The 121896-nt window shown below is 41.9% G+C and overlaps 1 protein-coding gene across 1 annotated transcript; it reads right to left on the bottom strand.

Moving 5' to 3' along the window:
• Positions 1–9364: 9364 nt before the first annotated feature.
• CIB3 (calcium and integrin binding family member 3) lies at positions 9365–52525 on the bottom strand. Its single transcript, XM_088469005.1, has 6 exons — positions 52486–52525; positions 50742–50776; positions 27350–27461; positions 18485–18632; positions 11319–11514; positions 9365–9392 (listed from the first exon to the last, which is right to left on the bottom strand). Exons 3-6 carry the CDS (start codon positions 27362–27364, stop codon positions 9371–9373), a joined length of 381 nt encoding a protein of 126 aa, XP_088325131.1. The 5' UTR covers positions 27365–27461; positions 50742–50776; positions 52486–52525; the 3' UTR covers positions 9365–9370.
• Positions 52526–121896: the final 69371 nt, after the last annotated feature.

The following is a 121896-nucleotide window of genomic DNA, read 5'->3' as shown; positions in this document are numbered from 1 at the left end:
GTATATTTACTAAAGTGCGGGTTTTTAGAAGTGGAGATATTGCCCATAGTAACCAATCAGATTCTTGCTATTATCTTCAAGAAGGTGCGAGATAAATGTTAAGTAGAATCTGATTGGTTGCTATGGGCAACATCTCTATTTCTGAAAACCTTCACTTTAGTAAATATACCCCCTATTGTTATTCCGGGTGCTAAAATGATAAAGATTTGAGAACCAAGAGCTTCAATCAAGGTTTTTTCAATTAGAAGGTCATCAGTATGAAGCATTAATGGGCTATAAAGAATGTCTGTTCCCTATGTGGATAGAAATAGATGGTTTCCCCAGCAACAATGGAAAAGAAAAAAACAGTGCGATACCCAGCAGGGAGCTATTGCAGGTAATTTGCATTTGCTTACTCTCCGGGAATTGTAGGGAGACTTCAAATTCCACACTTTGCTCTCAGACCCTGTCCATTACTACCGCGCAATGGGTGGGGCAGAGCAGTAATGATGGGCTTTACTGTGAATTGCACCATCATGGCCATGTTCCCAGCGACATAGTTGGCGGGCCCGTAATGACAACATTCTGCTTTATGCCTCCACTCTTCACCCCTACACTTCCCTTCTGTGATAAAGGAGAAATTTGAAAGGTGTTCAAAAGATGGCACAAAAAAGCTGCCTAGGTTAAATCAATTTCTAGCATACATATCACCAATATATATATAAGTCAAACATGGAAGAGAAATCGAAATGACTCAACCTTTGGCGCTAAAAAAGATAACAACACTTCAATACATGTGAAAGAGTTATCACATATAACCACATATATAAGAGGTAATACCTTCCTTATAAATGTCAGGCGGAATGTTTATCGGTTATTGTCCCTGGGTTGAGTGACCTATTCTTGGTACTGCTTTTGTCGTCCTATTCACTCAGTGAATATGTGGAAATAATAAACAAGTGAAAGAAACCCAATGTGTAGTAAATTGGTGTATCAGGCTCTTACTAAATCAGTGTTTACTATAGCAGTAGAACAATGCGTGCACCACTCACACTCTGGTTAGTCGGAGTATATATATCAAGGTTTCTTTATAGGGTCTAAACATTTCTTTCTGTTTGTGTATATGCAGTGCACTCCTCTCAGTGTGGACACCATCTTTTACAACTGTGTCTAGATTTTGACTGTCGACATTTTGACCCATCTACATTTTAACTACTGACCTTATGTTCATGTCATTCTTGCACATTACAGTGTCAACCTTTTGATTGTCTATGTTTGACTATCTACATTTTAACTACATTCTATAAGTGTATGTACTCTGTTTATATATATATACACAGTATATATATATATATATATATATATATATATATATACACACAGTATATATATATATATATATATATACACACTACCGTTCAAAAGTTTGGGGTCACCCAGACAATTTCGTGTTTGACATGAAAACATACTTTTATTTATCAAATGAGTTGCAAAATGAATGGAACGTATAGTGAAGTCATTGGCAAGGTTAGAAATAATGATTTTTATTTGAAATAATAATTTTGTCTTTCAAACTTTGCTTTTGTCAAAGAATGCTCCTTTTGCAGCAATTACAGCATTGCAGACCTTTGGCATTCTAGCTGTCAATTTGTTGAGGTAATCTGAAGAAATTTCACCCCACGCTTCCTGAAGCACCTCCCACAAGTTGGATTGGCTTGATGGGCACTTCTTGCGTACCATACGGTCAAGCTGCTCCCACAACAGCTCAATGGGGTTGAGATCTGGTGACTGCGCTGGCCACTCCATTACAGACAGAATACCAGCTGCCTGCTTCTTCCCTAAATAGTTCTTGCATAAATTGGAGGTGTGCTTTGGGTCATTGTCCTGTTGGAGGAGAAAATTGGCTCCAATCAAGTGCTATCCACTGGGTATTGCATGGCGTTGTAAAATGGAGTGATAGCCTTCCTTATTCAAAATACCTTTTACCTTGTACAAATCTTCCACTTTACCAGCACCAAAGCAGCCCCAGACCATCACATTACCTCTACCATGCTTGACAAATGGCGTCAGTCACTCTTCCAGCATCTTTTCACTTGTTCTGCATCTCACAAATGTTCTTTTGCCCATATTAATCTTTTCCTTTTATTGGCCAGTCTCAGATATGGCTTTCTCTTTGCCACTCTGCCTAGAAGGCCAGCATCCTTAGTCGCCTCTTCACTGTAGACGTTGACACTGGCATTTTGCGGGTACCATTTAATGAAGCTGCCAGTTGAGGACTTGTGAGGCATCTATTTCTCAAACTAGAGAATCTAATGTATTTGTCTTCTTGCACAGCTGTGCACCGGGCCTCCCACTTCTCTTTCTACTCTGGTTAGAGCCTGTTTGTGAAGGGAGTAGTACACACCGTTGTAGGAAATGTTCAGTTTCTTGGCAATTTCTCGCATTGAATAACTTCATTTCTAAGAACAAGAAAAAAGTAACTGTCTCAACACTCCTTGTGCTAATGTCTTTGGATCCTCCAGGTCCTGGCACCCTAATGCTAACCACCACCCCCAGCCTATCGCCTGGCTGGCTTATCCAGCATCAGGAGCAATGAGCATCAGGTGTATGGAAGCTTTAAACCCTTCCAGTAATTATTCTAGCTGGGTCTGTGTAAATGTGAAAACCTGGAATTCCACACCTCCACTGCTAATGCAGAACGCACAGGTTTCACTCCAGTCTCCCTTGGAGGGAGCTGATTCCACCATAACGTGGGCAATTCAGGTGATATATATATATATATATGTAATGTACCCCTTGAGCCCTGTGAACAGTCCAAAATGGCATATAATGTATAGTACAAAATGATGCAAGCTAATTGATATCAGCTCCACCTTGTTATAGTCAATCTCAATTTGAGTAACACCTAAAAAATTAGAACAAGGGAAAGCTAAAGGTGCCCCAGATCATTCAAATACCATGGAGCAAAAATGATCATTATGCATGTAACTTTGAAATATATAGGAAAGCTTATCTGGAATATGGAATTTCTTTAGGCCGCACTGCACTAGGAAAAAAAATCTTCTTCAATGGTCACCAGGTAATGCCTCTGTCCACAAATATTATGTCCCTGCTGAATTGTACAGGAAAGCTGCTGTTACTGTACAATCTGTGAAATATGTGACGTTTGTAGATAGGGCAGATCTATGGAAATAATGTAAAGTGTAATAAACACAGATGGTAAGGTGCTGCCTGAAAACAATCCTTGTGCAGATATACAAATTGACAAAAACTAATTGTAGTAGAATTCAATAAGCATATACTGTATTCTACAAATATTCTACCAATTCCTCACCCTCTTCAGTGTTGTGTACATCCGCATCCTCACAGAGTATTAATTCGTCCCCGCTGGAATCCACCGCCACAGGTCCCTCTGTACGTTCTGGAGGCTGGTCTCCCTGGAAGAGTTGATAATTCATTTTTATGAACATCATCTTCTCCACATTTTGTGGAAGCAACCTCCTACGCCTTTCGCTGACAAGGTTCCCGGCTGCACTAACCACTCTTTCAGAGTACACACTGGAGGGGTGGCAACTCAGGTAAAATAGAGCCAGTTTGTACAGGGGCCTCCAAATTGCCTCTTTTTCCTGCCAGTACAGGTACGGACTGTCTGACATGCCTACTTGGATGCTGACACCAATGTAATCCTCCACCATTCTGTCAATGGTGACAGTATCATATGCAGTGACAGTAGACTTGTCAGAAATTGTTGGCACGTCCTTCAGTCCGGACCAGATGTCCAAACCGGCCCTTGACTTATGACACAGGCGCACGCTTGGCGCTGCTGCTGTGTTGATGCACGTGCGGCTACTGCACATACATTTCGCACACAACCACAGAAAAAAAAGAATTGTTTATTTTTTGTGGCGTGCACTTTGGGGGTTACACCACCCTTTAACAGACTTATGGGACACAGGCGCACGCTTGGCGTTGCTCCTTTGTTGATGCACGTACAGTGCACACAATTCACAAACACAGAAGAAAATGTTTTATTTTTGTTGGAGCGCACTTTGGGGGTTACACCACCCTTTAACAGACAGACGCACGCTTGTCGCTGCTGCTTTGAGGATGCAGGTGCGGCTACAGCCCACACAATTCACAAAGACAGAAAAAAAAGAATTTTTTATTTTTTTGGAGTGCACTTTGGGGGTTACAGCACCCTTTAACAGACAAGCCAGCTGGCCCTTTAGTTATGGGACACAGGCGCACGCTTGGCGCTGCTCCTTTGTTGATGCACATGCAGCCACAGTGCACACAATTCACAAACACAGAAAATAATTTTTTATTTTGTTTGGTGTGCACTTTGGGGGTTACAGCACCTTTTAACGGTTAAGCCAGACGGCTCTTTACTTATGACACAGGTGCACGCTTGACGCTACTTTGTTGATGCACGTGCGGCTACTGTGCACACAATTCACAAACACAAAAAAATATGTTTTTTTATTTTTTTTGGAGTGCACTTTGGGGGTTACAGCACCCTTTAATGGACAAGCCAGCCGGCCCTTTACTTATGGGACACAGGCGCATGATTGGCACTGCTCCTTTGTTGATGCACGTGCAGCCACAGTGCACACAATTCACAAACACAGAAAATAATTTTTTATTTTGTTTGGAATGAACTTTGGTGGTTACAGCACTCTTTAACGGTCAAGCCAGCCGGCTCTTTACTTATGACACAGGCGCACGCTTGACGCTACTTTGTTGATGCACATGCGGCTACTGTGCACACAATTCACAAAGACAGAAAAAAAAGAATTGTTTATTTTTTGTGTAGCGAACTTTGGGGGTTACACCACCCTTTAACATACAGACGCACGCTTAGCGCTGCTGCTTTGAGGATGCAGGTGCGGCCACTGCACATACATTTCACACACAAACACAGAAAAAAAGATTATTTTATTTTTGCTGGAGCGCACTTTGGGGGTTACAAAACCCTTTAACAGACAGAGGCAAGCTTGTCGCTGCTGTTTTGAGGATGCAGGTGCGGCTACAGCCCACACAATTCACAAAAACAGAAAAAAAAATAATTTTTTATTTTTTTTGGAGTGCACTTTGGGGGTTACAGCACCCTTTAACGAATGAGCCAGCCGGCCCTTTACTTATGACACAGGCGCACGCTTGGTGCTACTTTGTTGATGCACATGCGGCTACTGCGCACGCAATTCACAAACACAGAAAAAATTAATTTTTTCTGCACTAGGGGGAGCACCCCTGATGGACAGAGCACCCCCTGGCCAACACTACAGCACCCCTTTAGGACTGGGACACTGCACAGGACTTTGGAGTGAACACAGCCCCTATGGACAACTGACTGCACAACACAGCCCAGCCAGCCCCTATGGACTTTGGAGGAGTGGACACAGCCCCTATGGACAACAGGAGCACAGCACAATACAGCCAGCCCCTATGGACTTTGGAGGAGTGGACACAGCCCCTAAGGACAACAGCAGCACAACACAGCCAGCCCCTATGGACTTTGGAGGAGTGGACACAGCCCCTATGGACACTGACTGCACAACACAGTCCAGCCAGCCCCTATGGACTTTGGAGGAGTGGACACAGCCCCTATGGACAACAGCAGCACAGCACAACACAGCCATCCCCTATGGACTTTGGAGGAGTGGACACAGCCCCTATGGACTTTGGAGGAGTGGACACAGCCCCTATGGACAACAGCAGCACAGCACAACACAGCCAGCCCCTATGGACTTTGGAGGAGTGGACACAGCCCATATGGACAACTGACTGCACAACACAGTCCAGCCAGCCCCTGTGGACTTTGGAGGAGTGGACACAGCCCCTATGGACAACAGCAGCACAGCACAACACAGCCAGCCCCTATGGACTTTGGAGGAGTGGACACAGCCCCTATGGACAACAGCAGCACAGCACAACACAGCCAGCCCCTATGGACTTTGGAGGAGTGGACACAGCCCCTATGGACAAAGCAGCACAGCACAACACAGCCAGCCCCTATGGAGTTTGGAGGAGTGGACACAGCCCCTATGGACAACAGCAGCACAGCACAACACAGCCAGCCCCTATGGACTTTGAAGGAGTGGACACAGCCCCTATGGACAACAGCAGCACAGCGCATAACAGCACAACACTGCACTACAGTACACAGCCCAGCCAGCCCTAACTCCCACCCTCCCTCTTCACTGTCCACAGCCGAGTGAGAAAATGGCGCCGACGCGGGTACCTTATATAGAATCCAAAACCCGTGAGACCCGGAAGGCGGGATGATGACGTTTTGCCTAGATTTCAGATCCGAGTCAGGCAGGAAAAGTCGAGCCTGACTCCGATCGGCCTCGGATCGGGGGGGCTCGGTGGGGTTCGGATTTCAGAAACCGAACCCACTCACCCTTAGTTAAAAGTGACACATTTTTTATTTTTAGCATAAAACTAGTAGACAAATTCCCGTGTGCAAAACAACTTTATTATACATCAAACAGCATAAACACAGCCTAATATATTATAGAACTGAAGTAAATACAACTGTATCAAACATAGAAACTACATAACATCAGTCTGCACTGTAAACATTTCAGCACAGACTACTGAGATGAAGCAAACATATACTTGGACAAATAAATAGATGTACTGGCGTCACTAGGAGGGTGCGGGGGGTGCGAGCCAATCTGCTATTTTGGTGTTACCCCCTCGGATGGTGTCATGAGCAGCCAAACTGCAGTGAGAGGCAGGGGACTGCTGCTGTGCTGAGCACCCCAGCCTCCCCCTGCCTCTAAGACCATTGAGTGCTGAGAAAGGGGGGTTAGAGAGGTGGTCACGCCCCAAGAGTGGCACCCATGAGTGGGCATGGCTTCATGGCACGAGGCCACGCCCCCTTACGCACGCGCACCTCCGTAATCCCTAACCCCCGCACCGGGTGTCAGAAAGGTTAGTGACGCCGCTGAACAAATGACAGTGGCATTTTAGATTTTACATTTTTACACTTAACCAGAATTTAGATTTTTTTTTTCATGGTCACTTCATTCACAAGTATAATAATCTCATTCCCGTTATTACACTGCATTTTCGTGCAAAATACACCACAGAATGTACTCAGTTACATCATTTTGTGTTGTCTAGTTCTATACATTAGATATATATTATTCATGGGCGTAACACCATAGGTGCAAAGGGTGCAGCTGCTATGAGGCCCATAACTAAGGCGGGCCCATCATCCTTGTCAAAGTTGCATATGTTATACCCCTGTCATACAGAATAAAGCCAAAAACATGGCTTTTACCCAGTATTTGATGCACAGGTTATTTTCCGGTCTCAGCCTAGACCCCCCTTCACAAAGAAAAGCAGATTCCCGGGTCAAGCATTTGGACTCTGTAATTTGCAGATCAACCTGGGTATTTCTTCTGTGTGAAAAGGTCAACCTGTGTTGCAATTCCCGGGACTTTGAACCTGGGTGGAAGTTCCAGGAATTTCGACCTGGGTTGACCCTTTCACACAGAAAAAGGACCTGTGTTGATCTGCAAATTACCCAGTCCAAATGCTTGACCCGGGAATTTGCATTTCTTTGTGAAAGAGCTATTATATACATCTTTCACCATTGGGTGATACATAGGTGCCTTCAAATACCAAGTTATTCCCTGGTATTATTGCAAGTGTACCACACACTATTGTGTGTTTCACTAATATCAAAATGTCAAAATACTGTACACAGTATTCTGTATAAGATTGCTCTGAGAGAAGACTTTTTATCTTATCTTTAAATATATTATTCAGTTACTTTACATATGTGATTTTTAATTACTACCTTTATCATTATATTTTATTTATATGGCTCCACCAAGTATCCGTAGCTCAGAACAGGGGAAATGACAGTGAAATACAACCAATTCAACATAAAAAGGACAGAGCCCATACAAGTACAATAGGATAAATTAACCATCGAAATAGTAAGATAACAAAGTGAACCCGGTACCCATGTGTGGGTAGACAGAAAGGTCATAGAAATTAAGGGGCATATGTATCAAAGCTTGATGTGAGATAAAATTGTGAGATATATATCACCAACCAATCAGCTTCTAACTTACATTTTGCAGGCTGCGTTTAAGAAATGATAGTTTGGAGCTCATTGGTTGGTGATATATATTTCACAATTTTATCTCACATCAAGCTTTGATACATATACCCCTAAGTGTGAGTGTATTGGAGACAAGGATAGTGCAGGGACTGAGCATCAGGGTAGAGGGCCCTGCTCGCAAAAGTTTACAGACTAGGGAAAGTGTATATAAAATAGAGATGTGCACGGACCCCTTATTTTGGTTATGGATCTGGATTCATCTTCGTGTTTTGGTTGTGCAAACCACCTTCAAATGTTTTGGTTTTGGATCTGTTATTTTTAAAAAAAAATAAAATAAAATTGAAAAAAGTTTTTAAAAACAGCTAAAATCATGTAATTTATGCGATCCAAAAGCCAAAATTCAGATTTAAAATCTGAATTCATAACCGCGAAAAGATCAGAATCGCGACTCGGATTTATCCGGATCTCCTCAGGAGATCAGAACTGTGACTTGGATTTTTTCGGATTCACGACATTCGTGTGGAATCGGATTTGTGAAATCGAACTGCACATCTCTAATATAAAATAAACTTTAAGTTATCTCTTTGTGTCTTCCCAATGTTAGCCTTTAAGTTTTGGGTGTTTTTAGAATTAATGCTTATTTTACGCTTCCTAAGATTTGACCCTGGTCTCCTGAAAAATATAAAGTAAGTTTCTTTTTGTAAAAACATTTGAGTATTCAACTAGAATACTACACTTAGCTGTTGCACTTATCAAAGTGCTAATAGAACAGTTTGTGTCTGCCGTGGTACTATAATCATTTTCCAAAAATGTGACAGGTTGCCAAAAATATCACTGGATGTCCTTCAATAGTTTAGTTTTTGGAGGACCTGATGTCTGCAGCAGAACAAGGATAGGCATTCAAAATTTAGGGATGGGGTTACGTCATATGCTTATGGTCTGGCTGATTCAGCAGATTACCTAAAATGTCCTGATTTCCAGATCAAGAAAGTTGGAAGTTTTGTCATCTCAATTATACTTATTAGCACAATATAGCTTTAATCACTTTTTTTATTTTATTTTTTATTTGCAGCAGCAGGATGCCCCAAATGTTTGGAACAATTGTTAAATCAACTGAATGAAAACTTCCGCATTTCTTGTTTCATATCACTTAGATGTTGCTTGATGTGGCTCAGTTAGTCCATGTTAGTCTTTGAATTCACCAGAAAAGGTACATTTGTAGCATAATAGTTTTTGTCAGATTTCCACATACGTGTATGTATTAGAATGAAATCATGAACGCAGAATTTCTCTTTGGGTGTGGAGACATTAAATCCGGATATGAAATGTGCTATTAAAAAAAAGAAATATTTACTGTTAACTAATCAATTGTACTATATTATTATGTGATTATATTGATATTTATACTGTAGCTAAACACAAGTCATTTCTAGATAAAGTATGATTGTTTGTATGTAAGATCCTCCATGGCTATTGCTTTATATCTGATAAGAAATCATTGGTTCCTATTTTGTTGCCTACTAATACTGACTGTTATTTCTGCGCTTGTAGGGCTTTCTTTTTGGATTGGCTAATGGACATTTTGATATAATAAATGTGCTTAGATCTATATGACTAACAGTTGACACTGTTATACCCCTTTTCCACCTAAATTCCGGGTCTGACCCGGAGTTGGAACAAAGTTCCTATCCGGATTAGACCCGGAATTTTGCCGGCGCCGACTCGGGATATTCCCGAGTCAGCGCAGCTCACACCGCAGTCGGGTCTGCATAGACCCGGCTTTTGCGGAGTGAAAGTGGTCGCTTGGAGATGACGTCATCTCCAAGCGCCACTGAAGCCGGACCAAGCAGCCGGCTAGCAGCGCACTCCAGGTCATCGTGACCCGGAGTGCGCTGTTCTCACAGCAGGGTTTCACGGGCTATGCCCGTGTTAAACCCTGCTAGTTACCTGGGTTGGATTGCCGGGTCACTCGACCCGGCGATCCAACTCTCTCCCCTTTTACACAAGGGAGCTGCCCGGGTTAACCCTTCAAAAACCCGGGTTTTAGCTCCGGTGTAAAAGGGGTATTACTTATACAAACCACATAATAAGTCAACAACATGTTACCCATATACCATTTGTCAGGTAATTAAGTGATATGAACAATGTATATGGTTTAAGTTTAAGGGGGAGATTTATCAAAGCTTGGTGAGAAATAAAGTGGGGAAAGGTAAAGTACCAACCAATCAGCTCCTAACTGTTACATTACAGGCTGTGTTTGAAAAATGACAGTTATGGTGGGTACACACTAGCGGACTGCCCAATGCGACAGCCAATGGTGCTGATGAACGATATATCGGGTGGTCTGTACACACTGCATAATCCGGTGACTGACCGTCCGATATGTCATTCACCGGCAACATTGACCTTGCTGGCTAGTCGCTCTGTCGTGCACGTACAGACGATGGAACGACCCCGTAGGTACACCATAGACGATGTGCTCGTTATGTTGCCCCAATCCACGGGATTTGATGACATATCGTCTAGTGTGTACCTGTCTTTAGGAGCTGATTGGTGGGTGCACCATTTAATATTAGTAACTAGTGATATGCACAAGATGTAAACATGAAATGGCCTTATAAAGAAAAAAAAATAGAAGGGAAAAGGGTAATAGCTTAAAACTCACATAAAAAGAAAGTATGATCAGCATTGTTCTCTGTTTATTTAGTTTATTAATTGGCATAAGCTGGAGCAATTTGTAAGGAAACGAGAATTAATCATTTAAGATGATACTTGTGGGTAAGCTGGTTGGCATAGTGGAGGGCATTACTGCCTTATAGTCAATTCCCAGTCATGGCTGATCAGTGTTAGAGTCTGTATGTTCTCACCATGTTTAAGTTTCCTCCTACACTCCATAAATATAATGGCAAGTTATTTGGCTAGTGATAAAAAAATCACTTCAGGTGTGTATGTGTCCCAGTGATAGGGAATTTATACAGTAAGCTACGCTGGGACAGGGATTGATGTGAATGACCAAATTATTTTCTATAAAGCACTGCATAATATGTGTGCACTATATAAATAACTACTAATAATTATTAATAATAATATATATAATAAATATATATATATATAATTTTATTTTATTTTTTTTATTATTAATTATTTTTGGAGGGGGGCAGTTATCAGCAACACGGCCTATAGTTGTTTTTAGCATCTTAATTACAAATGCATTTTAATGATATTTTACAGCATGCTGCACTATAGTTTATGGTACCTCAAAAAGTCTGGCGCTCTAACGATCATGTGCTGGAAATCTTCCAAAGAGAGCTTTCCATCATTGTCTACGTCAGCCTCGTCTATCACCTTCTCACACACCAGACACACTTCCTCTGGTGTTAACTCATTCCGGGTAAGCTTGTTAAGTGTCTTTTCCAGGTCTGATTTACATATGTAATCATCATTATTGAAATCTAGATAAGAAATGTGGGCAAAAGAAACGTTCAAATGTAAAAAAAAAAATTATTTAATATTTTTTATTTTTTGTGCACCTTCATACATATATATACAGAAACTGCCAACAGGTTATATATGAGATGGGGAACCTGACATGTAGAATTTGGAATATATAGACAATGCATGCAAACAAGATGGACATAGGATAAGGAGTTGTGTGACAAGTCGAGAGATGTCATGGACAATGTGATAGGTAGTATGTTAAATGGAGACCAGCAGTGGGCAACATGTGCAAGCCAGTGGCGTATCTATAATGGCTGCAGGGTGTGCGGTGCACATGGGACCCACAACACACACCCTGCAGCCATTTCTTAAATACTTACCTATCTGGAGTCCCGCATCTGCAGTACTAGCACTCCACAAATCAGAAATATGGAGCAGCGGCCATTTTCCCAGCATTTTACGCATGAGCAGTAGAACAATTGTCGGGAAAATTACGCCACACCATTTCCCCGAAGACCTACACGACTCTGGCCACAGCACCGGAGTCTACTAGTGCTAATAATTGCACAGCAAGAGGCTGCAGTGTCGGATAGAGAAAAGGGGGCCCTGATGAAGATACTGCACACGGGCCCCCTCCTCTCTTAATACGCCCCTCTAGGTATATTTACTAAGAATCGAGTCTGGGAGAGTTTGCTTTTTTTTCAACTCAATTAGCTTCACCTAAACTCGGGTGATTTGAAGCTCCTGAGACTCTCAAATTTACAAAGAAGGGAGTCTAGCTGAGAGTGAGATGGCCGATGGTGAAGCAGAACGAGATTTCTCTGCTGAGTAGCAGGTTTTTCAGGAGATTTCTCCCCCGAGTAGCAGGTTTTGCAGGAGATGACTCACTTGAGATTGCAATGTCTTCCTCTGCAAAACTCTCCCGAGCAAGCAGCATGCACAGATCAGCTGCTTGTGTTGTACCTGTAAAAAAACAGGTTAAGAGAGGTAAAAAAAAATGACATAGGGCCCCCCCATCCCTAAAGCTTAACCAGCCCCAGGCTTGCCAGCCTTTCCTGGTTTCTAAGATTACGGGGAACAAAATGTGTAGAGTTCCCCCGTAATTTAGAAACCAACACCAGGCTGCAGGGACAGTTCTGATTTTAAATATAGGGGGGAAAAAAAATTTTCACGAGTTTTTACAGGAGAGTTTGCCCATCTCATGAGAGTTTCGAAACTCTCTGCTTGGAAAATTCCAGAATCCGATCTTCAAGAGTGAAAAGGTTCTCAAGTTTTGCCGATGGTGAATTGAAGAGAGTTTGCTAACACTCCAGTATTTTCCCGTAGCAAAGGAGATCTCTCTCCCGAGTTTGACATTAGTAAATTTGAGAGTGGGAAAAAATGGCCAAACTCTCCAGAGTTTGCAAACTCTCCCAAACTCTAAGCTTAGTAAATTTACCCCTTGGTGTCAAGCTTTCACCTGCAGTCCCCAGCTCTGTGCCCCTGTGACTGACTTATTCTATGTTTTATAACATGAAAAAATTATAATTAGGAACAATTAGCTTGCCCATCACATGACCTGCTCTGAACAATGCAATGAGATCATGCAGCACACCCGAGCAGGAAGACTATGTGCTCTCATTCTTTCTTTGGGCTCCCGCTATGAAACTAAGCCATGTTTAGCTGTAGGTTATCCAGTGGGGATGTAGTTGTGGCGTTTATTCCAGAGAATAATCACCAGGAATGATGTCATGTAAATGTATATATATATAAATGTGTGTATCAACATGGTTTCTAGGCAGTGTCCTGTATTTGACCTGTAGGAATACAAAGCTTGGAGGAGATTTGTCTTCCTGGAACCAGGCATCTAGATAACCATCTCTTCTCTCTACAGGCCATAAAGTTTGGGGAGAGAAACATCCTTAATGCAGATGGTCAGACGTGGTCAAGCCAGGTCATGGGATATAAAATCCTTTAGAAGGGAGATGACAAGAATGTAGGGTATGTTACCTGCTTATTGGTTTCTAAAGACCCCTTCACACTGTTTCAAGACCCCCTACTTCCTATAGACAATATGGAAGGGTGTGGCCGATTTCTTAATGCCCAGTGTACAGCAATGAAAGAGTGAAAAACCCAAAGGTGGGGGCTAGTGCAGCTGTGAGGGTATAACTATGCATCTCCCTCAGTGATAAGTGTTCTTGTGCCCAAGTAGAGTCCTGACGACTGGCCAGAATCCAATGCTCCTGTGTCTCCTTCACGACTGAGTCTAGATGTAAAGACCCTGGGTTCTTTTTCATTTTTAATTCCTTTTACTTTCTGAAACCTATTTGTGATATATTTGTATTGTCCATATTTGTACTACCTTTTTCTGTAATCAATAACCTTGGAAATATTTTTCGGATTAAACATTCTTAATCCAGTGTATTCTCCGTGTTCTTGTCAAATTCACGAGCCTGTGAGGTCAAAGCTACGTACCTATATGTAAGTGAGTGTGCAAATTGAGATTTGAGCGGAGAACCTAACGACTCCCGTTAACTTCGTTGGTGGTGGCAGAACCGTGTTAGAGTAACCGCACGTGCTGAGGTAACCATAAGTCACTGGTGGCGATTCTCAGATTGAGGTATTTGGAGAATCGGCCGGCTGGTCGTGACAGTAGTCATGGGACCGGTGGCTGCAAGGCCGCTGGTCACAATCCCAACAGTGGAATGCCGGCTAGGGAGTTATGATAGGCGTCAAAATACCGACACCTTTCATAGTCCCGACGCTGGAACGCCGTGGATGACATCCCAAACGAAGGTAAGTCCTGGTCGCCCTAAGCGTTAGCAATGGGGCGGGAGGGTTAGGATTAGGGAGTAAAGCGGGGTTAGGGTTAGGTTTTGGGTGGGGAGATTAGGGTTAGACACCCCTAGGGGGAGGGTTAGGGTTAAGCACCCCCAGGGAAAGGTTAGGGTTAGGCACTGCCCCCAGGAGGGTTAGGTTTAGGGAGCGGTAAGGGGTATCTTGATCCTGTTGGGTAGCCACTCTCGGGATGTGAACCAGCTAAACAGCTGCCAGCATTTCAATCCCATCCCATTCAGTGATGTGGGGGGCATGTGTAGAGGTCTGAGTGGTAGGCAGAAGGCATATGAGGAGGACTTAATAGCATGTGGGGGGCATGTGAGATATACTGAGTGGCACATGGGGGCCTGCAGGGAAGTATGCGGGCATGTGGAGTACATGATGTGGGAGATATAAGTGGCCTGTGGGGAAATGCGGAGAGGTACAGTATGAATGGCACGTATGTTTCTGAGGACATATGGAGATATTTTATTGCAAGTGAGGGGTGGTGAGGTAGTTTTGGAGCTGTATTTTAACTATTATTGAAATTTAGTGTAAAGTGTAAAGCTCTTTACTTGCACTTCTGTTATAATTCCACATTTCATTAACTAGACAACTGCAAAGATTTTGCTATGTAGAAACTATTTAGTTATTTAGGTATGTATTATTTTGTACTCTATGTGGATGATTAATACAAAGTATTATCAACATCAACAGGTAACTGCAATGTGCCTAATAACTGTATATTAAATTACACCTCCCCCTTCAGGTCCATCGGCATAATTATATATTGGATGTTGTAATTTTAGCAGTTTTTTTATCTTATGTAATATATTTTAGTATTGCTGTGATTATCATTTCATTGACATAACATCACTTTTGTGACTGTTCATTATAAACATATTAATTGCTTAAACAAATGACGAAACAGAAGGCAGCATGGATTTGCTGCTGTGAGTTAATTTCACATCTTTGTGACTCTGTAACTAAAGTTATCAATTAGGGGGGGGGATCAATGGAGACATCTTTTTTTTTTTTTATACTGTGTCCTGAGTTATCTTTTTATGCAAGTTAGTCATTAACTTATTCCAACATCAGGGAAGAAAATGAAAAGGTACAATCTAAGAAAATTCCCAAGCTCGTCCCAACAAGCAAACCGAGGAAGTCCAAAAAATAGAAGTAATATATACGTTTGCATACAGTGAAATGTGATATACACCCAACAATTGCAATAACAATGGATATACAATGGAAAAATAATCTGTCAAAATTTTAATAATTTAACTGTACCCAGTTTGACAATCCAAAAGATTGTCTCAATAATAACAGAAACCCAGCAAGGTTAGTGAGAACAAAAATATAAAAACAGTAGGAGAGCTGAAAGAGCCACCGGAGACGCCCCCACTACATATTGAAAACAGCATATATTGCATAAAAGGAACCAAAAAAGACAAAATACTAGAAAATTCAGCATTGCAAAAAACATAAAGAAATTATTTGCAAGTAGAATCAGCAACATAATAGTATACTTATCAGTATTAGTATAATGGAATCATTCATTGTCATCCATGGAAACATGAGGAGAAGCGGATCCCATGGATTTTGGAAAGTTCTGTGTGGTAGATGGAGAGTCCAGATAATATGGTTTACCATTATGAATGATCCGCAACTTAGCAGGGTAAAGTAAGGCAAAACGTATGCCCTTGGAGAACAGGTCCTTACAAATTGGTGAGAATTCTTGTCGTTTAGAGGAGACTTCAAAAGAAAAGTCTTGAAACAGGAGAAGTTTAGAGCCTTCATAGGACAGGTTGTTGAATTTGCGGTATGCTTCCAGAATTTTAACCTTATCAACGTAATTTAATAATTTAAAAATCACTGGACGTGGACGTTGTTGTGTCAGTTGTCGGTCAGGACCTACCCAATGGGCCCTTTCCACCATCAAAGATGAGGAGCTAGATGTTATTCCCAAGGTTTCAGGAAGCCAATTAGAGACTATGGTGTGAAGATCCTCAGACTCAGGGAGGCCTATCAGACGCAAATCATTAAGTCTATTGCGGTTTTCTAGGTCCTCAACCTTGTCTTGTAGAGATTTAACTTCATGGAGGTCATTCTCCAAAGTTAAAATACGATCTTCAGCTTCTGTTAATCGTTTGGTGTGCTGAGATAGTTGTGTAGTGGCTGCATTAATGGCTTCCGTGAGTGGAGCTAATTTTATGTCTAGAAGAGGCGAGATGATATCAGAAATTTATTTTGCTCGTTCTATGAAGAGTGGGCTGTATTTGTTGGTGTCAAACAATGCGTCTGAGGAGTCATCCCCTGCAGGTGATGGCGGTGATAAGGACGCGTCAGAAGTACAAACTGTAGATTTACTTCCGTTTGTCTGTGAGCCCTTAGGAGCCTTAGGTGTCTTTTTAACATATTTCTCCATAATTGGTGTGAAAAAAATCTCACAATCGTAAAATATATAATATGAAATATCAGTGTATAGCTTAGTGTATTATGACATATAAACTGATACAATAGAAAAAAAAACTGCAGATATGAAAGTTCTCCACTAGATGGTAGTATAAGCTAAACAATAAAAGGTATGTTTCAAACCCTCTATTTTGTGGAGTGTGAAGGGTCCCAAATACAGTATAAGATAGCTCACTTCAGATATTACAGAGCAACAATATTTGCCACACAGGTCACACTCTTCACTCACTGATACACCCAGGATCCCAGGGAGTCGGCAGTGTACAAGAACAGCAGGAATCCCACTTTGTAAATTGTAAGTCCAGCACTATTTCCAGAAGTAGTAGGTAGGCTGAACAAAGGATTAAAGACAGGTGGCAGGCAAGTATATCTGGATGCTGTAACAGGGGTGAAGTGGAGGTCAGGTGAGGAGTCTCTGCGTCAGCGGCCAATATCGGAGTCCTCCGTCTGTGGAGCGTCACCAGCTGGCAGAGGTATTAGAGCTACCTGGGGTCCAATGAACACACTGCACTCCGGATAGATGCAGAGCAGGGAAGCAACTCCGGCATCCGTCTAAACAATAGGCGGGCGGGCGGTGCCATGGGAACTGCAGGGTCTGGCGGTCAAATGCGCATCCCAGAGGAAACGTCACCAGTGAGTGTAGTTTGTTGGAGAGCCCCAGCCAGCCCTCTGCAGTCTGGTAGCGGTGAAGTCTTACCCGCCGACTCCCCGCGCCCAGTGAGGGGCTGTCGCCGGAGAGAAGCGGCTCTAGCAGGTTCCGGCGTTATAAGGTCTCACAGAGAGACCTATTGATCTGTTCCCCTCGCTTGGGCTATAAAATAGGGCAGATGACAAGCTCTGAAAGCCCCAGAAATAGAGGATGGAGGTTGGATTGAGGAGCCCCCTGTAACAGGATTTCTAAAAAGCGGCCATATTAGATGGCCCGCCCACCGGAAATCCTTCAATGGAAATATCTTATTTTCATTTTAGCATTTAATCCCAGAATAAACTAAATTTGTATTTGATTCAGATAGGATAATGTGTAAATGTTTTGTTAAAGAAGATAAAGTGCTTGCGGGAGGTCTTTCAAGCAGTGTAAAGACTGGAGAAGTTGTCCATGACAAACAATCAGTTTTGTGAAAGCATTTATCAACTACATCTATTTAATAAGCGGGAACGCATGTATGTCTGTCTGTCCTTAATGCACGGCCAGAGTTTTGAACCTAGCTCCACCAAATTTGGCAGGGTGGTGTAGTTTGACTGGGATTATGTTTTTGCCTAGGTTTGAACTTCGTCAGGGCCACACACTCACACAATCCCTAAAAATGGGGACACTCTTAAATTACACAGGTTCCAGGGCTGGCTCCAGTGAAAATTGGTAGTCTGCCAAAAACATGTATCCTTTTAACCTCACAGGCTGAGCTGATTTGGTAATTATCATGGCCCCTATAACGTTATATATCATTATTCCTCCCTTGAGAGTCCCCTTAAGTTTCTGACTGCCAACATTCAGTGCCTTTACCCTATACCCCAGCTCTGAGTTGTTATCTATACTTCAGTAAGATAAACTCCACCCCCATTCGTGACATCCCTTTACATCAGCACATGATTCATCATTCTGCTGTCACTTCATCCCCCCTGATCCATGCTTAGGGGGATTCCCCTTGTCCTTACCACTGAAGGGGTTAAATAATAAACATTGACTACAATGACAAACATTTAAAAAAAACTCACCATATATTTTGAATGCATAGTAAGCTTTAAGATCACGTGGTGCCATTTCACTAAGCACAGAGAACATGTCCAGGAAATCATCCAATGTCATGTTTCCTTCCCCATCCTCAGAGAATACTTCAGCTATCCGCTGGCGGAAGGGGTTATCCTGAAATCAAATATATTGGTTATTTCAAGTAGGCCAATAAAAAACAATAATTTCTAGAATTTATATATATATGTCAGTTTTAGTGGCAGACACTGCCATGGTAGGTGGCAGCTGTGTGCAAATGGTGGTTAGTCTAACCAACATTTTGGCTTAACAAGGGAACTGGTTTACTAACCAGGCATAAACGGTAGTAGGATAACACAAGGATAACAGTAATGCAGCAGGTACAGAATGTAAGAATTCTCCAGTTGCAGCCAGGAGCTGAGCGTTGTAGTGTGCCAGGTGAATTACACACTGTATTGGCTATAATGCAGTAGTGACATGTAATATGTCCAGTGGTGGTGGTACAGTAGACTTTGGAGTCTCTGTGGGGCTCCCATACTTGGGACTACTCAGCGTCACATACGTACTCTGTGCCGGACGCAGAGGAAAGACGCAGCGGGGTGCCACACATGCGCAGAAGGCACATGTTGGAGGTCGCACCTCCGTGGAGAGCCCCTGGGTCGTAGTACCCAGCAGCTGCCTTTATATAAACAGAGGCAGCTTGGAGCAAGCCTCCAACACCCCCTCGCTCATAGCTGTCTCTGTATACATGAATTCAACACGAGCATCATACATATAGAAAATGTAAGGTTTTATGCAAACAAGACAAAACAAAATGCATCAACATTAAAATTTATTCCAGTCCAGATTTCTGCAAGAAAACATTCAATACGTATGATGGCAGATATTTGGGTAACATGAAATATTCTGATTGAGGCACTTTCTAAAGAAATGGTTTATGATAGCAATATGCTTATTTGGCTGATTCTGTAAGAGTCATATATTCCGCCTCAGTAGTAGATAAGGCAACTGCTTGCTGTTTTCTATTTGGCTAGCTAATGGCTGTGCTTGCCATAGCAAATAGGTATCTGGTGTAGGATTTCCTGTTGTCTTCATCATTCTCCAGTCAACATCACAGAATGCTTGTAGCCCTAAGGTTTTTTTTTTGTGCTTTAGTTTTAAGTAACTTTGTTCACCTCAGGTATCTAAAGATGCGCTTGACAGCTGTTTAGTGCTCTTTCCCTGGGTTGTTTGCTAATTGACTTACAAGGCTGACTGTGTGAGTTCCAATAGCACTCTGACAAGGAATGTTTCTTATCTCTTCAATTGACATTGGCGATTTGGTCCTCTTGTCTAGCTAGTAGTAGATTATCAACATAGACAAGTATGATGAATAGTTCTCTTTTCAACTGAAGTATAGAAAATGATAATTTTTTGACTGAACAAAGTTAATTTCCAGTAGTACACTATATATCATGATGTACCAGCAACTGCCACTTTGTTTAAGATTGTACAAAGACTTCTTCAGAAGGCACACTTTTCCCTCTGGAAATGTATCTTTACTGTAATGTTCTTGTGGGTCCCTGTAAATTTCTTCTTTTAGTTCACTGTTCAGTAGGACTGAGTCAAAGCCCAGCTGGTATAGTAGCAAATCATACATAGTAGATATGGCAATGCGTAGTGTATTGTATCTTGTGGCAGGAGAGAAGATCTCTACATAGTCAATGCCGGATTTTTGAGTGCAACCATTGACAAGAAGTCGGACTTTGTAACGTGCAGGACTTCCTTCGGTGTTAAGCTTCTTGCAGAAGACCCACTTGTTTTTGTCAGTTTTACAGTCACTCGGGTTGTCTACAATAGTCAATGTGTCATTGTTGTCTAAAATTGTAATCTCTTTATCTATAGCCAACTTTCCCTTTCGCAAGTTGCTGCTTGATTATGGTCCTTGGAGGGTTTGAGGTTCACAACTAAAAAAGTTTGCAAATTCTTTGCTGTACCTTCAAGGTTTTCCTTTGTTGCTCCTCATAGAACATCTGCTCTGTGGCTGATCACCTAACACTATAGTTCAGTCTCTGACATGCTTCCAGCTGCATATCTAGCATCACAAGTTTTTGCAGTGATACAATGTCTTTGATTGAAGTGGTCTCGTAAAACACATTTATTGGACAATTTATTTGCTTACCGTTCATGAAACTTTCATACTATGGTTTTTCAGAATTGTTTACTGACATCCCTGTCGCCATGCCATCTAGAAGCTTCTGTACATTGCCGTACCCTAGGTGACCTAGTCTTCTATGCCAAGGCTCCATAGACTGGTTCAATTCAGAAGCTGGCATTGCACAACACTTTTCAGTATTCAGGATATACAGTTGTTGGCACCCCTCTTTGGTTGTACACAAGACATTGAATTGACACTCTGTGTTTTGGAATCTGTATCCCTTATCCAGTACACTGATGGCAATCTGATTGGTTCCTTGATCAGGCACAAATAATGCATCTTATATGTATGTGACAACTGTTTCACCCTAATTCTCATTTGTACAGTAATTGCTCTTTTGTGGCATTTAGGACATAATCTCCTATTCCCCTGATATTCCTGGGATGACATGGCTTTAGTGACTTGAACCAACTCTCGTTACAGCTAAAGTGCTTCATGTAGGGGGGATGGGTGTGGTAGGGTGGGTAGTGTATGTCTCTGGGGCCGTGGGGTAGGGTGGGGAGCGTATGTCTCTGGGGGTGGGAGGGTGTATGTATCTGGGGCTGGGACTGGGGTCGGGATAGGGTGACAGCTGGCAAGGAAACATTGCTGAGATGGGGTGACAGCAGGGGAAGGGACAGTTCTGAGATGGGGTGAGAGCTGGCGAGGGGACAGTGCTTAGATGGCATGGAAGCTGGGGAGGGGACAGTGCTGAGATGGCATGGAAGATGGAGAGGGGACAGTGCTGAGATGGAGTAAAAGTTGGAGAGGGGACAGTGCTGAGATGGTGTAGAAGCTGAGGAAGGGACAGTGCTGAGATGGTGTGAAAACTGGGGAGGGGACAGTGCTGAGATTTTTGTGGAAGATGGGGAAGGGACAATGCTGAGATGGGTTGACAGCTGGCGAGGAGACCATCCTGAGACAGGATGCAAGGAGTGCAGTTCTGCGATAGGATGACAACAGTATTAAGATGAGGTGAGAGCTGGGGAGGAGATACTGCAGATATGAGGTGAGACCTGGGGAGGTGATAATACTGACATGAGGTGAGAGCTAGGTAGGGTACAGTGTTGAGATGGGATGAGAACAGTGCTGGCTATGCAGCAGAGATGGGCTAATGGCACCCAGAAGTGTGTAGTGTGGAAAGGCGGAGGAATGCAGGGATGGCGGCTACAACTTACAAGACCCACGACCATCACAAGCAGTAACTATGTGGAAGCACCAGCCCAAGGTACATCTCCTGGCTAAAGGCACCCAGGAGTGCCAGCTTGGCATTGCAAATGACAGCTTCCGGTTTGCAGTTCACAGTGGAACGCAAATCCTAAAAGCGCGCCAGCCGATAGGCAGTGTGAGCCGGGCCAGCAGGCAGTGTGAGCAGGCCTGACAGAGAATAGCATGGGACCGCCAGTGGGACCTTTCCCTCTTTTCTTGTGGACCAATCTGCCTCTGACAACAAGTACAGGAAAACATTGAGTCATCCATATTTTTGATGAGGGATGAGCTTTGCAATATAAGAAACACATTTATACTATAGGGGGAAATTTACTACAATTCGAGATTGATCGAGTTTTGGGGGTTTTTTTTTACCTTGATTTGCATCGCTGAATCTCAGGTTATTTTCCCGTTTTTCATCTTGCAAATTTACTAAGAAGTGAGATTAGCTGAAAGTGAGATGTCCGATGGTGATGCAGATCGAGATATCTCCCCCGAGTTGCTAGTGAAGATGAGATTACTCACCGAGATTGCAGTGTTTTCTCTCTGCAAATCTTTCCCGAGCTAGCAGCCTGCACATATCAGTGAGATATGTGAAGGCTAGGGGATACTCGTCTTTCTGTTTTTCTGCATGTGTGTTGTACCTGTAAAAATCAGGTTAAATGTTTAAAAAGAAATGACGTAGGGCCCCCCCAAAAGCATAACCAGCCCCACGTGGGAACTGTCAGTAGCCAGAGCCAATCAGCGGCCACTCTACAGTCAGTGTGGCTGCTGATTGGCTGGCGGGACTTGCAAATCCCGTGCAGTCCCGTCAGCTGGCATTCGGGAGGTATCAGTATGTGTGGCATCACACATACTGATACCCGGTGCATGCTGCGGTAAGTTCGTTTTTTTGTTTTACAAAGGCCAAGGATTACTGTGGAGACCAGCACCAGGATATAGGTGAGTATTGAAATCTTTTTTGCAGGGCCAGTCAACACGGATTCTAGTGGACAAGGGGACAGAAACATCTGGTATAGGTAAGTATGTGTGAATGGGTAGGTGTGTGTAATAAAGTTATACTTTGTACGGTGTGTGTGTTTTGTGTTTATTTAACTATTTATTTTACAGTGGGGGTACAGGTGCCACCCGTCTGCTGGCACTTGTAGTTCCACAAGTGCCAAAAGGCAGGCATGCTGGCACCTGTAGTCCCACTGTAAAATACAACAGTTTACTTAAATATCCCCACTTTATTACCCCAGTACAAAACACTCCAGGGGTGCGGGGAAGAACCCCAGGCTTCAGACCAAACCTGGGTTTAAGGGAGAGGGGGGCCCTTTTTTGGGGGGTCCCCTCCTCCCCTGAGATCCCTGGCTTGGCCTGACCGGCTTGGGCTGCTAATGCTTTGGAACCGGAGCCACGGTGAAAGGGTCTCCGGGCTGCGGCATTACAGCCCGGCTGTTTTGGGTCTGGTGCTGGTTTAAAAATAGGGGGGCCCTACGCAATTTTTTCCCCGTTATATTACAAATCAGGACTGTCCCTGCTGCCTGGTCTTGGTTTCTAAAATACGGGGGAACCATATGCATTTTGTTCCCCGTAATCTTAGAAACCAGGACATGCTGGCAAGCCTGGGGCTGGTTAAGCTTTAGGGGGGGGGGGACCCTATGTCATTTTTTTTCGGATAATTAAATTTATTTTCTATATTTACAGGCAGAAACATACATGGATCACAGCGATCTGTGTATGTTTCTGCCAAACTCTCAGATCACAGGCAGGTGTATTTTTTTCACTAGTTTTTACAGGAGAGTTTGCCCATCTCATGAGAGTTTCGAAACTCTCAGCTTGGTAAATTCCAGAATCCTATCTTCACCACTGAAAAGGTTCTCAAATTTTGCTGATGTTGAATTGAAGAGAGTTTGCTAACTCTCCAGTATTTTCCCGTAGCAAAGGAGATCTCTCTCCCGAGTTTGAAATTAGTAAATTTGAGAGTGGGAAAAAATGCCCAAACTCTCCAGAGTTTGCAAACTCTCCCAAACTCTCATCTTAGTAAATTTACCCCTTGGTGTCAAGAAACTCTGATATTGGCATTTAAATATTTTGTCCTAAGTAAGGCTCATTTGCATTGAAGTTCTGTTGTAGGGTACATATAAAATAATAAAATATATTGCATGTGAAAGAAGCATAAGTGAAGCTTATGTTTCTTAGTGAGTGCTATAATGTTTGTTTTAAAAATAATATGTTGTAATAAAATATAATAAATGGTGTAAAACTTTAATCAAGAACCAACCCCAACATACTTATATACCAATAAATGGTATAGGAATGTTTAATGGCTTGAGTTGTATTTATGATGAATTACATGAATTATTCAGCATTCATTTTCACATAATGGGGCTGCCCTAATGATGTAGAAAAATAATTTAACAGAAAAGACCCCATAGGTTCTATCTTCCCTTTTTGTGTGTGCATTGTTTCTGTTTGTATTGTTGAGTTGAGTTGAACCATCTAGACAAATAGGGGTTAACAATTGGTGCGCTTCAAATGTGGGAAATGCTGCAAACAGGTTATAGGTGTACACCCTGAAAATACCATATAATATGTGAAAATAGAACAGAAGGTAAACCCTGGGGAAAACTTTTGATTGGGGATCAGTGTATCTTTCAAATTAATAATAAACAAAATACGGAATTTATCCAATTATCCAATAGTTCCAGATGTTAGTTCAAACAACATAAATCCACTGTTCAAAGATTGGTGGTATAGTAACCTTCCAAAAACTTAAGAGAATGAATGTCAATCTTCTCACAGAGGGCCTGATTCAGAGCCGGACGCTATTTGCGAATGGTCGTTCAGAAAAAGGGGCCGGCTATTTAAATTGAGCACTCGCTCTTTGCGGTCTGTTGACGCCTCTATGTCTGAGCGAGCGAACAAAACATGCGCTCGCTATTTTGTAAAGACGCCCCCTGGCCGTACGCATCATACGTCATCTCCGCTATTTATTAGATTAATCGAGTACATCGAAAGGCGTCTGAACTGCTCGCAGTGCTTGTGGTTGGATTTTCCTACCGCAATCATGCGAACAGTTCAGGCTAAGAGACAACCAAGTGACGTGGCTGATGACGCTGCTTTGTTAATTATGCACACCCTTAAAACGCCCGTTTTGACCGTTTGGCACGCCTGCGTTCGGATCTCCACTCCCCGTTTTCAAGCACCTTCCCCTGTTACCACCCACAAACGCCTCATCCTGTCACTCAAATTAGCAGGCACTCGCTATTTTGCGAGCGCACAATTTCCCACCGCAATGACTGGTTGGCGCATGCGCATTACGACCCATACGCATGCGCATCGCTTGATTCAGAGCCACTAGGAGCGGCTCTGAATCAGGCCCAGAATCCAGACAGTCTGCCCAATAAAATTGCCACTTTATCCTCTTCACACACAGAAAAAAAGCCTCTTGTTCCTCAAAACAGTAAAGGAGAAACAAAAAATATCACAATAGTGTGCTACAGTTTTATTAAAGTGACATATATTTTCATATAATACAATTGTGAGGTTGCGTACCAAATGATCAGGTGTATACCAACACCATCAAGCATATTGTGATACATAAACAGGGTACCTCCTGGGACCAAGAATCCACCAACTGCGTCCTAGTCCGGATCTGCCACCCCTCACGAGTCCACCAACCCGTTTTCTGATGAGTGTGTGAGAATACAGAACTTATAATTCAGTTAGGAAGTCTCAGTGCTCATTGGTGTAGTACAGCAGACTGACTAGAGTGATGTAGGCGAAAAGTCCAGCAGGTGAAACTTTATCGCGGGTGCGAAACTTGAATACCGCCCTTAAAGTCAGAATTACGCTTCACTTAAGTTCTATGGCAAAAAAGGCTTCTTAAGTCAAAGCCAACAAAAAATTCTAGCTACAGTGACTGACTGACTGACTGACCGGTGTCCCTAGAGGTCATTACAGCTTTAAATCGAAAGAAATTATGTTTTTAAGAAATCAGTATTTCAGCCACTGTGCAGTGCTGTGGACCTTCTCAGTAATGTGGCTATTGGCTATAAGCAGTAAGTAGTGGGGATAAACATAAACTAGCCATAGGATTATTCTGCTGCTGCAGATCAATCTGCAAAACAGGCAGTCTGCATGAGCAGCATTTGTGTTAACCAGCCCTTACAGCACATTGACTATGTGAGAATGTCCCTTCCCACCCCTGTTCCACTTATATGGACTTAACAGTTGATACATATAAACTACATTCCACTCTGCAATCGCACATTTGTGTGTGTTCTCAATCTGGGTATTTGTTGTCCAAAAAACCTCAGAATATGCCATGCTAACTGGGGTAGTACTCCCATTGCATCAATGAATATGGAAAATGTTGATTTTTGTTTTAATAAACTAGTATGCAATAGTTTGCACAGCGCTACTGAACACTTGAACACTGAAACTCTCTTGTTTCACTATATAAGTAGGACGGAGTGCATTTCATATGCAAGGAGTTAATTAAACACCCAAACCTGTGGGTGTCGGCCTCTGGACAAGAAGGAGCTAGTTGTTTAGTGAGGTAGTGTTGTGGGGTGGGGTTAGGTTTGGTTAGCCTATAGGATTGGCAGAGGGTGGGTCAGTGCTATTTCAGAGTTGCTAATTGGCAGCCAGTCCATAGAAATATCTCTGGTCGGCTGTTTCCCGCACTCCCTCACTTATTCATTGCGTTGTTTGGTGTCGACTTTTCTTGTGGCGGGAAAGAACGGTAGCAGTCGCCATCTGTCTCTGGAGCTTGAGGTGCTCTCCCTTCCAAAACATGGCTTAGGCTGATTTTACCCTACTGGGGTCATCGGCAACCACCTAACCAGATGGGCCTCACGTCGTGTTATTGGGGTGGGACTGAGGTGGATACCTTGGGCGTGGTAATGGGCTGGCTGCTTGCCTCCCATTTAGAAGATCGATGTGAGTATGCAGTTGGTGATCTTGCATTGTAGGGCCGTTCTTTCTGCGCCACCATATTTTGTCTGTCTTTCTTTCTTCTTCTATTAGTTAGTTCAGTTATACATTAAATAGTTTAATTAGTCTAAAATTAAATAAAGCTGGCCTTCCTTTCCCCTTATACAAGTCTCTGTGTCATTATTTCATTATGATTATGATTGATGATTTACCCTGCACTGTTAGGAGAGGCAATGGGGAGTTTATACAAATAATTATAAAAGTTAGAAAGTGCACAATTTTCCATGTTCCATAATATTTTTGTGCTCTGAAACATTGGAACATAAACTTTATGGTGTGGGTTCACTGTAAGAGCAAAAGGTGAACTAGAGTGCAGATTAGCTCATAATGCGTAACTGAGATGGTACAGTAGTTTAAAGAAGAACTTTGGTCATTACTGTGTATTATGTTAGGCATCAATTATCTTCCCAGTCCTGCAAATTAGCACATAATAAATTATGAATGAAGCACAGGATTAGAGTGACACCTGGCAACCTTTGCAGTTATTGCTTCTGTCATGCTTTACCTTGAGTTCTGGCATGCTGCCTATAAGTTCATAAGGAATCCTCACATCTGGTTTATTTGTGTAGTCATCTGGAACAAGCTGTGGTGCCAAGTCTCTGTACCTGTGGAAAAGCCTGAAAGGTGGAAAAACATTTCAAGTTGACCTACAGTATAAGCTCTAGAAATCTTTCATTCATTTGCAAAACCACTCATACAGTACATGCAAATATAGGACCTGTATTGATAAATTGTGAGGAAAATGTTTATAAAAACTAGTAGATTTCTTATTTACTAAGATTCCACTTCAGAGTATTTAGTAATACAGAAATGGTGGGTGCTCTTTAATATATTCTCTTAAATATGAAAACACATTTTAATAACATGGTGCAAATATCAGTATGAAAATATGAAGACCAAATTGGTAAAAATTATACCTATAAAGGCCATATGAAAAAGTTGCAGTAGAAAATCCAACAGTCCACTTCATGGAAATAATGGCTTGCTCTGATGAAAGTTTTCTCTAGTTGTGTTAATCTCTTAATAGATCTCTATCCTATACTATTATTCCGTGGATTTCTTGCATTTTGTTTGGCATACAAAGAGGGAAATTCCTGTATGAATAAAGTCACTGTAATCAGACCTGCTATGGAGGCTACTGTTCACTTTACTGTTCACATGTTTTAGAAACAGGTTTCAGTATGAAAAATACAAGTAGAGCACAACTAGATATGGAAACCAATATGACCGCAAGTAATAATATTATCTACTATCCAATCATCGGTGGCTTTGACAATATGTTTAAAACGGCAATAGGAATGAGTCACTGTATGTGCTTTTATACAGGTCATAAAACTCTTAGGTGACTGCTTGCTGGGCTTAACTTGCAGAAGAGAGCCAGGAACGAATGAGGGAACTGCACAGGGGCGTAGTGAGGGTGGTTCCACCGGAGTGTGAGCTCCAGATGCCTTAAGGTGCGTATTCACTATGCGACCCAGGGAAGACAGTACGATTACTACATCATAATCGTAAAGTCGTTCCCCATCCCCTGCAGAGCCTACACTGAACGATATGTCATTCAGTGTAGACACCTTCCGTCATCCCCGCAGATTGACCGGCATGTTCGGCCGATAATTGATGTTGGAAACGACCAACGGGAGCGCGCATCGCTGGTCGTTTCCGACATTTTAATGTCCGATTCATGCACGAATAATGAGCGATTGCACGATTATGATGTCATTATCGTTCAGTCGTCCATTAATATCTGATAGTGGATGTGCGCCTTTAGTTGCCAGAGGGCGCCCTGAAGTCAGATTCCGGAAGCAGCTGTCAAGTAGCTGACAGCCTGCCGGTCCGTGTCCAGCCTGCCAGGTGCTGCGATACAGATCAACAGCAGTGTCCTGTGCTGCCTTCCTGCTTCTCTAGTGGGAGACTCCGTGGTCAGAGGAGCTTGTGCTGAGACCTGATTGGTGGAACTCAGCACATGTTCTTCTGACCCCAGCAGAGGGCGGGGGGCTACAGCAGCATGTCGACGAGGAAGAAGCTGCAGGGTCCACATTAAGGTGAGAGAGGTACCCCAGTTATGTCTATCACCCACCCTGCCTGTATGTGTGTATGTGTAACCCTCCATGCCTGTATGTATGTATGTATGTATGTGACCCTACCTGTATGTGAGTGTATGTATGTATGTATGTATGTATGTATGTATGTGTGACCCTGCCTGCATTGTGTATGTATGTATGTATGTGTGATCCTCCCTGCCTGTGTGTGTATGTGTAACCCTTCATGCCTGTAAGTATGTATATATGTGACCCTGCCTCTATGTGTGTATGTATTAATGTATGTATGTATGTATGCGTGACCCTGCCTGTATGTGTATGTATGTTGGTATGTATGTGTGATCCTGCCTGTATGTGTATGTATGTATGAATGCATGTGTGACCCTGCTGCCTGTATGTATGTATGTGTGACCCCATATGTATGTATGTATGTATGTATGTGTGACCCTGCCTGCATGTGTATGTATGTATGTATGTGTGATCCTCCCTGCCTGTGTGTGTATGTGTAACCCTTCATGCCTGTAAGTATGTATATATGTGACCCTGCCTCTATGTGTGTATGTATTAATGTATGTATGTATGTATGTATGCGTGACCCTGCCTGTATGTGTATGTATGTTGGTATGTATGTGTGATCCTGCCTGTATGTGTATGTATGTATGAATGCATGTGTGACCCTGCCTGCCTGTATGTATGTATGTGTGACCCCATCTGCATGTATGTGTAACCCTGCCATGTATGTATGTGTATATATATATATATATATATATATATATATATATATAAAATGTAACACCCTCTAGGGGATGGTATTTGTAAATACACCCCTCTCAGTGTTAAAGCTTGCTTCCTGTTGTAGATATTACATTCCTCAAACCCTGGGGATCAGTTTTCAGGTAAAGTAGGGGCTGGAGAGATAGACACGCATGCGTGGGGAGACTGGGTGTGTAACATGCAGATAAGAGAAAGGAGGGGGGAGGAAGAACAAAGGGGATTGAGAAGAAGAATTTGGCAGAGAGCAGACATCTTTGGGGAGAGTCAGAGCTGGAAGCAGAAATGTAGCCCTCGTGCTCCCCTGGCAGATCTAACGCTCAAGGAGACGGTGGTCTGGAGTGAGACCACTGAGATAAAGTCTCTGAGAGATCACCGAGAAAGAGCTGGAAGCCTGCAGTGTGAGCAGCCCAGTGGCATTTTAAAGCACTCATGAGGGGTAAGAGAGGCAAGTATATGTGTTGGAGAGATGGGGAAGAGGAATTTCCCAGGAGCTTTATTGTTAAGGTACCAGAGGAGTCCCTTGCATAAAAGCCCCCCAGCAGCCATTAAAGGGGGGTCACTGTGGTAGCAGTGTGGCTATAGGAGCCATTCCTGTAGGATAGGGATGGGCTGCTGCTGAGAGTGTGATAGCTGCAATAGAAAAGTCTGTTTATTGCTGTCCCATGTGAAAGAGATGGGAAGCAGAGAGAGGCAGACTGGGTATGAGACACTCTGTATGTTGTCCAGGAAGAGACGAAGAGGCAGAGTGCAAAAGAAGTTATGTGCATAGGCAAACGCAAGGGGGGTTTCCGTCTGCCTGGAAACCCCCCTCCCCAGCCCACACCATTACCACAATAGAAATAGTAATATAATAGAATTTTACTAGTGCTGCATGTTCTTGAAATGGTGCCCACATCTAAAATAATCAGGGAGGATGAACCTACTGCTGCACATTATGGCTTACTGTGATCACTGGTCCTGTATATGCTGGAATTATGACACACAATTAGGGGTGAGCGGGTTCGGATTTCTGAAATCCGAACCCCCCCGAGCCCCCCCGATCCGAGTCCGATCCGAATCAGGCTCGACTTTTCCCGGCTGACTCGGATCTGAAATCGAGGCAAAATGTCATCATCCCGCCTTCCGAGTCTCGCGGGTTTTGGATCCTATATAAGGTACCCGCGTCGGCGCCATTTTCTCACTCGGCTGTGGACAGTGAAGAGGGAGGGTGGGAGTTAGGGCTGTGTAGTGTAGTGTAGTGTAGTGCTGCTGTTGTCCACTACTTCAAAGTCCATAGGGGCTGGCTGTGTTGTGCTGTGCTGCTGTTGTTAATAGGGGCTGTGTCCACTACTTCAAAGTCCATAGGGGCTGGCTGGACTGTGTTGTGCAGTCAGTTCTCCATAGGGGCTGTGTCCACTCCAAAGTCCTGTGCAGTGTCCCAGTCCTAAAGGGGTGCTGTAGTGTTGTCCAGGGGGTGCTCTGTCCATCAGGGGTGCTCCCCCCAAGTGCTAAAAAAATAATATATTTTCTGTGTTTGTGAATTGTGTGCGCAGTAGCCGCACGTGCATCAACAAAGTAGTGCCAAGCGTGCGCCTGTGTCATAAGTAAAGGGCCGGCTGGCTTGACCGTTAAGGGTGCTGTAACCCCCGAAAGTACACTCCAGTCCAAACCAAAAAAAAAATTATTTTCTGTGTTTGTGAATTGTGTGCGCAGTAGCCGCACGTGCATCAACAAAGTAGTGCCAAGCGTGCGCCTGTGTCATAAGTAAAGGGCCGGCTGGCTTGACCGTTAAGGGTGCTGTAACCCCTGAAAGTACACTCCAGTCCAAACCAAAAAAAAAATTATTTTCTGTGTTTGTGAATTGTGTGCGCAGTAGCCGCATGTGCATCAACAAAGTAGTGCCAAGCGTGCGCCTGTGTCATAAGTAAAGGGCCGGCTGGCTTGACCGTTAAAGGGTGCTGTAACCCCCAAAGTACACTCCAGTCCAAACCAAAAAAAAAATTATTTTCTGTGTTTGTGAATTGTGTGCGCAGTAGCCGCACGTGCATCAACAAAGTAGTGCCAAGCGTGCGCCTGTGTCATAAGTAAAGGGCCGGCTGGCTTGACCGTTAAGGGTACTGTAACCCCCGAAAGTACACTCCAGTCCAAACCAAAAAAAAAATTATTTTCTGTGTTTGTGAATTGTGTGCGCAGTAGCCGCATGTGCATCAACAAAGTAGTGCCAAGCGTGCACCTGTGTCATAAGTAAAGGGCCGGCTGGCTTGACCGTTAAAGGGTGCTGTAACCCCCAAAGTACACTCCAGTCCAAACCCCCCAAAAAATTATTTTCTGTGTTTGTGAATTGTGTGCGCAGTAGCCGCACGTGCATCAACAAAGTAGTGCCAAGCGTGCGCCTGTGTCATAAGTAAAAGGCCGGCTGGCTTGACCGTTAAAGGGTGCTGTAACCCCCGAAAGTACACTCCAGTCCAAACCAAAAAAAAAATTATTTTCTGTGTTTGTGAATTGTGTGCGCAGTAGCCGCACGTGCATCAACAAAGTAGTGCCAAGCGTGCGCCTGTGTCATAAGTAAAGGGCCGGCTGGCTTGACCGTTAAAGGGTGCTGTAACCCCCAAAGTACACTCCAGTCCAAACCAAAAAAAAAATTATTTTCTGTGTTTGTAAATTGTGTGCGCAGTAGCCGCACGTGCATCAACAAAGTAGTGCCAAGTGTGCGCCTGTGTCATAAGTAAAGGGCCGGCTGGCTTGACCGTTAAAGGGTGCTGTAACCCCCGAAAGTACAGTCCAGTCCAAACCAAAAAAAAAATTATTTTCTGTGTTTGTGAATTGTGTGCGCAGTAGCCGCACGTGCATCAACAAAGTAGTGCCAAGCGTGCGCCTGTGTCATAAGTAAAGGGCCGGCTGGCTTGACCGTTAAAGGGTTCTGTAACCCCCAAAGTACACTCCAAACCAAAAAAATATATATTTTCTGTGTTTGTGACTTGTGTGCACTGTGGCTGCACGTGCATCAACAAAGGAGCAGCGCCAAGCGTGCGCCTGTGTCCCATAAGTAAAGAGCCGGCTGGCTCATTTCTTAAAGGGTGGTGTAACCCACAAAGTGCACTACTCTCCAGCAAAAATAAAAAAATATTTTCTGTGTTTGTGTGCGCTTTAGCCGCACGTATATATATCAATATAACATAAATGGAGGACCAAACTTTCTCCGATAAAAATAAAATAGGGAAAGATCAAGAACCACTTCCTCCTAGTGCTGTTGCTGCTGCTGGGAGTTGTTCATCATCCCAGAGAGGAAGTAGGAACATCACTACTTTTACTAAACAATTGACCCTCCAACAGTCCCTAGCGATGAGGATGAAGTACGACAGCAGTCATCCTGAAGCAAAACGTATAACTGAGGCCTTGACTGCTATGTTGGTGTTAGACGTGCGTCCGGTATCCGACATTAGTGCAGTGGGATTTAGACAATTGATGGAGGTAGTGTGTCCTCGGTTCCAAATCCCGTCTAGATTCCACCTGCATCCTCAAAGCAGCAGCGACAAGCGTGCGTCTGTCTGTTAAAGGGTGGTGACACCCTCAAAGTGTGCTACACAAACAATTAAAATATTGTTCTTTTTTCTGTCTTTGTGAATTGTGTGGGCTGTAGCCGCACCTGCATCCTTAAAGCATCAGCGACAAGCGTGCGTCTGTCTGTTAAAGGGTGGTGACACCCTCACAGTTTGCTACACAAACAATTAAAATATTGTTCTTTTTTTTTCGGTCTTTGTGAAATGTGTGGGCTGTAGCCGCACCTGCATCCTTAAAGCAGCAGCGACAAGCGTGCGTCTGTCTGTTAAAGGGTGGTGACACCCTCAAAGTGTGCTACACAAACAATAAAAATATTCTTCTTCTTTTTTCTGTCTTTGTGAATTGTGTGGGCTGTAGCCGCACTTGCATCCTCAAAGCAGCAGCGACAAGCGTGCGTCTGTCTGTTAAAGGGTGGTGTAACCCTCAAAGTGTGCTCCACAAACAATAAAAATATTCTTTTTTTTTTTCTGTCTTTGTGAATTGTGTGGGCTGTAGCCGCACTTGAATCCTCAAAGCAGCAGCGACAAGCGTGCGTCTGTCTGTTAAAGGATTACATCGGTGACAGCATCCAAGTAGGCATGTCAGACAGTCCGTACCTGTACTGGCAGGAAAAAGAAGCAATTTGGAGGTCCCTGTACAAACTGGCTCTATTTTACCTGAGTTGCCCCCCCTCCAGTGTGTACTCCGAAAGAGTGTTTAGTGCAGCCGGGAACCTTGTCAGCGAAAGGCGTAGGAGGTTGCTTCCACAAAATGTGGAGAAGATGATGTTCATAAAATGAATTATCAACTCTTCCAGGGAGACCAGCCTCCAGAACGTACAGAGGGACCTGTGGTTCCAGCAGGGACGAATTAATACTCTGTGAGGATGAGGATGTACACACTGAAGAGGGTGAGGAATCGGTGGATGAGGAGGATGAGGATGACATCTTGCCTCCGTAGAGCGAGTTTGTGCAGGGACAGATAAATTGCCAGCTTGTTTTGTGGGGGCCCAAACGAACCAATAATTTCAGCCACAGTTGTGTGGCAGACCCTGGCGCTGAAATGATTGGTTTGTTAAAGTGTGCATGTCCTGTTTATACAACATAAGGGTGGGTGGGAGGGCCCAAGGACAATTCCATCTTGCACCTCTTTTTTTTCTTTGCATTATGTACAGTTTGGGGCCTAGTTTTTCAATGCCATCCTGTCTGCCACTGCAGTTTCACGCCTAGATGGGTCACGTGTTTGTGCCGCCCACTCGTGTCGCTTAGCATAGTCATCCAGCTACCTCGGTGCAACCTTTTGGACATAAAAACACTATTGTGAGGTGTGAGGTATTCAGAATAGACTGGAAATGAGTGGAAATTAAGGTTATTGAGGTTAATAATAGCATAGGAGCAGAAAAACCTACAAATTCTGTGATTTTAGCTGTTTTTATGCTTTTTTTCAAAAAAATACAGATCCAAAACACAAAACCCAGAACCCAAAACACGGAAGGGTGGTTTTGGCAAAACCAATCCAGATCCAAAACACGAAGAAAGATCCAGATCCAAAACCAAAACACAAAACACGAAAAGTGGCCGGTGCACACCCCTACACACAATACACTTTGTATGATGCATATTAAAGCTGGTTTAGTGCTAATTATGCCCTCTGCATGGACTGGCCACACTTCTAAAATCAAGCATTTGGAAACCCTCTAGAAATCCTGCGTTTGCCACTGATGTGAGATGTGTGTGAAGTTGTGGGACTACAGGCACCAGCCATCATAGGGCCAGGTGGACATGCATGTATGAAGTGGAGAACTATAGGCACCAGCAAGCATAGGGCTAGGTGGACCTGCACGTATGAAGTGGAGAACTACAGGCACCAGCCAGCAAAGGGCCAGGTGGACCTGCACGTATGAAGTGAAATACAGGCACCAGCTAGCAAAGGGCCAGGTGGACCTGCACGTATGAAGTGAACTACAGGCATCAGCTAGCAAAGGGCCAGGTGGACCTGTGTGTGCGAAATGCAAAGCATTCATTGTGACTGTGCTTAAAGACTGTGCTGGTGAAGAAGAGTGTGATGTAATCTAACCATATCCATAAGATTGTCATATGCAGGGGCTGGCTGGCAACTTTCAGCCTGGGGGGCAGACACAAACAACAGGCCAGCTTTTCTACCAATGCGTGCAACAGAGAAATGGGTGTAATAAAAAATGTCGTAGGTGTGGTTTGCCTAATGTGGGTGTTGTTTAAATAGCTATTGCTATTTGTGACAAACTGTTATGTAAAGAGCTACGGATACATCACCTACCAGCCCGGGATCAGTATGATATTTTAATCCCGACAGCGGAAGCCCGGCAGGGGTGAATTTGCCGACTGCTAATTAAGGTAAGTATCACTAATCTAATTCCCTACCCTAACCCTCCTTTAGGGTTGCCTAACCCCCCTCTTAGTGCCTAAACCTAACTCCCCCTTCCCCGCAGCCTAACCTTAAGTCTCTCGAGGGGGGGGGTGCCTAACCCTAACCTCCCCCCAGGGCTGCCTAACCCTAACCCCCCCTTCCCCTAGCCTAGCCCTAACTTCCCGGGGGGGTGCCTTACCCTAAGTCCCCCCGGGAGCCCCTAACCTAACCCTCCCCCCCCTGCGGCTGTCCGTGCCCGGCAACCGGCTTACCTTCGATAGGTATGCCGGATGTTGGGCTCCCGGCGTAGGTCTAAAGACAGGCGTCGGGATTTCGACACCTGTCATTTGAACCTTGCCGGGATTAGACAGTCGGGATGCCGACGGTCAGCATTTAGACCGTCGGCATTCCGACTGCTTCCCACTAGCCCCATCTCACCAATGCCCAGACTATTCTAGTGACCGATAAACAATACATGAACCATTCTAATTACTGATATACAATGCAGGGGCCGTTCCAATCCATATGCAAAAAAACTAATATTACTGAATGTACATGATTTTTATTTTTACCTATATGCATTATGCAAATGTCTCAGTCACAGGAGTTTGTACTGAGACGCCCACTAGTGGTACCTGAAAACCATTGCTTGTATACAAAGATGCACCATCAGTCATACCATCCATCTTCTGAGCAACCCTATGGTCGCTCAGAATGTCCGTCACAAGTAAGCACACACCAGAGCCTTCACTGTGTACAAATTCACAATCACAGGCGGAGATATGCCCGCCAAAATGGCTTAGACACACCTGCTTCTGCCTCGCCATCCCCCCGTTACCTCCCACAACCGATCCATCAATCCCACTGCATCCAAGTCCTCACTGCGACCGTCGCTGGTAATATCACTGTGCGCATGTGCAGTGTGACTCATAGACATGTGCTGTATAACAGGAATTGCTCAATCAGGCCCTATGTAGCATATTATGCCAAATACCTTTACCCTGCAAACCCTGCCTTCATTATCAATGCCTCAATATATAGCCTACAGTAGCATACACAGTAACACTACTGACATTATTTCTAAAATCAGAGGTAACATTTATCTGATAGAATATGTGGCCTACAGTAAAAAGGTAAGACTTCAAGAGCATTACAAGTCTCAGCAACACACATAAGCAAGCACTCCTCTTTCTCCCTGATACACACATACACACACACATATATACATATCATACACACATAAGCAAGCACTCCTCTTTCTCCCTGATACACACATACACACACACATATATACATATCATACACATATAAGCAAGCACTCCTCTTTCTCCCTGATACACACACACACACATACATACATACATATCATACACACATAAGCAAGCATTCCCCTTCCTCCCCCCACACACACATACATATCATACACATATGAGCAGACCCCCCCCACCCTCACACACACACATATATACTATATCATGCACAAGTAAGCAAGTACTACCCCTCTCACAACAAGCCACTTACCTGTGTTATATGATGCTAATGTAGGCAGTGCAGGCAGCCATGGCTACAGAGAGGAGCAGTGAATAGGAGGAGACATGGGTACTGGGAGGAGTCGGGAAAGGACGGAGTGGAACAGAGAAGGGAGCAGGAGAGGAGGGGCCAGACTGAAGGAGCTCAGGTCATTGGTGGCTGGCCCTAAGGGAGGGGCCAGCCACCTTAAAGCCCCGACAGCAGCAGCATCTGAGCTTTGTACTAGTGTAGAATAGACCAGGCAGGGAACTGCTGCTTGTGACTCAGACAGCTCTGCTCCGCCCCAAAACGCTGCATCTCTCTGGTCACACATTTGGAGCAGCCGGGAGTGTAATATACATGTCTCCCGACTGCAGTCTCTCTGCGCAAGCGCAGAGCGCCTGCGGCCCACACAGACGGCAAAAATGTACCGGCCCGGGGGGCAGGTGGCACCCTGCCCCCCGGCCCAGCCCGCCACTGGTCATATGCCATCTGACATGCTAAGTATATGAGCTGGAGAGAGAGGAGAAGCTGCTAAAACCATACTCTTGTCTTTTAAAGTCATGTGCAGGAGGAGAGAAATAAAGTGGTATATTTTTATTTATATTTATATATTAAGAGAAATGTTGGCACCCAAGTTATTCAAAAGAACAGTTGCTGCATGTGTCTATACCTGTATCTATATGTGTGACTGTTATAAAGTCTGCGCGGGCAGGGACCCCTTTCTCAGGTTTTGCCCACACCCTGGAGAGCTAGCCTGAGGCAATAGGAGGTGTATTACTCCAAATGCACCTATGTACCACACCGCACACTGAAGGGGGGTTACATATATATATATATATCGGTTGTACTGATGAAAAACTGAGGGGTATATTTATACTGATGAAAGATTGAGGTGAATTTTTATCATGCGTTGAAGAGCCATTTAGTTGAGATAAATTATGCTGTAAATAAGTGCCTTTTTACAAGTCATAGGAATATATGTGTTAAATTATATTCTTTAAAATTTGCAATAAGACACGTACTCTCAATTATAATACACAACATTTCCAGATGGACACATACGAAATGTCAGAACTCACAGATCATTAGGCACTAAAGCTCACATGCTGAAGCTGGTACTGTATAGTTATCAGATATAAAATAATAATAGAGTTCTAATAAAACGCATTGAAGTGGCAGCTGTAAAAAAAATATTTTGCCTATCAGAAGCATGAGGAAAGCTCATAAAGCATTAATTCATTTGACTCCATGGGAACACAGAGACATAAAACAGCAGCAGGACTCATCTAGAGAGGAACAAGCCCTCCACAACCTAGGTCAGAAGCCAAATGTAGTTATTTGCACAGCAGACAAGGAGGGTTCCATCGTATTACAAGATATTAAAAAATACAAAAAAAAAACAATTAAATTGCATCACAAATGGCAGACCAGAATGTTTACAGAACAGGGTGACCTCACAGCAATTTACAAACATAAACTTGATATCGTTTTACAGTACACATTTGAGAACAGGACCATAGCACCAAAAACTAAACAGCCATTAACTATGAACTCTCCCATAACTCCATTATTATACAGATTACTAAACGTACATAAAAGCCTGGCCAATCCCTCCTGCAGACCCATCGTTTCAGCCAATAAATTGCAGAGGCTATGACTACGACAAGCTCATAGCTACCTGGCATAAAGTGCTAAGAATGGAGGGCTAGATATATTTCAACCCACTAAAGTAATTCCACTAATAAAATATATACATCAGTAATACAACTTTATTATAAGCAATATTACCTTATATGTACTGTAATATAATGCCCCCAATTCACATTAAGCCACACAGTAGTGCCCCTTATTCACATTACGCCACGAAGTAATGCCCACAGTGCATGTTATGCCACACAGTAGTGCCCCTCATTCACATTATGCCACTGCATTGCCCCTTATTAACATTATGCCACACTGTAGTGCCCACAATTCACATGATACCATAGTAGTGCTCATAATTCACATTATGCCACAATCGTGCCCCTTATTCACATTATGCCACACATTAGTGCCCCTTATTCAGATTATGCCACAGTAGTGTCAATTATACAGATTATGTCACAGTAGTGCCCCTTATAAACCTTATGTCACAGTAGTGCCCCTTAGTGGCATGTGGCATCAGAGCAGTCAGGCGAGATCACAACAGACTCACTGCTCAGGCTCCACCCAGTCACAGGCACCATGGCCAGGGCTGTCGTCAGCTATGCCCAGCACAGGTCTCTCCTCAGCAGCAGGGACACAGCTGCCATGTTCTCTCCTTCTATGTGTCTGACAGTCCATTAGTGCAACCCAGGCTACGTGACATCAGGACCAGGGTGGGAGGTGGTACCCAGCCCAGTAGAGGCAAAGAGAAGTCAGGGGTGATGATGGGAGTGGACCTTCTCCTCCTCCCTCTTTGTTATTGCCAATGGCTCCATACTTCCTTTCTTCTGCTCTGTCCCAGACCCTGATTAAGACCCCATAGAGCCCTAGGCAAAATACCACTTCAGGGCCCCCTGAAGGGTGGTTCAATAAGTAAGGTAACAAGACCTCTCACGTGCGTAATGTTCTCTATTTCATTCTAATTTCCCACCAGACCAGAGCAGTTAGCCCATTTCTCCCCCTCATGGCCATTAGACTGCCTCATATTAGTCATACTGTCCCAACATCAGTTGTAAGATGGCAGGGCTGCCGGAAACATGACCAAACATTGAGGTGCATAGTGTGATCAGATTACTGCGTCTAAAGGGCGCATTAGTAGGTGAAATTCATCGCCAACTTGTCAAGCTGTACAGTGATAACATCATGTTACAGAAACAGGTTTGGGTTTGGTGCATGGCCTTTGACAACGGTAGGACAGACATTCAAGATGAGCAGCAATCGAGCCGGTCAAGCACGTCCACAAGAGATAACAATTTGTGCTGCATTGAAAGTCTGATTCAGGAGAACAGACACATTTGAGTTAGTGATATTGCTGACGAACAGAATATCTCAGTGGGTACTGTGCACAACATTGTTCATGAGCAAATAGGGTACAGGAAAAAGTGTTCACGCTGGGTACTGAAGCAATTTACAGAAGTTCACAAAACCAATGGGATGGGATTGTCTTTTGTGCACTTGATGCAGTACCATGAGGTGAGTGTGCAGTTCCTTCAGCGTATTGTTACAGATGATGAAACGTGTGTGCAACATGTGACACCAGAGACGAAGCAAGCATCCATGACATGGAAACATGCATCGAAATTGAAAACAACACCATCAGCAAAGAAAGTCTTAGCAACCATGTTTTGGGACCACAAAGGCGTGCTTCATGTTGATTTCCTCACCAAGGGAGATACTGTGAGTGCTGTCCACGATTGTAACACATTCAGCCGGTTGTGGAGGGCAATTTTTCGAAAACTATCTGGGTTGTGCAAACAGACATCATATTGTTACATGATAACTCCAGGCCACACTCAGCCAACCACACGGGTGAGTTGTTACATCGCTACCATTGGGAATACTGGACCATACTCCCTACAGCCCTGACCTGGCACCGATTAATTTCCATCTCTTTGGACCACTGAAAAGCACCTAGGTGGAAGGCGGTGAAGTTCAGCAAGCCATCATGCCCTGGCTTCAGGCGACTGACACTGATTTCTTCTATGCCGGGTTAGATGCCTTGGCTTGTCTAAGCGTTGGTACAATGCTTAGACAAGTATGGGGACTATGTCGAAAAATAATCTGTACCAAGGCCATACTATTGATTATATGTATATATGTACAAGTTAAATAAATTTATACAATAAGAGGTCTTGTTACTGTACCTTACTTATTGAACCACCCTTGTATATATAAATACATACAGTACATATATTCCCCACACAGTTGGTGAGAATTTCCAATTTGCGCTGGAGAAGGGACAATTACTTGATGGCCACATTCAGGGTCACATACAGTGGTGGATTTTTTCTAGAGGCTGCAGTAAAATCCACCACCGCAAGTGAACCTGTGCACTGGCTTCACTGGCAGTGGTTTCCCATTGAAAGCAATACCTGCCAATCACACACAGGACAGACAGTCCCAGTGGGAACTGTCCCCGAAAATGTGTCTTATTCGCAATGTGACTGTACTGATTAATTTGATATGTAAAACTTGTATATCTGTGTGCGACTGAGTCTGTATATGAACCACAACGGAACTTGGTGTGCAAAAAAAAACGTTGGCCACTGTATCGTAGCACTTTGTATACAGAGTCATATTAAGGGCCTGTTTCACTATGGATCGCAACTGCATATGCAATAGCGATTACGCACGCAGTTCAACTGCGATAGTATGCTAATACAATGCCCTCGCAGCACCACACAAACATGCCCACTTTACCTTACACACATCTGTAATGTTTAGCAATACTGCAAAACCATCGGTACAATGCAGTAAGTACCATTGCTGCCTCACGCACACTTGCACATGCTCTGACCTAACTCAGGAATAGCTAACTTCCATGCACGCTATGAGACCTCAGGCTGCGTAGGCCATCGCAGTGGCTAATTTATACACGCCCCTGCAACGGCGTTCAAACGCACTGGCATGCCTGTGTTTCACCGACCACCCCCTCGTCACCACCCACAAACGACACTTCCTGTCAATCACTCTGTGATGGATCTGCGTAGTCACTGTGGCCAGCAAACGCACTGCGATGCATACGCTTGCGCAGAACACAACAATCGGCCGATTGCATGCGTAATAGCAGTTGCGAACAGTAGTGAATCAAGCCCTAAGTCGCACACAGATATACAAGTGTTGCATATTAATCAGTGCAGTCCCCCGATACATCTTAGTCACATCGCACTGCAACTACATTTTCCGGCGAAGAAGAGGCAAAAAGGACTCTCTGCGCTAGCAACGTCACACCGGAACTGGCGCGCCAAAAGGGGGTATTTGGCATGACTGCAGCAATAGAATAGAAGGAAACATTTGTAGTTGAGCGATTATTTGCAACTGTGCATGTGCGAAAAGTTCTGAAAACTCCTACGACACATGTATTACACAAAGTGTACACACAAAGGTGCTGTTGTGACAGACGGTATCATAAACATGGCAGAAAAGTGATGGGCGTTCCTAGGCGGTGTCTGGGCTTTTCAGTTGGCATATTATTGGAGTGTCGCGGATGTGTCAATGCAAGTGGCTTCTTTCACATGATATTCTTATGTTTTATTTTTATTTTACTTTCTTTTTTCTATATGATTCTATGCCTATGTTATTTTTTGATAGTGTATGATATTTTATAAATGTTATACTTAGCTGCATACCGACTATCTGTTTTACTAAAAACAAATGTTATTATATTAACACGTTTGGGTTATTCCTGTGCTATAAACATTAATTCTGAGGTTACCAGTTCTACTTTATTAATGTGTGACATCCTTGTGGCTCCTCCCAGATACATCCCTATGTGCTCTCCCTAGATGGGTGAGTAAGTAAATGCCTAGATCAGTGGTTCCCAAACTTTTTTGAATCACGGCGCCCTAGAGTATCAGCATTGTTTTCAAGGCACCCCTAAGCCAAAAGTTTGTTGTTGAGAAATTAATAGAAAAAATGTAGTAAAGTGAAGTAAATTGTGCTTACCTGTCATCCTTAGGTTTAGTTATATAGTGGTGGACAGGTTTGTGCTTCTGTTTGTCCCCATATTTACATTACATTGACCATAAATAATTCGACTTGGTGCTGGACCACCAACCTGAGGCACCCCTGCAAGTGTCCCGAGGCACCCCAGGGTGCCACGGCACACAGTTTGGGAACCACTGGCCTAGATACAGCTGTGTGTCATAGACACATGTTTTATGTTTGTATCCTCCCAGTGCTGGAGAGTCCTCTTGTATTTACATTTTTCCCCTAAGGGTTGGGGAAACCCTATATATCCAAAGGTACAGGGTACTCTTTGGTGCCACACGTACCCCCTAAATCTTATAATGACTAATATCATATAGATGTGCTGAGGGGCAATAGACTAATTAAAAGCAGATAGGTTTTTTTTTTATTTTTAAGTGGTGTAACATTCACCTGGTAACAGAAGTGTTAAAAAAAGCATCTAAAATGAATTATCAAAATGCTATAAAGCAAATAAATAAATAAATAAATCTTGCCACAATAGGCCAACAACAGATTCTAGGGGGCTGATTCTTTAGTGTCTTTTGCCGTAGTTGCTTCTGCCACTATATGCTAATGCTTGTATCAGTCCTTCCCCTTTGTGTCTGACTGTGCAAGGACTTGGATGCCAAATTTCAGCGTCCATACAGTACCATCAAAACTTGTACCAGCCCTATGGTGTGTGCAGATATCCGGCTGAATATGGCCTCCTATGTGAACGATTCTCTGTCTCTGTATGCAACCACTATCAGCAACATACCTGTGACACTCACAGAACACATCTCCAGGCAGCCGCTTAGCCACCTCCTTGACAATGCCCAGGACAGTGCATCTCCCATGTGCCTCAATTACAACTGCGACTGCGCAGTCTGAAAGCAGGTGCAGTACAACATAGATGGATGCGCAGAACAGAAAAATCACTCCACTTCGTCCAACATATCCGCTGCGTCCTACTCAGAATCAGGCCCTAGATGCACATTTAGTTTAACTGTATGCTTAATCGGGACCATCGTGAGCCACCGAAGCTGCTCGCAGCCCTTGGGGTTGCCTTTCCCTGTCGCAAGCACTGTGATCAGAGCGGGCCGAAATACCTGCAGGTGACGTGTACAATGACAGTACATTGCTAATTATGCACGCCCTTTAAATGCCGTTTTGGCGGGCAGACACGCCTGCATTCGCAACACCACTCCCCCATTCACATGCACCTTCCCCTGTTACCACCTTCCCCTGTTACCACCCACAAACGGCACTATCTGTCACTCAAAGCAGCGACCTGATAGTGGCTTACGAGCTACCAAAAGCAAATTGTAATGAATGGCTTGCGCACGCGCACTGTGAATTATATGCATGCGCAGATGGGCGAGCGGGTCTGAATCAGGTCCTTAGTCTGAAAAAGGTATTAGAGAGCTCTGGAATTAGTTATGATGGTTGTAATAAAGAGACATTTTGAAAACAGATACTTAAGAGTATCCCTTAGCCATTTATAATAAAATATGTGTTACAAATTTTGACACCATGTGGCACTGTTATAATACAAATCACTTGCATAGCATTACAAATGTTCAATGTGTCCTCCTTTGTGGTCAACATCAGTTTACACAGCGTTCAGTATAGCAGAACATAACATGTAAGATGGAATAGCCAGTACATGACATCTACTGCTGTCTTTCAGATGTGACACCTGGTCTTTCAAATGAAACAAAACAAAAAAACAAAAGTCGCATGGAGTGAGGTCTGGTGATTGGTGTGGCCAAGATTTCTTTATGTAGCAACTGATGAACAAACTTTTAGACATCTTGGTCATTCATATTTAATACAATATGTCTCTGACTTTTCTAAAACACCTATAGACTTAAAAAATTATTCAGAGCCTCTACCATACTCCATTACTAGGAAGCTTAGTAACACTCTATCATTGTGGGCCTGCTGCACCTGTCTCTCACCTTTATGTTCTCAGACATCATTAATGATTGATTTAACTTTCTCCTGACATCTGGTAGATACAGCTAACTGTCCATGGGACAGAAGCAGATAGTGGATCATGAGTGCTCAGTAGACCAGGATGTATTGGTGGATATAGCATACATCAGGGGTGGCCAAACTTTTGGACTTGATCTACTCTAAAGGTTGAAAATATTTTGTGATCAACTAATTAGAGACATTTGTGAATGCAGCTGGTGAAACCGAAAAAGGGTGTGTGACTTCATGGCAAGGGGCAAAATCGGGACTGTTGGGAGGTATGTCTTTAAAGAGCTTTGAGCCAATGAAACAACAGGATGAGACAACAACACACAGGGAACATACACCAAGGCTGGCTACACAGATGAATGTTACCAGGCCTTACGGATAGCCAGCAGCAGCTCCCAACTCTCCCATAGGAAGCACTGGAAAGTCTGTCATCCATCCCAGCAGTACAGGAAGAGAGACAGCCATGATGCTGTCCAGGGCCGTAGCTAGGGTGGTGCGGTCAGTGCCACCACACAGAGCACAATAGAGCTGAGGGCGGAACACCGGCCACCCACCTCATTTAAAGTGTGATGCCCAGCATTGTTTACACAGGAGTCAGACAGCCGCACAGCCTGCCCCCCCGTCCTACTTGTGACTCCGCCTCCCGAGTCCCAGCAGCCTACAGCCTTGCATCTTTTATGGGACAGGAGAGACGTCCTTATGTCATGACGTCTCTCCGCCCAAGTCTTGGTAAAGTCACTGAGGAGCTGCCTGCTGCTGTTGGCTGGTGCGACCGGTGCGCCCTCACCACCCGCGATCAACGTTGTCTGTGTGTGTCGCCACCCGCTGCAATGTATAATAGTAGCAGCGCGTCCTGCTCCTTCTCTGCCAGGCGCACTGCTACCATTACACATAGCAGCAGGCAGCGCTGCAGCCAGCCTGTCCCTTTTGGTCTGCCTCATCCCGAGTATATTCCCACAGTGCCCTGCTCTGGCATTGCATTCGCAATGTCCATTTGTCGGGCGTCTGCTAGGGTGTTGTTATTAGCGGTGCGCACGGTGGCACAGATCAGGCATTAAAAGGTTCTGTTCTGGCCGGACTGTGGGGCTAGAATGTAGTATGAAGCCCCGCCTCCAGTCCCATGTCACTCAGTGTCCCACAGCACGGCGGAGGTACTCAGCTTCTGACTAAGCTCCTCCTGTCATCGCTCGGGTGCATCCTGAAATGCTGTTTCTTCACTACAGCAGCTGCAGCAGCAGAGTCCCACCAGTGGTAAGTAACCATAGCAAACCCCTCTTCCCTAGCCACTAAAGTTAATATATGTTGCTGCAGCAGGTAAAGTTGAAGTTGAAGTGAAGTGTGGGGGAGGGGTGTGGTGCAGCACTGGGAGGTGGTGATTTTCTGAGATCTAAAAATAAGACTAAGAGGTTACACACAGATACTTCCCCTCCACATTCCTTCCACCCATTCAATATGCACCTTCCACCTCTGCACCATGTAACTACCACTCCTGGACCCAGTAACTGCCACCCCTGGACCTTGCACAGTGTAACTGTCCCTACTACACATTGTAACTGCACTCCCTCCATCTGCCACCTCTGCACCCTGTAACTGCCCCCCATACAAGTGACACACTGCACCCTGTAACTTCCACCCTTGCAACCTGTAACCACACACCCCTGTGGCATAATGTGTAAGGGGTATTACTGTGTGGCATAATGTGTAAAGGGCATTATTATGTGGCATATTATGTATAAGGGGTACTACTGTGGTGTAATGGCAATAAGGGGCTCTACTGTGTGGCGAGATGTGTTTAATGGGTTCTACGGTGTGGTGCAATGTGAAAAGGGACACTACTGTGTGGTTGTGAATAAGGAGCACTACAGTACGGTGTAATGTGCATAAGGTTGCGCAACTGTGTAGCGTAATGCGAACTGGGGGTACTATTGTGTGACCATGCCCTTTCCCTGTTAGACCACACCCCTTTTTTTGGACTAACCCTATTTAAAATATGGGGGCGGGGGCACCAATGTGCCTTCTGGCACAGAGCACCAAAATGTCTAGTTACGGCTCTGGAGGTTGGTACCACTGCACAGAGCTGCTTTTATACTTGCAAACTCCGGCAGTTGGGGGGGGGGGTGCACCAATGCTATTTCTCGCACAGGGCACCAAAATGTCTAGCTACGGCTCTGATGCCACCATTTATTACAAGACAAGGCTTTTGCTAATAAACCCATTGTGATATAAGGGCAGGGGGGTCTCTTGGTAGCATTGCATGTACATACCATGTTGTATAGAGAAGGGGTGTATGTGCATACCCCCTGGTATAGAGAAGGGGTGCATATGCATACCCACTGGTTTAAAGGAGGGGTGCATGTGCATATCCCCTGGTATAGAGAAGAGGAACCATGAAATATCAACTGCTGTTTTGGCGGGATGTCACCATGGCCAGAGCCCCCCCCCAAGTGGTTGTCTCACATGCTGTAACTACAGCGAAAGGTCCTCGCTCTGTTGTGACTGCAGTGACTGGTCCTAGCTCTGAAGTGGCTCCAGTGACTGGTGCGGCACAGTGGAGCACAGCCCCTGACCATCCTGGGGCGCTGTTCCTCCAGTCCCGACCCGGGCCGAATGTGACGTTCCGTGAGAGCAGAAGTGTGGTTCCATGGACACCGCGGGGTTTCATGCCCACGGAGCTTCGGTGCAACAGGTAAGTTGGGGTGATGTTGGAGGTCGGGCGGCGAGGAATGATTTTATGTTGTCCCCCCAACATAAAATCGTTCCGATGCCCCTGATATATATTTATGACAGATCACATGGTAGGGCTACTTTCAGACAATTCAAATAGAACACATGGCCTACTCATTTATTTAGCTTTATATAGGGGAAGAGGAATACATGGTTTTAACACCAGCCAATTATGATAGAACTAGGGTGGAGCTTAGAGTTTATATAGATGCAGTTTTTGTGTGGGTGGGGCAATCGATGCTGGACAAGCTGATTGCTCTAACTAGGAGCAATTGTTTTCCATATCTTGGCACTTTTCTTTACAAATATAGCATACTGGTATTATAAAAAAAAATACTATTGTACATGTGATTGTGTTTCCTATGTCTTCTATACTCTGAATAAGTGGTATTTCCTGAAAATCTGCCTAACAGAGTTAATTTAGAGCAAAAATTAATTATATACCTAGTGTTAAACTGTAAACTACCTTTACAAGTGATTTATTAATGATGCTGGTTATAAATCTTTAGTAAATAGTAATTAGCATATTTGCTTCACTATTACACACTGAGAAAATCCTCTAACATGTGCGCATCTTTTGGGTTGTGCTTGGTCTATTACCTAAAATTGAGCATATATGTTGTTGGGCTGCTTTTATCTCTGTAAGTGCAATTATTACAAAGCCTTTCCTGTATTTCTATATTTGAAGATGATGAACAGACTTGTTATCAAAATTATGTATGGAGTAAAAATGTAATTAATGGAAATGTAAATTATTGGCTATTATACCCCATTTAAGTGAACCAAGTTTCAATGCAATACAATGCCTATACACAAAGTGTTCATTCATAACAATCCAGGGCAAACAAGTACATCAGGGAATGTAAGATATTGTATATGGCTGTAGTCATGTGACATTTGTTAATGTTTGCAAACTGGCTCATTTATGTTCCAAGTATTGTGGTAGTCATTTCTCCAGTAGGTGTAAATAATTCAGCATAATTTGAGCGAATCACAAAAACCTGCCATTTTGATTCTTCTGTCTTCAAACAAGATTGAGGCATTTACCTATTATGTATGTTATTTAAGAGATTATATAAGCACATTGGGTCAGCTAATTTTTTTTTACTAGTATGTAGTCATCATTTATTACAATTGCCGACCTGCCAGTTCTACTTTAAGCTCTGTGTAAGTCAGGGAGTCACCCAACCAGATATTTAGCTAGCTACTCTATAATACTATCTTTTCTAAGAATCAACTTGAGTGTTGAAAAGGAAACAGAACAAGCCAAGCCGATGATTGTTTACAATACATGTTTTGTAATGTCTGTCAAAGTGATCATAATTGCATGGTACAACCAAGAAAGGATACATTTAGTTTGCTGTCATAAAACAGAGCACAGAACTGGGAGTCTGTAAACAAAGCATATGTGTTATGTATACCCAGGGCCAAAACTAGGACTTTTGTCACAGGGGCAAGACAGTAATTTGGCGTCCCCCCCTGGTAATTCCCACTGCAGCAGTGCCCCTATAGTAATGTCCCCTAAGGTAATGCCCCTGTAGTAGTGCCCATATAGTAATGCCCCTGTAGTAGTGCCCATATGATAATGCCCCCATAGTAATGCCCCATAGCAATGCCCCTGTAGTAGTGTCCATATTGTAATGCCCCCATAGTAATGCCCATATTTTAATACCCCCATAGTAATGCCCCTGTAGAGCCCATGCTCCCATATTAATGCCCTTGTGGTAATGCCCATGCCCCCATAATAATGCCCCTGTGGTAATGCCCATGCCCCCATAATAATGCCCCTGTGGTAATGCCTCTGTAGTGCCCATGCCCCAATAGTAATGCCCCTGTAGTGCTCATGCCCCTGTAGTGCTCATGCCCCAATAGTAATGCTCCTGTAGTGCTCATGCCCTTGTAGTGCCCATGCCACCATAGTAATGCCCCTGTGGTAATGCCCATGCCCCCATAGTAATGCCCCTGTGGTAATTCCCATGCCCCCATAGTAATGCCCCTGTAGTGCACATGCCCCATTAGTAATACCCCTTATTGCCCATGCCCCCATAATAATGCTCATGTGGTAATGCCCATGTCCCCATAGAAATGCCCCTGTGGTAATGCCCATGCCCCCATAGTAATGCCCCTGTGGTAATGCCCATGCCCCCATAGTAATGCCCCTGTGGGAATGCACATGCCCCCATAGTAATGCCCATGCCCCCATAGTAATGCCCCTGTGGTAATGCCAATGCCCCCATAGTAATGCCCCTATGGTAATGCCCATGCCCCCATAGTAATGCCCCTGTGGTAATGCCCATGCCCCCATAGTAATGCCCATGCCCCCATAGTAATGCCCATGTGGTAATTCCCATGCCCCCATAATAATGCCCCTGTAATGCACATGCCCCATTAGTAATACCCCTTTTTGCCCATGCCCCCATAATAATGCCCCTGTGGTAATGCCCATGTCCCCATAGTAATGCCCCTGTGGTAATGCCCATGCCCCCATAGTAATGCCCCTGTGGTAATGCCCGTGCCCCCATAGTAATGCCCCTGTGGTAATGCCAATGCCCCCATAGTAATGCCCCTATGGTAATGCCCATGCCCCCATAGTAATGCCCCTGTGGTAATGCCCATGCCCCCATAGTAATGCCCCTGTGGTAATGCCCAAGCCCCCATAGTAATGCCCCTGTGATAATGCCCATGCCCCCATAATAATGCCCCTGTAGTGCAGCTTATTAAAAAGAAAATACTTACCTTGAACCCTGCTCCTGCATCCAGCGTCGCGTCCGGTCCGCCGGCTGCTCCTCGGAACTATGGGGGAGACTGGATTGCAGCCACAGGCCGTGATACACCCCGAAAATAGTTGCGACACACCTGCGTTTTTACTGCCACTCCCCTGTAACCTACTTCAAATGCTACCTGACTGTCAATCATGCTGCAGGTAAATAATTACTGTGAATGACACTAATAAGGTACTTTGACGCATGCTCAGTGTGACTGAGATGCATGCGCAGATTATTGATAATCGCTCATCTGCATAAATATTGGAATTGCGCACATCTCTGACTCAGGCCCTAAATATCCTACCACTAAATGCACTCACTCAAGCTACATTTTTCTGAAGCCAGTATGTTTTTGGACTATGCGAACACTTGGAGGAGGCCCACACAAACACGAGAAGACATACAAACTGAACACATATAGTGCCATGGTCAAAATAGAACCCATGGGCCCTATGTAAGAGAGGAATTGTAACAACTGTGCAAAATATATAATTATTACATTTTAAAGTGTAATATAAATCACTTTAATTCTGTTCATGGTAAATTAAATTTACTGACTTACCTCAGAATTTCTTTCCTTGTAAAAAAAGTGCAGTCCTGAAAATAAGCAAATATATTATGGTTAGTAAAGTTAGAATGAAAAATACCTTTAAATACATTTAAATATATAAAACATACCTTATTGCTAATCGCTTAACAATACTAAATAAAGCAGTGTATGTGGGTGCTTGTCGGGCTTCGGAACAATTTTATATTGGGGAGGCAATATATAATTTCATTTCCGCGGCGTGAGTTGGTGTGAGCAGTTGTAGTTTATAAATAAACATTTGTCCTGGAACTGAAAAGCTACAAAAACTACATCTGCTATTTCTGGTGTACTTGAAAAAGATTGAAGTTTGAATGCACAATGGAATTGAATGGTATCAACATTTTGTAATGGACAGCAAAAATGGCTTTCATATATTTACATTAAAATTAAAATAATTAAGAGGGATTTTCAGTGGTCTCCTGGCATTATTTCCACATTTTGTTTTTAACAAGCATATCTAAGCTCCTTAACTGGATTCTTGCGGATAAATATATTTTGTTCTAGTAAATCTTTTTAGGTATTTAAGTTTATCTTTATAATTTAGTAAATCTGTTGTTGTTGTTTTTTATACCTTTAATAACACCAACATCTTTGCCACAGCATTCACAGTCGTTCCACAATAATAATAATAATAATAATAATAATAATAATAATATTAATAATAATAAGTATTATTATTATTACAATCTGTTCATTTATCTGTTCTTATTTTTGTGATAACACCATACTAATGTCTAGGGTAGCAAGCTGAAGGGAATTACTAACATAAAGAAATAGTTAATAGTTCTCTGGAAAATAATATCCTAATCCAGATGATAAGCATAGACGTTTATAATGTTTCAATTAATAAACCAAAAATTTATGTTTTATTAGCATGTAACTTGTGGGCCTAATTTAACTGTCTCCAATGGGACTAAAATGATTCAGTGAACTACTTCCACAATAGTAAGACAGAATAACGCTTGCTCAGAGTTATATGTCATCAATAGGCCTTTGAACGTTAAACCGCCTAAATGAATGTTACTGTCTCACAATCTTCAGTTGGGAAAAAACATTGATAACATTTTCCATGGATTATTTTAGCTTTCTCTACTCAGCAGCTGAATGGCATAATTTGTAAAAGGTATTATCAATTAAATGTTGATAACATTTTAGCTTTATGAAAACAAATTAATGCAAATAATATTGCAAATGCATATTATTGTTAACATTATTAACACATAATATATAGAAAAAATAATAATTTTCAGGTTTTATCTAAATAGCTCAATGGACTTCTGTCATGCAGTTTATCAACATTTTTTTAGGTACAAAAATAACATTAAACAAAACTATACTTATTACAGTTTAACTTCTGTGTTGCAGAGGTAATTACATACTATTATATTACTTTAACAAATAAAGATTCAAAATACTAATTAAAAATATATACCTCTTTATTAGCCATATGTAAATTAGTCAAATACACAGAAAAATGAATATAATTTACCGTAGACCAAAAATCACAAATTTTAATACGACTTGACCATAAAACAAGCTTATACATTATAGCTGCATACCCTGCTTTTTTTTTTATAATGCATATGGCTGAATAGGTTAATCCCCGTCATTTTTACACTTTCCAGTATACTACTGTACATCATAAAGAGTGCACATTAAGCAAACGAATGTTCATGTTTATTAACAAGTAGTAACAAACACAGTGCTACAAACTTACTTGGTATGTATCAAGCTGTTCGGGAGTGAAAATTGTTTGCTTGTTTCCCATGCCTGTATGTGTTTTCTGATTCAAGTCCCCCTGACATCCTTTTGTTTCTGAGCTTTTATACTAACTCTGAATATTGAGATATTAAAAGCTGCAGGGACAGCAGGGTCAGACACAGGGGAGGATCAGGTATCACCTCTCCATTCTTCCTGCATTTCGGATTCATAATAGGAGCATTTCATCAAATCTTTGATCTGAATAAAGCAGTCTGGCATGTATGGCTTTCATCCAGCATCATTCAAGAGCATATAAATAAGCTGCTATAATTACACCACTTGTTTCATGTCCAACATATACTCATATTACATCATCTAGTGCCTCTATTACTAAAGAAGATATTTGTTCTAGAAGTTTTAGTCTGTTATAAGCAAAGAAGTTTGAGGAAATTTTACACACACGCACGGACGCATGCACACACACATCTTTTTTTAAATGAATTTAAGACCAATGTTTAGGATTCACTTTAGTAATATAAAAAAGGACATCTCAATGAAAAATATAGGTCTATCAACTCATTGAAATATTTATTCTATATTGAAACACAATAATTAATTTTCATAAACACCCAAATTATAACTAAAGAGATTGATTTTAGTAAATAAATGTATGGAAGAGGAGTACTGTATAAAGTTCGCCCATGATCTACATAGATGTATAGGGTATTTCTTTGTGCATGGTCAATATCCAGGACAAGCAAATTGATAAATTCATTGGAAACTGATAATGTGCTCTTAAAACTCGCTAAAAACTAATGACTTCCCTGGAGCTCAGAAAAGAAGAAAAGTTTTAGGTATAAATTTAGTAAGGACAATATACTTTATAATAAATTATTCAGCAAGTTGTTACAGCCATATTCCTATCGTATTATGTTGTACACCCACTTCACAGATAAAGAGGCCCATACAGCAGCAAACATTTTGGGCAATTCTGTGTTTTGCAGATGACTGTGTAAAAAAAACGGCATTATACGAGTTTCACCAATTGCCGATTCCAACCAAAAAGTGATAGGAATAGGTGAATCAGGTTGTCCAACATGTCAAATTTTAACCGGCCAATCAGGGCTGTTGTTAGGATTCCCAAGGACTGCTTCGTGCAAACCCATTAGAACCCAGGCTATCAAGGTCTTCCGCCACTAACAGCCACCCGTTGTTCCCTTAGAACTAGGCATGTTCACCGGTACTTAGATGGTCGCCTAGTCTTAATACTCGAGGGAGTAGCGGTTTGCACGATTATCCAATGGGATCCAGTGATGATGTGAGGAAAAGGAAGCAAAAACTCAATAGCACGGCAAAGGAACCAATGGCGCAGCTTAGGAGCCGATGGTGTGGCTTGGGAGCCCATACACAAGTTGGTGAACTAGCTAAGTGGCTTTGAGAGCCGATGGTGCGGCTTAGAGCTGGTAGCAGAAGTAGATGAGCTGCTGGAGCGGCTTTGAAAGCCAATGGGGCGGCTTAAGGGCCAATGGGAGTGGCTTGGGAGCCGGTACACAAGTTGACAAACTGAAAGTGCGGCTTTGAGAGCCGATGGTGCAGCTTAGAGCCGGTAGCAGAGGTTGGTGAACTGACAATGTGGCTTTGAGAGCCGATGGTGCGACTTAAGAGCCGATGGTGCAGCTTGAGAGCCGGAACACAAGTTGATGAACTGAAGATGCGGCTTTGAGAGCCAATGGTGTGGCTTAGAGCCGGTAGCAGAAGTTGATGAACTGGTGATGCGGCTTTGAAAGTCGATGGTGCAGCTTGAGAGCCGATGGTGCGGTTTAAGAGCCGGAACATAAGTTGATGAACTGAAGATGCGGCTTTGAGAGCCGATGGTGCGGCTTAGAGCCGGTAGCAGAAGTTGGTGAACTGCTGAAGCGGCCTTCAGAGCTGATGGTGCGGCTTAAGAGTGGATGGTGCTGCTTGAGGGCCGGTAGCAGAATTTGATGAACTGGCAATGAAAGCCAATGATGTGGCTTGGGAGCTGATGGCAGCACGGAAGCTGCTGGTGCAATTGAGAAGCCGATGGAATTATGTGGGAGCCGGAGACAGCACAGAAGCTGCTGGTGCGGCTAGGAAGCCGATGGAGTGGCTTGGGAGCCGGTGGCAACACAGAAGCTGCTGGTGTAGCTGGGAAGCCAATAGGGTGACGTGGGAGTCTGTGGCAGCACGGAAGCTGCTTGTACGGCTAAGAAGCCGATGGAGTGGCTTGGGAGCCGGTGGCAAGGCAATACAGCTGGAGAACCAGGATACAGTATAGCAAGAAGAAACAGAATGCTGACCATGCAGCAGAGCCGAGAGAACCTAAAATAACGCTATAGTCTGCGAGCTGGCAAAGGGCCAGCATGCACAAATAGGAAAGGAAGCCAATCACGCCGTGCAATGGACAACAGGTGACATCCTGCGGCCCGACCGTGCAGTGGAATTATATATTGTTAATCTATTAGAACGTCAGTTACCTGGTAGAGCAGGAACATAGATGAACTTTGATTCACTGTCCTGCAAATCAAAATAAGCGGTTGGGTAAACAGATATAATGTTTTGTTGTGTGAAAATAACATTTAGAACATAGCATATTGCAAACTACAATGTAGTTGGAAAATAAAAAAGTAACCAGCACTTAAGTCACCCCAGTGGTAATAACTTAGATAATTAAACCTTTCTTTCACAATTGCATGTGTTTGGCTTTTACTAGACCGAATTACGCTTTCATTTAGTTTTAGACACTGGCTGATGTGTACAGGGGTCTCTTATCATACAGTCAGGTCCATAAATATTGGGACATTGACAGAATTTTCAGATTTTGGCCTCTATTCACCACCACAATGGTTTTGAAATGAAACAAGCAAGATGTTCTTTAACTGCAGGCTTTCAGTTTCAATATGTGCCTCCCACTTTTTAAGGGGCCAAAAGTATTGGGACTATCAACTCAAAAGCTATTTCATGGACAGGTGTGGGCTATTCCCTCGTTATTTCATTATCAATTAAGCAGGTAAAAGGTCTGGAGTTGATTGTAGGTGTGACATTTGCATTTGGAATCAGTTGCTGTCAACTCTCAATATGAGATCCAAAGAGCTGTCACTATCAGTGAAGCAAGCCATCATTAGGCTGAAAAATCAAAACAAACCCATCAGAGAGATAGCAAAAACATTAGGTGTGGCCAAATCAACTGTTTGGAACATTCTTAAAAATAAAGAACGCACCGGAGAGCTCAGCAACACCAAAAGACCCGGAAGACCACGGAAAACAACTGTGGTGGATAACAAAATAATTATTTCCCTGGTGAAGAAAAACCCCTTCACAACAGTTGGCCAAATCAAGAACACTCTCCAGGAGGTAGATGTATATGTGTCAAAGTCAACAATCAAGAGAAAACTTCACAAGAGTGAATATAGAGGGTTCAGCACAAGATGCAAACCATTGGTGAGCCACAAAAACAGAAAGACCAGATTAGAGTTTGCCAAACAACATCTAAAAAAGCCATTACAGTTCTGGAACAACATCCTATTGACAGATGAGACAAAGATCAACTTATACCAGAGTGATGGGAAGAGAAGAGTATGGAGAAGGAAAGGAACTGCTCATGATCCAAAACATACCACCTCATCAGTGAAGCATGGTGGTGGTAGTGTCATGGTGTGGGCATGTATGGCTGCCAATGGAACTGGTTCCCTTGTATTTATTGATGATGTAACTGCTGACAAAAGCAGCAGAATGAATTCTGAAGTGTTTCGGGCAATATTATATGCTCATATTCAGTCAAATGCTTCAGAACTCATTGGACAGCGCTTCACAGTGCAGATGGACAATGACCCGAAGCATACTGCAAAAGCAACCAAAGAGTTTTTTAAGGCTAAAAAGTGGAATGTTATGCAACGGCCAAGTCAACCCCCTGACCTGAATCCGATTGAGCATGCATTTCACTTGATGAAGACAAAACTGAAGGGAAAATGCCCCAAGAACAAGCAGGAACTGAAGACATTTGCAGTAGAGGCCTGGCACAGCATCACCAGGGATGAAACCCAGCGTCTGGTGATGTCTATGCGTTCCAGACTTCAGGCTGTAATTGCCTGCAAAGGATTTGCAACAAAGTATTAAAAAGTGAAAGTTAGATTTAGGATTGTTTAGTTTGTCCCATTACTTTTGGCCCCTTAAAAAGTGGGAGGCACATATAGAAACCGTTGTAATTCCTACACCGTTCACCTGATTTGGATGTAATTACCCTCAAATTAAATCTGAAAGTCTGCAGTTAAATCACATCTTGTTTGTTTCATTTCAAAGCCATTGTGGTGGTGAATAGAGGCCGAAATCTGAAAATTCTGTCAATGTCCCAATATTTATGGACCTGACTGTATGTAGAGTGCATTAACATGGTATATATAGACAGGATCGCAGTATTTTGTATTTGTAGTTTTAAGTGTGGTCTACTTTTAAGACATCTTTAGGACCTGACCTCTGTTAAGTGATCTCAATTTATTAAATACAAAAGAGGTTGTACTTCTGGTGAATGGGCCCTAAATATCACACATTTTAGAAGAACTTATCGAGCCTCTGCCTTTACCTGTCACATTAGGTGCTCTAATGGTGGATTTCCTGCACGGAACTGGGAGGTTTGTTACCCTTTTTTACCCATCTGTATCTTGTTGCTGAACATTTTCTATGTGGATGTTGGGAATTTTACCTGATATAATCTGGGTGGCACTATGTGAGCTTTTTTATCTCTACCGCTGTCCCTAGAGTTACAGATAGTACATACAAGGGGAAATTTTGTTTAATATGAAAAATTCTGTTGTGATACGTACTGTTAGTAATCGCTGCATAAATACATAGGCATCATTTATGGTGAGAGGACGAGAAGATTGTCACTGTTACTTGGGTTACTTTTGTGTGTTTAAAGCTTTTTATTACATTATTTACTTAGAAATGAATCAACAAGTACAACAGGAGGACGCAAAATGCGTCTAATAGGTATAGGGGCAAGTCCTGGGGATAGATATGAATCTGTATGATGATAGGTGAAAATCCTTATCGTCCCTTAGGTAACTATAGACTAGCAAAAAAAATGGTAGTTGCTCAGATCAGCTTAATTGCATAACCCAGGTGCTTGTAAAGGGTGGGGTTTACTCTGAACACAGAAAAAAAGAGATTTGCCCCCCAGCACACTGCAGCAAAAACAATACTTAAATCCTACATGATAATAGCGATTCAGAGGTATGTGCTGATGCAGATAGTGCCATGTGGAGGTTTTTTGGGGTACCTCCAAGGTAAGTTAGCTCTCAGCTTTTATATGTACTGTTATCATGCAGTACATCAATTGTAATTATATGACCCAGAGTGGGTGCTACTATTATGTAGCAATAATTATTTTGGGGTGAGCGTTTGGGAGTGGGGCCCCCGGGGGGGGTTCTGACTGGGCCTTTCTCATGGCATCACCACTTAATTCACATAGAATACTTTTATCACTTTTCTATTTGTTTGTATATTATTTATGTCATTTTAATTCTTTCTCATTTCATTAACACTTATTGATTTATACTTACACATCTTTTCTTTATACTTCACTATCACCTTTTTCCCTTTTTCGTGTGATGCCCTGGGGATGACCCTTATTTGGAATTTTTTTGGGGTGCCTTGCTTCTCGGACATGAACCCCTTAATCCTAGGGACGCCAGTATAGAGGAGCCTTGACGATTGGCCTGGCGCTTATTCATATATTTGCAAATGTATGTAACTAATACCTCTGAATTGCTATTATCATGTAGGATTTAAGTATTGTTTTTGCTGCAGTGTGCTGGGGGGCAAATCTCTTTTTTTCTGTGTTCAGAGTAAACCCCGCCCTTTACAAGCACCTGTGTTATGCAATTAAGCTGATCTGAGCAACTACCATTTTTTTTGCAAGTTTGGAGAGGCATGAAGGCAGTCAGCATTAGGAGGATGTGCTGATGCTGATAGTGCCATGTGGAGGTTTTTTGGGGTACCTCCAAGGTAAGTTAGCTCTCAGCTTTTATATGTACTGTTATCATGCAGTACATCAATTGTAATTATATGACCCAGAGTGGGTGCTACTATTATGTAGCAATAATTATTTTGGGGTGAGTGTTTGGGAGTGGGGCCCCCGGGGGGGTTCTGACTGGGCCTTTCTCATGTCATCACCACTAAATTCACATAGAATACTTTTATCACTTTTCTATTTGTTTGTATATTATTTATGTCATTTTAATTCTTTCTCATTTCATTAACACTTATTGATTTATACTTACACATCTTTTCTTTATACTTCACTATCACCTTTTTCCCTTTTTCGTGTGATGCCCTGGGGATGGCCCTTGGTTGGAATTTTTTTGGGGTGCCTTGCTTCTCGGACGTGAACCCCTTAATGCTAGGGACGCCAGTATAGAGGAGCCTTGACGATTGGCCTGGCGCTTATTCATATATTTGCAAATGTATGTAACTAATACCTCTGAATCGCTATTATCATGTAGGATTTAAGTATTGTTTTTGCTGCAGTGTGCTGGGGGGCAAATCTCTTTTTGTCTGTGTTCAGAGTAAACCCCGCCCTTTACAAGCACCTGTGTTATGCCATTAAGCTGATCTGAGCAACTACCATTTTTTTTGCAAGTTTGGAGAGGCATGAAGGCAGTCAGCATTAGGAGGATGTGCTGATGCTGATAGTGCCATGTGGAGGTTTTTTGGGGTACCTCCAAGGTAAGTTAGCTCTCAGCTTTTATATGTACTGTTATCATGCAGTACATCAATTGTAATTATATGATCCAGAGTGGGTGCTACTATTATGTAGCAATAATTATTTTGGGGTGAGCGTTTGGGAGTGGGGCCCCCGGGGGGGTTCTGACTGGGCCTTTCTCATGGCATCACCACTTAATTCACATAGAATACTTTTGTCACTTTTCTATTTGTTTGTATATTATTTATGTCATTTTAATTCTTTCTCATTTCATTAACACTTATTGATTTATACTTACACATCTTTTCTTTATACTTCACTATCACCTTTTTCCCTTTTTCGTGTGATGCCCTGGGGATGGCCCTTGGTTGGAATTTTTTTGGGGTGCCTTGTTTCTCGGACATGAACCCCTTAATGCTAGGGACTCCAGTATAGAGGAGCCTTGACGATTGGCCTGGCGCTTATTCATATATTTGCAAATGTATGTAACTAATACCTCTGAATTGCTATTATCATGTAGGATTTAAGTATTGTTTTTGCTGCAGTGTGCTGGGGGGCAAATCTCTTTTTTTCTGTGTTCAGAGTAAACCCCGCCCTTTACAAGCACCTGTGTTATGCAATTAAGCTGATCTGAGCAACTACCATTTTTTTTGCAAGTTTGGAGAGGCATGAAGGCAGTCAGCATTAGGAGGATGTGCTGATGCTGATAGTGCCATGTGGAGGTTTTTTGGGGTACCTCCAAGGTAAGTTAGCTCTCAGCTTTTATATGTACTGTTATCATGCAGTACATCAATTGTAATTATATGACCCAGAGTGGGTGCTACTATTATGTAGCAATAATTATTTTGGGGTGAGCGTTTGGGAGTGGGGCCCCCGGGGGGGTTCTGACTGGGCCTTTCTCATGGCATCACCACTTAATTCACATAGAATACTTTTGTCACTTTTCTATTTGTTTGTATATTATTTATGTCATTTTAATTCTTTCTCATTTCATTAACACTTATTGATTTATACTTACACATCTTTTCTTTATACTTCACTATCACCTTTTTCCCTTTTTCGTGTGATGCCCTGGGGATGGCCCTTGGTTGGAATTTTTTTGGGGTGCCTTGCTTCTCGGACATGAACCCCTTAATGCTAGGGACGCCAGTATAGAGGAGCCTTGACGATTGGCCTGGCGCTTATTCATATATTTGCAAATGTATGTAACTAATACCTCTGAATCGCTATTATCATGTAGGATTTAAGTATTGTTTTTGCTGCAGTGTGCTGGGGGGCAAATCTCTTTTTGTCTGTGTTCAGAGTAAACCCCGCCCTTTACAAGCACCTGTGCTATGCAATTAAGCTGATCTGAGCAACTACCATTTTTTTTGCAAGTTTGGAGAGGCATGAAGGCAGTCAGCATTAGGAGGATGTGCTGATGCTGATAGTGCCATGTGGAGGTTTTTTGGGGTACCTCCAAGGTAAGTTAGCTCTCAGCTTTTATATGTACTGTTATCATGCAGTACATCAATTGTAATTATATGACCCAGAGTGGGTGCTACTATTATGTAGCAATAATTATTTTGGGGTGAGCGTTTGGGAGTGGGGCCTCCGGGGGGGTTCTGACTGGGCCATTCTCATGGCATCACCACTTAATTCACATAGAATACTTTTATCACTTTTCTATTTGTTTGTATAGTATTTATGTCATTTTAATTCTTTCTCATTTCATTAACACTTATTGATTTATACTTACACATCTTTTCTTTATACTTCACTATCACCTTTTTCCCTTTTTCGTGTGATGCCCTGGGGATGGCCCTTGGTTGGAATTTTTTTGGGGTGCCTTGCTTCTCGGACGTGAACCCCTTAATGCTAGGGATGCCAGTATAGAGGAGCCTTGACGATTGGCCTGGCGCTTATTCATATATTTGCAAATGTATTTAACTAATACCTCTGAATCGCTATTATCATGTAGGATTTAAGTATTGTTTTTGCTGCAGTGTGCTGGGGGGCAAATCTCTTTTTTTCTGTGTTCAGAGTAAACCCCGCCCTTTACAAGCACCTGTGTTATGCAATTAAGCTGATCTGAGCAACTACCATTTTTTTTGCAAGTTTGGAGAGGCATGAAGGCAGTCAGCATTAGGAGGATGTGCTGATGCTGATAGTGCCATGTGGAGGTTTTTTGGGGTACCTCCAAGGTAAGTTAGCTCTCAGCTTTTATATGTACTGTTATCATGCAGTACATCAATTGTAATTATATGACCCAGAGTGGGTGCTACTATTATGTAGCAATAATTATTTTGTGGTGAGCGTTTGGGAGTGGGGCCCCCGGGGGGGTTCTGACTGGGCCATTCTCATGGCATCACCACTTAATTCACATAGAATACTTTTATCACTTTTCTATTTGTTTGTATATTATTTATGTCATTTTAATTCTTTCTCATCTCATTAACACTTATTGATTTATACTTACACATCTTTTCTTTATACTTCACTATCACCTTTTTCCCTTTTTCGTGTGATGCCCTGGGGATGGCCCTTGGTTTGAATTTTTTTGGGGTCCCTTGTTTCTCGGACGTGAACCCCTTAATGCTAGGGACGCCAGTATAGAGGAGCCTTGACGATTGGCCTGGCGCTTATTCATATGTTTGCAAATGTATGTAACTAATACCTCTGAATCGCTATTATCATGTAGGATTTAAGTATTGTTTTTGCTGCAGTGTGCTGGGGGGCAAATCTCTTTTTTTCTGTGTTCAGAGTAAACCCCGCCCTTTACAAGCACCTGTGTTATGCAATTAAGCTGATCTGAGCAACTACCATTTTTTTTGCAAGTTTGGAGAGGCATGAAGGCAGTCAGCATTAGGAGGATGTGCTGATGCTGATAGTGCCATGTGGAGGTTTTTTGGGGTACCTCCAAGGTAAGTTAGCTCTCAGCTTTTATATGTACTGTTATCATGCAGTACATCAATTGTAATTATATGACCCAGAGTGGGTGCTACTATTATGTAGCAATAATTATTTTGGGGTGAGCGTTTGGGAGTGGGGCCCCCGGGGGGGTTCTGACTGGGCCTTTCTCATGGCATCACCACTTAATTCACATAGAATACTTTTATCACTTTTCTATTTGTTTGTATATTATTTATGTCATTTTAATTCTTTCTCATTTCATTAACACTTATTGATTTATACTTACACATCTTTTCTTTATACTTCACTATCACCATTTTCCCTTTTTCGTGTGATGCCCTGGGGATGGCCCTTGGTTGGAATTTTTTTGGGGTCCCTTGTTTCTCGGACGTGAACCCCTTAATGCTAGGGACGCCAGTATAGAGGAGCCTTGACGATTGGCCTGGCGCTTATTCATATGTTTGCAAATGTATGTAACTAATACCTCTGAATCGCTATTATCATGTAGGATTTAAGTATTGTTTTTGCTGCAGTGTGCTGGGGGGCAAATCTCTTTTTTTCTGTGTTCAGAGTAAACCCCGCCCTTTACAAGCACCTGTGTTATGCAATTAAGCTGATCTGAGCAACTACCATTTTTTTTGCAAGTTTGGAGAGGCATGAAGGCAGTCAGCATTAGGAGGATGTGCTGATGCTGATAGTGCCATGTGGAGGTTTTTTGGGGTACCTCCAAGGTAAGTTAGCTCTCAGCTTTTATATGTACTGTTATCATGCAGTACATCAATTGTAATTATATGACCCAGAGTGGGTGCTACTATTATGTAGCAATAATTATTTTGGGGTGAGCGTTTGGGAGTGGGGCCCCCGGGGGGGTTCTGACTGGGCCTTTCTCATGGCATCACCACTTAATTCACATAGAATACTTTTATCACTTTTCTATTTGTTTGTATATTATTTATGTCATTTTAATTCTTTCTCATTTCATTAACACTTATTGATTTATACTTACACATCTTTTCTTTATACTTCACTATCACCATTTTCCCTTTTTCGTGTGATGCCCTGGGGATGGCCCTTGGTTGGAATTTTTTTGGGGTGCCTTGCTTCTCGGACGTGAACCCCTTAATGCTAGGGACGCCAGTATAGAGGAGCCTTGACGATTGGCCTGGCGCTTATTCATATATTTGCAAATGTATGTAACTAATACCTCTGAATCGCTATTATCATGTAGGATTTAAGTATTGTTTTTGCTGCAGTGTGCTGGGGGGCAAATCTCTTTTTTTCTGTGTTCATAGTAAACCCCGCCCTTTACAAGCACCTGTGTTATGCAATTAAGCTGATCTGAGCAACTACCATTTTTTTTGCAAGTTTGGAGAGGCATGAAGGCAGTCAGCATTAGGAGGATGTGCTGCTGCTGATAGTGCCATGTGGAGGTTTTTTGGGGTACCTCCAAGGTAAGTTAGCTCTCAGCTTTTATATGTACTGTTATCATGCAGTACATCAATTGTAATTATATGACCCAGAGTGGGTGCTACTATTATGTAGCAATAATTATTTTGGGGTGAGCGTTTGGGAGTGGGGCCCCCGGGGGGTTCTTACTGGGCCTTTCTCATGGCATCACCACTTAATTCACATAGAATACTTTTATCACTTTTCTATTTGTTTGTATATTATTTATGTCATTTTAATTCTTTCTCATTTCATTAACACTTATTGATTTATACTTACACATCTTTTCTTTATACTTCACTATCACCTTTTTCCCTTTTTCGTGTGATGCCCTGGGGATGGCCCTTGGTTTGAATTTTTTTGGGGTGCCTTGCTTCTCGGACGTGAATCCCTTAATGCTAGGGACGCCAGTATAGAGGAGCCTTGACGATTGGCCAGGCGCTTATTCATATGTTTGCAAATGTATGTAACTAATACCTCTGAATCGCTATTATCATGTAGGATTTAAGTATTGTTTTTGCTGCAGTGTGCTGGGGGGCAAATCTCTTTTTTTCTGTGTTCAGAGTAAACCCCGCCCTTTACAAGCACCTGTGTTATGCAATTAAGCTGATCTGAGCAACTACCATTTTTTTTGCAAGTTTGGAGAGGCATGAAGGCAGTCAGCATTAGGAGGATGTGCTGATGCTGATAGTGCCATGTGGAGGTTTTTTGGGGTACCTCCAAGGTAAGTTAGCTCCCAGCTTTTATATGTACTGTTATCATGCAGTACATCAATTGTAATTATATGACCCAGAGTGGGTGCTACTATTATGTAGCAATAATTATTTTGGGGTGAGCGTTTGGGAGTGGGGCCCCCAGGGGGGTTCTGACTGGGCCTTTCTCATGGCATCACCACTTAATTCACATAGAATACTTTTATCACTTTTCTATTTGTTTGTATATTATTTATGTCATTTTAATTCTTTCTCATTTCATTAACACTTATTGATTTATACTTACACATCTTTTCTTTATACTTCACTATCACCTTTTTCCCCTTTTCGTGTGATGCCCTGGGGATGGCCCTTGGTTGGAATTTTTTTGGGGTGCCTTGCTTCTCGGACGTGAACCCCTTAATGCTAGGGACGCCAGTATAGAGGAGCCTTGACGATTGGCCTAGCGCTTATTCATATATTTGCAAATGTATGTAACTAATACCTCTGAATCGCTATTATCATGTAGGATTTAAGTATTGTTTTTGCTGCAGTGTGCTGGGGGGCAAATCTCTTTTTGTCTGTGTTCAGAGTAAACCCCGCCCTTTACAAGCACCTGTGCTATGCAATTAAGCTGATCTGAGCAACTACCATTTTTTTTGCAAGTTTGGAGAGGCATGAAGGCAGTCAGCATTAGGAGGATGTGCTGATGCTGATAGTGCCATGTGGAGGTTTTTTGGGGTACCTCCAAGGTAAGTTAGCTCTCAGCTTTTATATGTACTGTTATCATGCAGTACATCAATTGTAATTATATGACCCAGAGTGGGTGCTACTATTATGTAGCAATAATTATTTTGGGGGGAGCGTTTGGGAGTGGGGCCCCCGGGGGGGTTCTGACTCTGCCTTTCTCATGGCATCACCACTTAATTCACATAGAATACTTTTATCACTTTTCTATTTGTTTGTATATTATTTATGTCATTTTAATTCTTTCTCATTTCATTAACACTTATTGATTTATACTTACACATCTTTTCTTTATACTTCACTATCACCTTTTTCCCTTTTTCGTGTGATGCCCTGGGGATGGCCCTTGGTTTGAATTTTTTTGGGGTGCCTTGTTTCTCGGACGTGAACCCCTTAATGCTAGGGACGCCAGTATAGAGGAGCCTTGACGATTGGCCTGGCGCTTATTCATATATTTGCAAATGTATGTAACTAATACCTCTGAATCGCTATTATCATGTAGGATTTAAGTATTGTTTTTGCTGCAGTGTGCTGGGGGGCAAATCTCTTTTTTTCTGTGTTCAGAGTAAACCCCGCCCTTTACAAGCACCTGTGTTATGCAATTAAGCTGATCTGAGCAACTACCATTGTTTTTGCAAGTTTGGAGAGGCATGAAGGCAGTCAGCATTAGGAGGATGTGCTGATGCTGATAGTGCCATGTGGAGGTTTTTTGGGGTACCTCCAAGGTAAGTTAGCTCTCAGCTTTTATATGTACTGTTATCATGCAGTACATCAATTGTAATTATATGACCCAGAGTGGGTGCTACTATTATGTAGCAATAATTATTTTGGGGGGAGCGTTTGGGAGTGGGGCCCCCGGGGGGGTTCTGACTGGGCCTTTCTCATGGCATCACCACTTAATTCACATAGAATACTTTTATCACTTTTCTATTTGTTTGTATATTATTTATGTCATTTTAATTCTTTCTCATTTCATTAACATTTATTGATTTATACTTACACATCTTTTCTTTATACTTCACTATCACCTTTTTCCCTTTTTCGTGTGATGCCCTGGGGATGGCCCTTGGTTGGAATTTTTTTGGGGTGCCTTGCTTCTCGGACGTGAACCCCTTAATGCTAGGGACGCTAGTATAGAGGAGCCTTGACGATTGGCCTGGCGCTTATTCATATATTTGCAAATGTATGTAACTAATACCTCTGAATCGCTATTCTCATGTAGGATTTAAGTATTGTTTTTGCTGCAGTGTGCTGGGGGGCAAATCTCTTTTTTTCTGTGTTCAGAGTAAACCCCGCCCTTTACAAGCACCTGTGTTATGCAATTAAGCTGATCTGAGCAACTACCATTTTTTTTGCAAGTTTGGAGAGGCATGAAGGCAGTCAGCATTAGGAGGATGTGCTGATGCTGATAGTGCCACGTGGAGGTTTTTTGGGGTACCTCCAAGGTAAGTTAGCTCTCAGCTTTTATATGTACTGTTATCATGCAGTACATCAATTGTAATTATATGACCCAGAGTGGGTGCTACTATTATGCAGCAATAATTATTTTGGGGTGAGCGTTTGGGAGTGGGGCCCCCGGGGGGGTTCTGACTGGGCCTTTCTCATGGCATCACCACTTAATTCACATATAATACTTTTATCACTTTTCTATTTGTTTGTATATTATTTATGTCATTTTAATTCTTTCTCATTTCATTAACACTTATTGATTTATACTTACACATCTTTTCTTTATACTTCACTATCACCTTTTTCCCTTTTTCGTGTGATGCCCTGGGGATGGCCCTTGATTGGAATTTTTTTGGGGTGCCTTGCTTCTCGGACGTGAACCCCTTAATGCTAGGGACGCCAGTATAGAGGAGCCTTGACGATTGGCCTGGCGCTTATTCATATATTTGCAAATGTATGTAACTAATACCTCTGAATCGCTATTCTCATGTAGGATTTAAGTATTGTTTTTGCTGCAGCGTGCTGGAGGGCAAATCTCTTTTTTTCTGTGTTCAGAGTAAACCCCGCCCTTTACAAGCACATGTGTTATGCAATTAAGCTGATCTGAGCAACTACCATTTTTTTTGCAAGTTTGGAGAGGCATGAAGGCAGTCAGCATTAGGAGGATGTGCTGATGCTGATAGTGCCATGTGGAGGTTTTTTGGGGTACCTCCAAGGTAAGTTAGCTCTCAGCTTTTATATGTACTGTTATCATGCAGTACATCAATTGTAATTATATGACCCAGAGTGGGTGCTACTATTATGTAGCAATAATTATTTTGGGGGGAGCATTTGGGAGTGGGGCCCCCGGGGGGGTTCTGACTGGGCCTTTCTCATGGCATCACCACTTAATTCACATAGAATACTTTTATCACTTTTCTATTTGTTTGTATATTATTTATGTCATTTTAATTCTTTCTCATTTCATTAACACTTATTGATTTATACTTACACATCTTTTCTTTATACTTCACTATCACCTTTTTCCCTTTTTCGTGTGATGCCCTGGGGATGGCCCTTGATTGGAATTTTTTTGGGGTGCCTTGCTTCTCGGACGTGAACCCCTTAATGCTAGGGACGCCAGTATAGAGGAGCCTTGACGATTGGCCTGGCGCTTATTCATATATTTGCAAATGTATGTAACTAAAACCTCTGAATCGCTATTATCATGTAGGATTTAAGTATTGTTTTTGCTGCAGTGTGCTGGGGGGCAAATCTCTTTTTTTCTGTGTTCAGAGTAAACCCCGCCCTTTACAAGCACCTGTGTTATGCAATTAAGCTGATCTGAGCAACTACCATTTTTTTTGCAAGTTTGGAGAGGCATGAAGGCAGTCAGCATTAGGAGGATGTGCTGATGCTGATAGTGCCATGTGGAGGTTTTTTGGGGTACCTCCAAGGTAAGTTAGCTCTCAGCTTTTATATGTACTGTTATCATGCAGTACATCAATTGTAATTATATGACCCAGAGTGGGTGCTACTATTATGTAGCAATAATTATTTTGTGGTGAGCGTTTGGGAGTGGGGCCCCCGGGGGGGTTCTGACTGGGCCTTTCTCATGGCATCACCACTTAATTCACATAGAATACTTTTATCACTTTTCTATTTGTTTGTATATTATTTATGTCATTTTAATTCTTTCTCATTTCATTAACACTTATTGATTTATACTTACACATCTTTTCTTTATACTTCACTATCACCTTTTTCCCCTTTTCGTGTGATGCCCTGGGGATGGCCCTTGGTTGGAATTTTTTTGGGGTGCCTTGCTTCTCGGACGTGAACCCCTTAATGCTAGGGACGCCAGTATAGAGGAGCCTTGACGATTGGCCTAGCGCTTATTCATATATTTGCAAATGTATGTAACTAATACCTCTGAATCGCTATTATCATGTAGGATTTAAGTATTGTTTTTGCTGCAGTGTGCTGGGGGGCAAATCTCTTTTTGTCTGTGTTCAGAGTAAACCCCGCCCTTTACAAGCACCTGTGCTATGCAATTAAGCTGATCTGAGCAACTACCATTTTTTTTGCAAGTTTGGAGAGGCATGAAGGCAGTCAGCATTAGGAGGATGTGCTGATGCTGATAGTGCCATGTGGAGGTTTTTTGGGGTACCTCCAAGGTAAGTTAGCTCTCAGCTTTTATATGTACTGTTATCATGCAGTACATCAATTGTAATTATATGACCCAGAGTGGGTGCTACTATTATGTAGCAATAATTATTTTGGGGGGAGCGTTTGGGAGTGGGGCCCCCGGGGGGGTTCTGACTGGGCCTTTCTCATGGCATCACCACTTAATTCACATAGAATACTTTTATCACTTTTCTATTTGTTTGTATATTATTTATGTCATTTTAATTCTTTCTCATTTCATTAACACTTATTGATTTATACTTACACATCTTTTCTTTATACTTCACTATCACCTTTTTCCCTTTTTCGTGTGATGCCCTGGGGATGGCCCTTGATTGGAATTTTTTTGGGGTGCCTTGCTTCTCGGACGTGAACCCCTTAATGCTAGGGACGCCAGTATAGAGGAGCCTTGACGATTGGCCTGGCGCTTATTCATATATTTGCAAATGTATGTAACTAAAACCTCTGAATCGCTATTATCATGTAGGATTTAAGTATTGTTTTTGCTGCAGTGTGCTGGGGGGCAAATCTCTTTTTTTCTGTGTTCAGAGTAAACCCCGCCCTTTACAAGCACCTGTGTTATGCAATTAAGCTGATCTGAGCAACTACCATTTTTTTTGCAAGTTTGGAGAGGCATGAAGGCAGTCAGCATTAGGAGGATGTGCTGATGCTGATAGTGCCATGTGGAGGTTTTTTGGGGTACCTCCAAGGTAAGTTAGCTCTCAGCTTTTATATGTACTGTTATCATGCAGTACATCAATTGTAATTATATGACCCAGAGTGGGTGCTACTATTATGTAGCAATAATTATTTTGTGGTGAGCGTTTGGGAGTGGGGCCCCCGGGGGGGTTCTGACTGGGCCTTTCTCATGGCATCACCACTTAATTCACATAGAATACTTTTATCACTTTTCTATTTGTTTGTATATTATTTATGTCATTTTAATTCTTTCTCATTTCATTAACACTTATTGATTTATACTTACACATCTTTTCTTTATACTTCACTATCACCTTTTTCCCCTTTTCGTGTGATGCCCTGGGGATGGCCCTTGGTTGGAATTTTTTTGGGGTGCCTTGCTTCTCGGACGTGAACCCCTTAATGCTAGGGACGCCAGTATAGAGGAGCCTTGACGATTGGCCTAGCGCTTATTCATATATTTGCAAATGTATGTAACTAATACCTCTGAATCGCTATTATCATGTAGGATTTAAGTATTGTTTTTGCTGCAGTGTGCTGGGGGGCAAATCTCTTTTTGTCTGTGTTCAGAGTAAACCCCGCCCTTTACAAGCACCTGTGCTATGCAATTAAGCTGATCTGAGCAACTACCATTTTTTTTGCAAGTTTGGAGAGGCATGAAGGCAGTCAGCATTAGGAGGATGTGCTGATGCTGATAGTGCCATGTGGAGGTTTTTTGGGGTACCTCCAAGGTAAGTTAGCTCTCAGCTTTTATATGTACTGTTATCATGCAGTACATCAATTGTAATTATATGACCCAGAGTGGGTGCTACTATTATGTAGCAATAATTATTTTGGGGGGAGCGTTTGGGAGTGGGGCCCCCGGGGGGGTTCTGACTGGGCCTTTCTCATGGCATCACCACTTAATTCACATAGAATACTTTTATCACTTTTCTATTTGTTTGTATATTATTTATGTCATTTTAATTCTTTCTCATTTCATTAACACTTATTGATTTATACTTACACATCTTTTCTTTATACTTCACTATCACCTTTTTCCCTTTTTCGTGTGATGCCCTGGGGATGGCCCTTGGTTTGAATTTTTTTGGGGTGCCTTGTTTCTCGGACGTGAACCCCTTAATGCTAGGGACGCCAGTATAGAGGAGCCTTGACGATTGGCCTGGCGCTTATTCATATATTTGCAAATGTATGTAACTAATACCTCTGAATCGCTATTATCATGTAGGATTTAAGTATTGTTTTTGCTGCAGTGTGCTGGGGGGCAAATCTCTTTTTTTCTGTGTTCAGAGTAAACCCCGCCCTTTACAAGCACCTGTGTTATGCAATTAAGCTGATCTGAGCAACTACCATTTTTTTTGCAAGTTTGGAGAGGCATGAAGGCAGTCAGCATTAGGAGGATGTGCTGATGCTGATAGTGCCATGTGGAGGTTTTTTGGGGTACCTCCAAGGTAAGTTAGCTCTCAGCTTTTATATGTACTGTTATCATGCAGTACATCAATTGTAATTATATGACCCAGAGTGGGTGCTACTATTATGTAGCAATAATTATTTTGTGGTGAGCGTTTGGGAGTGGGGCCCCCGGGGGGGTTCTGACTGGGCCTTTCTCATGGCATCACCACTTAATTCACATAGAATACTTTTATCACTTTTCTATTTGTTTGTATATTATTTATGTCATTTTAATTCTTTCTCATTTCATTAACATTTATTGATTTATACTTACACATCTTTTCTTTATACTTCACTATCACCTTTTTCCCTTTTTCGTGTGATGCCCTGGGGATGGCCCTTGGTTGGAATTTTTTTGGGGTGCCTTGCTTCTCGGACGTGAACCCCTTAATGCTAGGGACGCCAGTATAGAGGAGCCTTGACGATTGGCCTGGCGCTTATTCATATATTTGCAAATGTATGTAACTAATACCTCTGAATCGCTATTCTCATGTAGGATTTAAGTATTGTTTTTGCTGCAGTGTGCTGGGGGGCAAATCTCTTTTTTTCTGTGTTCAGAGTAAACCCCGCCCTTTACAAGCACCTGTGTTATGCAATTAAGCTGATCTGAGCAACTACCATTTTTTTTGCAAGTTTGGAGAGGCATGAAGGCAGTCAGCATTAGGAGGATGTGCTGATGCTGATAGTGCCATGTGGAGGTTTTTTGGGGTACCTCCAAGGTAAGTTAGCTCTCAGCTTTTATATGTACTGTTATCATGCAGTACATCAATTGTAATTATATGACCCAGAGTGGGTGCTACTATTATGTAGCAATAATTATTTTGTGGTGAGCGTTTGGGAGTGGGGCCCCCGGGGGGGTTCTGACTGGGCCTTTCTCATGGCATCACCACTTAATTCACATAGAATACTTTTATCACTTTTCTATTTGTTTGTATATTATTTATGTCATTTTAATTCTTTCTCATTTCATTAACACTTATTGATTTATACCTACACATCTTTTCTTTATACTTCACTATCACCTTTTTCCCCTTTTCGTGTGATGCCCTGGGGATGGCCCTTGGTTGGAATTTTTTTGGGGTGCCTTGCTTCTCGGACGTGAACCCCTTAATGCTAGGGACGCCAGTATAGAGGAGCCTTGACGATTGGCCTAGCGCTTATTCATATATTTGCAAATGTATGTAACTAATACCTCTGAATCGCTATTATCATGTAGGATTTAAGTATTGTTTTTGCTGCAGTGTGCTGGGGGGCAAATCTCTTTTTGTCTGTGTTCAGAGTAAACCCCGCCCTTTACAAGCACCTGTGCTATGCAATTAAGCTGATCTGAGCAACTACCATTTTTTTTGCAAGTTTGGAGAGGCATGAAGGCAGTCAGCATTAGGAGGATGTGCTGATGCTGATAGTGCCATGTGGAGGTTTTTTGGGGTACCTCCAAGGTAAGTTAGCTCTCAGCTTTTATATGTACTGTTATCATGCAGTACATCAATTGTAATTATATGACCCAGAGTGGGTGCTACTATTATGTAGCAATAATTATTTTGGGGGGAGCGTTTGGGAGTGGGGCCCCCGGGGGGGTTCTGACTGGGCCTTTCTCATGGCATCACCACTTAATTCACATAGAATACTTTTATCACTTTTCTATTTGTTTGTATATTATTTATGTCATTTTAATTCTTTCTCATTTCATTAACACTTATTGATTTATACTTACACATCTTTTCTTTATACTTCACTATCACCTTTTTCCCTTTTTCGTGTGATGCCCTGGGGATGGCCCTTGGTTTGAATTTTTTTGGGGTGCCTTGTTTCTCGGATGTGAACCCCTTAATGCTAGGGACGCCAGTATAGAGGAGCCTTGACGATTGGCCTGGCGCTTATTCATATATTTGCAAATGTATGTAACTAATACCTCTGAATCGCTATTATCATGTAGGATTTAAGTATTGTTTTGGTGCAGTGTGCTGGGGGGCAAATCTCTTTTTTTCTGTGTTCAGAGTAAACCCCGCCCTTTACAAGCACCTGTGTTATGCAATTAAGCTGATCTGAGCAACTACCATTTTTTTTGCAAGTTTGGAGAGGCATGAAGGCAGTCAGAATTAGGAGGATGTGCTGATGCTGATAGTGCCATGTGGAGGTTTTTTGGGGTACCTCCAAGGTAAGTTAGCTCTCAGCTTTTATATGTACTGTTATCATGCAGTACATCAATTGTAATTATATGACCCAGAGTGGGTGCTACTATTATGTAGCAATAATTATTTTGTGGTGAGCGTTTGGGAGTGGGGCCCCCGGGGGGGTTCTGACTGGGCCTTTCTCATGGCATCACCACTTAATTCACATAGAATACTTTTATCACTTTTCTATTTGTTTGTATATTATTTATGTCATTTAATTCTTTCTCATTTCATTAACATTTATTGATTTATACTTACACATCTTTTCTTTATACTTCACTATCACCTTTTTCCCTTTTTCGTGTGATGCCCTGGGGATGGCCCTTGGTTGGAATTTTTTTGGGGTGCCTTGCTTCTCGGACGTGAACCCCTTAATGCTAGGGACGCCAGTATAGAGGAGCCTTGACGATTGGCCTGGCGCTTATTCATATATTTGCAAATGTATGTAACTAATACCTCTGAATCGCTATTCTCATGTAGGATTTAAGTATTGTTTTTGTTGCAGTGTGCTGGGGGGCAAATCTCTTTTTTTCTGTGTTCAGAGTAAACCCCGCCCTTTACAAGCACCTGTGTTATGCAATTAAGCTGATCTGAGCAACTACCATTTTTTTTGCAAGTTTGGAGAGGCATGAAGGCAGTCAGCATTAGGAGGATGTGCTGATGCTGATAGTGCCATGTGGAGGTTTTTTGGGGTACCTCCAAGGTAAGTTAGCTCTCAGCTTTTATATGTACTGTTATCATGCAGTACATCAATTGTAATTATATGACCCAGAGTGGGTGCTACTATTATGTAGCAATAATTATTTTGGGGTGAGCGTTTGGGAGTGGGGCCCCCGGGGGAGTTCTGACTGGGCCTTTCTCATGGCATCACCACTTAATTCACATATAATACTTTTATCACTTTTCTATTTGTTTGTATATTATTTATGTCATTTTAATTCTTTCTCATTTCATTAACACTTATTGATTTATACTTACACATCTTTTCTTTATACTTCACTATCACCTTTTTCCCTTTTTCGTGTGATGCCCTGGGGATGGCCCTTGATTGGAATTTTTTTGGGGTGCCTTGCTTCTCGGACGTGAACCCCTTAATGCTAGGGACGCCAGTATAGAGGAGCCTTGACGATTGGCCTGGCGCTTATTCATATATTTGCAAATGTATGTAACTAAAACCTCTGAATCGCTATTATCATGTAGGATTTAAGTATTGTTTTTGCTGCAGTGTGCTGGGGGGCAAATCTCTTTTTTTCTGTGTTCAGAGTAAACCCCACCCTTTACAATCACCTGTGTTATGCAATTAAGCTGATCTGAGCAACTACCATTTTTTTTGCAAGTTTGGAGAGGCATGAAGGCAGTCAGCATTAGGAGGATGTGCTGATGCTGATAGTGCCATGTGGAGGTTTTTTGGGGTACCTCCAAGGTAATTTAGCTCTCAGCTTTTATATGTACTGTTATCATGCAGTACATCAATTGTAATTATATGACCCAGAGTGGGTGCTACTATTATGTAGCAATAATTATTTTGGGGTGAGCGTTTGGGAGTGGGGCCCCCGGGGGGGTTCTGACTGGGCCTTTCTCATGGCATCACCACTTAATTCACATAGAATACTTTTATCACTTTTCTATTTGTTTGTATATTATTTATGTCATTTTAATTCTTTCTCATTTCATTAACACTTATTGATTTATACTTACACATCTTTTCTTTATACTTCACTATCACCTTTTTCCCTTTTTCGTGTGATGCCCTGGGGATGGCCCTTGGTTGGAATTTTTTTGGGGTGCCTTGCTTCTCGGACGTGAACCCCTTAATGCTAGGGACGTCAGTATAGAGGAGCCTTGACGATTGGCCTGGCGCTTATTCATATATTTGCAAATGTATGTAACTAATACCTCTGTATCGCTATTATCATGTAGGATTTAAGTATTGTTTTTGCTGCAGTGTGCTGGGGGGCAAATCTCTTTTTTTCTGTGTTCAGAGTAAACCCCGCCCTTTACAAGCACCTGTGTTATGCAATTAAGCTGATCTGAGCAACTACCATTTTTTTTGCAAGTTTGGAGAGGCATGAAGGCAGTCAGCATTAGGAGGATGTGCTGCTGCTGATAGTGCCATGTGGAGGTTTTTTGGGGTACCTCCAAGGTAAGTTAGCTCTCAGCTTTTATATGTACTGTTATCATGCAGTACATCAATTGTAATTATATGACCCAGAGTGGGTGCTACTATTATGTAGCAATAATTATTTTGGGGGGAGCGTTTGGGAGTGGGGCCCCCGGGGGGGTTCTGACTGGGCCTTTCTCATGGCATCACCACTTAATTCACATAGAATATTTTTATCACTTTTCTATTTGTTTGTATATTATTTATGTCATTTTAATTCTTTCTCATTTCATTAACACTTATTGATTTATACTTACACATCTTTTCTTTATACTTCACTATCACCTTTTTCCCTTTTTCGTGTGATGCCCTGGGGATGGCCCTTGGTTTGAATTTTTTTGGGGTGCCTTGTTTCTCGGACGTGAACCCCTTAATGCTAGGGACGCCAGTATAGAGGAGCCTTGACGATTGGCCTGGCGCTTATTCATATATTTGCAAATGTATGTAACTAATACCTCTGAATCGCTATTATCATGTAGGATTTAAGTATTGTTTTTGCTGCAGTGTGCTGGGGGGCAAATCTCTTTTTTTCTGCGTTCAGAGTAAACCCCGCCCTTTACAAGCACCTGTGTTATGCAATTAAGCTGATCTGAGCAACTACCATTTTTTTTGCAAGTTTGGAGAGGCATGAAGGCAGTCAGCATTAGGAGGATGTGCTGATGCTGATAGTGCCATGTGGAGGTTTTTTGGGGTACCTCCAAGGTAAGTTAGCTCTCAGCTTTTATATGTACTGTTATCATGCAGTACATCAATTGTAATTATATGACCCAGAGTGGGTGCTACTATTATGTAGCAATAATTATTTTGTGGTGAGCGTTTGGGAGTGGGGCCCCCGGGGGGGTTCTGACTGGGCCTTTCTCATGGCATCACCACTTAATTCACATAGAATACTTTTATCACTTTTCTATTTGTTTGTATATTATTTATGTCATTTTAATTCTTTCTCATTTCATTAACATTTATTGATTTATACTTACACATCTTTTCTTTATACTTCACTATCACCTTTTTCCCTTTTTCGTGTGATGCCCTGGGGATGGCCCTTGGTTGGAATTTTTTTGGGGTGCCTTGCTTCTCGGACGTGAACCCCTTAATGCTAGGGACGCCAGTATAGAGGAGCCTTGACGATTGGCCTGGCGCTTATTCATATATTTGCAAATGTATGTAACTAATACCTCTGAATCGCTATTCTCATGTAGGATTTAAGTATTGTTTTTGCTGCAGTGTGCTGGGGGGCAAATCTCTTTTTTTCTGTGTTCAGAGTAAACCCCGCCCTTTACAAGCACCTGTGTTATGCAATTAAGCTGATCTGAGCAACTACCATTTTTTTTGCAAGTTTGGAGAGGCATGAAGGCAGTCAGCATTAGGAGGATGTGCTGATGCTGATAGTGCCATGTGGAGGTTTTTTGGGGTACCTCCAAGGTAAGTTAGCTCTCAGCTTTTATATGTACTGTTATCATGCAGTACATCAATTGTAATTATATGACCCAGAGTGGGTGCTACTATTATGTAGCAATAATTATTTTGGGGTGAGCGTTTGGGAGTGGGGCCCCCGGGGGGGTTCTGACTGGGCCTTTCTCATGGCATCACCACTTAATTCACATATAATACTTTTAGCACTTTTCTATTTGTTTGTATATTATTTATGTCATTTTAATTCTTTCTCATTTCATTAACACTTATTGATTTATACTTACACATCTTTTCTTTATACTTCACTATCACCTTTTTCCCTTTTTCGTGTGATGCCCTGGGGATGGCCCTTGATTGGAATTTTTTTGGGGTGCCTTGCTTCTCGGACGTGAACCCCTTAATGCTAGGGACGCCAGTATAGAGGAGCCTTGACGATTGACCTGGCGCTTATTCATATATTTGCAAATGTATGTAACTAATACCTCTGAATCGCTATTATCATGTAGGATTTAAGTATTGTTTTTGCTGCAGTGTGCTGGGGGGCAAATCTCTTTTTTTCTGTGTTCAGAGTAAACCCCGCCCTTTACAAGCACCTGTGTTATGCAATTAAGCTGATCTGAGCAACTACCATTTTTTTTGCAAGTTTGGAGAGGCATGAAGGCAGTCAGCATTAGGAGGATGTGCTGCTGCTGATAGTGCCATGTGGAGGTTTTTTGGGGTACCTCCAAGGTAAGTTAGCTCTCAGCTTTTATATGTACTGTTATCATGCAGTACATCAATTGTAATTATATGACCCAGAGTGGGTGCTACTATTATGTAGCAATAATTATTTTGGGGTGAGCGTTTGGGAGTGGGGCCCCCGGGGGGGTTCTGACTGGGCCTTTCTCATGGCATCACCACTTAATTCACATAGAATATTTTTATCACTTTTCTATTTGTTTGTATATTATTTATGTCATTTTAATTCTTTCTCATTTCATTAACACTTATTGATTTATACTTACACATCTTTTCTTTATATTTCACTATCACCTTTTTCCCTTTTTCGTGTGATGCCCTGGGGATGGCCCTTGGTTGGAATTTTTTTGGGGTGCCTTGTTTCTCGGACGTGAACCCCTTAATGCTAGGGACGCCAGTATAGAGGAGCCTTGACTATTGGCCTGGCGCTTATTCAGATATTTGCAAATGTATGTAACTAATACCTCTGAATCGCTATTATCATGTAGGATTTAAGTATTGTTTTTGCTGCAATGTGCTGGGGGGCAAATCTCTTTTTTTCTGTGTTCAGAGTAAACCCCGCCCTTTACAAGCACCTGTGTTATGCAATTAAGCTGATCTGAGCATCTACCATTTTTTTTGCAAGTTTGGAGAGGCATGAAGGCAGTCAGCATAAGGAGGATGTGCTGATGCTGATAGTGCCATGTGGAGGTTTTTTGGGGTACCTCCAAGGTAAGTTAGCTCTCAGCTTTTATATGTACTTTTATCATGCAGTACATCAATTGTAATTATATGACCCAGAGTGGGTGCTACTTTTATGTAGCAATAATTATTTTGGGGTGAGCGTTTGGGAGTGGGGCCCCCTGGGGGGTTCTGACTGGGCCTTTCTCATGGCATCACCACTTAATTCACATAGAATACTTTTATCACTTTTCTATTTGTTTGTATATTATTTATGTCATTTTAATTCTTTCTCATTTCATTAACACTTATTGATTTATACTTACACATCTTTTCTTTATACTTCACTATCACCTTTTTCCCTTTTTCGTGTGATGCCCTGGGGATGGCCCTTGGTTGGAATTTTTTTGGGGTGCCTTGCTTCTCGGACGTGAACCCCTTAATGCTAGGGACGCCAGTATAGAGGAGCCTTGACGATTGGCCTAGCGCTTATTCATATATTTGCAAATGTATGTAACTAATACCTCTGAATCGCTATTATCATGTAGGATTTAAGTATTGTTTTTGCTGCAGTGTGCTGGGGGGCAAATCTCTTTTTGTCTGTGTTCAGAGTAAACCCTGCCCTTTACAAGCACCTGTGCTATGCAATTAAGCTGATCTGAGCAACTACCATTTTTTTTGCAAGTTTGGAGAGGCATGAAGGCAGTCAGCATTAGGAGGATGTGCTGATGCTGATAGTGCCATGTGGAGGTTTTTTGGGGTACCTCCAAGGTAAGTTAGCTCTCAGCTTTTATATGTACTGTTATCATGCAGTACATCAATTGTAATTATATGACCCAGAGTGGGTGCTACTATTATGTAGCAATAATTATTTTGGGGTGAGCGTTTGGGAGTGGGGCCCCCGGGGGGGTTCTGACTGGGCCTTTCTCATGGCATCACCACTTAATTCACATAGAATACTTTTATCACTTTTCTATTTGTTTGTATATTATTTATGTCATTTTAATTCTTTCTCATTTCATTAACACTTATTGATTTATACTTACACATCTTTTCTTTATACTTCACTATCACCATTTTCCCTTTTTCGTGTGATGCCCTGGGGATGGCCCTTGGTTGGAATTTTTTTGGGGTGCCTTGCTTCTCGGACGTGAACCCCTTAATGCTAGGGATGCCAGTATAGAGTAGCCTTGACGATTGGCCTGGCGCTTATTCATATATTTGCAAATGTATGTAACTAATACCTTTGAATCGCTATTATCATGTAGGATTTAAGTATTGTTTTTGCTGCAGTGTGCTGGGGGGCAAATCTCTTTTTTTCTGTGTTCAGAGTAAACCCCGCCCTTTACAAGCACCTGTGTTATGCAATTAAGCTGATCTGAGCAACTACCATTTTTTTTGCAAGTTTGGAGAGGCATGAAGGCAGTCAGCATTAGGAGGATGTGCTGATGCTGATAGTGCCATGTGGAGGTTTTTTGGGGTACCTCCAAGGTAAGTTAGCTCTCAGCTTTTATATGTACTGTTATCATGCAGTACATAAATTGTAATTATATGTCCCAGAGTGGGTGCTACTATTATGTAGCAATAATTATTTTGGGGTGAGCGTTTGGGAGTGGGGCCCCCGGGGGGGTTCTGACTGGGCCTTTCTCATGGCATCACCACTTAATTCACATAGAATACTTTTATCACTTTTCTATTTGTTTGTATATTATTTATGTCATTTTAATTCTTTCTCATTTCATTAACACTTATTGATTTATACTTACACATCTTTTCTTTATACTTCACTATCACCTTTTTCCCTTTTTCGTGTGATGCCCTGGGGATGGCCCTTGGTTGGAATTTTATTGGGGTGCCTAGTTTCTCGGACGTGAACCCCTTAATGCTAGGGACGCCAGTATAGAGGAGCCTTGACGATTGGCCTGGCGCTTATTCATATATTTGCAAATGTATGTAACTAATACCTCTGAATCGCTATTATCATGTAGGATTTAAGTATTGTTTTTGCTGCAGTGTGCTGGGGGGCAAATCTCTTTTTTTCTGTGTTCAGAGTAAACCCCGCCCTTTACAAGCACCTGTGTTATGCAATTAAGCTGATCTGAGCAACTACCATTTTTTTTGCAAGTTTGGAGAGGCATGAAGGCAGTCAGCATTAGGAGGATGTGCTGATGCTGATAGTGCCATGTGGAGGTTTTTTGGGGTACCTCCAAGGTAAGTTAGCTCTCAGCTTTTATATGTACTGTTATCATGCAGTACATCAATTGTAATTATATGACCCAGAGTGGGTGCTACTATTATGTAGCAATAATTATTTTGGGGTGAGCGTTTGGGAGTGGGGCCCCCAGGGGGGTTCTGACTGGGCCTTTCTCATGGCATCACCACTTAATTCACATAGAATACTTTTATCACTTTTCTTTTTGTTTGTATATTATTTGTCATTTTAATTCTTTCTCATTTCATTAACACTTATTGATTTATACTTACACATCTTTTCTTTATACTTCACTATCACCTTTTTCCCTTTTTCGTGTGATGCCCTGGGGATGGCCCTTGATTGGAATTTTTTTGGGGTGCCTTGCTTCTCGGACGTGAACCCCTTAATGCTAGGGACGCCAGTATAGAGGAGCCTTGATGATTGGCCTGGCGCTTATTCATATATTTGCAAATGTATGTAACTAATACCTCTGAATCGCTATTATCATGTAGGATTTAAATATTGTTTTTGCTGCAGTGTGCTGGGGGGCAAATCTCTTTTTTTCTGTGTTCAGAGTAAACCCCGCCCTTTACAAGCACCTGTGTTATGCAATTAAGCTGATCTGAGCAACTACCATTTTTTTTGCAAGTTTGGAGAGGCATGAAGGCAGTCAGCATTAGGAGGATGTGCTGATGCTGATAGTGCCATGTGGAGGTTTTTTGGGGTACCTCCAAGGTAAGTTAGCTCTCAGCTTTTATATGTACTGTTATCATGCAGTACATCAATTGTAATTATATGACCCAGAGTGGGTGCTACTATTATGTAGCAATAATTATTTTGGGGTGAGCGTTTGGGAGTGGGGCCCCCGGGGGGGTTCTGACTGGGCCTTTCTCATGGCATCACCACTTAATTCACATAGAATACTTTTATCACTTTTCTATTTGTTTGTATATTATTTATGTCATTTTAATTCTTTCTCATTTCATTAACACTTATTGATTTATACTTACACATCTTTTCTTTATACTTCACTATCACCTTTTTCCCTTTTTCATGTGATGCCCTGGGGATGGCCCTTGGTTGGAATTTTTTTGGGGTGCCTTGCTTCTCGGACGTGAACCCCTTAATGCTAGGGACGCCAGTATAGAGGAGCCTTGACGATTGGCCTGGCGCTTATTCATTTATTTGCAAATGTATGTAACTAATACCTCTGAATCGCTATTCTCATGTAGGATTTAAGTATTGTTTTTGCTGCAGTGTGCTGGGGGGCAAATCTCTTTTTTTCTGTGTTCAGAGTAAACCCCGCCCTTTACAAGCACCTGTGTTATGCAATTAAGCTGATCTGAGCAACTACCATTTTTTTTGCAAGTTTGGAGAGGCATGAAGGCAGTCAGCATTAGGAGGATGTGCTGATGCTGATAGTGCCATGTGGAGGTTTTTTGGGGTACCTCCAAGGTAAGTTAGCTCTCAGCTTTTATATGTACTGTTATCATGCAGTACATCAATTGTAATTATATGATCCAGAGTGGGTGCTACTATTATGTAGCAGTAATTATTTTGGGGTGAGCGTTTGGGAGTGGGGCCCCCAGGGGGGTTCTGACTGGGCCTTTCTCATGGCATCACCACTTAATTCACATAGAATACTTTTATCACTTTTCTATTTGTTTGTATATTATTTATGTCATTTTAATTCTTTCTCATTTCATTAACACTTATTGATTTATACTTACACATCTTTTCTTTATACTTCACTATCACCTTTTTCCCTTTTTCGTGTGATGCCCTGGGGATGGCCCTTGATTGGAATTTTTTTAGGGTGCCTTGCTTCTCGGACGTGAACCCCTTAATGCTAGGGACGCCAGTATAGAGGAGCCTTGATGATTGGCCTGGCGCTTATTCATATATTTGCAAATGTATGTAACTAATACCTTTGAATCGCTATTCTCATGTAGGATTTAAGTATTGTTTTTGCTGCAGTGTGCTGGGGGGCAAATCTCTTTTTTCTGTGTTCAGAGTAAACCCCGCCCTTTACAAGCACCTGTGTTATGCAATTAAGCTGATCTGAGCAACTACCATTTTTTTTGCAAGTTTGGAGAGGCATGAAGGCAGTCAGCATTAGGAGGATGTGCTGATGCTGATAGTGCCATGTGGAGGTTTTTTGGGGTACCTCCAAGGTAAGTTAGCTCTCAGCTTTTATATGTACTGTTATCATGCAGTACATCAATTGTAATTATATGACCCAGAGTGGGTGCTACTATTATGTAGCAATAATTATTTTGGGGTGAGCGTTTGGGAGTGGGGCCCCCGGGGGGGTTCTGACTGGGCCTTTCTCATGGCATCACCACTTAATTCACATAGAATACTTTTATCACTTTTCTATTTGTTTGTATATTATTTATGTCATTTTAATTCTTTCTCATTTCATTAACACTTATTGATTTATACTTACACATCTTTTCTTTATACTTCACTATCACCTTTTTCCCTTTTTCGTGTGATGCCCTGGGGATGGCCCTTGGTTGGAATTTTTTTGGGGTGCCTTGTTTCTCGGACGTGAACCCCTTAATGCTAGGGACGCCAGTATAGAGGAGCCTTGACGATTGGCCTGGCGCTTATTCATATATTTGCAAATGTATGTAACTAATACCTCTGAATCGCTATTATCATGTAGGATTTAAGTATTGTTTTTGCTGCAGTGTGCTGGGGGGCAAATCTCTTTTTTTCTGTGTTCAGAGTAAACCCCGCCCTTTACAAGCACCTGTGTTATGGAATTAAGCTGATCTGAGCAACTACCATTTTTTTTGCAAGTTTGGAGAGGCATGAAGGCAGTCAGCATTAGGAGGATGTGCTGATGCTGATAGTGCCATGTGGAGGTTTTTTGGGGTACCTCCAAGGTAAGTTAGCTCTCAGCTTTTATATGTACTGTTATCATGCAGTACATCAATTGTAATTATATGACCCAGAGTGGGTGCTACTATTATGTAGCAATAATTATTTTGGGGTGAGCGTTTGGGAGTGGAGCCCCCAGGGGGGTTCTGACAGGGCCTTTCTCATGGCATCACCACTTAATTCACATAGAATACTTTTATCACTTTTCTATTTGTTTGTATAATATTTATGTCATTTTAATTCTTTCTCATTTCATTAACACTTATTGATTTATACTTACACATCTTTTCTTTATACTTCACTATCACCTTTTTCCCTTTTTCGTGTGATGCCCTGGGGATGGCCCTTGGTTGGAATTTTTTTGGGGTGCCTTGCTTCTCGGACGTGAACCCCTTAAAGCCAGGGACGCCAGTATAGAGGAGCCTTGACGATTGGCCTAGCGGTTATTCATATATTTGCAAATGTATGTAACTAATACCTCTGAATCGCTATTATCATGTAGGATTTAAGTATTGTTTTTGCTGCAGTGTGCTGGGGGGCAAATCTCTTTTTTTCTGTGTTCAGAGTAAACCCCGCCCTTTACAAGCACCTGTGCTATGCAATTAAGCTGATCTGAGCAACTACCATTTTTTTTGCAAGTTTGGAGAGGCATGAAGGCAGTCAGCATTAGGAGGATGTGCTGATGCTGATAGTGCCATGTGGAGGTTTTTTGGGGTACCTCCAAGGTAAGTTAGCTCTCAGCTTTTATATGTACTGTTATCATGCAGTACATCAATTGTAATTATATGACCCAGAGTGGGTGCTACTATTAAGTAGCAATAATTATTTTGGGGTGAGCGTTTGGGAGTGGGGCCCCTGGGGGGGTTCTGACTGGGCCTTTCTCATGGCATCACCACTTAATTCACATAGAATACTTTTATCACTTTTCTATTTGTTTGTATATTATTTATGTCATTTTAATTCTTTCTCATTTCATTAACACTTATTGATTTATACTTACACATCTTTTCTTTATACTTCACTATCACCTTTTTCCCTTTTTCGTGTGATGCCCTGGGGATGGCCCTTGGTTGGAATTTTTTTGGGGTGCCTTGCTTCTCGGACGTGAACCCCTTAATGCTAGGGATGCCAGTATAGAGGAGCCTTGACGATTGGCCTGGCGCTTATTCATATATTTGCAAATGTATGTAACTAATACCTCTGAATCGCTATTATCATGTAGGATTTAAGTATTGTTTTTGCTGCAGTGTGCTGGGGGGCAAATCTCTTTTTTTCTGTGTTCAGAGTAAACCCCGCCCTTTACAAGCACCTGTGTTATGCAATTAAGCTGATCTGAGCAACTACCATTTTTTTTGCAAGTTTGGAGAGGCATGAAGGCAGTCAGCATTAGGAGGATGTGCTGATCCTGATAGTGCCATGTGGAGGTTTTTTGGGGTACCTCCAAGGTAAGTTAGCTCTCAGCTTTTATATGTACTGTTATCATGCAGTACATCAATTGTAATTATGTGTCCCAGAGTGGGTGCTACTATTATGTAGCAATAATTATTTTGGGGTGAGCGTTTGAGAGTGGGGCCCCCGGGGGGGTTCTGACTGGGCCTTTCTCATGGCATCACCACTTAATTCACATAGAATACTTTTATCACTTTTCTATTTGTTTGTATATTATTTATGTCATTTTAATTCTTTCTCATTTCATTAACACTTATTGATTTATACTTACACATCTTTTCTTTATACTTCACTATCACCTTTTTCCCTTTTTCGTGTGATGCCCTGGGGATGGCCCTTGGTTGGAATTTTTTTGGGGTGCCTTGTTTCTCGGACGTGAACCCCTTAATGCTAGGGACGCCAGTATAGAGGAGCCTTGACGATTGGCCTGGCGCTTATTCATATATTTGCAAATGTATGTAACTAATACCTCTGAATCGCTATTATCATGTAGGATTTAAGTATTGTTTTTGCTGCAGTGTGCTGGGGGGCAAATCTCTTTTTTTCTGTGTTCAGAGTAAACCCCGCCCTTTACAAGCACCTGTGTTATGCAATTAAGCTGATCTGAGCAACTACCATTTTTTTTGCAAGTTTGGAGAGGCATGAAGGCAGTCAGCATTAGGAGGATGTGCTGATGCTGATAGTGCCATGTGGAGGTTTTTTGGGGTACCTCCAAGGTAAGTTAGCTCTCAGCTTTTATATGTACTGTTATCATGCAGTACATCAATTGTAATTATATGACCCAGAGTGGGTGCTACTATTATGTAGCAATAATTATTTTGGGGTGAGCGTTTGGGAGTGGAGCCCCCAGGGGGGTTCTGACAGGGCCTTTCTCATGGCATCACCACTTAATTCACATAGAATACTTTTATCACTTTTCTATTTGTTTGTATAATATTTATGTCATTTTAATTCTTTCTCATTTCATTAACACTTATTGATTTATACTTACACATCTTTTCTTTATACTTCACTATCACCTTTTTCCCTTTTTCGTGTGATGCCCTGGGGATGGCCCTTGGTTGGAATTTTTTTGGGGTGCCTTGCTTCTCGGACGTGAACCCCTTAAAGCCAGGGACGCCAGTATAGAGGAGCCTTGACGATTGGCCTAGCGGTTATTCATATATTTGCAAATGTATGTAACTAATACCTCTGAATCGCTATTATCATGTAGGATTTAAGTATTGTTTTTGCTGCAGTGTGCTGGGGGGCAAATCTCTTTTTTTCTGTGTTCAGAGTAAACCCCGCCCTTTACAAGCACCTGTGCTATGCAATTAAGCTGATCTGAGCAACTACCATTTTTTTTGCAAGTTTGGAGAGGCATGAAGGCAGTCAGCATTAGGAGGATGTGCTGATGCTGATAGTGCCATGTGGAGGTTTTTTGGGGTACCTCCAAGGTAAGTTAGCTCTCAGCTTTTATATGTACTGTTATCATGCAGTACATCAATTGTAATTATATGACCCAGAGTGGGTGCTACTATTAAGTAGCAATAATTATTTTGGGGTGAGCGTTTGGGAGTGGGGCCCCCGGGGGGGTTCTGACTGGGCCTTTCTCATGGCATCACCACTTAATTCACATAGAATACTTTTATCACTTTTCTATTTGTTTGTATATTATTTATGTCATTTTAATTCTTTCTCATTTCATTAACACTTATTGATTTATACTTACACATCTTTTCTTTATACTTCACTATCACCTTTTTCCCTTTTTCGTGTGATGCCCTGGGGATGGCCCTTGGTTGGAATTTTTTTGGGGTGCCTTGCTTCTCGGACGTGAACCCCTTAATGCTAGGGATGCCAGTATAGAGGAGCCTTGACGATTGGCCTGGCGCTTATTCATATATTTGCAAATGTATGTAACTAATACCTCTGAATCGCTATTATCATGTAGGATTTAAGTATTGTTTTTGCTGCAGTGTGCTGGGGGGCAAATCTCTTTTTTTCTGTGTTCAGAGTAAACCCCGCCCTTTACAAGCACCTGTGTTATGCAATTAAGCTGATCTGAGCAACTACCATTTTTTTTGCAAGTTTGGAGAGGCATGAAGGCAGTCAGCATTAGGAGGATGTGCTGATCCTGATAGTGCCATGTGGAGGTTTTTTGGGGTACCTCCAAGGTAAGTTAGCTCTCAGCTTTTATATGTACTGTTATCATGCAGTACATCAATTGTAATTATGTGTCCCAGAGTGGGTGCTACTATTATGTAGCAATAATTATTTTGGGGTGAGCGTTTGAGAGTGGGGCCCCCGGGGGGGTTCTGACTGGGCCTTTCTCATGGCATCACCACTTAATTCACATAGAATACTTTTATCACTTTTCTATTTGTTTGTATATTATTTATGTCATTTTAATTCTTTCTCATTTCATTAACACTTATTGATTTATACTTACACATCTTTTCTTTATACTTCACTATCACCTTTTTCCCTTTTTCGTGTGATGCCCTGGGGATGGCCCTTGGTTGGAATTTTATTGGGGTGCCTTGTTTCTCAGACGTGAACCCCTTAATGCTAGGGACGCCAGTATAGAGGAGCCTTGACGATTGGCCTGGCGCTTATTCATATATTTGCAAATGTATGTAACTAATACCTCTGAATCGCTATTATCATGTAGGATTTAAGTATTGTTTTTGCTGCAGTGTGCTGGGGGGCAAATCTCTTTTTTTCTGTATTCAGAGTAAACCCCGCCCTTTACAAGCACCTGTGTTATGCAATTAAGCTGATCTGAGCAACTACCATTTTTTTTGCAAGTTTGGAGAGGCATGAAGGCAGTCAGCATTAGGAGGATGTGCTGATGCTGATAGTGCCATGTGGAGGTTTTTTGGGGTACCTCCAAGGTAAGTTAGCTCTCAGCTTTTATATGTACTGTTATCATGCAGTACATCAATTGTAATTATATGACCCAGAGTGGGTGCTACTATTATGTAGCAATAATTATTTTGGGGTGAGCGTTTGGGAGTGGGGCCCCCGGGGGGGTTCTGACTGGGCCTTTCTCATGGCATCACCACTTACTTCACATAGAATACTTTTATCACTTTTCTATTTGTTTGTATATTATTTATGTCATTTTAATTCTTTCTCATTTCATTAACACTTATTGATTTATACTTACACATCTTTTCTTTATCCTTCACTATCACCTTTTTCCCTTTTTCGTGTGATGCCCTGGGGATGGCCCTTGGTTGGAATTTTTTTGGGGTGCCTGGTTTCTCGGACGTGAACCCCTTAATGCTAGGGATGCCAGTATAGAGGAGCCTTGACGATTGGCCTGGCGCTTATTCATATATTTGCAAATGTATGTAACTAAAACCTCTGAATCGCTATTATCATGTAGGATTTAAGTATTGTTTTTGCTGCAGTGTGCTGGGGGGCAAATCTCTTTTTTTCTGTGTTCAGAGTAAACCCCGCCCTTTACAAGCACCTGTGTTATGCAATTAAGCTGATCTGAGCAACTACCATTTTTTTTGCAAGTTTGGAGAGGCATGAAGGCAGTCAGCATTAGGAGGATGTGCTGATGCTGATAGTGCCATGTGGAGGTTTTTTGGGGTACCTCCAAGGTAAGTTAGCTCTCAGCTTTTATATGTACTGTTATCATGCAGTACATCAATTGTAATTATATGACCCAGAGTGGGTGCTACTATTATGTAGCAATAATTATTTTGGGGTGAGCATTTGGGAGTGGGGCCCCCGGGGGGGTTCTGACTGGGCCTTTCTCATGGCATCACCACTTAATTCACATAGAATACTTTTATCACTTTTCTATTTGTTTGTATATTATTTATGTCATTTTAATTCTTTCTCATTTCATTAACACTTATTGATTTATACTTACACATCTTTTCTTTATACTTCACTATCACCTTTTTCCCTTTTTCGTGTGATGCCCTGGGGATGGCCCTTGGTTGGAATTTTTTTGGGGTGCCTTGCTTCTCGGACGTGAACCCCTTAATGCTAGGGACGCCAGTATAGAGGAGCCTTGACGATTGGCCTGGCGCTTATTCATATATTTGCAAATGTATGTAACTAAAACCTCTGAATCGCTATTATCATGTAGGATTTAAGTATTGTTTTTGCTGCAGTGTGCTGGGGGGCAAATCTCTTTTTTTCTGTGTTCAGAGTAAACCCCACCCTTTACAAGCACCTGTGTTATGCAACTAAGCTGATCTGAGCAACTACCATTTTTTTTGCAAGTTTGGAGAGGCATGAAGGCAGTCAGCATTAGGAGGATGTGCTGATGCTGATAGTGCCATGTGGAGGTTTTTTGGGGTACCTCCAAGGTAAGTTAGCTCTCAGCTTTTATATGTACTGTTATCATGCAGTACATCAATTGTAATTATATGACCCAGAGTGGGTGCTACTATTATGTAGCAATAATTATTTTGGGGTGAGCGTTTGGGAGTGGGGCCCCCGGGGGGGTTCTGACTGGGCCTTTCTCATGGCATCACCACTTAATTCACATAGAATACTTTTATCACTTTTCTATTTGTTTGTATATTATCTATGTCATTTTAATTCTTTCTCATTTCATTAACACTTATTGATTTATACTTACACATCTTTTCTTTATACTTCACTATCACCTTTTTCCCTTTTTCGTGTGATGCCCTGGGGATGGCCCTTGGTTGGAATTTTTTTGGGGTGCCTTGCTTCTCGGACGTGAACCCCTTAATGCTAGGGACGCCAGTATAGAGGAGCCTTGGCGATTGGCCTGGCGCTTATTCATATATTTGCAAATGTATGTAACTAAAACCTCTGAATCGCTATTATCATGTAGGATTTAAGTATTGTTTTTGCTGCAGTGTGCTGGGGGGCAAATCTCTTTTTTTCTGTGTTCAGAGTAAACCCCGCCCTTTACAAGCACCTGTGTTATGCAATTAAGCTGATCTGAGCAACTACCATTTTTTTTGCAAGTTTGGAGAGGCATGAAGGCAGTCAGCATTAGGAGGATGTGCTGATGCTGATAGTGCCATGTGGAGGTTTTTTGGGGTACCTCCAAGGTAAGTTAGCTCTCAGCTTTTATATGTACTGTTATCATGCAGTACATCAATTGTAATTATATGACCCAGAGTGGGTGCTACTATTATGTAGCAATAATTATTTTGGGGTGAGCGTTTGGGAGTGGGGCCCCCGGGGGGGTTCTGACTGGGCCTTTCTCATGGCATCACCACTTAATTCACATAGAATACTTTTGTCACTTTTCTATTTGTTTGTATATTATCTATGTCATTTTAATTCTTTCTCATTTCATTAACACTTATTGATTTATACTTACACATCTTTTCTTTATACTTCACTATCACCTTTTTCCCTTTTTCGTGTGATGCCCTGGGGATGGCCCTTGGTTGGAATTTTTTTGGGGTGCCTTGCTTCTCGGACGTGAACCCCTTAATGCTAGGGACGCCAGTATAGAGGAGCCTTGGCGATTGGCCTGGCGCTTATTCATATATTTGCAAATGTATGTAACTAATACCTCTGAATCGCTATTATCATGTAGGATTTAAGTATTGTTTTTGCTGCAGTGTGCTGGGGGGCAAATCTCTTTTTTTTCTGTGTTCAGAGTAAACCCCGCCCTTTACAAGCACCTGTGTTATGCAATTAAGCTGATCTGAGCAACTACCATTTTTTTTGCAAGTTTGGAGAGGCATGAAGGCAGTCAGCATTAGGAGGATGTGCTGATGCTGATAGTGCCATGTGGAGGTTTTTTGGGGTACCTCCAAGGTAAGTTTGCTCTCAGCTTTTATATGTACTGTTATCATGCAGTACATCAATTGTAATTATATGACCCAGAGTGGGTGCTACTATTATGTAGCAATAATTATTTTGGGGTGAGCGTTTGGGAGTGGGGCCCCCGTGGGGGTTCTGACTGGGCCTTTCTCATGGCATCACCACTTAATTCACATAGAATACTTTTGTCACTTTTCTATTTGTTTGTATATTATTTATGTCATTTTAATTCTTTCTCATTTCATTAACACTTATTGATTTATACTTACACATCTTTTCTTTATACTTCACTATCACCTTTTTCCCTTTTTCGTGTGATGCCCTGGGGATGGCCCTTGGTTGGAATTTTTTTGGGGTGCCTGGTTTCTCGGACGTGAACCCCTTAATGCTAGGGACGCCAGTACAGAGGAGCCTTGACGATTGGCCTGGCGCTTATTCATATATTTGCAAATGTATGTAACTAATACCTCTGAATCGCTATTATCATGTAGGATTTAAGTATTGTTTTTGCTGCAGTGTGCTGGGGAGCAAATCTCCTTTTTTCTGTGTTCAGAGTAAACCCCGCCCTTTACAAGCACCTGTGTTATGCAATTAAGCTGATCTGAGCAACTACCATTTTTTTTGCAAGTTTGGAGAGGCATGAAGGCAGTCAGCATTAGGAGGATGTGCTGCTGCTGATAGTGCCATGTGGAGGTTTTTTGGGGTACCTCCAAGGTAAGTTAGCTCTCAGCTTTTATATGTACTGTTATCATGCAGTACATCAATTGTAATTATATGACCCAGAGTGGTTGCTACTATTATGTAGCAATAATTATTTTGGGGTGAGCGTTTGGGAGTGGGGCCCCCGGGGGGTTCTGACTGGGCCTTTCTCATGGCATCACCACTTAATTCACATAGAATACTTTTATCACTTTTCTATTTGTTTGTATATTATTTATGTCATTTTAATTCTTTCTCATTTCATTAACACTTATTGATTTATACTTACACATCTTTTCTTTATACTTCACTATCACCTTTTTCCCTTTTTCGTGTGATGCCCTGGGGATGGCCCTTGGTTGGAATTTTTTTGGGGTGCCTTGTTTCTCGGACGTGAACCCCTTAATGCTAGGGACGCCAGTACAGAGGAGCCTTGACGATTGGCCTGGCGCTTATTCATATATTTGCAAATGTATGTAACTAATACCTCTGAATCGCTATTATCAAGTAGGATTTAAGTATTGTTTTTGCTGCAGTGTGCTGGGGGGCAAATCTCTTTTTTTCTGTGTTCAGAGTAAACCCCGCCCTTTACAAGCACCTGTGTTATGCAATTAAGCTGATCTGAGCAACTACCATTTTTTTTGCAAGTTTGGAGAGGCATGAAGGCAGTCAGCATTAGGAGGATGTGCTGCTGCTGATAGTGCCATGTGGAGGTTTTTTGGGGTACCTCCAAGGTAAGTTAGCTCTCAGCTTTTATATGTACTGTTATCATGCAGTACATCAATTGTAATTATATGACCCAGAGTGGTTGCTACTATTATGTAGCAATAATTATTTTGGGGTGAGCGTTTGGGAGTGGGGCCCCCGGGGGGTTCTGACTGGGCCTTTCTCATGGCATCACCACTTAATTCACATAGAATACTTTTATCACTTTTCTATTTGTTTGTATATTATTTATGTCATTTTAATTCTTTCTCATTTCATTAACACTTATTGATTTATACTTACACATCTTTTCTTTATACTTCACTATCACCTTTTTCCCTTTTTCGTGTGATGCCCTGGGGATGGCCCTTGGTTGGAATTTTTTTGGGGTGCCTTGCTTCTCGGACGTGAACCCCTTAATGCTAGGGACGCCAGTATAGAGGAGCCTTGGCGATTGGCCTGGCGCTTATTCATATATTTGCAAATGTATGTAACTAAAACCTCTGAATCGCTATTATCATGTAGGATTTAAGTATTGTTTTTGCTGCAGTGTGCTGGGGGGCAAATCTCTTTTTTTCTGTGTTCAGAGTAAACCCCGCCCTTTACAAGCACCTGTGTTATGCAATTAAGCTGATCTGAGCAACTACCATTTTTTTTGCAAGTTTGGAGAGGCATGAAGGCAGTCAGCATTAGGAGGATGTGCTGATGCTGATAGTGCCATGTGGAGGTTTTTTGGGGTACCTCCAAGGTAAGTTAGCTCTCAGCTTTTATATGTACTGTTATCATGCAGTACATCAATTGTAATTATATGACCCAGAGTGGGTGCTACTATTATGTAGCAATAATTATTTTGGGGTGAGCGTTTGGGAGTGGGGCCCCCGGGGGGGTTCTGACTGGGCCTTTCTCATGGCATCACCACTTAATTCACATAGAATACTTTTGTCACTTTTCTATTTGTTTGTATATTATCTATGTCATTTTAATTCTTTCTCATTTCATTAACACTTATTGATTTATACTTACACATCTTTTCTTTATACTTCACTATCACCTTTTTCCCTTTTTCGTGTGATGCCCTGGGGATGGCCCTTGGTTGGAATTTTTTTGGGGTGCCTTGCTTCTCGGACGTGAACCCCTTAATGCTAGGGACGCCAGTATAGAGGAGCCTTGGCGATTGGCCTGGCGCTTATTCATATATTTGCAAATGTATGTAACTAATACCTCTGAATCGCTATTATCATGTAGGATTTAAGTATTGTTTTTGCTGCAGTGTGCTGGGGGGCAAATCTCTTTTTTTTCTGTGTTCAGAGTAAACCCCGCCCTTTACAAGCACCTGTGTTATGCAATTAAGCTGATCTGAGCAACTACCATTTTTTTTGCAAGTTTGGAGAGGCATGAAGGCAGTCAGCATTAGGAGGATGTGCTGATGCTGATAGTGCCATGTGGAGGTTTTTTGGGGTACCTCCAAGGTAAGTTTGCTCTCAGCTTTTATATGTACTGTTATCATGCAGTACATCAATTGTAATTATATGACCCAGAGTGGGTGCTACTATTATGTAGCAATAATTATTTTGGGGTGAGCGTTTGGGAGTGGGGCCCCCGGGGGGGTTCTGACTGGGCCTTTCTCATGGCATCACCACTTAATTCACATAGAATACTTTTGTCACTTTTCTATTTGTTTGTATATTATTTATGTCATTTTAATTCTTTCTCATTTCATTAACACTTATTGATTTATACTTACACATCTTTTCTTTATACTTCACTATCACCTTTTTCCCTTTTTCGTGTGATGCCCTGGGGATGGCCCTTGGTTGGAATTTTTTTGGGGTGCCTGGTTTCTCGGACGTGAACCCAATAATGCTAGGGATGCCAGTACAGAGGAGCCTTGACGATTGGCCTGGCGCTTATTCATATATTTGCAAATGTATGTAACTAATACCTCTGAATCGCTATTATCATGTAGGATTTAAGTATTGTTTTTGCTGCAGTGTGCTGGGGAGCAAATCTCCTTTTTTCTGTGTTCAGAGTAAACCCCGCCCTTTACAAGCACCTGTGTTATGCAATTAAGCTGATCTGAGCAACTACCATTTTTTTTGAAAGTTTGGAGAGGCATGAAGGCAGTCAGCATTAGGAGGATGTGCTGCTGCTGATAGTGCCATGTGGAGGTTTTTTGGGGTACCTCCAAGGTAAGTTAGCTCTCAGCTTTTATATGTACTGTTATCATGCAGTACATCAATTGTAATTATATGACCCAGAGTGGTTGCTACTATTATGTAGCAATAATTATTTTGGGGTGAGCGTTTGGGAGTGGGGCCCCCGGGGGGTTCTGACTGGGCCTTTCTCATGGCATCACCACTTAATTCACATAGAATACTTTTATCACTTTTCTATTTGTTTGTATATTATTTATGTCATTTTAATTCTTTCTCATTTCATTAACACTTATTGATTTATACTTACACATCTTTTCTTTATACTTCACTATCACCTTTTTCCCTTTTTCGTGTGATGCCCTGGGGATGGCCCTTGGTTGGAATTTTTTTGGGGTGCCTTGTTTCTCGGACGTGAACCCCTTAATGCTAGGGACGCCAGTACAGAGGAGCCTTGACGATTGGCCTGGCGCTTATTCATATATTTGCAAATGTATGTAACTAATACCTCTGAATCGCTATTATCAAGTAGGATTTAAGTATTGTTTTTGCTGCAGTGTGCTGGGGGGCAAATCTCTTTTTTTCTGTGTTCAGAGTAAACCCCGCCCTTTACAAGCACCTGTGTTATGCAATTAAGCTGATCTGAGCAACTACCATTTTTTTTGCAAGTTTGGAGAGGCATGAAGGCAGTCAGCATTAGGAGGATGTGCTGCTGCTGATAGTGCCATGTGGAGGTTTTTTGGGGTACCTCCAAGGTAAGTTAGCTCTCAGCTTTTATATGTACTGTTATCATGCAGTACATCAATTGTAATTATATGACCCAGAGTGGTTGCTACTATTATGTAGCAATAATTATTTTGGGGTGAGCGTTTGGGAGTGGGGCCCCCGGGGGGTTCTGACTGGGCCTTTCTCATGGCATCACCACTTAATTCACATAGAATACTTTTATCACTTTTCTATTTGTTTGTATATTATTTATGTCATTTTAATTCTTTCTCATTTCATTAACACTTATTGATTTATACTTACACATCTTTTCTTTATACTTCACTATCACCTTTTTCCCTTTTTCGTGTGATGCCCTGGGGATGGCCCTTGGTTGGAATTTTTTTGGGGTGCCTGGTTTCTCGGACGTGAACCCCTTAATGCTAGGGATGCCAGTATAGAGGATCCTTGACGATTGGCCTGGCGCTTATTCATATATTTGCAAATGTATGTAACTAAAACCTCTGAATCGCTATTATCATGTAGGATTTAAGTATTGTTTTTGCTGCAGTGTGCTGGGGGGCAAATCTCTTTTTTTCTGTGTTCAGAGTAAACCCCGCCCTTTACAAGCACCTGTGTTATGCAAGTAAGCTGATCTGAGCAACTACCATTTTTTTTGCAAGTTTGGAGAGGCATGAAGGCAGTCAGCATTAGGAGGATGTGCTGATGCTGATAGTGCCATGTGGAGGTTTTTTGGGGTACCTCCAAGGTAAGTTTGCTCTCAGCTTTTATATGTACTGTTATCATGCAGTACATCAATTGTAATTATATGACCCAGAGTGGGTGCTACTATTATGTAGCAATAATTATTTTGGGGTGAGCGTTTGGGAGTGGGGCCCCCGGGGGGGTTCTGACTGGGCCTTTCTCATGGCATCACCACTTAATTCACATAGAATACTTTTATCACTTTTCTATTTGTTTGTATATTATCTATGTCATTTTAATTCTTTCTCATTTCATTAACACTTATTGATTTATACTTACACATCTTTTCTTTATACTTCACTATCACCTTTTTCCCTTTTTCGTGTGATGCCCTGGGGATGGCCCTTGGTTGGAATTTTTTTGGGGTGCCTTGCTTCTCGGACGTGAACCCCTTAATGCTAGGGACGCCAGTATAGAGGAGCCTTGGCGATTGGCCTGGCGCTTATTCATATATTTGCAAATGTATGTAACTAATACCTCTGAATCGCTATTATCATGTAGGATTTAAGTATTGTTTTTGCTGCAGTGTGCTGGGGGGCAAATCTCTTTTTTTTCTGTGTTCAGAGTAAACCCCGCCCTTTACAAGCACCTGTGTTATGCAATTAAGCTGATCTGAGCAACTACCATTTTTTTTGCAAGTTTGGAGAGGCATGAAGGCAGTCAGCATTAGGAGGATGTGCTGATGCTGATAGTGCCATGTGGAGGTTTTTTGGGGTACCTCCAAGGTAAGTTTGCTCTCAGCTTTTATATGTACTGTTATCATGCAGTACATCAATTGTAATTATATGACCCAGAGTGGGTGCTACTATTATGTAGCAATAATTATTTTGGGGTGAGCGTTTGGGAGTGGGGCCCCCGTGGGGGTTCTGACTGGGCCTTTCTCATGGCATCACCACTTAATTCACATAGAATACTTTTGTCACTTTTCTATTTGTTTGTATATTATTTATGTCATTTTAATTCTTTCTCATTTCATTAACACTTATTGATTTATACTTACACATCTTTTCTTTATACTTCACTATCACCTTTTTCCCTTTTTCGTGTGATGCCCTGGGGATGGCCCTTGGTTGGAATTTTTTTGGGGTGCCTTGTTTCTCGGACGTGAACCCCTTAATGCTAGGGACGCCAGTACAGAGGAGCCTTGACGATTGGCCTGGCGCTTATTCATATATTTGCAAATGTATGTAACTAATACCTCTGAATCGCTATTATCATGTAGGATTTAAGTATTGTTTTTGCTGCAGTGTGCTGGGGAGCAAATCTCTTTTTTTCTGTGTTCAGAGTAAACCCCGCCCTTTACAAGCACCTGTGTTATGCAATTAAGCTGATCTGAGCAACTACCATTTTTTTTGCAAGTTTGGAGAGGCATGAAGGCAGTCAGCATTAGGAGGATGTGCTGCTGCTGATAGTGCCATGTGGAGGTTTTTTGGGGTACCTCCAAGGTAAGTTAGCTCTCAGCTTTTATATGTACTGTTATCATGCAGTACATCAATTGTAATTATATGACCCAGAGTGGTTGCTACTATTATGTAGCAATAATTATTTTGGGGTGAGCGTTTGGGAGTGGGGCCCCCGGGGGGTTCTGACTGGGCCTTTCTCATGGCATCACCACTTAATTCACATAGAATACTTTTATCACTTTTCTATTTGTTTGTATATTATTTATGTCATTTTAATTCTTTCTCATTTCATTAACACTTATTGATTTATACTTACACATCTTTTCTTTATACTTCACTATCACCTTTTTCCCTTTTTCGTGTGATGCCCTGGGGATGGCCCTTGGTTGGAATTTTTTTGGGGTGCCTTGTTTCTCGGACGTGAACCCCTTAATGCTAGGGATGCCAGTATAGAGGAGCCTTGACGATTGGCCTGGCGCTTATTCATATATTTGCAAATGTATGTAACTAATACCTCTGAATCGCTATTATCATGTAGGATTTAAGTATTGTTTTTGCTGCAGTGTGCTGGGGGGCAAATCTCTTTTTTTCTGTGTTCAGAGTAAACCCCGCCCTTTACAAGCACCTGTGTTATGCAATTAAGCTGATCTGAGCAACTACCATTTTTTTTGCAAGTTTGGAGAGGCATGAAGGCAGTCAGCATTAGGAGGATGTGCTGCTGCTGATAGTGCCATGTGGAGGTTTTTTGGGGTACCTCCAAGGTAAGTTAGCTCTCAGCTTTTATATGTACTGTTATCATGCAGTACATCAATTGTAATTATATGACCCAGAGTGGGTGCTACTATTATGTAGCAATAATTATTTTGGGGTGAGCGTTTGGGAGAGGGGCCCCCTGGGGGGTTCTGACTGGGCAATCTCATGGCATCACAACTTAATTCACATAGAATACTTTTATCACTTTTCTATTTGTTTGTATATTATTTATGTCATTTTAATTCTTTCTCATTTCATTAACACTTATTGATTTATACTTACACATCTTTTCTTTATACTTCACTATCACCTTTTTCCCTTTTTCGTGTGATGCCCTGGGGATGGCCCTTGGTTGGAATTTTTTTGGGTGCCTAGCTTCTCGGACGTGAACCCCTTAATGCTAGGGACGCCAGTATAGAGGAGCCTTGACGATTGGCCTGGCGCTTATTCATATATTAGCAAATGTATGTAACTAATACCTCTGAATCGCTATTATCATGTAGGATTTAAGTATTGTTTTTGCTGCAGTGTGCTGGGGGGCAAATCTCTTTTTTTCTGTGTTCAGAGTAAACCCCACCCTTTACAAGCACCTGTGTTATGCAATTAAGCTGATCTGAGCAACTACCATTTTTTTTGCAAGTTTGGAGAGGCATGAAGGCAGTCAGCATTTGGAGGATGTGCTGCTGCTGATAGTGCCATGTGGAGGTTTTTTGGGGTACCTCCAAGGTAAGTTAGCTCTCAGCTTTTATATGTACTGTTATCATGCAGTACATCAATTGTAATTATATGACCCAGAGTGGGTGCTACTATTATGTAGCAATAATTATTTTGGGGTGAGCGTTTGGGAGTGGGGCCCCCGGGGGGGTTCTGACTGGGCCTTTCTCATGGCATCACCACTTAATTCACATAGAATACTTTTATCACTTTTCTATTTGTTTGTATATTATTTATGTCATTTTAATTATTTCTCATTTCATTAACACTTATTGATTTATACTTACACATCTTTTCTTTATACTTCACTATCACCTTTTTCCCTTTTTCGTGTGATGCCCTGGGGATGGCCCTTGGTTGGAATTTTTTTGGGGTGCCTTGCTTCTCGGAAGTGAACCCCTTAATGCTAGGGACGCCAGTATAGAGGAGCCTTGACGATTGGCCTGGCGCTTATTCATATATTTGCAAATGTATGTAACTAATACCTCTGAATCGCTATTATCATGTAGGATTTAAGTATTGTTTTTGCTGCAGTGTGCTGGGGGGCAAATCTCTTTTTTTCTGTGTTCAGAGTAAACCCCGCCCTTTACAAGCACCTGTGTTATGCAATTAAGCTGATCTGAGCAACTACCATTTTTTTTGCAAGTTTGGAGAGGCATGAAGGCAGTCAGCATTAGGAGGATGTGCTGCTGCTGATAGTGCCATGTGGAGGTTTTTTGGGGTACCTCCAAGGTAAGTTAGCTCTCAGCTTTTATATGTACTGTTATCATGCAGTACATCAATTGTAATTATATGACCCAGAGTGGGTGCTACTATTATGTAGCAATAATTATTTTGGGGTGAGCGTTTGGGAGTGGGGCCCCCGGGGGGGTTCTGACTGGGCCTTTCTCATGGCATCACCACTTAATTCACATAGAATACTTTTATCACTTTTCTATTTGTTTGTATATTATTTATGTCATTTTAATTCTTTCTCATTTCATTAACACTTATTGATTTATACTTACACATCTTTTCTTTATACTTCACTATCACCTTTTTCCCTTTTTCGTGTGATGCCCTGGGGATGGCCCTTGGTTGGAATTTTTTTGGGGTGCCTTGCTTCTCGGACGTGAACCCCTTAATGCTAGGGACGCCAGTATAGAGGAGCCTTGACGATTGGCCTGGCGCTTATTCATGTTTGCAAATGTATGTAACTAATACCTCTGAATCGCTATTATCATGTAGGATTTAAGTATTGTTTTTGCTGCAGTGTGCTGGGGGGCAAATCTCTTTTTTTCTGTGTTCAGAGTAAACCCCGCCCTTTACAAGCACCTGTGTTATGCAATTAAGCTGATCTGAGCAACTACCATTTTTTTTGCAAGTTTGGAGAGGCATGAAGGCAGTCAGCATTAGGAGGATGTGCTGATGCTGATAGTGCCATGTGGAGGTTTTTTGGGGTACCTCCAAGGTAAGTTAGCTCTCAGCTTTTATATGTACTGTTATCATGCAGTACATCAATTGTAATTATATGACCCAGAGTGGGTGCTACTATTATGTAGCAATAATTATTTTGGGGTGAGCGTTTGGGAGTGGGGCCCCCGGGGGGGTTCTGACTGGGCCTTTCTCATGGCATCACCACTTAATTCACATAGAATACTTTTATCACTTTTCTATTTGTTTGTATATTATTTATGTCATTTTAATTCTTTCTCATTTCATTAACACTTATTGATTTATACTTACACATCTTTTCTTTATACTTCACTATCACCATTTTCCCTTTTTCGTGTGATGCCCTGGGGATGGCCCTTGGTTGGAATTTTTTTGGGGTGCCTTGCTTCTCGGACGTGAACCCCTTAATGCTAGGGACGCCAGTATAGAGGAGCCTTGACGATTGGCCTGGCGCTTATTCATATATTTGCAAATGTATGTAACTAATACCTCTGAATCGCTATTATCATGTAGGATTTAAGTATTGTTTTTGCTGCAGTGTGCTGGGGGGCAAATCTCTTTTTTTCTGTGTTCATAGTAAACCCCGCCCTTTACAAGCACCTGTGTTATGCAATTAAGCTGATCTGAGCAACTACCATTTTTTTTGCAAGTTTGGAGAGGCATGAAGGCAGTCAGCATTAGGAGGATGTGCTGCTGCTGATAGTGCCATGTGGAGGTTTTTTGGGGTACCTCCAAGGTAAGTTAGCTCTCAGCTTTTATATGTACTGTTATCATGCAGTACATCAATTGTAATTATATGACCCAGAGTGGGTGCTACTATTATGTAGCAATAATTATTTTGGGGTGAGCGTTTGGGAGTGGGGCCCCCGGGGGGTTCTGACTGGGCCTTTCTCATGGCATCACCACTTAATTCACATAGAATACTTTTATCACTTTTCTATTTGTTTGAATATTATTTATGTCATTTTAATTCTTTCTCATTTCATTAACACTTATTGATTTATACTTACACATCTTTTCTTTATACTTCACTATCACCTTTTTCCCTTTTTCGTGTGATGCCCTGGGGATGGCCCTTGGTTTGAATTTTTTTGGGGTGCCTTGCTTCTCGGACGTGAATCCCTTAATGCTAGGGACGCCAGTATAGAGGAGCCTTGACGATTGGCCTGGCGCTTATTCATATGTTTGCAAATGTATGTAACTAATACCTCTGAATCGCTATTATCATGTAGGATTTAAGTATTGTTTTTGCTGCAGTGTGCTGGGGGGCAAATCTCTTTTTTTCTGTGTTCAGAGTAAACCCCGCCCTTTACAAGCACCTGTGTTATGCAATTAAGCTGATCTGAGCAACTACCATTTTTTTTGCAAGTTTGGAGAGGCATGAAGGCAGTCAGCATTAGGAGGATGTGCTGATGCTGATAGTGCCATGTGGAGGTTTTTTGGGGTACCTCCAAGGTAAGTTAGCTCCCAGCTTTTATATGTACTGTTATCATGCAGTACATCAATTGTAATTATATGACCCAGAGTGGGTGCTACTATTATGTAGCAATAATTATTTTGGGGTGAGCGTTTGGGAGTGGGGCCCCCAGGGGGGTTCTGACTGGGCCTTTCTCATGGCATCACCACTTAATTCACATAGAATACTTTTATCACTTTTCTATTTGTTTGTATATTATTTATGTCATTTTAATTCTTTCTCATTTCATTAACACTTATTGATTTATACTTACACATCTTTTCTTTATACTTCACTATCACCTTTTTCCCCTTTTCGTGTGATGCCCTGGGGATGGCCCTTGGGTGGAATTTTTTTGGGGTGCCTTGTTTCTCGGACGTGAACCCCTTAATGCTAGGGAAGCCAGTATAGAGGAGCCTTGACGATTGGCCTGGCGCTTATTCATATATTTGCAAATGTATGTAACTAATACCTCTGAATCGCTATTATCATGTAGGATTAAAGTATTGTTTTTGCTGCAGTGTGCTGGGGGGCAAATCTCTTTTTTTCTGTGTTCAGAGTAAACCCCGCCCTTTACAAGCACCTGTGTTATGCAATTAAGCTGATCTGAGCAACTACCATTTTTTTTGCAAGTTTGGAGAGGCATGAAGGCAGTCAGCATTAGGAGGATGTGCTGCTGCTGATAGTGCCATGTGGAGGTTTTTTGGGGTACCTCCAAGGTAAGTTAGCTCTCAGCTTTTATATGTACTGTTATCATGCAGTACATCAATTGTAATTATATGACCCAGAGTGGGTGCTACTATTATGTAGCAATAATTATTTTGGGGTGAGCGTTTGGGAGAGGGGCCCCCTGGGGGGTTCTGACTGGGCCTTTCTCATGGCATCACCACTTAATTCACATAGAATACTTTTATCACTTTTCTATTTGTTTGTATATTATTTATGTCATTTTAATTCTTTCTCATTTCATTAACACTTATTGATTTATACTTACACATCTTTTCTTTATACTTCACTATCACCTTTTTCCCTTTTTCGTGTGATGCCCTGGGGATGGCCCTTGGTTGGAATTTTTTCGGGTGCCTAGCTTCTCGGACGTGAACCCCTTAATGCTAGGGACGCCAGTATAGAGGAGCCTTGACGATTGGCCTGGCGCTTATTCATATATTAGCAAATGTATGTAACTAATACCTCTGAATCGCTATTATCATGTAGGATTTAAGTATTGTTTTTGCTGCAGTGTGCTGGGGGGCAAATCTCTTTTTTTCTGTGTTCAGAGTAAACCCCACCCTTTACAAGCACCTGTGTTATGCAATTAAGCTGATCTGAGCAACTACCATTTTTTTTGCAAGTTTGGAGAGGCATGAAGGCAGTCAGCATTTGGAGGATGTGCTGCTGCTGATAGTGCCATGTGGAGGTTTTTTGGGGTACCTCCAAGGTAAGTTAGCTCTCAGCTTTTATATGTACTGTTATCATGCAGTACATCAATTGTAATTATATGACCCAGAGTGGGTGCTACTATTATGTAGCAATAATTATTTTGGGGTGAGCGTTTGGGAGTGGGGCCCCCGGGGGGGTTCTGACTGGGCCTTTCTCATGGCATCACCACTTAATTCACATAGAATACTTTTATCACTTTTCTATTTGTTTGTATATTATTTATGTCATTTTAATTATTTCTCATTTCATTAACACTTATTGATTTATACTTACACATCTTTTCTTTATACTTCACTATCACCTTTTTCCCTTTTTCGTGTGATGCCCTGGGGATGGCCCTTGGTTGGAATTTTTTTGGGGTGCCTTGCTTCTCGGACGTGAACCCCTTAATGCTAGGGACGCCAGTATAGAGGAGCCTTGACGATTGGCCTGGCGCTTATTCATATATTTGCAAATGTATGTAACTAATACCTCTGAATCGCTATTATCATGTAGGATTTAAGTATTGTTTTTGCTGCAGTGTGCTGGGGGGCAAATCTCTTTTTTTCTGTGTTCAGAGTAAACCCCGCCCTTTACAAGCACCTGTGTTATGCAATTAAGCTGATCTGAGCAACTACCATTTTTTTTGCAAGTTTGGAGAGGCATGAAGGCAGTCAGCATTAGGAGGATGTGCTGATGCTGATAGTGCCATGTGGAGGTTTTTTGGGGTACCTCCAAGGTAAGTTAGCTCTCAGCTTTTATATGTACTGTTATCATGCAGTACATCAATTGTAATTATATGACCCAGAGTGGGTGCTACTATTATGTAGCAATAATTATTTTGGGGTGAGCGTTTGGGAGTGGGGCCCCCGGGGGGGTTCTGACTGGGCCTTTCTCATGGCATCACCACTTAATTCACATAGAATACTTTTATCACTTTTCTATTTGTTTGTATATTATTTATGTCATTTTAATTCTTTCTCATTTCATTAACACTTATTGATTTATACTTACACATCTTTTCTTTATACTTCACTATCACCATTTTCCCTTTTTCGTGTGATGCCCTGGGGATGGCCCTTGGTTGGAATTTTTTTGGGGTGCCTTGCTTCTCGGACGTGAACCCCTTAATGCTAGGGACGCCAGTATAGAGGAGCCTTGACGATTGGCCTGGCGCTTATTCATATATTTGCAAATGTATGTAACTAATACCTCTGAATCGCTATTATCATGTAGGATTTAAGTATTGTTTTTGCTGCAGTGTGCTGGGGGGCAAATCTCTTTTTTTCTGTGTTCATAGTAAACCCCGCCCTTTACAAGCACCTGTGTTATGCAATTAAGCTGATCTGAGCAACTACCATTTTTTTTGCAAGTTTGGAGAGGCATGAAGGCAGTCAGCATTAGGAGGATGTGCTGCTGCTGATAGTGCCATGTGGAGGTTTTTTGGGGTACCTCCAAGGTAAGTTAGCTCTCAGCTTTTATATGTACTGTTATCATGCAGTACATCAATTGTAATTATATGACCCAGAGTGGGTGCTACTATTATGTAGCAATAATTATTTTGGGGTGAGCGTTTGGGAGTGGGGCCCCCGGGGGGTTCTGACTGGGCCTTTCTCATGGCATCACCACTTAATTCACATAGAATACTTTTATCACTTTTCTATTTGTTTGTATATTATTTATGTCATTTTAATTCTTTCTCATTTCATTAACACTTATTGATTTATACTTACACATCTTTTCTTTATACTTCACTATCACCTTTTTCCCTTTTTCGTGTGATGCCCTGGGGATGGCCCTTGGTTTGAATTTTTTTGGGGTGCCTTGCTTCTCGGACGTGAATCCCTTAATGCTAGGGACGCCAGTATAGAGGAGCCTTGACGATTGGCCTGGCGCTTATTCATATGTTTGCAAATGTATGTAACTAATACCTCTGAATCGCTATTATCATGTAGGATTTAAGTATTGTTTTTGCTGCAGTGTGCTGGGGGGCAAATCTCTTTTTTTCTGTGTTCAGAGTAAACCCCGCCCATTACAAGCACCTGTGTTATGCAATTAAGCTGATCTGAGCAACTACCATTTTTTTTGCAAGTTTGGAGAGGCATGAAGGCAGTCAGCATTAGGAGGATGTGCTGATGCTGATAGTGCCATGTGGAGGTTTTTTGGGGTACCTCCAAGGTAAGTTAGCTCCCAGCTTTTATATGTACTGTTATCATGCAGTACATCAATTGTAATTATATGACCCAGAGTGGGTGCTACTATTATGTAGCAATAATTATTTTGGGGTGAGCGTTTGGGAGTGGGGCCCCCAAGGGGGTTCTGACTGGGCCTTTCTCATGGCATCACCACTTAATTCACATAGAATACTTTTATCACTTTTCTATTTGTTTGTATATTATTTATGTCATTTTAATTCTTTCTCATTTCATTAACACTTATTGATTTATACTTACACATCTTTTCTTTATACTTCACTATCACCTTTTTCCCCTTTTCGTGTGATGCCCTGGGGATGGCCCTTGGTTGGAATTTTTTTGGGGTGCCTTGCTTCTCGGACGTGAACCCCTTAATGCTAGGGACGCCAGTATAGAGGAGCCTTGACGATTGGCCTAGCGCTTATTCATATATTTGCAAATGTATGTAACTAATACCTCTGAATCGCTATTATCATGTAGGATTTAAGTATTGTTTTTGCTGCAGTGTGCTGGGGGGCAAATCTCTTTTTGTCTGTGTTCAGAGTAAACCCCGCCCTTTACAAGCACCTGTGCTATGCAATTAAGCTGATCTGAGCAACTACCATTTTTTTTGCAAGTTTGGAGAGGCATGAAGGCAGTCAGCATTAGGAGGATGTGCTGATGCTGATAGTGCCATGTGGAGGTTTTTTGGGGTACCTCCAAGGTAAGTTAGCTCTCAGCTTTTATATGTACTGTTATCATGCAGTACATCAATTGTAATTATATGACCCAGAGTGGGTGCTACTATTATGTAGCAATAATTATTTTGGGGGGAGCGTTTGGGAGTGGGGCCCCCGGGGGGGTTCTGACTCTGCCTTTCTCATGGCATCACCACTTAATTCACATAGAATACTTTTATCACTTTTCTATTTGTTTGTATATTATTTATGTCATTTTAATTCTTTCTCATTTCATTAACACTTATTGATTTATACTTACACATCTTTTCTTTATACTTCACTATCACCTTTTTCCCTTTTTCGTGTGATGCCCTGGGGATGGCCCTTGGTTTGAATTTTTTTGGGGTGCCTTGTTTCTCGGACGTGAACCCCTTAATGCTAGGGACGCCAGTATAGAGGAGCCTTGACGATTGGCCTGGCGCTTATTCATATATTTGCAAATGTATGTAACTAATACCTCTGAATCGCTATTATCATGTAGGATTTAAGTATTGTTTTTGCTGCAGTGTGCTGGGGGGCAAATCTCTTTTTTTCTGTGTTCAGAGTAAACCCCGCCCTTTACAAGCACCTGTGTTATGCAATTAAGCTGATCTGAGCAACTACCATTGTTTTTGCAAGTTTGGAGAGGCATGAAGGCAGTCAGCATTAGGAGGATGTGCTGATGCTGATAGTGCCATGTGGAGGTTTTTTGGGGTACCTCCAAGGTAAGTTAGCTCTCAGCTTTTATATGTACTGTTATCATGCAGTACATCAATTGTAATTATATGACCCAGAGTGGGTGCTACTATTATGTAGCAATAATTATTTTGGGGGGAGCGTTTGGGAGTGGGGCCCCCGGGGGGGTTCTGACTGGGCCTTTCTCATGGCAACACCACTTAATTCACATAGAATACTTTTATCACTTTTCTATTTGTTTGTATATTATTTATGTCATTTTAATTCTTTCTCATTTCATTAACATTTATTGATTTATACTTACACATCTTTTCTTTATACTTCACTATCACCTTTTTCCCTTTTTCGTGTGATGCCCTGGGGATGGCCCTTGGTTGGAATTTTTTTGGGGTGCCTTGCTTCTCGGACGTGAACCCCTTAATGCTAGGGACGCCAGTATAGAGGAGCCTTGACGATTGGCCTGGCGCTTATTCATATATTTGCAAATGTATGTAACTAATACCTCTGAATCGCTATTCTCATGTAGGATTTAAGTATTGTTTTTGCTGCAGTGTGCTGGGGGGCAAATCTCTTTTTTTCTGTGTTCAGAGTAAACCCCGCCCTTTACAAGCACCTGTGTTATGCAATTAAGCTGATCTGAGCAACTACCATTTTTTTTGCAAGTTTGGAGAGGCATGAAGGCAGTCAGCATTAGGAGGATGTGCTGATGCTGATAGTGCCATGTGGAGGTTTTTTGGGGTACCTCCAAGGTAAGTTAGCTCTCAGCTTTTATATGTACTGTTATCATGCAGTACATCAATTGTAATTATATGACCCAGAGTGGGTGCTACTATTATGTAGCAATAATTATTTTGGGGTGAGCGTTTGGGAGTGGGGCCCCCGGGGGGGTTCTGACTGGGCCTTTCTCATGGCATCACCACTTAATTCACATAGAATACTTTTATCACTTTTCTATTTGTTTGTATATTATTTATGTCATTTTAATTCTTTCTCATTTCATTAACACTTATTGATTTATACTTACACATCTTTTCTTTATACTTCACTATCACTTTTTTCCCTTTTTCGTGTGATGCCCTGGGGATGGCCCTTGATTGGAATTTTTTTGGGGTGCCTTGCTTCTCGGACGTGAACCCCTTAATGCTAGGGACGCCAGTATAGAGGAGCCTTGACGATTGGCCTGGCGCTTATTCATATATTTGCAAATGTATGTAACTAAAACCTCTGAATCGCTATTATCATGTAGGATTTAAGTATTGTTTTTGCTGCAGTGTGCTGGGGGGCAAATCTCTTTTTTTCTGTGTTCAGAGTAAACCCCGCCCTTTACAAGCACCTGTGTTATGCAATTAAGCTGATCTGAGCAACTACCATTTGTTTTGCAAGTTTGGAGAGGCATGAAGGCAGTCAGCATTAGGAGGATGTGCTGATGCTGATAGTGCCATGTGGAGGTTTTTTGGGGTACCTCCAAGGTAAGTTAGCTCTCAGCTTTTATATGTACTGTTATCATGCAGTACATCAATTGTAATTATATGACCCAGAGTGGGTGCTACTATTATGTAGCAATAATTATTTTGTGGTGAGCGTTTGGGAGTGGGGCCCCCGGGGAGGTTCTGACTGGGCCTTTCTCATGGCATCACCACTTAATTCACATAGAATACTTTTATCACTTTTCTATTTGTTTGTATATTATTTATGTCATTTTAATTCTTTCTCATTTCATTAACACTTATTGATTTATACTTACACATCTTTTCTTTATACTTCACTATCACCTTTTTCCCCTTTTCGTGTGATGCCCTGGGGATGGCCCTTGGTTGGAATTTTTTTGGGGTGCCTTGCTTCTCGGACGTGAACCCCTTAATGCTAGGGACGCCAGTATAGAGGAGCCTTGACGATTGGCCTAGCGCTTATTCATATATTTGCAAATGTATGTAACTAATACCTCTGAATCGCTATTATCATGTAGGATTTAAGTATTGTTTTTGCTGCAGTGTGCTGGGGGGCAAATCTCTTTTTGTCTGTGTTCAGAGTAAACCCCGCCCTTTACAAGCACCTGTGCTATGCAATTAAGCTGATCTGAGCAACTACCATTTTTTTTGCAAGTTTGGAGAGGCATGAAGGCAGTCAGCATTAGGAGGATGTGCTGATGCTGATAGTGCCATGTGGAGGTTTTTTGGGGTACCTCCAAGGTAAGTTAGCTCTCAGCTTTTATATGTACTGTTATCATGCAGTACATCAATTGTAATTATATGACCCAGAGTGGGTGCTACTATTATGTAGCAATAATTATTTTGGGGGGAGCATTTGGGAGTGGGGCCCCCGGGGGGGTTCTGACTGGGCCTTTCTCATGGCATCACCACTTAATTCACATAGAATACTTTTATCACTTTTCTATTTGTTTGTATATTATTTATGTCATTTTAATTCTTTCTCATTTCATTAACACTTATTGATTTATACTTACACATCTTTTCTTTATACTTCACTATCACCTTTTTCCCTTTTTCGTGTGATGCCCTGGGGATGGCCCTTGATTGGAATTTTTTTGGGGTGCCTTGCTTCTCGGACGTGAACCCCTTAATGCTAGGGACGCCAGTATAGAGGAGCCTTGACGATTGGCCTGGCGCTTATTCATATATTTGCAAATGTATGTAACTAAAACCTCTGAATCGCTATTATCATGTAGGATTTAAGTATTGTTTTTGCTGCAGTGTGCTGGGGGGCAAATCTCTTTTTTTCTGTGTTCAGAGTAAACCCCGCCCTTTACAAGCACCTGTGTTATGCAATTAAGCTGATCTGAGCAACTACCATTTTTTTTGCAAGTTTGGAGAGGCATGAAGGCAGTCAGCATTAGGAGGATGTGCTGATGCTGATAGTGCCATGTGGAGGTTTTTTGGGGTACCTCCAAGGTAAGTTAGCTCTCAGCTTTTATATGTACTGATATCATGCAGTACATCAATTGTAATTATATGACCCAGAGTGGGTGCTACTATTATGTAGCAATAATTATTTTGTGGTGAGCGTTTGGGAGTGGGGCCCCCGGGGGGGTTCTGACTGGGCCTTTCTCATGGCATCACCACTTAATTCACATAGAATACTTTTATCACTTTTCTATTTGTTTGTATATTATTTATGTCATTTTAATTCTTTCTCATTTCATTAACACTTATTGATTTATACTTACACATCTTTTCTTTATACTTCACTATCACCTTTTTCCCCTTTTCGTGTGATACCCTGGGGATGGCCCTTGGTTGGAATTTTTTTGGGGTGCCTTGCTTCTCGGACGTGAACCCCTTAATGCTAGGGACGCCAGTATAGAGGAGCCTTGATGATTGGCCTAGCGCTTATTCATATATTTGCAAATGTATGTAACTAATACCTCTGAATCGCTATTATCATGTAGGATTTAAGTATTGTTTTTGCTGCAGTGTGCTGGGGGGCAAATCTCTTTTTGTCTGTGTTCAGAGTAAACCCCGCCCTTTACAAGCACCTGTGCTATGCAATTAAGCTGATCTGAGCAACTACCATTTTTTTTGCAAGTTTGGAGAGGCATGAAGGCAGTCAGCATTAGGAGGATGTGCTGATGCTGATAGTGCCATGTGGAGGTTTTTTGGGGTACCTCCAAGGTAAGTTAGCTCTCAGCTTTTATATGTACTGTTATCATGCAGTACATCAATTGTAATTATATGACCCAGAGTGGGTGCTACTATTATGTAGCAATAATTATTTTGGGGTGAGCGTTTGGGAGTGGGGCCCCCGGGGGGGTTCTGACTGGGCCTTTCTCATGGCATCACCACTTAATTCACATAGAATACTTTTATCACTTTTCTATTTGTTTGTATATTATTTATGTCATTTTAATTCTTTCTCATTTCATTAACATTTATTGATTTATACTTACACATCTTTTCTTTATACTTCACTATCACCTTTTTCCCTTTTTCGTGTGATGCCCTGGGGATGGCCCTTGGTTGGAATTTTTTGGGGTGCCTTGCTTCTCGGACGTGAACCCCTTAATGCTAGGGACGCCAGTATAGAGGAGCCTTGACGATTGGCCTGGCGCTTATTCATATATTTGCAAATGTATGTAACTAATACCTCTGAATCGCTATTCTCATGTAGGATTTAAGTATTGTTTTTGCTGCAGTGTGCTGGGGGGCAAATCTCTTTTTTTCTGTGTTCAGAGTAAACCCCGCCCTTTACAAGCACCTGTGTTATGCAATTAAGCTGATCTGAGCAACTACCATTTTTTTTGCAAGTTTGGAGAGGCATGAAGGCAGTCAGCATTAGGAGGATGTGCTGATGCTGATAGTGCCATGTGGAGGTTTTTTGGGGTACCTCCAAGGTAAGTTAGCTCTCAGCTTTTATATGTACTGTTATCATGCAGTACATCAATTGTAATTATATGACCCAGAGTGGGTGCTACTATTATGTAGCAATAATTATTTTGGGGTGAGCGTTTGGGAGTGGGGCCCCCGGGGGGGTTCTGACTGGGCCTTTCTCATGGCATCACCACTTAATTCACATATAATACTTTTATCACTTTTCTATTTGTTTGTATATTATTTATGTCATTTTAATTCTTTCTCATTTCATTAACACTTATTGATTTATACTTACACATCTTTTCTTTATACTTCACTATCACCTTTTTCCCTTTTTCGTGTGATGCCCTGGGGATGGCCCTTGATTGGAATTTTTTTGGGGTGCCTTGCTTCTCGGACGTGAACCCCTTAATGCTAGGGACGCCAGTATAGAGGAGCCTTGACGATTGGCCTGGCGCTTATTCATATATTTGCAAATGTATGTAACTAAAACCTCTGAATCGCTATTATCATGTAGGATTTAAGTATTGTTTTTGCTGCAGTGTGCTGGGGGGCAAATCTCTTTTTTTCTGTGTTCAGAGTAAACCCCACCCTTTACAAGCACCTGTGTTATGCAATTAAGCTGATCTGAGCAACTACCATTTTTTTTGCAAGTTTGGAGAGGCATGAAGGCAGTCAGCATTAGGAGGATGTGCTGATGCTGATAGTGCCATGTGGAGGTTTTTTGGGGTACCTCCAAGGTAATTTAGCTCTCAGCTTTTATATGTACTGTTATCATGCAGTACATCAATTGTAATTATATGACCCAGAGTGGGTGCTACTATTATGTAGCAATAATTATTTTGGGGTGAGCGTTTGGGAGTGGGGCCCCCGGGGGGGTTCTGACTGGGCCTTTCTCATGGCATCACCACTTAATTCACATAGAATACTTTTATCACTTTTCTATTTGTTTGTATATTATTTATGTCATTTTAATTCTTTCTCATTTCATTAACACTTATTGATTTATACTTACACATCTTTTCTTTATACTTCACTATCACCTTTTTCCCTTTTTCGTGTGATGCCCTGGGGATGGCCCTTGGTTGGAATTTTTTTGGGGTGCCTTGCTTCTCGGACGTGAACCCCTTAATGCTAGGGACGTCAGTATAGAGGAGCCTTGACGATTGGCCTGGCGCTTATTCATATATTTGCAAATGTATGTAACTAATACCTCTGAATCGCTATTATCATGTAGGATTTAAGTATTGTTTTTGCTGCAGTGTGCTGGGGGGCAAATCTCTTTTTTTCTGTGTTCAGAGTAAACCCCGCCCTTTACAAGCACCTGTGTTATGCAATTAAGCTGATCTGAGCAACTACCATTTTTTTTGCAAGTTTGGAGAGGCATGAAGGCAGTCAGCATTAGGAGGATGTGCTGCTGCTGATAGTGCCATGTGGAGGTTTTTTGGGGTACCTCCAAGGTAAGTTAGCTCTCAGCTTTTATATGTACTGTTATCATGCAGTACATCAATTGTAATTATATGACCCAGAGTGGGTGCTACTATTATGTAGCAATAATTATTTTGGGGGGAGCGTTTGGGAGTGGGGCCCCCGGGGGGGTTCTGACTGGGCCTTTCTCATGGCATCACCACTTAATTCACATAGAATATTTTTATCACTTTTCTATTTGTTTGTATATTATTTATGTCATTTTAATTCTTTCTCATTTCATTAACACTTATTGATTTATACTTACACATCTTTTCTTTATACTTCACTATCACCTTTTTCCCTTTTTCGTGTGATGCCCTGGGGATGGCCCTTGGTTTGAATTTTTTTGGGGTGCCTTGTTTCTCGGACGTGAACCCCTTAATGCTAGGGACGCCAGTATAGAGGAGCCTTGACGATTGGCCTGGCGCTTATTCATATATTTGCAAATGTATGTAACTAATACCTCTGAATCGCTATTCTCATGTAGGATTTAAGTATTGTTTTTGCTGCAGTGTGCTGGGGGGCAAATCTCTTTTTTTCTGTGTTCAGAGTAAACCCCGCCCTTTACAAGCACCTGTGTTATGCAATTAAGCTGATCTGAGCAACTACCATTTTTTTTGCAAGTTTGGAGAGGCATGAAGGCAGTCAGCATTAGGAGGATGTGCTGATGCTGATAGTGCCATGTGGAGGTTTTTTGGGGTACCTCCAAGGTAAGTTAGCTCTCAGCTTTTATATGTACTGTTATCATGCAGTACATCAATTGTAATTATATGACCCAGAGTGGGTGCTACTATTATGTAGCAATAATTATTTTGGGGTGAGCGTTTGGGAGTGGGGCCCCCGGGGGGGTTGTGACTGGGCCTTTCTCATGGCATCACCACTTAATTCACATATAATACTTTTAGCACTTTTCTATTTGTTTGTATATTATTTATGTCATTTTAATTCTTTCTCATTTCATTAACACTTATTGATTTATACTTACACATCTTTTCTTTATACTTCACTATCACCTTTTTCCCTTTTTCGTGTGATGCCCTGGGGATGGCCCTTGATTGGAATTTTTTTGGGGTGCCTTGCTTCTCGGACGTGAACCCCTTAATGCTAGGGACGCCAGTATAGAGGAGCCTTGACGATTGACCTGGCGCTTATTCATATATTTGCAAATGTATGTAACTAATACCTCTGAATCGCTATTATCATGTAGGATTTAAGTATTGTTTTTGCTGCAGTGTGCTGGGGGGCAAATCTCTTTTTTTCTGTGTTCAGAGTAAACCCCGCCCTTTACAAGCACCTGTGTTATGCAATTAAGCTGATCTGAGCAACTACCATTTTTTTTGCAAGTTTGGAGAGGCATGAAGGCAGTCAGCATTAGGAGGATGTGCTGATGCTGATAGTGCCATGTGGAGGTTTTTTGGGGTACCTCCAAGGTAAGTTAGCTCTCAGCTTTTATATGTACTGTTATCATGCAGTACATCAATTGTAATTATATGACCCAGAGTGGGTGCTACTATTATGTAGCAATAATTATTTTGGGGTGAGCATTTGGGAGTGGGGCCCCCGGGGGGGTTCTGACTGGGCCTTTCTCATGGCATCACCACTTAATTCACATAGAATACTTTTATCACTTTTCTATTTGTTTGTATATTATTTATGTCATTTTAATTCTTTCTCATTTCATTAACACTTATTGATTTATACTTACACATCTTTTCTTTATACTTCACTATCACCTTTTTCCCTTTTTTGTGTGATGCCCTGGGGATGGCCCTTGGTTGGAATTTTTTGGGGTGCCTTGCTTCTCGGACGTGAACCCCTTAATGCTAGGGACGCCAGTATAGAGGAGCCTTGACGATTGGCCTGGCGCTTATTCATATATTTGCAAATGTATGTAACTAATACCTCTGAATCGCTATTATCATGTAGGATTTAAGTATTGTTTTTGCTGCAGTGTGCTGGGGGGCAAATCTCTTTTTTTCTGTGTTCAGAGTAAACCCCGCCCTTTACAAGCACCTGTGTTATGCAATTAAGCTGATCTGAGCAACTACCATTTTTTTTGCAAGTTTGGAGAGGCATGAAGGCAGTCAGCATTAGGAGGATGTGCTGCTGCTGATAGTGCCATGTGGAGGTTTTTTGGGGTACCTCCAAGGTAAGTTAGCTCTCAGCTTTTATATGTACTGTTATCATGCAGTACATCAATTGTAATTATATGACCCAGAGTGGGTGCTACTATTATGTAGCAATAATTATTTTGGGGTGAGCGTTTGGGAGTGGGGCCCCCGGGGGGGTTCTGACTGGGCCTTTCTCATGGCATCACCACTTAATTCACATAGAATACTTTTATCACTTTTCTATTTGTTTGTATATTATTTATGTCATTTTAATTCTTTCTCATTTCATTAACACTTATTGATTTATACTTACACATCTTTTCTTTATACTTCACTATCACCTTTTTCCCTTTTTCGTGTGATGCCCTGGGGATGGCCCTTGGTTGGAATTTTTTTGGGGTGCCTTGTTTCTCGGACGTGAACCCCTTAATGCTAGGGACGCCAGTATAGAGGAGCCTTGACGATTGGCCTGGCGCTTATTCATATATTTGCAAATGTATGTAACTAATACCTCTGAATCGCTATTATCATGTAGGATTTAAGTATTGTTTTTGCTGCAGTGTGCTGGGGGGCAAATCTCTTTTTTTCTGTGTTCAGAGTAAACCCCGCCCTTTACAAGCACCTGTGTTATGCAATTAAGCTGATCTGAGCAACTACCATTTTTTTTGCAAGTTTGGAGAGGCATGAAGGCAGTCAGCATTAGGAGGATGTGCTGATGCTGATAGTGCCATGTGGAGGTTTTTTGGGGTACCTCCAAGGTAAGTTAGCTCTCAGCTTTTATATGTACTGTTATCATGCAGTACATCAATTGTAATTATGTGTCCCAGAGTGGGTGCTACTATTATGTAGCAATAATTATTTTGGGGTGAGCGTTTGAGAGTGGGGCCCCCGGGGGGGTTCTGACTGGGCCTTTCTCATGGCATCACCACTTAATTCACATAGAATACTTTTATCACTTTTCTATTTGTTTGTATATTATTTATGTCATTTTAATTCTTTCTCATTTCATTAACACTTATTGATTTATACTTACACATCTTTTCTTTATACTTCACTATCACCTTTTTCCCTTTTTCGTGTGATGCCCTGGGGATGGCCCTTGGTTGGAATTTTATTGGGGTGCCTTGTTTCTCAGACGTGAACCCCTTAATGCTAGGGACGCCAGTATAGAGGAGCCTTGACGATTGGCCTGGCGCTTATTCATATATTTGCAAATGTATGTAACTAATACCTCTGAATCGCTATTATCATGTAGGATTTAAGTATTGTTTTTGCTGCAGTGTGCTGGGGGGCAAATCTCTTTTTTTCTGTATTCAGAGTAAACCCCGCCCTTTACAAGCACCTGTGTTATGCAATTAAGCTGATCTGAGCAACTACCATTTTTTTTGCAAGTTTGGAGAGGCATGAAGGCAGTCAGCATTAGGAGGATGTGCTGATGCTGATAGTGCCATGTGGAGGTTTTTTGGGGTACCTCCAAGGTAAGTTAGCTCTCAGCTTTTATATGTACTGTTATCATGCAGTACATCAATTGTAATTATATGACCCAGAGTGGGTGCTACTATTATGTAGCAATAATTATTTTGGGGTGAGCGTTTGGGAGTGGGGCCCCCGGGGGGGTTCTGACTGGGCCTTTCTCATGGCATCACCACTTAATTCACATAGAATACTTTTATCACTTTTCTATTTGTTTGTATATTATTTATGTCATTTTAATTCTTTCTCATTTCATTAACACTTATTGATTTATACTTACACATCTTTTCTTTATACTTCACTATCACCTTTTTCCCTTTTTCGTGTGATGCCCTGGGGATGGCCCTTGGTTGGAATTTTTTTGGGGTGCCTTGCTTCTCGGACGTGAACCCCTTAATGCTAGGGACGCCAGTATAGAGGAGCCTTGATGATTGGCCTGGCGCTTATTCATATATTTGCAAATGTATGTAACTAAAACCTCTGAATCGCTATTATCATGTAGGATTTAAGTATTGTTTTTGCTGCAGTGTGCTGGGGGGCAAATCTCTTTTTTTCTGTGTTCAGAGTAAACCCCGCCCTTTACAAGCACCTGTGTTATGCAAGTAAGCTGATCTGAGCAACTACCATTTTTTTTGCAAGTTTGGAGAGGCATGAAGGCAGTCAGCATTAGGAGGATGTGCTGATGCTGATAGTGCCATGTGGAGGTTTTTTGGGGTACCTCCAAGGTAAGTTAGCTCTCAGCTTTTATATGTACTGTTATCATGCAGTACATCAATAGTAATTATATGACCCAGAGTGGGTGCTACTATTATGTAGCAATAATTATTTTGGGGTGAGCGTTTGGGAGTGGGGCCCCCGGGGGGGTTCTGACTGGGCCTTTCTCATGGCATCACCACTTAATTCACATAGAATACTTTTATCACTTTTCTATTTGTTTGTATATTATCTATGTCATTTTAATTCTTTCTCATTTCATTAACACTTATTGATTTATACTTACACATCTTTTCTTTATACTTCACTATCACCTTTTTCCCTTTTTCGTGTGATGCCCTGGGGATGGCCCTTGGTTGGAATTTTTTTGGGGTGCCTTGCTTCTCGGACGTGAACCCCTTAATGCTAGGGACGCCAGTATAGAGGAGCCTTGGCGATTGGCCTGGCGCTTATTCATATATTTGCAAATGTATGTAACTAAAACCTCTGAATCGCTATTATCATGTAGGATTTAAGTATTGTTTTTGCTGCAGTGTGCTGGGGGGCAAATCTCTTTTTTTCTGTGTTCAGAGTAAACCCCGCCCTTTACAAGCACCTGTGTTATGCAAGTAAGCTGATCTGAGCAACTACCATTTTTTTTGCAAGTTTGGAGAGGCATGAAGGCAGTCAGCATTAGGAGGATGTGCTGATGCTGATAGTGCCATGTGGAGGTTTTTTGGGGTACCTACAAGGTAAGTTAGCTCTCAGCTTTTATATGTACTGTTATCATGCAGTACATCAATTGTAATTATATGACCCAGAGTGGGTGCTACTATTATGTAGCAATAATTATTTTGGGGTGAGCGTTTGGGAGTGGGGCCCCCGGGGGGTTCTGACTGGGCCTTTCTCATGGCATCACCACTTAATTCACATAGAATACTTTTGTCACTTTTCTATTTGTTTGTATATTATCTATGTCATTTTAATTCTTTCTCATTTCATTAACACTTATTGATTTATACTTACACATCTTTTCTTTATACTTCACTATCACCTTTTTCCCTTTTTCGTGTGATGCCCTGGGGATGGCCCTTGGTTGGAATTTTTTTGGGGTGCCTTGCTTCTCGGACGTGAAACCCTTAATGCTAGGGACGCCAGTATAGAGGAGCCTTGGCGATTGGCCTGGCGCTTATTCATATATTTGCAAATGTATGTAACTAATACCTCTGAATCGCTATTATCATGTAGGATTTAAGTATTGTTTTTGCTGCAGTGTGCTGGGGGGCAAATCTCTTTTTTTTCTGTGTTCAGAGTAAACCCCGCCCTTTACAAGCACCTGTGTTATGCAATTAAGCTGATCTGAGCAACTACCATTTTTTTTGCAAGTTTGGAGAGGCATGAAGGCAGTCAGCATTAGGAGGATGTGCTGATGCTGATAGTGCCATGTGGAGGTTTTTTGGGGTACCTCCAAGGTAAGTTTGCTCTCAGCTTTTATATGTACTGTTATCATGCAGTACATCAATTGTAATTATATGACCCAGAGTGGGTGCTACTATTATGTAGCAATAATTATTTTGGGGTGAGCGTTTGGGAGTGGGGCCCCCGTGGGGGTTCTGACTGGGCCTTTCTCATGGCATCACCACTTAATTCACATAGAATACTTTTGTCACTTTTCTATTTGTTTGTATATTATTTATGTCATTTTAATTCTTTCTCATTTCATTAACACTTATTGATTTATACTTACACATCTTTTCTTTATACTTCACTATCACCTTTTTCCCTTTTTCGTGTGATGCCCTGGGGATGGCCCTTGGTTGGAATTTTTTTGGGGTGCCTGGTTTCTCGGACGTGAACCCCTTAATGCTAGGGACGCCAGTACAGAGGAGCCTTGACGATTGGCCTGGCGCTTATTCATATATTTGCAAATGTATGTAACTAATACCTCTGAATCGCTATTATCATGTAGGATTTAAGTATTGTTTTTGCTGCAGTGTGCTGGGGAGCAAATCTCTTTTTTTCTGTGTTCAGAGTAAACCCCGCCCTTTACAAGCACCTGTGTTATGCAATTAAGCTGATCTGAGCAACTACCATTTTTTTTGCAAGTTTGGAGAGGCATGAAGGCAGTCAGCATTAGGAGGATGTGCTGCTGCTGATAGTGCCATGTGGAGGTTTTTTGGGGTACCTCCAAGGTAAGTTAGCTCTCAGCTTTTATATGTACTGTTATCATGCAGTACATCAATTGTAATTATATGACCCAGAGTGGTTGCTACTATTATGTAGCAATAATTATTTTGGGGTGAGCGTTTGGGAGTGGGGCCCCCGGGGGGTTCTGACTGGGCCTTTCTCATGGCATCACCACTTAATTCACATAGAATACTTTTATCACTTTTCTATTTGTTTGTATATTATTTATGTCATTTTAATTCTTTCTCATTTCATTAACACTTATTGATTTATACTTACACATCTTTTCTTTATACTTCACTATCACCTTTTTCCCTTTTTCGTGTGATGCCCTGGGGATGGCCCTTGGTTGGAATTTTTTTGGGGTGCCTTGTTTCTCGGACGTGAACCCCTTAATGCTAGGGACGCCAGTACAGAGGAGCCTTGACGATTGGCCTGGCGCTTATTCATATATTTGCAAATGTATGTAACTAATACCTCTGAATCGCTATTATCAAGTAGGATTTAAGTATTGTTTTTGCTGCAGTGTGCTGGGGGGCAAATCTCTTTTTTTCTGTGTTCAGAGTAAACCCCGCCCTTTACAAGCACCTGTGTTATGCAATTAAGCTGATCTGAGCAACTACCATTTTTTTTGCAAGTTTGGAGAGGCATGAAGGCAGTCAGCATTAGGAGGATGTGCTGCTGCTGATAGTGCCATGTGGAGGTTTTTTGGGGTACCTCCAAGGTAAGTTAGCTCTCAGCTTTTATATGTACTGTTATCATGCAGTACATCAATTGTAATTATATGACCCAGAGTGGTTGCTACTATTATGTAGCAATAATTATTTTGGGGTGAGCGTTTGGGAGTGGGGCCCCCGGGGGGTTCTGACTGGGCCTTTCTCATGGCATCACCACTTAATTCACATAGAATACTTTTATCACTTTTCTATTTGTTTGTATATTATTTATGTCATTTTAATTCTTTCTCATTTCATTAACACTTATTGATTTATACTTACACATCTTTTCTTTATACTTCACTATCACCTTTTTCCCTTTTTCGTGTGATGCCCTGGGGATGGCCCTTGGTTGGAATTTTTTTGGGGTGCCTGGTTTCTCGGACGTGAACCCCTTAATGCTAGGGATGCCAGTATAGAGGAGCCTTGACGATTGGCCTGGCGCTTATTCATATATTTGCAAATGTATGTAACTAAAACCTCTGAATCGCTATTATCATGTAGGATTTAAGTATTGTTTTTGCTGCAGTGTGCTGGGGGGCAAATCTCTTTTTTTCTGTGTTCAGAGTAAACCCCGCCCTTTACAAGCACCTGTGTTATGCAAGTAAGCTGATCTGAGCAACTACCATTTTTTTTGCAAGTTTGGAGAGGCATGAAGGCAGTCAGCATTAGGAGGATGTGCTGATGCTGATAGTGCCATGTGGAGGTTTTTTGGGGTACCTCCAAGGTAAGTTAGCTCTCAGCTTTTATATGTACTGTTATCATGCAGTACATCAATTGTAATTATATGACCCAGAGTGGGTGCTACTATTATGTAGCAATAATTATTTTGGGGTGAGCGTTTGGGAGTGGGGCCCCCGGGGGGGTTCTGACTGGGCCTTTCTCATGGCATCACCACTTAATTCACATAGAATACTTTTATCACTTTTCTATTTGTTTGTATATTATCTATGTCATTTTAATTCTTTCTCATTTCATTAACACTTATTGATTTATACTTACACATCTTTTCTTTATACTTCACTATCACCTTTTTCCCTTTTTCGTGTGATGCCCTGGGGATGGCCCTTGGTTGGAATTTTTTTGGGGTGCCTTGCTTCTCGGACGTGAACCCCTTAATGCTAGGGACGCCAGTATAGAGGAGCCTTGGCGATTGGCCTGGCGCTTATTCATATATTTGCAAATGTATGTAACTAATACCTCTGAATCGCTATTATCATGTAGGATTTAAGTATTGTTTTTGCTGCAGTGTGCTGGGGGGCAAATCTCTTTTTTTTCTGTGTTCAGAGTAAACCCCGCCCTTTACAAGCACCTGTGTTATGCAATTAAGCTGATCTGAGCAACTACCATTTTTTTTGCAAGTTTGGAGAGGCATGAAGGCAGTCAGCATTAGGAGGATGTGCTGATGCTGATAGTGCCATGTGGAGGTTTTTTGGGGTACCTCCAAGGTAAGTTTGCTCTCAGCTTTTATATGTACTGTTATCATGCAGTACATCAATTGTAATTATATGACCCAGAGTGGGTGCTACTATTATGTAGCAATAATTATTTTGGGGTGAGCGTTTGGGAGTGGGGCCCCCGTGGGGGTTCTGACTGGGCCTTTCTCATGGCATCACCACTTAATTCACATAGAATACTTTTGTCACTTTTCTATTTGTTTGTATATTATTTATGTCATTTTAATTCTTTCTCATTTCATTAACACTTATTGATTTATACTTACACATCTTTTCTTTATACTTCACTATCACCTTTTTCCCTTTTTCGTGTGATGCCCTGGGGATGGCCCTTGGTTGGAATTTTTTTGGGGTGCCTTGTTTCTCGGACGTGAACCCCTTAATGCTAGGGACGCCAGTACAGAGGAGCCTTGACGATTGGCCTGGCGCTTATTCATATATTTGCAAATGTATGTAACTAATACCTCTGAATCGCTATTATCATGTAGGATTTAAGTATTGTTTTTGCTGCAGTGTGCTGGGGAGCAAATCTCTTTTTTTCTGTGTTCAGAGTAAACCCCGCCCTTTACAAGCACCTGTGTTATGCAATTAAGCTGATCTGAGCAACTACCATTTTTTTTGCAAGTTTGGAGAGGCATGAAGGCAGTCAGCATTAGGAGGATGTGCTGCTGCTGATAGTGCCATGTGGAGGTTTTTTGGGGTACCTCCAAGGTAAGTTAGCTCTCAGCTTTTATATGTACTGTTATCATGCAGTACATCAATTGTAATTATATGACCCAGAGTGGTTGCTACTATTATGTAGCAATAATTATTTTGGGGTGAGCATTTGGGAGTGGGGCCCCCGGGGGGTTCTGACTGGGCCTTTCTCATGGCATCACCACTTAATTCACATAGAATACTTTTATCACTTTTCTATTTGTTTGTATATTATTTATGTCATTTTAATTCTTTCTCATTTCATTAACACTTATTGATTTATACTTACACATCTTTTCTTTATACTTCACTATCACCTTTTTCCCTTTTTCGTGTGATGCCCTGGGGATGGCCCTTGGTTGGAATTTTTTTGGGGTGCCTTGTTTCTCGGACGTGAACCCCTTAATGCTAGGGATGCCAGTATAGAGGAGCCTTGACGATTGGCCTGGCGCTTATTCATATATTTGCAAATGTATGTAACTAATACCTCTGAATCGCTATTATCATGTAGGATTTAAGTATTGTTTTTGCTGCAGTGTGCTGGGGGGCAAATCTCTTTTTTTCTGTGTTCAGAGTAAACCCCGCCCTTTACAAGCACCTGTGTTATGCAATTAAGCTGATCTGAGCAACTACCATTTTTTTTGCAAGTTTGGAGAGGCATGAAGGCAGTCAGCATTAGGAGGATGTGCTGCTGCTGATAGTGCCATGTGGAGGTTTTTTGGGGTACCTCCAAGGTAAGTTAGCTCTCAGCTTTTATATGTACTGTTATCATGCAGTACATCAATTGTAATTATAT

Source organism: Taudactylus pleione, unplaced genomic scaffold, assembly GCF_031769625.1.
Source record: "Taudactylus pleione unplaced genomic scaffold, aTauple2 ptg000087l, whole genome shotgun sequence".
NCBI classification, from domain to species: domain Eukaryota; kingdom Metazoa; phylum Chordata; class Amphibia; order Anura; family Myobatrachidae; genus Taudactylus; species Taudactylus pleione.
This window is presented reverse-complemented; position numbering and strand designations above follow the sequence as displayed.

What these genes read in the sequence shown, in the direction of transcription:
- CIB3 (XM_088469005.1), bottom strand. An exon ending in CTATGCATTCAAAATATATG is followed by an intron (nt 11,515 to 18,484) that starts GTGAGTTTTTTT and finishes TTTCTTATCTAG; the next exon opens with ATTTCAATAATGATGATTAC. An exon ending in AGAGCGCCAGACTTTTTGAG is followed by an intron (nt 9,393 to 11,318) that starts GTACCATAAACT and finishes TTTTTTTAATAG; the next exon opens with CACATTTCATATCCGGATTT.